The sequence below is a fragment of the Bufo bufo genome, chromosome 1 (assembly GCF_905171765.1).
Source record: "Bufo bufo chromosome 1, aBufBuf1.1, whole genome shotgun sequence".
NCBI lineage: Eukaryota > Metazoa > Chordata > Amphibia > Anura > Bufonidae > Bufo > Bufo bufo.
Window position 1 is genome coordinate 29,870,836 of NC_053389.1, and position 144,179 is coordinate 30,015,014.

The window sequence follows — 144,179 nt, forward strand, 5'->3', positions numbered from 1 at the left end:
AATGGCTGAAGGCTCACTCACTTGGCAGGAGATCTTCAGCTGATCGGTCAGTTCTGAACCCAGCCTTATGGGGGTTGTCTCCTCTCAGACAATGGGGGGCCTATCGCTAGGATATATGCCCCCATTGTCTTAGAGGTGCTTGCACCTGTATCGGGAGAAGATCCCCGCTAGGTGGTGGCTGGAGGACTCCGGTCCGTCCACCACCAAGTGCTTTCCCCATAGAAGTGAGTGCACCGTGCATGACCGGCCGCCGCTCCCATCCACTTCTATGGGTCCGAGGAAATAGCCCAGCCAGCGCTCTATTTTCAGCGGGCCCATAGAAAATGAATGGAGGCCGGCTGTATATGTGCAGTGCGCCCTCCACAGTTCTCGATATAGATGGGGGTCTCAGCGGTGGGACCCACATGTATCAGACAATTGAGGCATGTCCTAGCGATATGCCCCCATTGTCTGAGATGAGACAACCCCTTTTAAAGTGGTTTTATGGGGGCAGAATATTGACCATCTGTCAGAATAGGCCACCAGTAGCAAGTGGTGGGGGTTGAATTCTAAGCACCCAGGCGATAAACTGTTTGAAGGAGTTGCTTTGTTGTTTACTTGCACGCCATGTACTTAGCAGTACCACCCCACCTTCCACAGCTCATTGGCCGGTATGCCAAGGGTCCGAACCGCACCAATCTGATATGGGTAGCCTGTTATTTCAAACAGAGGGAGCTCTTTTCTAGTAGATTAACATGCAGGGAGCTCCCTCTAGTGGTGACTGCAGGCAGTCAGAATGTTATCATGCAGCTATGGCGGAGGTGTTCAGAATTTCTTAGGATAGCCCATCAGTATCTGATCGGTGCGGGTCTGAACCTCTGCATCCCTGCCAATGAGTTATTTGAAGGTGATGTGGCACTACGAAGTAGACCGCTTGCACGCCACGACTGAAGAGCCAACAATTATCGTCTGCGTGCTGAGAGCTCTCCTGCTATTGATGGCCTATCGGGAGGACGGCTGACCAAGGTTTTTTTTCATTCTGAGGGGGTTATCCCATGAAAAGTATTTAATCCCCTGTCCACAGGATATGTGATAATTCGGCATGGGTGGGGATCTGTAGCTTGACTGTTGGATCAGCGTAGATGAACTTAAAGGGGTTCTGCAGTTTGTTTCCTCTGGATAGATTAACGGCACCTGATCGGCGGGGGTCCGACACCCGGGACCCCCGCCAATCAGCTGTTTGAAAAGGCAGCGACGCTATAGCGGCGCCGCGGCCTTCTCGCTGTTTACCGCCGGCCCAGTGACGTCACGACTAGTATCAGCTGGCCTGGGCGTGGCTAAGCTCTGTTCACTTGAATGGAGCTTAGCCCCGCCCACGCTAGTGGATACTAGTCCTGACGTCACCGGGCCGGCGGTAAACAGCGAGAGGGCCTTCTCAAACAGCTGATCGGCGGGGGTCCCGGGTGTCGGACCCCCGCCGATCAGAAGCTGATCTATCCAGAGGATAGATGATCAGTTTAAACAAACTGCAGAACCCCTTTAATTTCATTAGTCGTCCCCTGTGGGAACTGGTCACACGTGACTGCAGAGATCAGCGCGGTGAGACTGGAGCGGTCATCACATATTTGCACCATTAACACAGGAGACTCTGGGGCCTCCATCCTCATGACTGATGGACATCCCACCGGTGGGATGGCTGTATTAAAAACAAAAAATCCCATTTAGTGGATTTTTTTTTTTTTTCTAATCCAGCCATTCCTTCTAAGTGTTGTTTATGAGAGGCTGTAGCTCTAACACAGGTGTGGATCCCAGTTCTGACACCTTGAAGCCGTTCTCCAGCTGAGGTTTCGTATTATAGTTTTGGGCACTTTCTGAGAGGGTTGGGGGTTCAGCTGCTTCACCGGTACAAGGTCTGATTACTCTGGAGAGGGGCTGAAGACATTCCTCCTCTTCCCATCTGCTCCCTATGAGGTTTTACACCTTTTAGGAAGATCTCACTTCTGACATGTCCAAGAATTTGACCTAGGAATTAATAACGAATGTAAATTATTTTTTTTCAGGATGGAGAAATCAAAACTGAATACAGAGCCTGGAACCCCTTCAGATCGAAGCTCGCGGCAGCCATTTTGGGTGGTGTTGACCAGATTTACATAAAACCTGGATCCAAAGTCCTGTACCTCGGCGCTGCCTCTGGGACGACCGTGTCCCATGTGTCTGACTTGGTCGGGCCGGTAAGTGAATGCATGTTATACTGGGGTGGTCTATTTAGTGAGGGCATCTGCAGAGGGGTGGACCTCTTCCTGGGTTTTGTAGCCACATCTTATGAAGCCCTTAATGTTTCCCTCTGGCAGGAAGGACTGGTCTACGCTGTGGAGTTCTCACACCGCTCCGGACGGGATCTCATTAATGTGGCCAAGAAACGAACGAACATCATCCCTGTGATCGAGGACGCCAGGCACCCGCACAAGTACCGCATGTTGCTAGGTAATGAGGCCACATGATACAGACTGTAGGTCGAGGGCGCCCTCAGCTGGCAGGGCAGTGGGAGAGCTCGGCATATTCACTGGTAATGCTAACCAATGAACCCCTTGTCTTTCCAGGAATGGTTGATGTCATTTTCGCGGATGTAGCTCAGCCTGACCAGACAAGAATTGTTGCTCTCAACGCCCACAACTTCCTGAAGAATGGAGGCCATTTTGTCATATCTATAAAGGTTGGTATAAAGATACAGCTGCTGGCATACTGCCCCCTATAGGGGTGGATATGATCTGAATCCTAGATGAAGAATACATTTTGGGGTTTCCTCCATAGGCCAATTGCATTGACTCCACGGCGGCTCCCGAGGCCGTGTTTGCGTCAGAAGTAAAGAAAATGCAGCAAGAAAACATGAAACCTCAAGAACAGTTGACGCTCGAGCCGTACGAGAGAGACCACGCGGTGGTGGTCGGAGTGTACAGGTGTGTGTGGGACCAGTTCAGTGGGGACTGGAAAAGAGGGTTACCTGTCCTGGCCGCACGTGCTAATGTCATTGTCTTCTCTTCCAGACCTCCGCCTAAACAGAAGAAATGATCCTCCTGCTTACTTTTTTTTTTTTTCTTTGAGACTTTATTTTTATATATAAAGAATCCCACCGCCCCCTACTGCCAGTGCAGAACCCTATGGGAGCTCCTGCAGAGGGACCGATCTGCCAGGATTGGGGGCTTATAGCACTCCCCGTTTCATACAGCATTGACTCGATTGCAGTGGTGACCTGCAGGGGGCGCTACTAATGTTGTATGTTCTTATAGTTGTTCCTTTAAGGGCTCTACTGCCCTAACTAGGGGATGGAGCCTGATCACGACGAGTTTTTGTCATTCCTTTTATTAAATGGTCTCTGGAGACATTGACCTATAATGATTTGTATGGGGAAGGGGTGGTATTTGTTTTGTTACCCCAGTTCTGCTGTATTTTGCATTGGATATAAATGAACCGTTTTAGGGAGAAGTGATATAAACCTTTTATCTTCTATGCTTGGTCTGCTTTGTGTGTATGGTGGCTGGGGCAGGTTTATGAAGCTACATGCTAAGAGAATCCAGGTTAAAGGGGTTGTCCACTTATCCTATATTGATGACCTATCCTCGGGGTAAGAGATCGCCGGGGGTCCTGACTGCTGACAGCCACGCTGATCAGCTATATGAGGAGAACACAGCGCTGGACACTGCAGCGGTCCTGCCGTCCCATTCACTTCCGGGGGGGGGGGGCGGCGGCTTTGTCGTATTCACGAGAATAGTAGGGAGCCGTGCCATTGAAGTCAATGGAACAGCAGTTGTGATTACACCTGCTCACGGCGGTCATGGCTCATATGAGCGCTGCATTCTCTTCATACAACTGATCGGTGGGCAGTCGGGCCCCCGCTCATCTGCTACTGACGATGGGTCATCAATACAGGATAGGGGCCGTAATTTTTGGTCTGCATATGTTCTGCAATTTTGCATAACGGATGCGGACCTATGCATTTAAATGGGACCGCATCCGTACTTCCATTCCCTGGCCCCGCAAAAAAAAAAAAGAGAGAACATGTCTTATTCTTGTCCGCAACTACAGGCAAGCATTGGCATTTCTTCCGTAGGACTGGCAGGAACGCACACGGGCCGCTATTCGTGTTTTGCAGACTGCAAAAAGCATATGGCCGTCTGAATGGGCCCTTAGTGGACAATCCCTTTAAATTGTGCCGAACATGCTTTGCACCACAGCTATGGCAGCCCCGCTAGTCCAAGGCCTAACCTAGTGTGGGCTAGGAGTCTGCCTGAAGGTGGCCCAAAATGGCAGCCATGTTTTTATTTTTAAATAATGTAACGTTAGACAAGTGTCTGTCCCTGCACCAAATGTGAAAAATGCTAAGAATCAGCTGGACACAAACCTTTGTATGCCGTGGCTTGTGTCCGGCTGATTCCCGGCCGGGTCTCCGTGGCACAGATGTGACGGTCGCCTAACAAGAATCCTATAGATCCTCAGGTCCCACCTGCTGCTCATGTTCTCAGGATTTCCTTAGTATTGAGCAGGTGATACAATTGGTGTCGGTGCATCAGGACTTACCACAGGTATTTATTCTGAGGGATATTCTCATATCATGACCGACAGGTGGGCCCTGAGGAGCGGAGTTGGGGGACACTGCTGAAGATCCAGAGGTTCCCCATTCTCATTGCTCTGTTTTCAGGTTGACCGCTCAGTCGGTGTGTCCTTTCTGCTGCTGCTCTCTCCCTTAGGCTACTTTCACACCTGCGTTCGGTGCGGATCTGTCTGGTATCTACACAGACAGATCCGTACCAATAATGCAAACTCTTGTATCTGTTTAGATCAAATCCGTTTGCATTATTCTTAAAAAAAAAAAAGTCTAAGCCAAAATAGATCCGTCCTGACTTACATTGAAAGTTAATGGGGGACGAATCAGTTTTTAATTTGCACCATATTGTCATTGAAAACTGATCCATTGACTTACATTGTAAATCAGGACAGATCCATTTGGCTCTGATTCGTCAGGCGGACACCAAAACGTTCGGCTGCGGAACGGAGACCGAACGGAGCCAAACTGATGCATTCTGAGCGGGTCCTTATCCATTCAGAACGCATTGGGGCTGAACTGATCCGTTTTGGGCCGCTGGTGAGAGTTCTGAAACGGATCTCACAGGCCGACCCAGAAACGGCAGTGTGAAAGTAGCCTAATGCATTTCAGAGTGAGTGCCAATTATTCTGTAAGTCACAGCTTCTAAGAGTAGATATGGCTGGTGACAGCTGGAAGATGGACCTGAGGTGGACAGAGACATGAGGCAAAGAACAATCAGGTGCCGCTATCCAGATACATTTTATTGGGGGAAAAAAAGTGGCTATGCTAAATTTTATAATGGCACCCCCATCCCCCACCAATGCCCAGGCATCTCATATAGCAGGGCTGGCCAACCTGCGGCACTCCAGCTGTTGTAAAACTACAACTCCCACCATGCCCAGCTGTAGGCAGACTGGGCATGTTGGGAGTTGTAGTTTTGCACCAGCTGGAGAGCCGCAGGTTGGCCAGCCCTGTCGTATAGGGAGGCTCATCCCTGTTGTGGCCTGCTATTGGCCCATTCCTTGAATGGTTTGATCTGTGTGGTGATCAGTAGCGACATGGGTGCTGGGTAACTATAACCTATATGAGGGGCCTGGGCATTAGAGGGGTTGGATAACCCCTTAAGTGTGCAATCACTAAAGTATCCAGGTGCTGGTATGAAAAATGTAGAATAATTTTTCTTGGGACAATCCCTTTAAGATCAATGAATTTTCATTGGGAAAAAAAATACTGGAACCACATCCTGCCGGAAAGAGGAAAAACACAATGGGGAAGTCCACCATGACCTTCTACATTTACACCATTGACAGCGGTTTTCAGAGGTGGGTGGTAAGCTGGTTGAGATAATTGAAGCCAGATTTATGATTTTTTTTTTTTAAAAGCTGCAAAAATTGTTGATAATAAGAGGCACAGAGAGGAACCAAATTTATGAAACCTTGCGCTAACACAGACTGCAGCGAAACATTCCCTTCATGATCGATTTCCAATCTATTGAGCTCAATTGGGGCCCATTTATCAAGTGCGACTGGTTTTTAGTGCGATTAGACTGGTGGCGCAGATTAGCCTGTCGGGCAGAGTATTTACAATCAGTTGCAGCTGGTGATGAATTAGGCAAGTTTTCTGCTCACAGGGGAAAAAAAAGTGAAAATGCGCACATCTACCTGGATATGCGACTTTTACAGCCACATATATCGTCACAAGGCACCCCACACATCTGTCAAATAAAAATAAGCCACCCGTGGAGTAGAAATTAGAATTTTTTTGTGCCAAATTCATACATAAAAAAGGCGCACCTATATAAATAGCCTGACCAAAAAAACACAGACTCCAGACCAAAAAAAAAAAAAAACTAAAAAAGGTACAAATGCCTCCAAAACAGACACTCTTTCATTAGTAAGTGCGCCTTTAAAAATTAGTCCAAAATTGGAAAAATTTGACTAAGGCGTCATGCTCATGGCCATTCCATGTGTTGGGGACCACAATTTGCCTAAAACAGGTGCAAAACACTAATAAATGACCCCCACTGTCATATGTCAATGTTAACGAAGAGGCTGTTAAGAGAACAGATTATTTTGGATTTAAAGAGGACCTTTTACCAGAATAAAACATCTAGACTAACTATACAGACGCGTAGAGCGGCGCCCAGGGATCTCCCTGCACTTACTGTTATACCTGGGCGCCGCTCCGTTCTCCCGGTATAGCCTCCGGTATCTTCATAGTTAGGCTCCACCCAATGGAACCTGCCGGCGTCTCCTTCTACCATGCTGTAGCGCTGGCCAATCGCAGCGCTCAGCTCATAGCCTGAGAGAAAAAAAAGCCTCTCAGGCTATGAGCTGAGCGCTGTGATTGGCCAGCGCTACAGCCTGGGAGAAGGAGACCCCGGCAGGTTCCATTGGGTGGAGCCTAACTATGAAGATACCGGAGGCTATACCGGGCGAACGGAGCGGCGCCCAGGTATAACAGTAAGTGCAGGGAGATCCCTGGGCGCCGCTCTCCATGTCTGTATAGTCAGTTTAGATCTTTTATAATGGTGAAAGGTCCTCTTTAACCTTCCTATGTAGTCATTTCAGTACTTGGCTTTTCCACTTTCTTACCACTGGGTGGCGCACTAAGACTTTCTCCTTGCAGGCTCCTGATCACACTCATCACTCACCCTTAGGCCTCATTCACACAACCGTATTTTTCAGTGCACATTTTTGCACAAACTAACTGATTGAATTGCATGCAAAAGCATCCGTTTTTCCATAACAGATCCTGACTGTCCATGATGCTCATGTGAAAGAGGCCTAAATGAACAATGCCAGAGTGTGTAGAGAAAGAACCCGTGCCTGTGCAGTCACTGTGTACATACATTAGTTATCCTGTATTATGCTCCAGAGCTGCACTCACTATTCTGCTGGTGGAGTCACTGTGTACATACATTAGTTATCCTGTATTATGCTCCAGAGCTGCACTCACTATTCTGCTGGTGGAGTCACTGTGTACATACATTACTTATCCTGTACTGATCCTGAGTTACATCCTGTATTATACTCCAGAGCTGCACTCACTATTCTGCTGGTGCAGTCACTGTGTACATACATTACTTATCCTGTACTGATCCTGAGTTACATCCTGTATTATACTCCAGAGCTGCACTCACTATTCTGCTGGTGAAGTCACTGTGTACATACATTACTTATCCTGTACTGATCCTGAGTTACATCCTGTATTATACTCTGGAGCTGCACTCACTATTCTGCTGGTGCAGTCACTGTGTACATACATTACTTAGCCTGTACTGATCCTGAGTTACATCCTGTATTATACTCCAGAGCTGCAGTCACTGTGTACATACATTACTTATCCTGTATTATAGAACTGTCTCTTCAATGTATCACTGCTAACGTGACCCCTCAGTAGAGGTCTGCATGCTGCCTTCTTCAGCTGTCTTGTGAGCTCTTCAGTGCTGCGCTCTAAGTGCTGCTCTCTTCCGCTCTCTGACAGCCTCTGTAGATGTACCTTACAAGTCTCCTGCTCACTCCAGGCCGGTGAGGCCGTGCAGCCCAGACCCACTTGCAGGAAATTTACAGAGTTTAAAAAGAACGCACATTGAATGGTGCTTTAATAAATAATAATTATAATTGGACAAATGATCTAAAAGCCACAATTAAGGATTCTCATCGCCGTTCAGACCTACTGTAGTCGGTATTGGCTCGTTAAATAAAAATCTTTGGGCAGGAAGCCTGCTACAGCCCTTAAAGGGGTTATCCCATGACTAATGTAAAAAATGAAAATCAGACATCATATAGGACATGACAATATCTTTGAAAACAAAGCTAGACCCAGCCCTGTACCTCGCATGGATCCAGAGATCTCCACATTCATTGCTCTGCTAGATTTCTATCAAGCCGACAGCTCAGGGGGCGTGTCTTCTCTGCTGCAGCTCAGGGGGCGTGTCTCAGCTCTCCCTATCACAGCTCAGGGGGCGTGTCTTCTCTGCTGCAGCTCAGGGGTCGTGTCTCAGCTCTCCCTATCACAGCTCAGGGGGCGTGTCTTCTCTGCTGCAGCTTAGGGGGCGTGTCCCAGCTCTCCCTATCACAGTTCAGGAGGAAGTTGAAGGATGAAACTGAGCATGTGCGGCCTTCTCAGTGAGCAGGACAAAGAAATAAGAAAAAAGAACAAACAGCAGGTGGCGCTATACAGATACCATTTAATGAATAACTCAGTGTCTATGATACATTTTTAATGACATGCAATTACAAAAGTATTCAGATCCAGGTGCTGGTTTGAAAATTGTACAGTATTTTTTTGTGGGAAAATCCCTTTAATTTCTCCGATACTTCAATACATTAAGGGCCCATTCACATAGCGGATTTTGACGGTCAAAATCCGGTTTATACAACGGCAAAAGATACAGTTTCTGCCACAGACCCTCTTGCAGCTTAGATCAACTGAATGGATCTAAGCTAGGATCAGACAGCAGCTGCAGCTTCATGCGGCAGACTGACACCATGCGGTCGCAGGGGAGTCTGTGCCAAAACCTCTCTGTGTGAACAGGCCCTATATTTTATCTGCCCTAGCTGGTATTATGGAACCATTATGTTCGGATGACTGCTGATATTACCTCGCTTTATTCCTCGTCATCATACCTTTGGTGCGCTTAGGGTTTTTCTCATCTACATCCAGTGATTATTCCACATTCGTGCAAGACTGTTTGTGTGCTATTTTTTTTCCTTTCCGTAATCCGTATCTCTCTTACGCCAAACTTTTCTCCAAATCTCTGTATCTTGCAATATCCTCTGCCAAGCCTTCTGCATCTTTGCTGGTCTTGGATGGTCACTACATCGATGACCCGCTATTTATCTGGGGGTCGGATGCGGAGTAAGAAACGACCAGACAGCACAAGTTACCTTATATAACCATAGTTTCAGCGCTGATCAATTGTATCGACTGGGACGCAGCAGAACTCTTAAGCGGCTTCCAATTAAGAATTTAGGATATTAAGGGGGAGGGATCTCCCCTACGCTGCCAGAAGATGCACCTAATTTATGAAGAGACGAATCAGCCGGTCGTCAGTGCATCTGCTCTAAAATCTACAGCAGCTCGGAGCAGCCATAGAATTTCAGTCTTCTTTTACGCCAGAAAACTGGTAAAAAAGGTGACGGGCCAGATAGGCACACCCCTCTAGCTTTTAAGGAAAGTATTAATTCACTAATGAAATCTCCACCTAGCATAGCGTTGTGAAGTCCGGTACGTCACCGGCAGTAAACAAACAGATCTTGCGCTGTGATGCAGCACAAGGCAAGGGAAAGCATCGGAGCTCATATATAGTATAAAGAAAAAGAAAGAGGAGCTGATATCCGGGTTCAGCAATGAACCTGGACAACCCCTTTAACAATACACATCTTGCAAAAAAAATTGTACTAACACACACTGAGTGGGGAGAATTTATTAAAGCCAGTATTAGGGGTGAGGGTCTGTTGCTGAGCTGACCATCTAAAACATTAGGGGCGAGAGCCTGCTAGTGACCCTCAAAAACATCATGGGCGAGGGCCTGCTGGTGACCCTCAAAAACATTATGGGTGAGGGCCTGCTGCTGAGCTGACCCTCTAATTGATTAGGAGCGAGGGAAGCCTCATAAGCATGTTGATATGATGGAGGACGACGAGAAAAGGAAGATTGAACCATATACCCTTTTTAGTGGTGGAAGGGGTCCATGGGAATACAGTGTATTCAATACACCATAAAAGCCACATTTAAAGTGCCTTTATGTTCATCCGCTTTCCTCTGGTGGAGTAGAGAAGTCAGGGGCAATCCAGGCCTTATTCATTTTTATATGAGTCAGCCTGTCAGCATTTTCAGTTGACAGGCGGATACGCTTATCAGTTATGCCCCCAGCAGCACTAAATACCCGCTCTGACAAAACGCTGGCGGCAGGGCAGGCCAGCACCTCCAAGGCGTAGAGCGCCAGTTCGTGTCACGTGTCCAGCTTGGACACCTAATAGTTGTAAGGCACAGAGGGATCATTGAGGACACTAACACGGTCTGCTACATACTCCACCATCTTCCAAAATTTTTCCCTCCTTGTTACACTAGGCCGTGCATCAGGGTGAGGGTGCTGGCGGGGTGTCATGAAACTGTCCCAGGCTTTGGAGAGTGTTGCCCTGCCTCTGTTGGAACTGCTGTGTGTTCCCCTCATCTCCCCTCCTTGGTTGCCCAAGTAACTATTTACTGTGCCGCCAGTGTTGTCAGCTGGAAATTTTTGGAGCAATTTTTCCACAAGGACCTTCTGGTATTGCACCATTTTGCTCGTCCTCTCACCAGAGGAATGAGAGATGAGAAGTTCTCTTTGTAGAAGGGGGTCGAGAAGGGTGAACACCCAGTAATCGGTGTTGGCCAAAATGCGTATAACGAGAGGGTCACGGGAAAGGCAGCCTAACATAAAGTCAGCCATGTGTGCCAGAATCCCAACACACAAGACACCGCTGTCCTCATCAGGAGGATGACACTCTATCTCCTCATCCTCTTCTGCCCATCCACGCTGAACAGATGGAATAAACTTGCTATGGGTACTACCCTCTTTAGCGGAGGCAACCGTCTACTGCTCCTCCTCATCATCCAATTCGCGCTGAGAAGACAAACTGGGGTGGTCTGGCTATCACCCTGTGTAATGTCTTCCCCCATTTCCAGCTCTTCCATATGCAAAGCGCCGGCCTTGTGAGCAGCGAGCGTTTGAGTAGACACAGAAGTGGGATGGTTACGCTGATAATAGCGTTATCGCTGCTCACCATCTGTGTTGATTCCTCAAAGTTGCATAAAACCTCACAGAGGTCAGACATCCATGCCCACTCGTCACTTGTGAAGAGCGGAAGCTGACTGGAAAGGCAACAACCATATTGCAGCTGATAGTCCACTACTGCCCTCTGCTGCTCACAAAGCCTGGCCAACATGTGGAACGTAGAGTTCCAGCGCGTGCTCACGTCGCACAACAGTCAGTGAGCTGGCAATGGCAAGCGCTGCTGCAGCGTTGCCAGACCGGCGGAAGCTGTCAATGATTTGCGGAAATGGGCACAAACGCGGTGCACCTTCACCAGTAGGTTGAACACATGGGCTAGGCATGGTATGTGTGTGAGCTTGCCGAGCTTCAAAGCCACCACCAAGTTACGACCATTATCAGACAAAACCATGCCTGGTTGTAGGCTGAGTGGCGAGAGCCACAGCTCAGGCTGGTCCCTTATCCCCTGCCACAGCTCTGCGGTGGTGTGCGGTTTGTCACCTAAGCAGATCAGTTTAAGCTCAGCCTGTTGCCGCTTCCCCACTGCAGTGCTACACTGCTTCCAGCTACTGACTGATAGCTGACTCGTGCTGCTAGAATATAATTCAGAGGTGGAAGTGGAGGAGGTGACGGAGAAGGGGGGCGTCGGTAGCACCTGTGCCATCCCAAGGTACGACTCGCTCCCGGCCTCCACAATATTCACCCAGTGTGCCATCAGGGAAATGTAGCGTCCCTGGCCAAAAGCACTTGTCCATGTGTCAGTCGTTAAGTGGACCTTCCCAATAACCCCGTTGGTCAGTGCACGGATGATGTTACAGGACACATGCTGGTGTAAGGCTGGGACTGCACACCCTGAAAAATATTGGCATCTGGGGACAGAGTAACGCGGGACGGCAACCACCATCAGGTTGCGGAAAGCCTCAGTGTCCACAAGCCTAAATGGCAACATTTCCAGGGCCAGGAATTTGGACAGGTGCGCATTTAGTGCTATGGCCTGTGGGTGGGTGGCTGGGTATTTGTGCTTTCGTTCAAAGGCCTAGGGTATAGACATTTGTACGCTGCTCTGGGACACAGAAGTGGATGTGCTTGCGAAGGTCCAGGTGCATGGCGGGAGGCATCCGGGCCTGCATCTTGGACAGGGGATGGGCCAGCACGTAACACAGGGGAAGAGGAGGCAGTGGTGTGACCCGCAGACACTGATTGTGGACCCAGGCGTTCGGCCCACCTATTAGGGTGCTTTGATGCCATGTGGCGGATCATGCTGGTGGTGGTGAGGTTGCTAGTGTTCATGCCACTGCTCATTTTGGTACGGCACAGGTTGCAAATGACAATTCTTTTATCGTCCGCACTTTCCTCAAAAAAGCGCCAGACTGCGTTACACCTAAGGGGGTGCTCCGGGGAACAGTTGCAGGCCTGTTTGGTGTGGTACGCCTTCTCCCTTTTGCCACCCCACTGCCTCTTCCAGCCTGCTGCGGATCCCTCCCCCTCTGTACTGCTGTCCTCGCTCGGCTTGCCACCTTCCCAGGTTGGGTCAGTGACTTCATCGTCCATGGTGGAATAAGGCATTTCTGGAGAAATATCTCCAGAGGGGTCTTATCCCCCGGGGCCTGTGAATACAGGTATTCCCTTCCTTTCCCATTGAGGATGAAAGTTTTACCTCCAAATGGGAAGATATATGTAACAATAATTCCTCTAAATTTATGGAACTTCTGATTGGACTCAACAAGAAGAGTCTGGAACAGATGGAACAAGAGATTGAACAGCTACAGACACATCTATCTAATGAAAGCAGCCCGGATATGATAAAGCAATTTCAGGATTTAACGGAGAAAAAATACTCTGAATGGGAGAAAGAGATTTAAGATCAAGAAATTTGCTCGTGTGAACAGTGATGCACAACAGAAAAGAGTGTATAGGTGGAGATGCAGAGATAGAGGTAGGCCCCCAAGTAGGTCTTCCTCAGTTTCGTAACAAAATGATTCCCAGCCAAATGTATTTCACTTCACACGTTTGGGTCGGAGTAAGAGAAAAATGGATCATGGACAGGGACCCGGAAAGAAAAGACAACAAAATCCACTAGTCAACACCAAACAATACGAGAAAGATCTTAAGATAATTACCTGTCAGGTCATGGGTTATTTTGAGACAGTTACATCAAGCCTTGATTGTCCAGGAACCTACATCATCGACGCCTCCAGGTAGGCCAATTATATCAGGCCAAGGAAGTCTGGTGGAGAACATTTGTAAACTACTAGTTTTCCATTTGAAACCTATAGTAGAAACTTTACCATCGTATATTAGGGACACTTCGGATCTATTACAAAAATGACAGGGGATTTTGTTTGGAGGAAGATACTCTGCTTGTGATGTGCATTGTGACTAGCATCAGACACACAGATGGAATCCAGGCAGTGGAATTTTTTTCTTAGGGCAAATAACACAACAAATAATCTGACCGCTTTTTTATTGCAGTTACTAAATTTTGTATTGACAATTTTTTTTTTTTTACATTTAATGGGTTCTTCTTCCTACAGCTCCAGGGAACCACGAGGTGTGTGGCTTGTGCGCCCTCATACGCTAATTTGTTCCTGGGGCTGTGGGAGAGGGACCTGTTCATGTCAGACAGACACGTCATCATGGACAGCGCCATTTTTTGGGGCGCGCTACATTGACGATGTCTTTTTAGTCTGGCAGGGAACAGAGGGACAGCTACAAGATCTTTTCACTGTCCTTAATAACAACTCCCGCAATATTAAGCCTACTTATGTGTGCCATAAGAATTGATTTCCTGGATGTCACAATATCGAGAGATAGTAGGGGATACATACAAACTAATGTTTACTGTAAGGACACCAGTGAATTCCTATTTACATGCATCCTCTTTACACCCCAGGTATACCAATCAATGCAATTCCTATTGGCCAGTTTTTGCGTATACAGAGGATCTGTTCACATTTGAAGAACAGGCCAATGATTTGAAAAATCGCTTTTTAAAGCGAACCTGTCACCATGATTTTGCGCATAGAGCTGGGGACATGGGCTGCTAGATGGCCACTAGCACATCTGCAGTACCCAGGTCCCACAGCTCTCCGCGCTTTTATTGTGTTAAAAAACAGTTTTGAGTGATATGCAAATTACCTCATATGAGTCCTGTAGCCGGAGATGAGTCAAGCGTCAAGGAGCCCAGCACCGCCCCGCGTCCTCCGAATCTCCTCCTTGCCGGCTGACGTCACAGAGCTGGTGCGCCGAAATCTCGCGATGCGCGAGCTAGCGCATGCGCAGTGTCGGCATCATGTTCATTCCCTGTGCTGGCATCAGCACAGGGAACGAACTACGCATGCGCTAGCTCGCGCATCGCGAGATTTCGGCGCTCCAGCTCTGTGACGTCAGCCGGCAAGGAGGAGATTCGGAGGACGCGGGGCGGTGCTGGGCTCCTTGACGCTTGACTCATCTCCGGCTACAGGACTCATATGAGGTAATTTGCATATCACTCAAAACTGTTTTTTAACACAATAAAAGCGCGGAGAGCTGTGGGACCTGGGTACTGCAGATGTGCTAGTGGCCATCTAGCAGCCCATGTCCCCAGCTCTATGCGCAAAATCATGGTGACAGGTTCGCTTTAAAGGAGAAAGATCCATCAACAAGGCATACCTTAGAGCAAAGTCACAGAAACAATCTGATCTCCTACAATCGAAGAAGGATAAACCCGCGGATAACAAAATTATGTATGTAACTACATACCATTCACGTTGGGACGAAATGAGAGCTTCTGTGGCCAATGTTTGGCCAATCCTGTTAACTGACCCAGTTGTGGAGAAACTCTTACCCCACACGCCCCTCTATTACAGCTCTCAGAGCGGACACTCTGCGTAGCAATTTGGTTAGGAGTTACCTGGAACCAAAGCCTCAACAGATCTTTCCAGGCTTTAGCGGACCACAATGGGGTTTGAAACCATGTGGTAGATGTGTGGTGTGCCCAAATATGGAGCGAGCATGTGACTTCAGTAACTCAGGGGGTAGTAAAAAACTTTCAAAATTACACACCACATCACCAGTTCAAGTTCCAGAGGAATCTATTATGCCACCTGCCCGTGTCCAAATATATATCTATTGGACTGACAACTCGGGAATTGAAGATCAGTGCGCGAGAACATGTAAGAGACATCATTACTGCAAAAGACACAGAAAATTGGAAAGACTTAAAACCTATTCCCAAACATTTCAGGAGTTTCCATGCGTGTAATTGAGGATTTTACTAATATATGACGTAAAGTCATGATTTTATGAAAGACACGGAGGCGAGTATTTGCTTAACTCTTTCTTTACTGAAATTTAGCAGCAAAGACAATTAAAGAAAAAACCATCAGAGTAACCATGGTAACAACTCCACCCCTTCAGTCCCTATATAAGGAGCATCACTGGCCGGACACTTCCTCTTTCTTTGCGGTCTTCAAACAGCGAAACCTGAAACGGAGAACAGCAGCCGGTACCTCAGCCACGGAACAACTAAAACGGCACCTCTGGAAGGTGAGAATCTGATGACAATCAAGGAATCAACCTGGAAGGGAGAAAAAAGAACACAACATGGTGGTAAACTATAAAAATTTTGTTTTCTCGTACCATTACAGCTAACCAACTCGCAGTGCATCAGGAAACAACAGATAAATAATATCATACATTAACACAAGAGAAAAAACAACACCACAGACCAGATGGGAGGGCGAACACCAAGTAGCGGGAGGGAAATACTCGCCTCCGTGTCTTTCATAAAATCATGACTTTACGTCATATATTAGTAAAATCCTCAATTTTATATCAAGACACGGAGGCTCATATTTGCAAGTTTAAAGCTGAGCAATGACTGAGGTAAAAACGTGAGGATCAGGTCTGAAATAGAATTCCCGAAAGGTAGAGACCCGGGACCAATCTGCCAACTGCATGACATCCTCCAAACGGGCACCAGCCACCGTTAATGAGGTAGCCGCTGCTCCACGCACAGAATGCGCGGTAAAAATGGAAGTGTCAACTCCAGAGAGAGAAAGAATCCACTTCACCCACCGGGAAAGTGTAACACTGGTTACCGGAGCAAATGGGCGCCGAAAGGAAATGAACAACTGAGGGGAATCCCCGGAGCGAACAGATAGGGTGCGAGACTCGTATTCCCTCAAGCAAGCAACGGGGCACAGTTGCAGGGAAGAAGGAAACGACGGAAAGGTAACCGACTTAATACCCGTTTTAGTGCGCCGAGAAATGTTGAACATAACGCCTTGCGGAGTAAAATAACGCGCGTCAATGTCCAAAGCTCGGACGTCCGAGACGCGCTTACAAGACACCAAACAAAGAAGGGTCACTAACTTGGCTGAAAGCTGCCGAAGAGACAGAAGAAAGTTGATGGGCCAGCCCTCCAGAAATCGAAGAACTGTAGCGACATCCCAAGTGGTAGAGAAACGAGGCCTAGGAGGGCACGACAAACGAGACCCACGTAACAACCTACAAACCAAAGGGTGTTGACCGGCGGGACAACCGTCAAAACCGGAATGTCTAGATGAAATAGCGGAGCGGTATACGTTTCAGGTACGGTAAGCCTTACCCGCCTCAAATAGTGAAGTGAGGAACTGAAGAATAGCGGCTACAGGGGCATGCATGGGATCCAAGTCCCGTGAACCGCACCAACGAACCCAGACGTCCCACGCAGATTGATAGGCTCGTCTAGTGCCTGGAGCCCAAGCTGACTCCAACAGCTGCCTGGTTGCTGCCGAAAATTCAGAGGTATCCCAGGAACCCCTGAAACCCGGCAAGCTAGGATCTGCAGAGATCCGTCCAGCAGGAGTGGATGCTGGTAACCATAAGGGTCGAGTAATAGCTGCGGAAAAAACGGTAGAAGACGAGGAACCTCCGTGAGAAGATTCAGTAACTGAGGAAACCACGATTGTGTCTGCCAGAAGGGCACCAAAAGTACTAACTGCGCCTGCTGGCAACGAACCTGAGCGAGTACACGAGGAATAAGTGCGAATGGGGGAAACGCATAATGGAGAGAGTTGCCCCAGTCCTGGAGGAAGGCATCTACGGCCTCCGCTTGCGGATCCGGACGCCAACTGAAGTACCTGGGTAGTTGTGTGTTCAGGCGTGATGCGAACAGATCGATGTAAAACGGGCCCCAAAGAGATAAAATATCTCGGAAGACCCTCGGATCCAACCTCTAGTCGCTGGAGTCCGAAATGTAACGAGAACTCCAGTCGGCTAAGGTGTTGTGGAGGCCTGGAATGTATTCCGCCACCACCGAAATTCTGTTGGAAAGACAAAACTCCCAAAAATCCTTGGCCAGACAAGACAAAACCCTGGACCGAGTTCCCCCCAGGCAGTTCACGTACCGGACAGCAGAGACATTGTCCATACGCAGGCGAATACATGCCCGAACTGAACCCTGAGCGAAACTGCGGATCGCAAAAGAACCCGCTAAGAGCTCGAGGGCATTGATGTGAAGATGAGACTCTTCCGGAGACCACGCTCCACCCGTGGAGATTCCCTGACAGTGTGCTCCCCACCCCAACAGACTGGCGTCGGATTCGATGACCATATCCGGCTGTGGGCCGAAAATAGCCCGGCCATTCCATACCGACAAATTGTGTATCCACCACACTAACTCGTCTGTATCCAGGACCAGCGTATCTGAGTATGAGGCTCCTGCTCTCAGGTGAGCAATTTTTAGTCTCTGCAGAGCACGATAATGGAGGGGAGCCGGGAATATCGCCTGAATGGAAGAAGTGAGAAGACCGATCAGGCGAGCCAGGTGACGGAGAGATAAGTGAGGGAGCAATAACGCATGATGAATCTCCTTGCGGATCGTTTTGACTTTGGATAAGGGGAGACTGAGAGATTGATCCAACGAGTTTTTGGCAAAACCTAGGAACTCTACAGTGGTAGCTGGTACGAGGCAAGACTTCTCGAGATTGAGAATAAAACCTAACCCCTGAAGAAGGGATTTGGCCATCTCCAAATGATTCAACAGAAGAGGAGGATTCTGGGCCATGATCAGGATGTCGTCTAAATAGATGATTAGACGTACTCCTCTTGCTCTGAGCCAAGCCACCACCGGTTTCATGAGTTTTGTAAAACACCATGGGGCGGAAGATAGGCCAAATGGGAGGCAGGTAAACCGCCATGTCTGGCCGTTCCATAAAAACTGAAGGAGATTTTGAGACGAAAGAGCTACTGGGACTGTAAGGTACGCATCCTTCAGATCCAACTTGACGAACCAGTCTCCTGGAAGAAGTAAATCTCTTAGGAGATGAATGCCCTCCATTTTGAAATGTCTGTAACGAACGAAGACATTCAAATGTTTGAGATTTATGACTGGACGGAATTGGCCACCCTTCTTCTGTACCAGGAAGATACTGCTCAGTACCCCCAGGTGGGGGTCGGGAGACAATTCTATGGCCCCTTTGAATAGAAGGGACGAGAGTTCTGAATGCAGGAGCGTTTGGTCTGACACTGGACCCCATAGAATAGTGGGAAGATCCTTTGGGGTAGATATCAGTTCGATGGTGAAACCCCGGACCGTAGAAAGCACCCACTGGTCTGAGGTGATGCTTGACCACACATGGGAAAAGAGACGGAGTCTTCCCCCAACTCTCTGGGGAATCAGAGACAACACACAAAGACGACTTACCATATGGGCGTCTTGATCCCGAAGCGCCTCGGAAACCTCTGAAGCGAGAATGACCTCCGCGGGACGGGAAGAAAGTAGGTTGGTACTTGGAGTCCTGCAGCGACTGGCGGTAATTAAAGGAGCCACGGCCCGTACCTCTGGGCTGGAAATTGGATCGGCCGGACAGACGGCCCCTAAGACTGCCGGCCCTGGAGGAAAAACGTGTTTGGAAAACGCGGCGCATGGAGCTTTGCGCCTTATCAAGGGCCGTAAAAGCACCCACATACTTCCCCAATTCTTTTATGAATGGGTCACCAAAGAGAAGGCCTTGCGCCTCTTTCCCAGATTCTGATAGGGATAAATTGGCCAATTTGGGGTCAATTTTCATTAAAATGGCCTTTCTCCTTTCTATGGCAATTGAAGTGTTCACATTGCCCGTCAAACAAATAGCCCTTTGGGCCCAGCCACTGAGGGCCTCAGGGTCAACTTGTGTGCCAGCTGCTCTAGCGGATTCAGCAAGATCAAAGATTTTGGCCAGAGGGCCAGTCAAATCAAGCAGCTTGTCCTGGCAAGCCTTCAGAGCTGAGTCCAACCCCTTACGTGGGTTGAAACCTGTCTTAGCAAGAAATTGAACCACCTTAGGGTCCACGCTTGGGGTTTCACATATCTTGTGAGGAATCAGGGGTCGCGGACATTCGGCCCGTAGCTTACTGCGCGCCTCTTTGGAGAGAGGAGTACGGATCCTTGCTTCCAGGTACTGAGCCACATGAGTGGCCGGAAGCCACTCTGAGGATCTCGGGTGGTGCAATTGGTCAGGGTTGAATAACGGGTCACCCATGGGATCTAGTATTGCGTCTTTGTCAGACTCTAGAGGGTTCAAACCCATTCCCGTTACATTAGACGGGTCATCCTCAATAGCAGGATCAACTGCCACATCAACCAAATCATCCTCACCAGACTGGTGGGATCCATCATCATAAGCCTCCTCAACAGACTCTGCGTCTGAATCTGAAACCGGCTCCGGTTGAGACCGAGCGGTTTTCCATGATCGCACCCTTTCTGCCGGGCGCGGATTAGCTCTTTTACGCGACTTGATCGCGCATTCATTAGATGGGACAGAGCCCACATTCACAAGTGTTCTGGAGGCAGGAGGGGGCATGTCAGTAATAGTTTGAGCCCTCAGGGCTTGGGAAATAGAATCAGATAATGATACTGACACAGAACCCATAGCCGCTACTATAGCATCAGAGATAGACTGCTGTAAACTAGCAGCCTGTAACTCCTGAGCAGAGGCTTCATTAACTCTATGAGGAGGGGATGGTGAAATCTGGCCAGAGTGTCTCACCTGAACAGAGTTGGCTGGGGACGCAGGGACGTTAGACATGATGAAGGCAAAAAACCTGGACGAGTTAGTCACCCCAACAGATAGGAATAATCGGCGCTGAAGAGAGAAATATAAACGGTGCAGAGAACAACAGTGATGTACAAACAGATCCGGAGACCGCAGTGAATGAACGGAGCAGAGCGGGGAGAAGCAGGGACAAGACTCCTCTCACTACACCCTAAGCGTCCAATACGGTGACTGGGAGAACCAAGATGGCGCCCGAGAATCTCGCTCAGTAGCGCGAGATCTCGGTGCCTGAAGAGATCTGTGAGGTAAAAAGCCCGGGAAAACGGAGCGGGAACCAAGATAAGGTAATGAAGAAGGAGGGGAGGGAGGGGGAATAAAGAAAATGGCCACGAGACCCACAGGGAAACGGACAAAAAACGGGTCACCGGAATGGGGACTTAAACATGCGCGAAACGGCGCGATAAACCAGACAATAGAATCTCAAGAGATTAACCCTATCGGAGGGAAAAAAGAAAAGGAAACTGAAAAGATAGTGGACAAAATCCTTGGAGAGACAGAAGACCCCTCCAGCAAGGGGTCAGAGTAGAAATATAACCAATAAAAAGGAATATCAATCAAATTCCCCCTAGAAAATTACCAAAAATGTGTATATATATACAATCTTAAGTAAGTAAAACAGCGTGTAAAATTGACTACTTATCTGAGCTGGAGCAGCAAAGAAAGAGGAAGTGTCCGGCCAGTGATGCTCCTTATATAGGGACTGAAGGGGTGGAGTTGTTACCATGGTTACTCTGATGGTTTTTTCTTTAATTGTCTTTGCTGCTAAATTTCAGTAAAGAAAGAGTTAAGCAAATATGAGCCTCCGTGTCTTGATATAAAATCTAAGATTCTTGAAGGTGAGGGGTATTGATTGCATTAGGGTAGATCTTAGGGCAGGTCACATACCTAAGAAATTGGCCCAAAAAGAGATTCGCTGGATTTGGACCCTTAGGACTTTACGTCACTCGGGCCTCAATGAGAATCTGTGTTTTGCTGCGTTTCTTTGACCATCTTGACCACTACTGGGGATCCTTTGCTTTTAATTGATATGTTTTTAGTAATTTTTCTTTCGTTTCTCCCATAGGATGCAATATTCTTTTGATGCCTTTGATTAACCTGGGTTATCCCGAGCGGACTTTCCCTTCATTCTGCGATGTTAACACATCAGTCTGCGACGTCTCTGAGTACGGCCTCCTGCACACGACCGGTTTTTCCCCCCCCGTTTACGGGCCTTTTTTTGCGGTCCGTATACGGAACCATTCATTTCAATGGTTTCGCAAAAAAAACACGGAATGTACTCCGTATGCATTCCGTTTCCGTATTTCCGTTCCGTTTAAAGATAGAACATGTCCTATTATTGCCCGCAAATCACATTCCGTGGCTCGATTCAAGTCAATGGGTCCGCAAAAAAAACGGAACACATACGGAAATGCATCCGTATGTCTTCCGTTTCCGTTCAGTTTTTTGCGGAACCATCTATTGAAAATGTTATGCCCAGCCCAATTTGATCTATGTAATTACTGTATACTGTATATGCCATACGGAAAAACGGAACAGAAACGGAAACAAAAAACGGAACAACGGACCGCAAAACACTGAAAAAGCCATACAGTCGTGTGCAGGAGGCCTACATCTGAGGGATATTATTATGCTGATATTGGCCATCATCATTTTTCTGTACTCCCATTTTCTGAGACTTAGTGTCCGATATATTCTTTTTATTCCAGACGTTGAGAATAGTGCCTGACGCTTACCATTTTTCCCATTCCTATGTTGTTATTTTTTATTTATGTATTCTAGCTGTATTCTTCCACTTACGTCATTCCCATTTCTTTATTATTAACACATGAATTTAGTTAGTTCATTTTTCTGTCCAATGACACTTCACTCCCACATTTAGCACTGACACATAATGTTTGTGGCCGCAGGCCTTCTGCGGTATAGACACTGTAATATGTTCATCTGTGTTTTTTCACTTTGCGGTATTTTACATTTAATTGTGTGTTCCATACCCTTTCACGCATTTTACACTTTTTCCTTTTATGAATTTTTGTCCTATTTTACACTTCACATACCCCTAATGTTTTTAGCTATTTTATGAAAAAAACTTTTCTAACCATTGTTTTTTTATTTTTTTTGTTTACCTTTTTATATGTTTATATATATATATATATTATGATATTTATTGGTCAATATATAATGGATTGTAACACCTAGCTGCTATATTATTGTTCATGAATGTGCTTATTTTGTATATCAGAATATATTTTATGATATGTGTTAGAGGCGCTTTTACCCTATAACCTTTCTATTGTATAATCATGTTCACCATGGACTTATTTCATATATATGTTGTAATTATGCGGAATATCTATAGAGGGCACATGGTTGACCTGCACCGGTACACTGTGTAGTACCAGTAGAGGGCGATTTACCTTGCTTATGAGGTTCTTTGTTTCCCTCACCTAAATGCATGCACGCGATGCGCGATACGGTATTCGGCACCTCTCATCTGTGTGTCTACACGTCGGTCCCGCCACATCACATGACTATGTCAAGTGATTGTGGGCGCTGCAACGAGACAACGGATGGGGAGGAGGGTCCGATACGGGTACTCGCGCATCGCGTTTGCCGCCCATACACCCAGGTGACTGGAATTATTTCTCATTAGGGATGCATCCTATTGGTGGGGAAGGGTTTTATATACTCAGGCTCCACAGTGATGGCGTTCCCACCCCCGGACGAAGGCACGCCGAAACGCGCGTCGGGGTAGCGCCATCCTGGTTTGTGCACACAGAACCTTTGGGTAAGTTCCTTGTAGCAGGGCCCAGGTTTTCCTATAAAAGGAAGACTTACTTCTTTGATCCCAGGATGAATTGGTGTGAAGGATTATGGGTTCTAAACAGCTATTATTGCTTATACACTGCTCAAAAAAATAAAGGGAACACAAAAATAACACATCCTAGATCTGAGTTAATTAAATATTCTTCTGAAATACTTTGTTCTTTACATAGCTGAATGTGCTGACAACAAAATCACACAAAAATAAAAAAATGGGAATCGAATTTTTCAACCCATGGGGGTCTGGATTTGGAGTCACACTCAAAATTTACGTGAAAAACACACTACAGGCTGATCCAACTTTGATGTAATGTCCTTAAAACAAGTCAAAATGAGGCTCAGTAGTGTGTGTGGCCTCCACGTGCCTGTATGACCTCCCTACAATGCCTGTGCATGCTCCTGATGAGGTGGCGGACGGTCTCCTGAGGGATCTCCTCCCAGACCTGGACTAAAGCATCTGCCAACTCCTGGACAGTCTGTGGTGCAAACTGTTGGTGGATAGAGCGAGACATGATGTCCCAGATGTGCTCAATTGGATTCAGGTCTGGGGAACGGGCGGGCCAGTCCATAGCATCAATGCCTTCGTCTTGCAGGAACTGCTGACACACTCCAGCCACATGAGGTCTAGCATTGTCTTGCATTAGGAGGAACCCAGGGCCAACCGCACCAGCATATGGTCTCACAAGGGGTCTGAGGATCTCATCTCGGTACCTAATGGCAGTCAGGCTACCTCTGGCGAGCACATGGAGGGCTGTGCGGCCCTCCAAAGAAATGCCACCCCACACCATTACTGACCCAATGCCAAACCGGTCATGCTGGAGGATGTTGCAGGCAGCAGAACGTTCTCCACGGCGTCTCCAGACTCTGTCACATGTGCTCAGTGTGAACCTGCTTTCATCTGTGAAGAGCACAGGGCACCAGTGGCGAATTTGCCAATCTTAGTGTTCTCTGGCAAATGCCAAACGTCCTGCACTGTGTTGGGCTGTAAGCACAACCCCCACCTGTGGACGTCGGGCCCTCATATCACCCTCATGGAGTCTGTTTCTGACCGTTTGAGCAGACACATACACATTTGTGGCCTGCTGGAGGTCATTTTGCAGGGCTCTGGCAGTGCTCCTCCTGTTCCTCCTTGCACAAAGGCGGAGGTAGCGGTCCTGCTGCTGGGTTGTTGCCCTCCTACAGCCTCCTCCACGTCTCCTGGTGTACTGGCCTGTCTCCTGGTAGCGCCTCCATGCTCTGGACACTACGCTGACAGACACAGCAAACCTTCTTGCCACAGCTCGCATTGATGTGCCATCCTGGATAAGCTGCACTACCCGAGACACTTGTGTGGGTTCTAGACTCCGTCTCATGCTACCACTAGAGTGAAAGCACCGCCAGCATTCAAAAGTGACCAAAACATCAGCCAGGAAGCATAGGAACTGAGAAGTGGTCTGTGGTCACCACCTGCAGAACCACTCCTTTATTGGGGGTGTCTTGCTAATTGCCTATAATTTCCACCTGTTGTTTATCCCATTTGCACAACAGCATGTGAAATTGATTGTCACTCAGTGTTGCTTCCTAAGTGGACAGTTTGATTTCACAGAAGTGTGATTGACTTGGAGTTACATTGTGTTGTTTAAGTGTTCCCTTTATTTTTTTGAGCAGTGTATAATTTAAGATATGGACATACCCTTACTAAGTTTTCTATATAAGAGTTTACAACCGATTATTAATATCTAGTCTGTGTAACAACCAGGATGGTGTGTTTCTTTCTGCTACCTTTCCTGTTAAAGTGACATTGTCTTTTTACATTTATGCGATTTAATAAAATATATTTTTTACTGGTACTCTGTGAGCTCCATAGGTTTTGTTCTTGATTTAGGAGCTGGTACTTACAGTCCTCTATAGTTGGCCCCCTTATTTTGCCACAATATGCATTGCTGTACTACTATTATAGTCTTGGCATGTGGGCCACTTTTGGTCTTTTCTCTATATTTCTCTATAAAAATATCACATAATTTACCCCATCAGGTGAACACCATAAAATAAAATGTTAGAACACCCATTTTTTGTTTACCTCACCCTGACATTTTATTTTTGTACTTACTGTAAAATCCCTTTCTCGTTCAATTCACTTGGGGACAGGGCACCATGGGTATACACCCAGCTACCACTAGGAGGCAACACTAGATATGAAAAAGGTTGCCTCCGCCCAGGTGGGCTATACCCTCTCCACAGACACTAGGCTAATCAGTTTGTACCAATAGCAGTAGGAGAGAGAAACAAAAGCAAAGAACCAACAAGTCCTGGACTGGGGAAGGAAGAGAACAGCAGCCCGGTGATAGAAATAAATAAAAGCAGAGGGTGGGATCTGTGTCCCCCAATGAATTGAACAAAATAGGGATTTTACGGTATGTACAAAAATCCAATTTTTTCATTTGGCACTGGGGTACACAGCACCATGGGATGTCCCAAAGCAGTCCCCGAGGATGGGAAGAGAGCAGTCATGCAAAAGGTTGGGCGCACAAGTGCAGGTCAACCATGTGGCCCAACAGGACCAGTAGAGAACATATCATGAAATGGTAGATAGAAAGACTAAGGAATACCTACCACTACTACAAAACATATTAAAAGAAATAGAATCCTAAACAACACCCTTCATATCCTGGATAGGAAGGAAAAACTTACTAAAAAGACTAAATTTACCTGTTTCAGATGCGACCGATCAAGATACCCAGGTAGGTATTCTCGACACTAACACTACCCAAACAACTAGGTGGCCTGGGCGTACCAGACCTATCCTTGTATTATACGGCAGCAGTGCTTTCTAGAATAATTCACTGGGCTAGACCCACAACAGACAAATTACATGTAGCACTAGAGGAATTTTCCTCCCCGATACCCCTGAAGACACTGCCGATAGAAACAACTGACTACTTAGACACACTAACCTTTAAAAACGCACTAACTCAGAAGTAGCCCCCCTTATGGAAAGTACAGGCATCACATCTCTTACCGGTCCCTTCCGCGTTCGCTACAGTGAGAGACCTACCGAAGCTATACACTGCACACCATGGACATACCACTAGAAAACATCATGGAAAATGGAACAGTGAAGTCTCTTGCCAAAATAAACAATCCAACAAAAGAAAAAACACTAAACTTCCTAGAATATAATAAACTCAAAATGGCACTTCACTCATATATATCACATGGACAATTGGACAGACAATTGACACAATTGGAAACCCTAATGGCACAACATAACACACTGGTCAAATTACTATCAAAACTTTACAGCCTTCTCCTAAGTAGATCTGTCCCGCCTAAGCCTTTATAGGCCTCAGGGAAAAAGACTTAGGAATCAATCACCCACCACAATCTCAAACATTTACAAAATGTTCACATGGGCCATCCTCTTGAATAAGAATACAAGAAAATTCATACAAGATACTTTCCCGATGGTATATAACCCCGATTAAAACTAATATTTGGTATCCATCTATCCCGGACACTTGCTGGAGATGTAATTCAGAAAGAGGGACATACTTACACATTTGGTGGTCCTGCTCGAAACTAACAACGTTCTGGAACTCTGTCTTAGAGTTTGCCAAGAACATCTGTTCACTGAAAACTATACCTTCGCCTACCTTGATATTCTTAGGTTGGAATGAAGAGAGACAAAATGTGCAAAATAAATCCCTTCTTTCATAACTACTGGCAGTTGCTAAACTCCTAATCCCCCCGTTGTGGAGAACGACAACTTGCCCCACAATACCCCAATGGTTGCAAAAAGTGAACCAAATATACAGTATTGAAGAGATTGTCGCGTTAACCCAACATACCCATAATAGATTTATGACACTTTAGGCCCCATGGGTTGCCTATCGCAATTCCACCTCTTTCCTTAACCACGTCAGAAGAAATTAACCCACAAACAGTTGCCAATAGGGATATACAGTTGCAAGAAAAAGTATGTGAACCCTTTGGAATGATATGGATTTCTGCACAAATTGGTCATAAAATGTGATCTGATCTTCATCCAAGTCACAACAATAGACAATCACAGTCTGCTTAAACTAATAACACACAAATAATTAAATGTTACCATGTTTTTATTGAACACACCATGTAAACATTCACAGTGCAGGTGGAAAAAGTATGTGAACCCCTAGACTAATGACATCTCCAAGAGCTAATTGGAGTGAGGTGTCAGCCAACTGGAGTCCAATCAATGAGATGAGATTGGAGGTGTTGGTTACAGCTGTCCTGCCCTATAAAAAACACACACCAGTTCTGGGTTTGCTTTTCACAAGAAGCATTGCCCGATTTGAATGATGCCTCGCACAAAAGAGCTCTCAGAAGACCTACGATTAAGAACTTGCATAAAGCTGGAAAGGGTTATAAAAGTATCTCCAAAAGCCTTGCTGTTCATCAGTCCACGGTAAGACAAATTGTCTATAAATAGAGAAAGTTCAGCACTGATGCTACTCTCCCTAGGAGTGGCCGTCCTGTAAAGATGACTGCAAGAGCACAGCACAGACTGCTCAATGAGGTGAAGAATCCTAGAGTGTCAGCTAAAGACTTACAAAAGTCTCTGGCATATGCTAACATCCCTGTTAGGGAATCTACGATACGTAAAACACTAAACAAGAATGGATTTCATTGGAGGATACCACAGAGGAAGCCACTGCTGTCAAAAAAACATTGCTGCACGTTTACAGTTTGCACAAGAGCACCTGGATGTTCCACAGCAGTACTGGCAAAATATTCTGTGGACAGATGAAACCAACGTTGAGTTGTTTGGAAGAAACACACAACACTATGTGTGGAGAAAAAGAGGCACAGCACACCAACATCAAAATCTCATCCCAACTGTGAAGTATGGTGGTGGGGGCATCATGGTTTGGGGCTGCTTTGCTGCGTCAGGGCCTGGACGGATTGCTATCATCGAAGGAAAAATGAATTCCCAAGTTTATCAAGAATATTGCTGAACTGAAACAGTTCTGTAAAGAGGAATGGTCAAGAATTACTCCTGACCATTGTGCACGTCTGATCTGCAACTACAGGAAACGTTTGGTTGAAGTTATTGCTGCCAAAGGAGGTTCAACCAGTTATTAAATCCAAGGGTTCACATACTTTTTCCACCTGCACTGTGAATGTTTACATGGTGTGTTCAATAAAAACATGGTAACATTTATTTCTTTGTGTGTTATTAGTTTAAGCAGACTGTGATTGTCTATTGTTGTGACTTAGATGAAGATCAGATCACATTTTATGACCAATTTGTGCAGAAATCCATATCATTCCAAAGGGTTCACATACTTTTTCTTGCAACTGTATGAGACTAAATAACCAACAGTGACAACACTATCCCTCTATACACCTTTGTGTATGTTAAATAGTGGTCATGGTGTCGAGCTCACCCCCCCCCCTCCCCAATTTCTTTTTTTTCTCGTTCTACTATTTTCCACACACAATTATTACATATTTACCATATTGTTATTGTACAAGTTATTTCACTTGTTCCCTTGTTTATACAAGGCAATTCATCCAGTTATTAAGGTTGCTCTCCTGAAGTAAATTTTCACAGGACAAGGACAGACCAGACTCGTCCCAAACTGCACAAGTTAACGTCCTTTGGATTCCAACATCAAATCTAGGACTGCAGTATTATACTTATAGCCCACCAATAACATAGTATATAAAGCTGAAAAAAGACATTTGTCCATCCAGTTCGGCCTGTTATCCTGCAAGTTGATACAGAGGAAGGCAAAAAAAAACAACATGTGAGGTAGAAGCCAATTTTCCCCACTTTAGGGGAATAAAAAAAATTCCTTCCCGACTCCAATCAGGCATCAGAATAACTCCCTGGATCAACGACCCCTCTCTAGTAGCTATAGCCTGTAATATTATTACGCTCCAGAAATACATCCAGGCACCTCTTGAATTCCTTTATTGTACTCACCATCACCACCTCCTCAGGCAGAGAGTTCCATAGTCTCACTGCTCTTACCGTAAAGAATCCTCTTCTATGTTTGTGTACAAACCTTCTTTCCTCCAGACGCAGAGGATGTCCCCTCGTCACAGTCCTGGGGATAAATAGATGATGGGAGTGATCTCTGTACTGACCCCTGATATATTTATACATAGTAATTAGATCTCCCCTCAGTCTTTTTTCTAAAGTGAATAACCCTAATGTTGATAATCTTTCAGGGTCCTGTAGTTGCCCCATTCCAGTTATTACTTTAGTTGCCCTCCTCTGGACCCTCTCCAGCTCTGCTATGTCTGCCTTGTTCACTGGAGCCCAGAACTGTACTCAATGTGTGGTCTGACTAGTGATGTGTAAAGTAGTAGGACTATGTTCTCATCACCGGCATCTATGCCCCTTCTGATGCAACCTATTATCTTTATGTCCTTGGCAGCAGCTGCCTGACACTGGTTGCTACTGCTTAGTTTGCCGTTTACTAAAATTCCTAGATCCTTTTCCATGTCAGTGTTAGTGTTTTACTATTTAGTATGTACAGGTGACTTGCATTATATCCTAATGGTCTGACTGTTCACTATGCAATACTCACCCAAACAATGTAGATTGTAATATAATATAATAGATTATATGCTAATTGTACAGGGTGGGCCATTTATATGGATACACCTTAATAAAATGGGAATAGTTGGTGATATTGTATCATCTGAAGGCAATCGTCTATGCTGTGAAGATACGAGATGTGCAGCACCTGAAACTACGGATACTGGAAGCCTGTGCTAGCATTTCTCCTGCGGTGTTGCTATCAGTGTGTGAAGAGTGGGAGAAGAGGGTTGCATTGACAATCCAACACAATGGGCAGCACATTGAACACATTTTATAAGTGGTCAGAAACTTGTAAATAACTCATGAAAGAATAAAGTTACGTTAAAACCAAGCACACCATTGTTTTTCTTGTGAAATTCCCAATAAGTTTGATGTGTCACATGACCCTCTTCCTATTGAAAAAAAAAAAAGTTGGATTCAAAATGGCTAACTTCAAAATGGCCACCATGGTCACCACCCATCTTGAAAAGTTTCCCCCCCCCTCACATATACTAATGTGCCACAAACATGAAGTTAATATCACCAACCATTCCCATTTTATTAAGGTGTATCCATATAAATGGCCCACCCTGTATATTATAGTAGATTGTACTATACTGCATTCCCAATATAATGCCTTGTTTGTCTTTCATCTAAATAATTGTTAAACCATAATAAAAAGAAAATTGAAAAGAAAAAAGACTAAAGGAAATTGTCAGAGAGGCTCGAGGATGAGTTCAAAGAAAAGAATTGTGGGAGACCGCTAGGATCCCAAGGACAACTCCATATGAAAGAAGCTAGAGGAAAGGGAGCAGGGCTAGATGTCCTGCACAAGAACAGAGAGTTGAACAAATGCACACTAGAGAGCCATGGAAACGATCTGGAAGAACTAGGAGTGCACAACCAATAAACATCTTCTGGTAAGGACATAGCCCCCTGCATATAGAAGGATGCTCCAGGAGGAGACCCAACAAGAAAAATAGGATGGTCCCGGGAGACCACAGAGAAAACCTGTCAGGAAAGAAAACGCCTGGAAAAAAGGACAGGAGCAGTGCTGACCCAAAGAAAATACTTCCTGGAGACAAAGCTAAAAGGAAGAACCTGAGGAACACCCACTGACAAAAGAAAGGCGATTCCATAAGGTCTAGAAGCAAAAGGAACCCAACCAGGAAGAGGGCCCGGCAAGGAAAAAACTCTAAATTGTCTCAGACAGATTACTGGGAGGGGCTGGAGAAGATCCAGCGGTCATGGTCCATATCGGAACCAATGACAAAGTTAGAGGTAGGTGGAGAGTCCTTAAAAATGATTTCAGGGATTTAGGTCAAAAGCTTAGGGCAAGGACATCAAAAGGAAGTATTTTCCGAAATACTGCCTGTACCACGAGCCACACAAGAAAGGCAGCGGGAGATTAACAAGTGGCTCAAGAACTGGTGTAGGAAGGAGGGGTTTGGGTTCCTGGAGAACTGGGCCGACTTTTCTATCGGCTACAGGCTCTATCGTAGGGATGGGCTGCACCTCAATGGGGAAGGGGCAGCTGTGCTGGGGGAGAAGATGGCTAGAAGGTTGGAGGAGTGTTTAAACTAGGGACTGGGGGGGAGGAAAATTACATTATAGGAGGGGAAGATAGTGCAGATAGAGACCGGGGGCGAGGTAGTGGGACTGGGGGAGGAATGGAAGGAGGGACTAGAACAGTTCAGAAGGAAAGGTGTAGGGTAAAAAATATACATAAACCTCTCAAATGTATGTATACTAATGCCAGAAGCCTGACTAATAAAACTGGAGAAATGAAACTAGTGATGTGTGAGGAGGACTATGACATAGTGGAAATAACGGAGACATGGCTGGATGATAGCTATGACAGTGGGAATAACTGAGACATGGCTGGATGATAGCTATGACTGGGCGGTTAATGTACAAGGTTACAGTCTGTTTAAGAAAGGATCGATCGCCAAAACCGGAGAGGCGGAGGGGTCTGCCTTTATGTAAAGTCCTGTCTAAAGCCCACACTCCGGGAAGATATAAGTGAGGGACATGAACATGTGGAGTCACTGTGGGTAGAGATACATGGAGCTAAAAACATCGATAAATTACTAATAGGAGTTTACTATAAACCACCTAATATACCAGAGTCCACAGAAAATCTACTACTAAATGAGATAGACGAGGCAGCAAATCATAATGAGGTGGTTATAATGGAGGACTTCAACTACCCAGATATAGACTGGGAAACTGAAACTTGTATATCTCATAAGGGAAACAGGTTCTTGGCAATAACCAAAAGACAATTACCTCTCCCAACTGGTTCAGGACGGCCATACTGGACTTAGTATTAACCAATAGGCCTGACAGAACAACAGATGTGCAGGTTTGTGGACACCTGGGAAACAGTGACCATAAAGTAATAACCTTCTAATTATCATTCAAAAGAGCCTTTCTACAGGGAGGAACAAAAATACCAAAACTTCAAAAAAGCTAAATTTAGCCAACTAAGAGAGGCCATAGGCCTAACTAACTGGGACAAAGTCCTCAAAAATAAAAATACAGCCACAAAATTGGATATCTTAAAAAACATCCTAAAATCTCATTGTGAGAGGTACATACCGTATGGGAATAAAAGGTTAAGGAACAAAAAGAAACCAATGTGGATAAATAGAACTGTAAAGAAAGCAATAAATGACAAAAAGAAAGCATATAAATCACTAAAACAGGAGTGTAGCACGGAAGCACTGAAAAACTATAAGGAAAAAAACAGAACATGTAAAAAAACAAATAAAAGCGGCCAAACTAGAGACCGAGAGATTAATTGCCAAAGAGAGTAAAACTAACCCTACAATGTTCTTCAATTATATAAATGTTAAAAAGTATAAATCTGAAGGTGTCGGCCCTTTAAAAAGTAATGAGGGGGGAGTCGCAGAGAGCGACGAGGAGAAAGCAAAACTGTTAGGCCTCATGCACACGACCGTATTTTTTTGCGGTCCGCAAAACGGGGTTCCGTTTTCCCGTGATCCGTGACCGTTTTTTCGTCCGTGGGTCTTCCTTGATTTTTGGAGGATCCACGGACATGAAAAAAAAGTCGTTTTGGTGTCCGCCTGGCCGTGCGGAGCCAAACGGATCCGTCCTGAATTACAATGCAAGTCAATGGGGACGGATCCGTTTGACGTTGACACAATATGGTGCCATTTCAAACGGATCCGTCCCCATTGACTTTCAATGTAAAGTCTGGAGTCCCTTTTATACCATCAGATCGGAGTTTTCTCCAATCCGATGGTATATTTTAACTTGAAGCGTCCCCATCACCATGGGAACGCCTCTATGTTAGAATATACTGTCGGATATGAGTGAGATCGTGAAACCTCATTTCCGACAGTATATTCTAACACAGAGGCGTTCCCATGGTGATGGGGACGCTTCTAGTTAGAATATACTACAAACTGTGTACATGACTGCCCCCTGCTGCCTAGCAGCATCCGATCTCTTACAGGGGGCCGTGATCCGCACAATTAACCCCTTAGGTGCCGCACCTGAAGGGGTTAATTGTACTATCATATCCCCCTGTAAGAGATCAGGGCTGCCAGGCAGCAGGGGGCAGACCCCCCCCTCCCCAGTTTGAATATCATTGGTGGCCAGTGCGGCCCCCCCCCCCTCCCTCTATTGTAATAATTCGTTGGTGGCACAGTGTGCCCCCCCCCCTTCCTCCCTCTATTGTAATAAATCGTTGGTGGCACAGTGTGCGCCCCCCATTGGCCCCCCCTCCCTCTATAGCATTAACAACATTGGTGGCTAGTGTGCGGCCTCCCATCTCCCCCCCGATCATTGGTGGCAGCGGGTTACTAGCAATAGTACAATAGTAAAAGATTCATACTTTACCTGGGAGCTTGGGAGCTGCGAGGTTCGTGTCCGGCCGGGAGCTCCTCCTACTAGTAAGTGACAGTTCATTTAGCAATGCGCCGCACAGACCTGTCACTTACCAGTAGGTGGAGCTCCCGGCCGGACACGAACATCGCAGCAGCAGCCTGGAGCAGGTAAGTATGAATCTTCTACTATTGTACTATTGCTAAGTAACCATGGCAACCAGGACTGTAGTAGCGTCCCGGTTGCCATGGTTACCGATCGGAGCCCCAGCGATTAAACTGGGACTCCGATCGGAACTCCGCTGCCACCAATGATGGGGGGGGGGGGGGGGGGAGAGATGGGAGGCCGCACACTGGCCACCAATGTTGTTAATGCTATAGAGGGAGGGGGGGCCGATGGGGGGCGCACACTGTGCCACCAACGAATTATTACAATAGCGGGAGGGAGGGGGGGGGCGCACACTGTGCCACCAACGATTTATTACAATAGAGGGAGGGGGGGGGGGCCGCACTGGCCACCAATGATATTCAAACTGGGGAGGGGGGGGGGGGGAGGGTCTGCCCCCTGCTGCCTGATCTCTTACAGGGGGCCGTGATCAGCACAATTAACCCCTTCAGGTGCCGCACCTGAAGGGGTTAATTGTGCTGATCACGGCCCCCTGTAAGAGATCGGGTGCAGCCAGGCAGCAGGGGGCAGTCTTGTACACAGTTCGTAGTGTATTCTAACTAGAAGCGTCCCCATCACCATGGGAACGCTTCTGTGTTAGAATATACTGTCGGTTCTGAGTTTTCACGAAGTGAAAACTCAGCTTTGAAAAAGCTTTTATGCAGACGGATCTTCGGATCCGTCTGTATAAAAACTAACCTACGGCCACGGATCACGGACACGGATGCCAATCTTGTGTGCATCCGTGTTCTTTCACGGACCCATTGACTTGAATGGGTCCGTGAACCGTTGGCCGTGAAAAAAATAGGACAGGTCATATTTTTTTCACGGCCAGGAAACACGGCTCACGGATGCGGCTGCCAAACGGTGCATTTTCCGTTTTTTCCACGGAACCATTGAAAGTCAATGGGTCCGCGAAAAAAAACGGAAAAGGGCACAACGGCCACGGATGCACACAACGGTCGTGTGCATGAGGCCTTAAATATTTTTTTCTCCAATGTATTCACTGAGGAAAATATGTCAGATGAAATGCTGGATGTAAAAATAAATTCCCCATTAAGTGTCCTGTCTGACCCAGGAAGAAGTACATCAGCGACTTAAAAAGATTAAAATAGACAAATCACCAGGACCGGATGGCATACACCCCCGTATCCTAAGGGAATTAAGTAATGTCATAGCCAGACCCTTATTTCTGATATTTGCGGACTCCATACTGACAGGGAATGTCCCACAGGATTGGCGCATGGCAAATGTGGTGCCAATATTCAAAAAGGGTCCAAAAACAGAGCCTGGAAACTATAGGCCGGTAAGTTTAACATCTGTTGTGGGTAAACTGTTTGAAGGTTTTCTGAGAGATGTTATCTTAGAGCATCTCAACGGAAATAAGCAAATAACGCCATATCAGCATGGCTTCATGAGGGATCGGTCATGCCAAACTAATTTAATCAGTTTCTATGAGGAGGTAAGTTCTAGACTTGACAGCGGCGAATCAATGGATGTCGTGTATCTGGACTTCTCCAAAGCATTTGACACTGTAGTATATAAAATGAGAATGCTCGGACTGGGAGAAAACGTCTGTAAGTGGGTAAGTAACTGGCTCAATGATAGAAAACAGAGGGTGGTTATTAACGGTACATACTCAGATTGGGTCACTGTCACTAGTGGAGTACCTCAGGGGTCAGTATTGGGCCCTATTCTCTTTAATATACACTGCTCAAAAAAATAAAGGGAACACAAAAATAACACATCCTAGATCTGAATTAATTAAATATTCTACTGAAATACTTTGTTCTTTACATAGTTGAATGTGCTGACAACAAAATCACACAAAAAAAAAAATGGAAATCAATTTTTTTAACCCATGGAGGTCTGGATTTGGAGTCACCCTCAAAATTAAAGTGGAAAAACACACTACAGGCTGATCCAACTTGGATGTAATGTCCTTAAAACAAGTCAAAATGAGGCTCAGTAGTGTGTGTGGCCTCCACGTGCCTGTATGACCTCCCTACAACGCCTGTGCATGCTCCTGATGAGGTGGCGGACGGTCTCCTGAGGGATCTCCTCCCAGATCTGGACTAAAGCATCTGCCAACTCCTGGACAGTCTGTGGTGCAACGTGACGTTGGTGGATAGAGTGAGACATGATGTCCCAGATGTGCTCAATTGGATTCAGGTCTGGGGAACGGGCGGGCCAGTCCATAGCATCAATGCCTTCGTCTTGCAGGAACTGCTGACACACTGCAGCCACATGAGGTCTAGCATTGTCTTGCATTAGGAGGAACCCAGGGCCAACTGCACCAGCATATGGTCTCACAAGGGGTCTGAGGATCTCATCTCGGTACCTAATGGCAGTCGGGCTACCTCTGACGAGCACATGGAGGGCTGTGCGGCCCTCCAAAGAAATGCCACCCCACACCATTACTGACCCAATGCCAAACCGGTCATGCTGGAGGATGTTGCAGGCAGCAGAACGTTCTCCACGGCGTCTCCAGACTCTGTCACGTCTGTCACATGTGCTCAGTGTGAACCTGCTTTCATCTGTGAAGAGCACAGGGCGCCAGTGGCGAATTTGCCAATCTTGGTGTTTTCTTGCAAATGCCAAACGTCCTGCACGGTGTTGGGCTGTAAGCACAACCCCCACCTGTGGACGTCGGGCCCTCATATCACCCTCATGGAGTCTGTTTCTGACAGTTTGAGCAGACACATGCACATTTGTGGCCTGCTGGAGGTCATTTTGCAGGGCTCTGGCAGTGCTCCTCCTTGCACAAAGGTGGAGGTAGCGGTCCTGCTGCTGGGTTGTTGCCCTCCTACTGCCTCCTCCACGTCTCCTGATGTACTGGCCTGTCTCCTGGTAGCGCCTCCATGCTCTGGACACTACGCTGACAGACACAGCAAACCTTCTTGCCACAGCTCGCATTGATGAGCCATCCTGGATAAGCTGCACTACCTGAGCCACTTGTGTGGGTTGTAGACTCCGTCTCATGCTACCACTAGAGTGAAAGCACCGGCAGCATTCAAAAGTGACCAAAACATCAGCCAGGAAGCATAGGAACTGAGAAGTGGTCAGGTCACCACCTGCAGAACCACTCCTTTATTGGGGGTGTCTTGCTAATTGCCTATAATTTCCACCTGTTGTCTATCCCATTTGCACAACAGCATGTGAAATTGATGGTCACTCAGTGTTGCTTCCTAAGTGGACAGTTTGATTCCACAGAAGTGTGATCGACTTGGAGTTACATTGTGTTGTTTAAGTGTTCCCTTTATTTTTTTGAGCAGTGTATTTCTTAATGATCTTGTAGAAGGCTTGCATAGTAAAATAACAATTTTCGCAGATGACACTAAACTGTGTAAAGTAATTAACACTGAAGCGGACAGTATACTGCTACAGAGGGATCTGGATAGATTGGAGGCTTGGGCAGATAAGTGGCAGATTTAACAGGTTTAACACTGACAAATGTAAAGTTATGCACATGGGAAGGAATAATGCAAGTCACCCGTACATACTAAATGGTAAAACACTTGGTAACACTGACATGGAAAAGGATCTAGGATTTTTAATAAACAGCAAACTAAGCTGCAAAAACCAGTGTCAGGCAGCTGCTGCCAAGGCCAATAAGATAATGGGTCGTATCAAAAGGGGCATAGATGCCCGTGATGAGAACATAGTCCTACCACTTTACAAATCATTAGTCAGATCACACATGGAGGACTGTGTACAGTACTGTGTACCTGTGTGGATAATTACATGTACAACCAGGGGAGTGCCACCTGAGAATCCACTAAATGGGATGACAACCCTGGAGAGGGGAGGTCCCTCAGTGGACATTTGTCTTTGACCACCCAGACAGGTTCTGTATGATGGAAGACACCTGATGCTCAGAGTCGGAATCGGTGCAGGAGTCCCCGAATGAGGCAGAAGTAACCTGAGGTGGTTCCCTCAGTGCTAGTCCTGTCCTGTGAGGAAACCAGGATGCAGGGGATGAGCGGGACCATGAGGGGAGACCCTAGGTAGGCCGCTATTGGACTCTGCTCCCCGATCTGGAGTGAGGCATAAAAGCAAAGGACTCCCAAAGGCGGCCGATGCTGCTGCACGAGGACAGGGAGGAGCGCCATAATATCATCAAAGCGGAGAATGGATGCAGGCTAGGTTGGAGATGAGGGACCCACATGGGTAGAGGACGACCCCTGAACAGAGTTTAGGGCAACCCGACTGCGCCTAGGATCCAGTCACCGTACATAGGTCAGCCAGGCCATTTGCACAGCAACCCCCAGCTACCGCAAAAGCAACCCCGTGGGGAAGGGATGGAGGGGAAAGGAGGACCCACCACAACACGAGCCACCGGACAGGGGCCCAAGATAATGCATCCCATCAAGAATGCTACAGATGCAGGGGCAGGCACTTGGGAGATACACCCTCTGGGAAGAAGGTCATCACGCCCTCCCAACGCAAATTCCGTGCCGGACCAGGACTGGACAGTGAAGGAGAGACCTCTAGAAGTCCACGAGGGAAGGCAACACCCCTAGAACAAAAAAAAACGGGAAGCCAGGATAAAATGGCAGGAAGGAGTGCGGCCTAGTCCCGGCAAAAGCTGGGGGCTAGAGTAGATAGTGCAGTCGACAATGAGGCACCCCCTGGTGGACTGATGCTGCAGGGTGCTGGGAAGAGGGAAAAAAGCTCCAAAAGGTTACAAAAAAAAGGGTATGCTTTGAAAGGGGGGGGGTCGGGTCAAAGCGACTCCCATTGGTGAGAAAAATGGCCCAATAGAACCCCTGGATGGCAGGGAAAAAGTGGACAACTGATGCGGCCTAGTCACACCTAGAGCTGGGGACTAAAGGAGATGCGCGGCCAAAGCGGGTAGACACTGTGGGACCTAGCTGGGGACTAAAGTCAATAGGAGGCAGAGGAAGGGGATGGCCAGGACAAAAGGAGGACCCCGATGGGAGGGAAGAAAACCCTAACCAGGGTAGAGAGCATACTTACCATCTGGCGTCTTTGGGTAACGCAGAGTCACCCCTTCGGTAAACTGGCACCTGAGTGGGATTACCGGTACTACACTGCAGATGCAGTAATGGTGGACTGGGTGATCATCCACGATGATAAAACCTGCAAAGTAAAAAAAAAAAAAAAAAGAAAGAACAGCAGGTCTTGTCTGCCTCCTACAGACACTAGACTAAAACGGATTAGACTAGTGTCTGTGGAGAGGGTATAGTCCACCTGGGCGGGGCCAAACTTTTTTTTTTTATTATTCATATCTAGTGTCGCTTACTAGTGGTAGCTGGGCATATACCCATGGTGCTGTGTCCCCCTTTGACATTAACGAGAAATAAAAATAGCAATTGATTAAAAAGTTGTATGTATCCCAAAATCTTACCGAGACTCAATACGAGCTTCAAAACTATTAAAAAAATAAAAATTTAAATATCGAAATTAAAAAAAATATAAAAAAAAGTTTAAAATCACCCCCTTTCCATAAAATAAAAAAATAAATACATATACAAACAACATCATGGGTATCACCGCATCCGAAAACGCCCGTACTATTAAAAAATAAAAATCCAATATGGCGAATGGCATAACTGAAAAAAGGGTCAAAATGGCCAATTTGCCATTTTTTCAGCGCTTCTCTTAGGCTTTGTTCACATTACCGTTCTTTTTCTGTTTTCCTGCCCCTAAACAGGGAAAGGATGGCTTCGGCACAAAACTGAGCCGAACGGAGCACACGAGCCCCATAGACTATAATGGGGTCCTTTAGGTTTCCGCTCAGAAGATGATTTTGGAGCGGAGACAAAAAAGTTGTGCATGCAGGACTTTTGTCTCCACTTCAAAAATCTTCTTCTGAGCGGAAACTTTATAGTCTATGGGGCCCGTGGGCTCCATTATGTGCCGAATCAGTCCTTTCCGTTTTCCTGCCCCAAAAGGCTGAACGGTGATGTTTATGAAGTCTTACCCCAAAAAATTTTTAAAAAATGTGATCCAAAACGTCACACAAAATGTAATCAATAAAAACTAGATTGTATCGCAAAAAATTAGTGCCCACACAGCTCAGTAGTTATAATAAAAAAGTTATGGGGGTCAGAAAATGGTGATGTAAAAAAAACCACTTTTAAACTTTACATTTATTTTTACACTATTTAGACATAAAAAATATATATATATATATATAAATGTGTTGTATTGTTGTCATTGTACTGACCCGGAGAATGAAGGGCATGGGTCAGTTTTGCCACAAAGAACACTGTGGGAGGAATTTTTGGTAAATTTTGAATTTTTTTAAATAAATGGTAAAACATCTACTCAAATTTACCACTAACACGAAGCATAATGTGTCACAAGAAAATCTCAGAATGACGTGGTAAAAGCATTCCAGGATTACTACGACAAAGTGCCACGTCAGATTTGCAAAAATAGTCTGGTAGGAAAGTTGCGTAATTAGCATTTTGAAAGTTGTTGCTTTTTTATTTATTTTTTTATTGACAATATCCAGACTTTTGCTCTCGAGTTCCAGTAATTTTACTAAGAGAGCAGGATAACGGGCTGAACCGGAAGGACGGATGTCTTTCTTCAGCCTTACAAACTTTGTTACTATGTGCAGGTACAAGGTGAGTCAGGAGTCTCAGGACACCTGTTTATTTCAGAAACTAAGGGGAATATAAAATATCTGAACACCCCAGCAAGTACTGGGTGAGGGGGTCTAACTTTTAGGCTGTCTGGAACATGGCTGCCATCTTGGATGAAGTGCAAATTTTCCCAATGGGAAGGGGGTTGTGTAGCATATCATAGAAGACCAGAATTTTCTCAGAAATCGATTTCAATATCTGTTGTGGTTTACAAGTGATCATAGAAAGTTCTGTGTTCAGCACCAGGGACAACACATTGAACACGTCAAATAGCTGTGCCTCACAGGGAACGTTATCAATTTTTGCTGCAACTATCTGTGCTGATAACTTTTGAATCACAAGAGACATTGCAAATCGGATTACAGCAATAGACTCAGGATCAGTAATGTAATGCAGTGTTTCCCAACCAGTGTGCCTCCAGCTGTTGCAAAACTACAACTCCCAGCATGCCCGGACAGCCTTTGGCTGTGCGGGCATGCTGGGAGTTGTAGTTTTGCAACAGCTGGAGGCACACTAGTTGGGAAACACTGATGTAATGTATGTAGTGACCCCACCAGCAGAATCGTGATTGCAGCTCTGGAATACAATGTAGGATATGTATTATATATACACACACATACATACATAAACAGTGGGACAGAAAATACATGTTACAAACAGTCTTAGAATAAAATTCATTAGCGCAGAATGCACCAAGTTTATTAAAAGGCACAGGCCTCTAAAATTCAGTGCATTCCTCCGGTCCTTCTGCCACTGCTTGTTATGCCGGTGTACTGCACTACACTCACCTAAATAATTATTAGGAACACCTGTTCGATTTCTCATTACTGCAATTATCTAGTCAACCAATCACATGGCAGTTGCTTCAATGCATTTAGGGGGGTGGTCCTGGTCAAGACAATCTCCTGAACTCCAAACTGAATGTCAGAATGGGAAAGAAAGGTGATTTAAGCAATTTTGAGCGTGGCATGGTTGTTGGTGCCAGACGGGCCGGTCCGAGTATTTCACAATCTGCTCAGTTACTGGGATTTTCACACACAACCATTTCTAGGGTTTACAAAGAATGGTGTGAAAAGGGAAAAACATCCAGTATGCGGCAGTCCTGTGGGCAAAAATGCCTTGTGGATGCTAGAGGTCAGAGAAGAATGGGCCGACTGATTCAAGCTGATAGAAGAGCAACATTGACTGAAATAACCACTCGTTACAACCGAGGTATGCAGCAAAGCATTTGTGAAGCCACAACACGCACAACCTTGAGGCGGATGGGCTACAACAGCAGAAGACCCCACCGGGTACCACTCATCTCCACTACAAATAGGAAAAAGAGGCTACAATTTGCACGAGCTCACCAAAATTGGACTGTTGAAGACTGGAAAAATGTTGCCTGGTCTGATGAGTCTCGATTTCTGTTGAGACATTCAAATGGTAGAGTCCGAATTTGGCGTAAACAGAATGAGAACATGTATCCATCCTCTGATGGCTACTTCCAGCAGGATAATGCACCATGTCACAAAGCTCGAATCATTTCAAATTGGCTTCTTTAACATGACAATGAGTTCACTGTACTAAAATGGCCCCCACAGTCACCAGATCTCAACCCAATAGAGCATCTTTGGGATGTGGTGGAACGGGAGCTTCGTGCCCTGGATGTGCATCCCTCAAATCTCCATCAACTGCAAGATGCTATCCTATCAATATGGGCCAACATTTCTAAAGAATGCTATCAGCACCTTGTGGAATCAATGCCACGTAGAATTAAAGCAGTTCTGAAGGCAAAAGGGGGCCCAACACCGTATTAGTATGGTGGCACTAATAATTCTTTAGGTGAGTGTATATACCACTGCAGCTGAGGACAGAGATTGGCTGCAGAAGAGATGTTCCTCACACCTGCACGTCACTGTGCACGGAGGTGTATGCAGACACCGGGGGAGGATTTTATCATGAGGAGAATATTTGACGTCAGTTTTGCATGAGTCTATGTTGGAGTACTTTCTGCCACATTTATCAAATGTCACTTGTTGTTAAATTTGGCTAAATGTTTGATAAATTTGGCTTGTCCTTAAACCTAAAACTTTCGCCTAGAAAAGCACCTCCAGTTTTCCTTCTCCACCCTCCTCCTGGAGTGAGATTGCAACTTGTTTGCGACTTTTAAAACAAGTCGAGATGATAAATCAGGAGTGAAACTCAGTAACATAGCTGACCACACTCAACTTTTCCACCCATATTACAAAACTGGAGTGAGTGGTGTAAAAATGCCAAAATAAAAGTTTTGCATTAGAGTGCAAAAGAAAAAAAAAGATGCATAAGCCCTATTTCGTGACTTTTCAATGCCCGATTTCTGGAGTAAAAGGTATCATAAATCAGGGCCGCATTCTTTAAAGGCACCTTGTTACCATAGCCTAATACGAAGAGGGGCTACAAATAGTGATGAGCGAACCTCATATTTTGAAGTTCGATGTTCAGGTTTTCTGGCAATTTCGTTATGGATTCCGTTACCACGGGCCATAACGGAATGCCTCTTAAAGAGCATTCCATCATAGAATTCCGTTATGGCCCGTGGTAACGTAATCCCCAACGAAATTGCCAGAAAACTCAAAAAACAACTTCAAAATATGAGGTTCGCTCATCACTAGCTACAAATCATTTTCCTCATTGGAGGAACCATCACATCCATGCATTGCATGGACAGCCCACTGATGCAAATGGAAACCATGCATTGCGCCTCCGGTGGTGTTGCAGGGAATTTGCAGATTTCCTCACAGTTCACATCTGTCTCAGTGATACACCCTGTGATCGGCTGTTGGAGGTCTAGTAAAAGGACGCACCCTGTGATCGGCTGTTGGAGGTCTAGTAAAAGGACGCACCCTGTAATCGGCTGTTGGAGGTCTAATAAAAGGACGCACCCTGTGATCGGCTGTTGGAGGTCTAATAAAAGGACGCACCCTGTGATCGGCTGTTGGAGGTCTAATAAAAGGACGCACCCTGTGATCGGCTGTTGGAGGTCTAATAAAAGGACGCACCCTGTGATCGGCTGTTGGAGGTCTAATAAAAGGACGCACCCTGTGATCGGCTGTTGGAGGTCTAATAAAAGGAAGCACCCTGTGATCGGCTGTTGGAGGTCTAATAAAAGGACGTAACACATCACAGGAAAATCAGCACCAGTTACATGCAAATATTGCAGCTGATTCCACCCACTGCATTGCAGAAAGTAAAAAACGCAACATGTCAATTTATGCGGTGGATTTCACACTTTACAGGGCAGAGGAAGAAAGCCATTGCAAAATTTGCAGGTAACTCGTGCCAATTTTCCACTGGCTTTTACACCCCGCATGGAGGGACCTCCAACAGTTGATCACAGAATGCATCAGTGAGGTGGATTTCAAATCCGCACCGCAGGTCAAATTAGGACTTCTCCCTGCAGCATGTGGGTGAGATGATTTCTTTAAGTCTCGCCCACTGGTACCGTAAAACAATGTCAGATGTGGTACACGCTCACCATAAACCCTGAAGATGACGCGCGGTCATCACACCTGCAAATGGTGCAGGGAGGGAACAACACTCCTGGGTCAGGTAAACTTGTAGTTTTTGGAAATCTCCAGCATAATCTTTATTAATCCATCTTTAAAAAAAAATTCCAGACGTCCACTAGAGCCGCTTACAGGTTTCGGATGGTGAAGTTACATACTTACATCACAAAACTCAAAACACAGACCCAATGGGGGCAATTTACTAACATTTGTACGCCAGTTTTTGTTGTAAAAAGAAAAAGAAAAAATAAGTCGCACAGGCGTTTGTACAGCATACCCGTCAGAGGCGCAAATGTTGGCGAAAAACGAATTCACTCAGGGAGTGGAGTAGTTTTTTTACTCCAGGATGTGAGGAGACGCACACCTTGTTATAAATTAGGTGCATGTTCTGGCAGCACAAGGGGGAATCAAAGACAGGTGTAAAAATGCAGGTCTTTGTAAGTGACCCCAATGTTTTTAGGTCCGTGTTCACTCTCATGCACACGACAGTATGTATTTTGCGGTCTACAAAAAATGGATCCGCAAAAAATACAGATGACGGCCGTGTGCATTCCGTATTTTGTGGAACTAAACAGCTGGCCTCTAATAGAACAGTCCTTTCCTTGTCCGTAATGCGGGCAATAATAGGACATGCTCTATTTTTTTTGCAGAACGGACATATGGAAACAGAATACAGACGGCGTAACTTCTGTACACCATCCATCCCACGTGACACTAGTGGAATGTTTGAAAGATGGATTAATAAAGAATATGGATTTTAATCAAGTGCTGACGATTTCCTCATTTCTACAAAACCGTAAGGCTGGGTTCGCATCTGGCGGAGGAACAGACTGCTAGAGTTCACAGTATTCGGCATGTATGCAGACTTTCAGCTGGACAAAAACATTGCGTGTAGCATTTTTTGGGTCCAGCTTTCAGCGTGCATGTACGCCAGATACAGTGGCGGACTTTACAACGCAGATAACACACTCACAAATCCGCTGTGGCCCATCTGCAACATTTCCGTCCCATGTGGAAGTACCCTCTGCATTTACAAGAGCATATCCTGCTGTATTACACTGTGGGAGCGGAAGTATTCTTCTGGATCAACTTAGGATAACGGGCTGAACTAGATGGACAGATGTCTTTTTCCAGTCACGTTACTATGTTACCTGGCGCTGTACAATAGTCCAATACATCGCAGCCTTACCTGGCAGCAAATATGTTATGGAATCCCAAAGCTGGGATGTAAGGAATCCCAGGTGGCAGCAAGCTAGAATGTGAATGCAACTCTAGATGTGGCTTGAGACAGTGAAAAGGTTCTATCTAGACTTAAATGGTCACCCACTTTTTACACAACTCTGCATAAATCAATAGTACAAGTGACCACAAGGAACTTTGTCATGTTTCATCAGAGGAGAACTAGGCATTTCTCAGTCATCATCTGCATACCCCCCCCCCAAAAAAGGGTCTATGGAGAGGGGAGGAGTGAGCAGGAGACAGGCACAGATGGAGAGACTGCACAACGACACCGGAAGCTTATAGCTCAGCACAAGTGCTTCCATTCACAAATATTCAGATCAGTGTGTTCTGTAATGTCCTCCATTATCGAGGGGCTGCTTTTGAGTGATTAAGGCCTCTTTCACACAAAAGATACGGATTGGCTCCAGGTGCGTTCAGGGAAACAGTCAGTTTTGTCTGCGATTGCGTTGTTTTTTCCGTGTGGTGCAATGCGTTTTCCACGCGCGTGATAAACTGAAGGTTGACAAACATCTCTTGGCAACCATCAGTAAAAAACGCATTGCATCCGGACTTGCTTCCGGATGCAATGTGCTTTTCCCTAAAGCCCCATTCACTTCTATGGGGCCAGGGCTGTGTAAAAAAAACGCAGAATATAGAACATGCAGCGTTTTTCACGCAACGCAGAACTGATGCGTGAAAAAAAAAAACACTCATGTACATAGACCCATTGAAATGAATGGGTCAGGATTCAGTGCGGGTGCTATGTGTTCACGTCACGCATCGCACCCGTGCGGAAAACTCGCTCCTGTGAAAGAGTCCTAAGAGGTTAGGAAGGAGATTCTCCTCTACTTTGTGTGTTCAGTGGATGGCTCCTAGTCTGTACCACGTCCGAGAGAACTGTAAACCAGATATTCAGCAAGCACAGAGTAAAACGGTAAACGCTAGATACAAGTGATATAATAGTGTTATTCCATATGTACACACGTACTATTGATTAATGCAAAGTTTGTAGAAAGCTCAGTGACACTTTCAGCCAACAATCTAATGAGTGGGGGGAGCTCCCAAATCTTCCTCAGCAGATGTCAGAAGAGAAGGGGAAACTGTTTTTTTTTTTTACCCAATCCTTTTGTTTTCCCACGAGATAAGCCACCGCTAAGTGTCTTATATTAGCTCTCTCCCCACATACACTCGGTCCAACAGAATGTATGTGTATGGAAGTCCAGAGAGATAGCGTACGGCCGACAGCTAGTGACTGGGTATGGCCAGCTTTAAATGAATACTTTTACCCCAAAGTTAAATGATTAGGGATGAGCGAATAGACTTCAGATGCTTCATCTGAAGTCGATTTGCATAAATGTATTGGCTCCAATGAGACCGCAAAGTCTTGCGCGACTTTGTAAATTACTTACTGCTATATAATTTTTTTTAAAAAACCTTGGTACCGAACTCTGGTTCAGATCTAAGGTACTGAACTCAAGTTTGGTTCCAAGGTACCACTTGGAACCGAACCAGAAGTTCAGTACTAAGTTTTTTTTACAGTATTAATTCACAAAGTTATAACATGACTTCTCGCGAGACTTCACGAATAACTTTGCCTCATCGGAGCCAATACATTCTAAAACTGTAATGATCTATAAAACCTTCTAAGAGTCACTTACCTGGTCTTCTCCTAGGTAGAAACGATGGTAGATTTACCCAGAACTAGTTTAATGGCCAATACCGTGACCTATAGAGAGGGGAGTCTACTGCTTTACAAAGTCAAACCTATACCATGGAGAGACCTGGAAACCATACGACACATATGTATAAAAATATTGTACAAAACATTCTTCCATAGAAAAGATAACTTTATCATCCTTACATGTATGGGTAAACATACAGTACGTACAAATCTGATCAGCGTCCCTGAAGCACAATCATTTAGACAGATCCTTGGTGTGATGACAAGTCCTCGTCACAGAGCCGCGTGAACAGAGATGAACAGCAGACGTCTCTACACTGCCAATACATCCACTGCAAAATTATCTGCATTTCTATACATGACACACGCTTACCAAGAAACAGCATTAGGATTAACCACGTGTCATCCTCCTGATGCAAGGTCCAAGCTTCCAGTGACTACCTCCCCTCCCAAAACGTCCATTTTGATTTTTTTTAGTTTTTCAGACACACCACAGTGCAGAAGTCCAAAGTAGAGCCTCATTTATTGATCTCTTGTGCAGTACAAACCTGCTCTGTACTTTAACAGTAGGGACTTGATTCACATCATAAGTCAGTAAAGAGGGGAAATAAATGGGGCTAAAGAAGCAACCAATAGTCTTGTACTTTCTGCCAAGATTTCATTATTTTCCATACAGCAATCATTTTTGCAACTTTTTGGAAACAGATAAAAAGAAAAAAAATTAAATAAATATCCCCATAAGTTACAGAGCAGAGAGAAAAGAGCAAAGTCCTTAGATGGGTTAAGTGTACATCCTTTAACAATTAGTAAAAACCTGGGTGGGGGATGGGGGATGGATGGATATATCTATATATTTATATCACTTCACAATTAACTCTCCAGGCCGGTCCAAAAGAGAAAATAAAAATGGAACGAATCAAACAAACACTTAAAGCCAAAATGATAGCACAATGTTCTACATTAGAAATTTAGAGGCTTTAAGGAAAAAAATAAAAATAAAATTATAATAGTAAATTGCTAGAATAAAATGTGCATTTTACATTAATAATAAACTCCGATATACAAAAAGCAGAAAACTAAAAAAAAAAAAAAAAATATTGCATAACAGAAGGTATGGGCAACAGGCATACCCGACATATGGCATACACAGAATTAGAAATGTCATGATCGCTACTCGTATAGATACGCCCCAAATACGTTGCTCAATGCTTTGCTACCACCGACCTTCCGACACACACAAGAGTCAATGGCAGCAAAGCAGAATAATCCGCATCAACAGTTGTCTCTACTTGCATTTTATTCGCCCAAAGCATGGTGACGATCTATTACAGCATGGCTAATGTGACGATCTTAACGTTTTATAGTTATTTTTTTTTTTTTTAAGACACAATCAACACTGACCCTCTCGATCTTCTGTAGCTGTCTATTACTTTATTTTTAGGATCCTCCAAATCACCCACAATACTTGAAACAAACATGAATGTGAAAGGCCTTGGAGTCCAACAGCAACTACACATGATTCAGAATTTTAAGCCCAATTAAACACGCAAGAACAGAAAAAGGAAACATTTAAAAAGACAATCATTTTACAGGTCTGATAAGGATTTTTTTTGTTTTTTGTTTTTTTAAGTGATGCCTCAATACCATCTTTGGTACAATAAATAAAAGAAAAAAGAAAAAAAAAAGGGGGGAAAAAAATTAAAAATAAAATTAAAACAGTACATTACTATCCACAGATATGAAAATAGGACAGATTAAGTCTTTACATTTTGAAAGTCTTGAAAAAAAATTAAGAAAAAAAAAATTTGAAAAAAAGAAAAAACCCTACTGTTACAGCACATAGCGCTGTAAAAGTTTTAATACTGAAGCAAGGGCTTAGCGTCTTACAGTATAACCCATGAAGATGCGCCATTACTGGTCACAATCAACTTAAGAGGCCGAGAGACTATAAAAAAAAAAATGAAGGGGCAATGTAGTAAAAAAAAAACTTTTAAATAATAATTTGTAGTGTTAAAACCAGAATTCAGTGCACAAACAAAAATGATGTCAAATCAAAACTGGAAAAAAATATAAAACCGATGGGGGAATTACAGACACTGAACTCCAGTATTAATGCACAAGCATTAATCAGTTAAAAAAAATATATAAAAAAAAATAAAAAATTAAAATGGCTCCTAAAAATCTTTCCTGAAACAGCTAAAACCGAGTACGAAGTCATAAATAAAAGACATAGGGGAACCTTTAGGTTTTTGTTTTTCTTTTTTTTTTTCTTAGAAAGCAAAACTGTTAAAGAGTTTTAGCAGCAATTCCAGTTGAGAGAGTGGAGTTAGCAGCCAAGGTTATTCCAGTGAAGTGCATAAATCTGCACCCTAGCAAGGTTGGTAGAAAGTGGGGGAGGGGAGGGGGCAACACAGGGGATCTGGATGAATGGTTAAAATGGCAGCGTAGGGCAACTGGCACAGACAGTGTTTTGCAGAGTGACGTTTGGCCTGTAAACGAGTTCACTGACGTGCAAAGTAAGTCTGGATTCTCCTGCTTCTTCTGAAGAGGACCTTTTATGATAGAAATGGAAGCATTGGAAATGTCTTGAAGTCTTTGCACAGGTTAACTTCTACCAGTGTGTCAAAAAAAAAAAGCAATAAAAAATAAAATAAAATAAAAAAAGCAGTCCAATTGAAGTCTGTTTAAAACGGCTTCTCATGGGTCAACACACACTTCACACTCCTCTCGTAGTGATTTTTTTTAATAAATAAACAATTCACATTAACAGCTACACCTTGACATTTTTTTTGTTTGATGGTTGTGATAAAAGCCAGCTCACCCTTTTTCCACAACCCCACCCTGCAGCCTGTCAGCCCTCCTCCGAATTCAGTATTTTCTATTATTGGTATGGCTTTAATTTTACATGAAAGAATCATCAAGAGCTTGCTGCTGTACTCTGAGGGACACAAACGCCTAACATCGCACTCTCTTCAGTTTCCGTCCTGTTTCGGATATGAGGTGGTCCAACCATGCTGGATGTGTTGCTAGAGTAGGGATAATTCAGAGGCACACCAGAATCGTTATGCCCACTGACTGTTCTAGTCCGAAAAGCAGAAACCCCTAAGTGTAAGTTTGAGGAGCCAAACGGAGTGCAGTCTAAGCTAGGGTGGTGTGGGTGCAATGAAGAGGAAGACTGGGGGTGTCTGTGTCCCAAGCTGAGCTCCATAGACTCTGGGATTTGCGGAGAAGAGGAGGTGATGAGCTGCCGATGGTAGTGTGGCCGGTTAACATGATGGTACAGCGGGTGGGGGTGATGTGGTTCGTTTCCATGAAAATGTTGCGGCTGACTGGGAGTAGGCTTGTGAGGTAAGATCTGAGGGTAGGAATCGCTGTTTGTGATTGGAACATCTCCGCCAGCCCACAGTCTTATCTGCTGCTGAGAATGAGCCTGGAAAGACGAGAAAAAGAACACACATTAACCACTTGACACTCACAATAAAATTGGAAAAACCCTCCCAAAAAGTCACTTTTATTGTAGATTTTGAATTTATGTCCGACGTTCATTTTGCCTTAAAGGGAATCTGTCACCACATTAGACCGATCAAATAGGGTTATATGATCCACCCAGGACTTAAAAACGGTACCTTTGTTGTAGAAAACTGACTTTTCTTTTAGCCGAAAATGAACTTAAGGTTATGTTAATGACGATTTGGGCCCGCTACGATTTGGACCGCACAGCCGCAGTGGAAAAGGACAGGGGAGGGGAGGGGAGTAAAAGGGCGGGCAGAGGCGCACGGAGGGCGGGGTTATGAGCCGTTTAGGAGGTGCTGCCTGGGGCTCCGAGGATTGAGAGACCGCCCTGGGCACTTGAGAGGGCTCATTAACATAACCTTATAAGTTCATTTTCGGCTAAAAGAAAAGTCTGTTTTCTACAACAAAGGTACCGTTTTTAAGTTCTGGGTGGATCATATAACCCTATTTGATCGGTCTAATATGCTCAAATGTGGTGACAGACTCCCTTTAAGGAGTAACATTTTCCCCCTTCTGTGTTCCGGCAGTCGTGTTTATTTTTTTTCTTCAACTTCGCTATTGGAGACCTGGAATTTCGCGAGCTACAATCAGGACGCTGCCAAATTTATATATTTTTTAAATATATTTTTTTCCCATTCCCCCTGCAGCCTATCACAGCTCATTCATTGCTCCTGAGATTACAGTAAGGGTCCATTCAGACGCAAGTGTTTTGCAGTCTGCACACGACTGTGATAGAAATGCCTATAGGACATGCTCTATCTTTTTTGCGGGGAACGGAACAGAACTACGGATGCAGACAGCACACTGTGTGCTGTCTGCATCTCTTGCAGTCCCATTGAAATGAATGGGTCTGCAATTTTGCAGAACGGATGTGGACCCTGAACGACAGACATCTGAATGGACCCTCAGTTGAAAGGGGAAGGACTGCTTTCCCTCTTCATATCTTGGGCTGGATAGCAGCTAAAGATATGGTCTTGTTTTATAGCTTAGATTTTCAGCTTCCAACATTATCTCCACTTTTAAAGAGCTGAAGCAGTCTTCAAATAAGTTTTGAAATTTTAATCTCGTATTCTAGTAAGTGCTAGGTCACAAGATTTACCGGGGTTTACCACGACTAACTCAGGATAGGTCAATAGTATCTGATCGGTGGGGGTCTGACACCTGGGACCCCCCACCAATCAGCTGTTTGAGAAGGCACTGGCGCACCTGTGGCCTCCTCTTGGCTGTGTTTGGTATTGCACTCAGCCCAATTCACTTCTATGGGGCTGATCTGCGCAGAGAGAAGGCTGCAGCTCTACTGTGAGCACCACTGCCTTTCCATACAGCTGATCAGCAGGGCTGCTGGACCCCCACTAGTCAGATACCGATGACCTGTCCTGAGGATAGGTCATCAGTTATAAGGTCTTAGAAAACCCCTTTAAGGCTCTTTTCACACTATGTTGAACGTTTTCACAGGCCCCCATGTCATATTGGGTCAGCATACCTTTTATTCACTGTATAGGAAAGCGTAGGCAGCTATGCTTTCTTATACAGAAGTACACAGTAAAAAATAAAGAAAATAAAAAAAAAACACCTATACAAAATCAATGGCTGATGTATGCCTAAATGTCAGGGAATATGCACGAGACATGAACAGAGCCTAATAAAAGTGATGTAATAAATCAGTGGCACAGGGATCTGAAGAACACGTCATTCAGCGTCTCCCTAGCACAAAATTGTTCCTTACAAAAATATATATGCTCTTTAATTGGAGAATAGGGTTAATAAACATCAGTCTTCTAGAGCAGTGTATACAGCCAAGAGACGTGACCTCTCCCTACCTATGACGGATGAGAAGTCATCTGGTTATTAAACACACTGATGCGCCAGTACACTCACTAAGATGGCACGTCCAATATGGAAGCCATCAATCTTCTGTATACAATGAAAGAAAAATCCCCCTATGGTGGAGACCTGTGTATATAGCGCAGTCTGTGCAAACTCCCAGTAGGAAAAGTCTTGTACACACATTACTCATGAAGCCTTTTCTCGACCACATCTGTGAGACTAACCAGCAGACAGTACACCGATTGGGAAGGTAAATATTCATACACTGCTATTACTACAGGGATGAAGGCGGCCATTTTCAACATAGCCTTCACAGCTTTACAAGGTGTCTCCTGCCCAGCAATGACGTACATGACTATCAGCAGCAATAGCTCAAAACCAATTGTTTCCCTTATTATAATATTGAACCCACCCAAAAACTGCAGTCATGGAAAGCAAAAAGCACTTACCTGTGGACTCTGCATCTCATAATCTGTGTGGGCAACAGCACTGTTATAGTATCTGTTGCTGTACCGGTAATTGCGGTTATCGTTAGAAGAGCCACTTGATCCTCCTGCAGTAAAGTAGAACATGTATTAGGAGAGAGAATACCAGAGGACAAAAGCTAGTCAGCGTGTTCTGGTAAGAGTCTACTAATGGCGGCTGATGCCTCCTTCTAGGGAAGAGGATCAGTTTTTGGTCACCTCCTCCCAAAAGCCCTTTTGTGGAGTGTTTAACATCCGCAGAAAATAGTTTTGTTTAAAGTAAATATTGAATCTGATTAAGTTTTGAAATATTATGTATTAAAAAAAAAAAAAAAAAAAGCTAGGTCTTCTACTTCCCATATAATTTTGAGGTCATGTACAAAATCTAGAAGTATGAAACCATACATTGGCAGATATAGAGTGGTTGCCGAAGTTGTCCACAGAAAAAAAATTATAAATAAATCCGCAGATCCCCATAGCAATTATGGCCTTGTATCCTTGCAGCGCCATCACCAGCACACAGGGCCCACTGACATGAGTGGACACTACATGTAAAGCAAAGATGCCCAAGCTGTGGCCTTCCAGCTGTCACAAGACTACAACTCCCAGCATGCCCTGATAGCTGTAGGCTGTCGCGGCGTGATGGAAGTTGTAGCTTTACAACAGCTGGACGGCAGCAGGTTTGGCATCCCTGATGTAAAGCATCTGCTCATGGTTCTACGTGAGGGACTCTCCGCTCTTCATTCAGCTGTTTGGAATCCCGAAAACTGCTTTATACCAGACGAGGTGCTGCCATTTGGATTTTCTCCATTCACTTCAATGGGGAGAGGAAAATCTGCACCAATTGATGCGGACTGTCCACACGGATTTCCCTGCGGATTTCAAAACCGATTTTCTGCACATAAATCCTTAACATGTGCATTTACCCTAAGGCCCCTGGCAGACCAGCGTGAGCGGATTAGATCCGGATGAGTTCAGTGAAAAAAGCGCGATTTCGCAAGCAAGTTCATTCAGTTTTGTTTGCGATCGCGTTCAGTTGTAATCGCGCGGGTGCAATGTGATTTAATGCATTTTGCACGCGCATGATAAAAAAAACTGAAGGTTTATAAACATCATCGCTTAGCAACCATCAGGAGAAAACGCATTGCATCCGCACTTGCTTGCGGATGCGATTTTCACGCAGCACCGTTCATTTCTATGGGGCCAGGGCTGCGTGAAAAACGCTGAATATAGAACATGCTGCAATTTTCACGCAACGCAGAACTGATCCGTGAAAACCAACGCTCATATACACAGACCCATTGAAATGAATTGGGCCGGATTCTGTGCGGACGCTATGCGTTCTCATCACGCAGTGCACCTGCACGGAATACTCGCTCATGTGCAAGGCCTCATGCACACGAACGTATTTTGTTTCCGAGTCAGTTCCATTATTTTTGCGGATAGGATTTCAATGGGTCCGCAAAAAAACAAAAACAAAGGTACGCAATGTGCATTCCATTTGTCCGTTCTGTAAAAAAAGAAAAAGAAAAAAAAAAAAAAAGGATAGGGCTGTTCTATTAGGGGCCAGCTGTTCGATTCTGCAAAATACAGAACGTACACAGACGTCATCCATATTTTTTGCGGACCGCAAAATACATACGATCGCGTGCATGATACCTAAGGCTGCAGACTAGAGATGACGGAATCAATCTAAATTAATCCATTTGTTTATCAAAAAGAGTTCCTGAGCAGCTGGGGTCGTCACCTGCCGCTAGATTGAGGGGCCGGACATCTTGTGCTGGCATCGCTGCTCCGAATAGAGGCTCGCAATTTCGTTACGCATTTTGCAGGACGGAATTGCGGACCCATTCATTTCTATGCGGCCGCACGATGTGCTGCCCTGATCCGGAATTGCGGATCCGCACTTCCGGGTGCGCAATTCCGATCCCGAAAAAAATAGAACATGTCCTATTCTTGTCAGCAATTGCGGACAAGAATAGCCATTTTCTATTAAGTGCCGGCGATGTGCGGTCTGCAAAATGCGGAACGTACATCGCCGATGTCCGTGTTTTGCGGATCCACACACGCGGACGTGTGAATGGACCCTTACACTGACAGCTGCCAAGGTTTTTGCCTTTAGAACGTTCATTCTATGCTAAAAATGACATGACGAGCTTATTCTGCAGGTCAGTAAAATTATGGCAAAACCAAAAGTGCTATGTTTTGCTACTTAAAAAAAAAAAAAAAAAATAATAATAATAATAATAATAATAATAATAATAATAATAATAATTCTTTGCCATGTCATATACAGACGCCCATAACGTAATGTTTTTGTCTACAGAGCTGTGCGAAGGCTTTTTTTTTTGCCAGTATGAGCTTCTAGTATTTATTGGGTACATACAACTTTGATAACTTTTTATTTAACATTTTTGGGAGGTGTAAGGTGACTGAAAAAAATTGAGTATTTTTTTTCCCTTACTGCATTCATGGTGCACAATAAATATTTTTATATTTTAATAGTTTGGGTATTTTTGGACACTGCGATACCTGTTTTTTAAAATTTTATATGTTGGGAAAAGGGGGCGAGATTCGAATTTTTATTCGTCGTCAGTCGGATTGCAGCCAGGTGCTGTATTCTACAGACGGCACTCGTCCCCTATGGAGCAGGATCAGCTGATGACCCTGCTCCATACACCTCTACCTCCCCACTGATGTACTATTACATCAAGGAGTGTAAAGAGGTTAAGATCCACTCCTGGTTTGGGCTTCAAAATACCGCTACTGATACCAAATACTGACCGAATGTGCAATGTAGAAAATAATTGAAGTGCTGCTGTTACATTTCTTATATACTCCATCATACATTCCCATTTAGTGTTGAGCAAATCAAGTGTCGGATCATAGATCTGAAGTCGATTTGTTGTAACACTCAATTTTAATGCTGTAGGGAAACCTGTCTCCGTACAGTATTAAAACCCTTTGCCTCCATGGAGGCCAAATTCTTTTCAACTGAAGCTGTGCAAGACTTCAGTGAATGAGTTCAGTATTCATTTCTACATCTTTAAAGGGCTTCTGTCACCCCCCAAAAGTAATTTTTCATTTTTGGGCTAATTAAAATCCTTATAGCGCGATTATTCAATATATAGTGCTCTTACCTTTTTCTGTGGCTTAGTTTCTTTAAAAACCGCACTTTTATAATATGTTAATTATCTCGCTACCAGCAAGTAGGGCGGTTACTTGCTGGTAGCCGCCGCAGCCTCCTTTCAAAAAAACGCCCCCTCCTCCTGTTGATTGACAGGGCCAGCGAGCGCTCTCCTCCTCCGGCTGGCCCTGTCTGCGTTCCAAATCTCGCGCCTGCGCCGTACCGGTCTTCAGTCGGCGCAGGCGCACTGAGAGGAGGACGCTCGCTCGGCCGCTCCTTCCTCAATGCGCCTGCGCCGATGACGTCACATCTACACCCAGCGCAGGCGCACTGAAGAAGGAGCGGTAGGTAGAGCGAGCGTCCTCCTCTCAGTGCGCCGACTGATGACCGGTACGGCGCAGGCGCGAGATTTGGAACGCAGACAGGGCCAGCCGGAGGAGGAGAGCTGTCAATCAACAGGAGGAGGGGGCGTTTTTTTGAAAGGAGGATGCGGCGGCTACCAGCAAGTAACCGCCCTACTTGCTAGTAGAGAAGTAATTAACATATTATAAAAGTGCGGTTTTTAAAGAAACTTAGCCACAGAAAAAGGAAAGAGCACTATATATTGAATAATCTCACTATAAGGATTTTAATCAGCCCAAAAATGAAAAATGACTTTTGGGGAGGGGAGGAAGGGGGGGGGGGAGGTTGGGTGACAGAAGCCCTTTAAAAACATTTGAAATTCAGAATCTGAAGTCAGGTTTGGTACAGGCTCGTACCTGGGTATCAAACCAGACTTTGGATTGCTAACTTGATAACCGAATACCACATTCATTCACTAAAGTCTTACGAGGAGGGGGTGATATGAATTAATTTAGCCTCAGAGCCAATACATTTTAATGCTGTACAGATACAGGTCTCCCTACAGCATTAGAACGATGCGATTCGCTCAAGACTAATTCCCATCCATAGCATGGTGTCCAAAATGACCACACTGTGCATATTAGAGCTCTTTCACACACACACAAAAACGATCTTTTGGTTAGACACAGACTGTAGCAACCAGAACATAAATTTGCTTGGGCTGTACAAATCGTTGCGTTTCTTTTCAGCTAGCACATGCGATACCTCACCTGAGCTGGACACAGAACTAGTTGTACTGGTTGAGTGACTATGGTCCATTGCAGGGCTTGTAGAGTTACTGTTACTTGTATTTGTCCCTTCATCTGTCGTTTTCTTGAAGAAATTGTGCTGGAGCGCATAAAAAGGGGTAATCCTAGTTTTAGGGTCATAATCCAACATCCGTAAAATTAAATCTTTAAATTTGAGATAATCTGATGGCGAATGTCCCTGTTCTCCTCCTCTGCGTCCACCAGGACCACCAGTTTCTACACCCAGAACTTCATGGAGCCTACGAGTTCCTGGCACTTTGTAGTCCTAAAACACAGCAGAACCCAGAAGATTACAGACACGACGGATGCAATGAAGCAAACACTAATCCTTTCCATCTACGGTTCATTAACATTAATATTTGATTTATTAAAGGGGCTGTGCCAAGTTTTCCCCTAACAGTTTACGGGATAACCACCTGACAATGGGAGTCCCCACTACTGGGACACCACCAATCCAGAGAATGGGGGTTCCGTTCCCTGATGGGGTGGGCAGGTCAAGCAGTCTCTATCGGACTGTCGGAAACAGGCGAGCACTGTACACCTTTACCTTCAACAGTCCCATAGAGAATAATAAATGGAGCAGCGGGGCACATGGTCTACCTGCTGCTCCAACAGTATGGGGGAATGGGACCACCATTCTCAGGACTGGTGGATCAGTTATTTATCCTCTAACCTATGGATAGGGGATAATGTGACAACTTGGCACGTGACCCAATGAAACATGGAGAAAATAAATCTTAAATACCTATAAATCAGAATCATACAAGATATCAGCATATTCTGGTCATGTGATCACAAAGAAACTAACAAGAAGGTAAGAAGGTAAAATTATTATACAAATTTACCTTCTTGATATCTTTATTTTTCTTTACAGTCCACGTTCCTTCAGGAAGTTTGTCAAAGTATTTCCGTGCCTTTGGGGCCTGATCCAACATGTGGTTTGGGGGAGTTCCCAGGACTTCTACTATTTTGTTCATCTGATCCACCTTTGTGAGCCACAAAAAAAAATAGGTGTAAGAGCACTCAAAATTACTTAAGATTTTTTTATTTTATTTTTAAATCACACACAGACAAACTTAATACTAGTAGGTGCACAATTTCACATAGTCTATAGTTTCTACAGAAATCATAATTTCTTACCTCATTGGATCCGCTGAATAAAGGTTCTCCCGTGTGCATTTCCACCAAAATACACCCTAAAGACCACATGTCTATAGCCAGGTCGTACGGCATCCCCAGTAACACCTCAGGTGACCGATAAAAGCGGCTTTGAATATACTGGTAGATCTTTAAAATAATAATAATACTTCAGGTTACTGGACGTTAAAGAATTGTTCCCTTCTTTCAACACGTCTACTGCAAGCAGGACTGGTCCTCTCACAAGGCACCCTGAACCGCTGCCCAGCGAGCTGGCGACAGACCAGTAATTACCACCAACATCTGTACTCAATGGGACCAAACGACTAACATTTTCTTTTATTATTTTGGCACAGCAGATAAACACAATGGTTTGACAAATTCATAAAGTGCCAGCTCTTTGGGGCAGATAACCAGAAAGGTCACATTCCGAATTCTGAATAGCGCATTACTGCTAGCTTTAGAGGTTTGGGAGTAATGCCTGAGGTTGTATGGGTTTAGATTAAAGGCCCTTTTACACGGGCCAATAAGCAGCGAAACAAGTGCTCATTCCCAACCACTGCCCCATGTAATAGGGTGGTGATCGACTGGCAGAGGAGTAAGGCCTCCCCGCACATGCCTCCCGTACTTCCGTTCCGCAAAAAGTAGGGTTGTTTCGATACCAAAATTTTGATTCGCTTTAGTCACCATAAAAAAGTATTGCGATACTTAATACCGTGCAAAAAAAAATACCAAAAAAAGCTGCGTGCATTTCGCATTTTATGAAACGTTCGGCCCATAATAGAACAGTTTTATCCTATTTTTTGGGGTGACAAGGTGATTAAAAAATGGCGAATGCTCACCGCATAGGAGATATTTTTTAATAATTTAATAGTTTGGACTTTTCGGACGCAGCGCTATGTAATAGGTTTATTTATTTATTGTTTATATATTTTATATGTAAAATTGGGAAAGGGGGGATTTAAACTTAATATTTTAGGGTACTTTCACACTAGTGTTTTTCATTTCCGGCATAGAGTTCCGTCACAGGGGCTTAATACCAGAAAAGAACTGATCAGGCATATCCCCATGCATTCTGAATGGAGAGTAATCCGTTCAGGATGCATCAGGATGTCTTCAGTTCAGTCTTTTTGACTGATCAGGCAAAAGAGAAAACCGTAGCATGCTACGGTTTATCTCCGGCGAAAAAAACTGAATACATGCCTGAATGACGGATCCGGCATTTTCCCCCATAGGAATGTAGTAGTGCCGGATCCGGCCTTCAAAATACCAGAATGCAGGATCCGTCCTTCCGGTCAGCGCGTGCGCAGACCGGTAAAAATGTGAAAAAAGATACAAGACGGATCCGTCTGTCTGCATGACAAGTGGAGAGATGGATTCGTTCTTGCAATGCATTTGTGAGATGGATCCGCATCCGGATGCGTCTCCCAAATGCTTTCAGTCACATCCAGATCGGCGGATCCGGCAGGCAGTTCCGACAACGGAACTGCTTGCCGGATCACACTGCCGCAAGTGTGAAAGTAGCCTTAGTGTTTGTGTTTTATTTTTACTTACTATTAGCCCCCTTAGGGTCTGGAACCCTTGTCCTATTCACCCTTAGGACTCTTTCACATGGGCGAGATTTCCGCGCGGGTGCAATGCTTGAGGTGAACGCATTGCACCCGCACTGAATCCGGACCCATTCACTTCTATGGGGCTGTGCACATGAGCGGTGATTTTCACGCATCACTTGTGCGTTGCGTGAAAATCGCAGCATGCTCTATGTTGTGCGTTTTTCACGCAACGCAGGCCTCATAGAAGTTAATGGGGCTGCGTGAAAATAGCAAGCATCCACAAGCAAGTGCGTAGCAACCGGTCTCCTGTTCTTTCTTCAGAACCTGTCGTGACATCACTGAGCTGATCACATGGTACATCACATGATCCATCACCATGGTAATGGACCATGTGATGAGCTCAGTGACGTCACTGAGCTCATCACATGGTCCATTACCATGGACAGGTCCTGAAGAAAGAACAGGAGACCGGCAGCTACGCGATCAATTGGAGGAGGCAAGTTGTTAATTTTTTAACCCTCACTGGCACTTCCCACTGCGCCACCAATGTTTATTATACTGGGGTGTTATGGGGCGCACTGCGCCACCAATGAAGATAACTGACCTGTTAATACAAATACAGGAGGCGGGTGCCGGAATCAAATAGCCGGGACCCAACCTCTATGACAGGGAGCGGTACCTGAGGGGTTTACTGCAGCGGATCGCAGCTCCCCGTCATAGAGGTCAGGTCCCGGCTATTTGATTCCGGCACCCGCCTCCTGTATCTGTATTAACAGGTCAGTTATCTTCATTGGTGGCGCAGTGCGCCCCTCCCCTCCTCCTCCCGTCTCTCTTCCTATTGGCGGCGGCAGCAGCACAAGGGGAAGGGAGAGACTCCTTTCTCCACTGCGCTGCTAAGAACATCGGCGGTGGGGCAGAGAACTATCATCTCCTGTGCCCCGCCGCTGTATTCAACAGCAGAGCTGCGGCAACGGGTCTAGTCGCAAATAGCGACAAGACTAAAAAGTCTTGTCGCCATTTGTAAATTCTAAATCGCATTGGCGACCATTTTGGTCGCCATCTGGAGCCCTGGATTAGGTCAGCTATCCGCTGCGGCTGCCCCATGGACGGTGTTCATACATTACGGCCACGGGGTGCACACGTTCGTGTGCAGGAGGCCTAAATGCCATTTGTCAGATCTGGGATATCAATAATCACTTCTTCACCGTGTCCAATCATTGCACAGCAAAAACTGAAGTAATAACGAGCGCCAATCAGCACTCGTTAAGGGCATAAAATCTGCTTATGTAGAAGGATCCTTAGCACGGTCACAACATAAAGCTATATGAAGTCTATGTCTACTTGACTACTTGAGAAAGTTTAAGGTCCTCCTAAAACGAGTCACTTTTATGACAGTTGCTATCTATGACAGGCTCTCTCTGGGCCATGACTGTAATCTCACAACACGAAAGAAACTTCCTAGACAACACATACCCTTTGTCCAAGCTGACAGGAGCTGCCAAAGTCCACAATTTTGATGGCACTGCGTTTTGGGTTACATAGAAGAATGTTCTCAGGTTTCAGGTCACAATGAATGATACTGAGCTCAGGAGTGGCCAAGAAGAGCAGAGCGGTGCAGAGTTGCTGAGCAAACTTTCGGGTCAGGTTTAGAGAGACTCCGCGGAAGTTTGTATTTCTTAAAAGGTCGTACAAGTTGTAAGATAATAACTCGAACACCAGACAAAGATGGTTCCGAAACATAAAGTGTCGTTTTAAATGCACTGCAAAGGAAAAAAACACTTGTGACATTTCAGACAACAGAACGTACAAATCAGCGCAAACGCAATACTGCACTGCAAAATCGCATCCACAATCTACAGGTACAGAAGTGTCAATGGTGTGTCGTATTTCATATAAGAGGTCACACATCAACGCTACGAGATGTAGGAGTTGGAGCGCATGTACTGCGAATATGGCCTCATGCACACGACCGTTTTGGTCCGCATCCGAGCCGGCTCGGGTGCGGACCCATTCAGTTTAATGGCCTGTTGCCCCGCAAAAAAATAAATATATAAACCTGTCCTATTCTTGTCCGTTTTGCGGACAAGAATAGGCAGTTATATCAATGACTGTCCGTGCCGTTCCACAAATTGCGGAACACAAACGGACGTCATCTGTGTTTTGCGGATCCGCAAAACACACCACGGTCGTGTGCATGAGGCCTATGACTTGACAGCTGCATCATGACATGTCTGCATTGCCTTCAATTCTCAACTAGGAATAAAAAAAACTATTGACAAAGAGGCTGAATTTGTAAATGTGCACGTACTGTGTAATTCAGAAAAAAAAGTGAATTAGGAAGGTGGGAATTGGAATTAAGGAGCTTGAGACGTAAACAGACAAAACTGCATAAGAAAAAAAACACAATTTTTTTTTTCTCTCCCATTTATCTTGCCCAAAAAGCTGCAGCCAGATGTTACATGAAAACCTATAGTGAAATATAAAATGTACTGCCAAGTCTTTTTGTTTGTGGCATTGTACGGTTTTCTGTTGCATTTCTGGGCCAGCAACTTTTCCAAAATGCAGCATGCTTTAATTATGGTGATTATTCTACCATTTTTCCCCCATTTGTGTGAGGTAAAACCAACAAAGTTGATGACATTTTGAAAAATTTCCTCCACACTCGACAAAACAAAGTAACCTACGGTGTTGGTTTAATACACAGCAAGTCAACCTACGCTGAGCATATCTGCAACAAATCCGTTGTGTCTAAATATTATACCCTAGGGCAGTGATAGGCAAACTGCGGCTCTCCAGCTGTTGCAAAACTACAACTCCCACCATGCCCTGCTGTAGGCTGAAAGCTATAGGGAGTCTTTGCATGCTGGGAGTTGTAGTTCTGCAAAAGCTGGAGAGCTGCAGTTTGCCTATCACTGCCCTAGGGAATAGCGAGTGATTTTTTTGTGTGACTAAAATGTAGTTTCATTCATCTGAATAGAATGTTCCAGAGGCAGGCACATGGATTCACCTGAATCGGACTGTTGCATAAATTTACGCCACATATCTGCCAGGTTTAAACTTGCTCTTAGGCTGGGTTCAGACCTGAGCGTCTTTGATATGCGCGTTTAACGCGCGTTTTTGACGAGCGTTTTTTGCAATAGTAAACGCGCGTTTGACACGCGTTTGTGTGATTGACTGCAATGTCCTATGGCCACAAACGCGCGTCAAAACGCCCCAAAGAAGCTCAAGTACTTGTTTGAGCGTAGGGCGTTTTACAGCGCGTTTTTCAGCGCTGTAAAACGCTCAAGTGAGAACCAGGGCCATAGGGAAGCATTGGTTTTCATGTGTTGAGCGTTTTACATCGCGTTTGAACGCGCTGTAAAACGCTCAAGTGTGAACCCAGCCTTAGAGAACACAAGGACTAAGATTTTTTTATTCTTCTACTTTTATTACTGATGCCATAACTTCAGAGAAAAACCAAACAGGATCCAGTCAGTACTTACCTATGTAATACTTCATTTCGGTGTCATGTTTGTTCATAAGCTCAAGTAGTCTCAGCTCTATCTGGGCCTGGTTCAAAAAAGCCTTCTTATTTTTAATGATTTTAATGGCTACCCATTCTTGATCATGGTGATCGTATGCTTTCACCACCTGAAAAACACATTTTAAGTTTAATGTACTAAATATTTCTAAGTCTCTAGTAGCTGACAATAACCCAGTAAGTGTTAAAAAGTGCCGATCATTCATAGTATGTGGCGGTATAATTTAATCATGGACTAATACAGAATGCATCTTTGGGACAAGTAAATATGTAGTGACTGTTTAGTTGCAGATGCAATACAGGGGCTCAACTACTTTGACAGAATTCAACATTACTATTTGAAGAGGTCTTCCGAGATTTAAAGGGAACCTGTCACCTCCAAAAAAAAAACATCCCAAGCCGGCAGCAGTACCTGAAAGTAGCCAGCAGCATGTTTGTAACAATAATTTTCTTCCTGCAGGTAGCTGAAGCAAAAGCTGTAAAAACGTTCTATAATCCCCCCCCTCCCCCTTCCCCTTCGCTGTGATTGACAGCCGGCAGTTCAGCAAAGGCAGCCGAACTGTCGTGCATAAGCGCTGTCAGTCACAGCGAAGGGGCAGGGAAGGGGGCGTGGTTACTGTGACTTGAAGCAAGGAGGCCGCTGCCTCCGCGACTTCAAGCCTGACTAGAGAAGCGCGCCGGCAGGGGATTAAAGATCGTTTTTACAGCTTTTGCTTCAACTACCTGCAGGAAGAAAAACGAGATTTTTGTATAACTTACCAGTAAAATCTCTTTCTCGCTCTTCCTTGGGGGACACAGGAAACCTTGGGTATAGCTCATCTCCATAGGAGGCGTGACACTAAGTGAAAGACTGCTAAGCCCCTCCTCCAGCAGCTATACCCTCAGCCTGGAGCGAGCGACTACCAGTTATGTGCCCAAGTAGTTAAAACAAAGGCAAGGATCAACCAAAATAACACCAACAAGTCAAAACACCCGTCAGGGCAACCAAAACAATGGGTGGGTGCTGTGTCCCCCAAGGAAGAGCGAGAAAGAGATTTTACTGGTAAGTTATACAAAAATCTCGTTTTCTCGCCCAATTCCTTGGGGGACACAGGAAACCTTGGGACGTTCAAAAGCAGTCCAAAAATAGGGAGGGACCACAAACCCAAGATGCATTAAAACACCATAGGCATTAAGGCACCGCCGCCTGCAAGACCAGGCGGCCCAAAGCAGCATCCGCCGATGCATAAGTGTTCACCCTGTAGAACTTGGTGAAAGTGTGCAAAGAAGACCAGGTGGCCGCCTTACACAATTGTTCAGCCGAAGCTCGATTTCGCTGAGCCCAGGAAGCCCCGACCGCTCTGGTAGAATGAGCGGTAACACTAAAGGGCGGCTCCCTGCCCTTAGCACGGTAAGCCTCAGCAATAGCCATCTTGATGAAGCGGGCAATAACCACTTTAGATGCCGCCAGCCCCCTGCGCGGACCCTCCGGAACCACAAATAGAGAATCCGAGCGCCGAAAGGGTCTAGTTACATCCAAGTAGATCCTCAGAGCCCTAACAACATCCAGACGGTGAAGATCCCGTTCCCGAGGATGAGACGGGGACAGGCACAGAGAAGGAAGGACAATATCTTCATTTAGGTGAAAAGCGGACACCACCTTCGGAAGGAAATCCGGAACCGGGCGGAGAACCACCTTGTCCTGGTGAAAAACCAAGAGGGGTTCTACGCAAGAAAGTGCCGCCAATTCAGATACACGCCGAAGAGACGTGATGACAACGAGGAAAAAAACTTTGCAAGACAACAAGCGAAGGGAAACCCTATGCAGAGGCTCGAAAGGAGAAGATTGGAGAGCCGTTAGCACAACATTAAGATCCCAAGATGGAACGGAAGCGCGATACGGGGGGAGCATAGTGAGCAACCCCCTGAAGAAAGGTCTTAACTGGACCGAGCGGAGCCAGAGGGCGCTGGAAGAGGATCGAAAGCGCTGAGATCTGACCCTTTAGGGTACTGAGACCCAAACCCAAGTCCAGACCAGACTGCAAGAAGGATAAAATCGTGGGGAGAGAAAACCGAAGGGGATGAACATCCAAGGTCTCACAGAAGTTCAAATAGGTCCGCCAGGTTCGGTAATAAATCCTGGACGATGCCGGTTTTCGCGCACGAATCATGGTACAGACCACGTCAGCAGAAAACCCCCGCCGCGTTAGGACTGCGGTTTCAATAGCCACGCCGCTAAACGTAGCGACCCTAAATGCTGGTGGAAGATCGGCCCTTGAGAGAGGAGGTCTTCTCTTAGAGGCAGAGGCAAGGGGGCGTCTGCCAGGAGCAGCATAAGGTCGGCGTACCAAGGACGACGAGGCCAATCCGGGGCTATTAGGATCGCAGGCGTGCCTTCCGCCGCGATCTTCCGAAGGACTCGTGGAAGAAGAGGCAGGGGCGGAAAAACGTAGAGGAGAGAGAACCCTGTCCAGGGAAGGACGAGCGCGTCCACGCCGTAAGCGTCCGGATCGTTGGCTCTGGCCATGAAGGTGGGAAGCTTGTGGTTGAATCTGGAGGCCATGAGATCCACGTCCGGACGACCCCAACGAAGGCAAAGAGACTCGAAGACGTCGGGGTGCAGAGACCACTCGCCCGGGTCGATCGTCGTCCGGCTGAGGAAATCCGCCGCCCAATTGTCCACCCCCGGGATGTAAATGGCCGAAAGGGCTGGAACATGAACTTCCGCCCAGCGAAGGATTAGAGACACCTCCCTCATCGCCGCCGCGCTGCGAGTGCCCCCCTGATGATTTATGTATGCCACAGCCGTGGCATTGTCCGATTGGACACGAACAGGGTGACCTTGAAGCAGCGAAGTCCAATGCCGGAGTGAGAGGAGAACCGCCCTCAGCTCCAGAACGTTGATCGGCAGTTTGGACTCCGATGGAGACCAAGTGCCTTGTACGGACCGAGGAGGAAACACCCCCCCCCCCCCCCCCCAACCCCCGCAGGCTGGCATCGGTGGTAATCACCAACCAAGTTATCGGCAAGAAGGACTTCCCCTGGAGAGGGGTCCGCAACCACCAGAGGAGAGAGGAGCGAACCTGGGGGGGAAGGGGAAAATGCCGATCCAGACTCTCCTGAGACTTGTCCCAGGCGGACAGAATGGCAGTCTGAAAGGTGCGGGAGTGATACTGCGCGTAGGGGATTGCTTCGAAACAGGAAACCATCTGTCCCAAGACCCGCATGCTGAACCGGAAGGAAGGATGGCGGTGGGTCAGAAGGCTCCGAACCGACCGATGAAGGAGCTGGCGCTTTTCTGACGGAAGCCGAACCTCCGCTGCCTCTGTATCCAGCAGCATCCCCAGAAAGATTAGTTGCTTGGATGGAACAAGAGAGGATTTGGGAAGATTGATAATCCAACCGAACCGGCGTAAGGTTTGTAGCGAGAGGTCCACACTGGCAGATGTCAGTGACAGAGAGGGTGCCTTGATAAGGAGATCGTCCAAATATGGAAGAAAAAAAACTCCCCTGGAACGAAGTAAGGCGAGGACAGGGGCTAGGACCTTTGTGAAAACGCGAGGGGCCGTCGCCAGCCCGAAGGGGAGGGCAATGAACTGGTAGTGGTCGGACCCCAATGCAAAGCGCAGAAAGCACTGATGACACCGAGCGATTGGAATATGAAGGTAGGCGTCCTGGATGTCGATAGAGGCCAGGAACTCCCCTTTTTCCAGAGAGGCCACCACCGACCTGAGAGACTCCATCCGGAACCGCTGAAGACGAAGGAAACGGTTTAACCGTTTTAGATCCAGAATGGGACGAACCGAGCCTTCTTTTTTGGGGACCACAAAAAGGTTCGAATAGAACCCCTTGAATCTTTCTTCCATAGGAACCGGAGCGATGACCCCTTTGTCCAGAAGGGTACGAGTGGCAGTAAAGAAATCGGCCACCCCTTGGGGATCCCGGGAGCGAAAGAACCGAACTGGGGGGAGGGACGCAAACTCGAGTTTGTACCCGGAAGACACCACCTCGAGAGCCCAGGCGTCGGAGACGTGCGCCTGCCAGAAGTCCCTGAACAGGAGGAGACGTCCCCCCACCCGGGTGGGTGGGGGCGCACCTTCAGGTAGGGTTCTGCTCGGTAGCGGGAGGGCGAGCAGGCTGTGACTTGCGCCAGGAGGGCTGGGTCCGAAAAAAAGGTTTTACGTCTGTCTTGGACAGGGTTAGAGGATGGACCTGAAGTGGTGCGAGGTGTGGGAACCCTGCGGGAAGACCTGAAGCGAGAAAAGGTGGGACGGCCTCGAGTGGTGCTCCTAGTCCGGGATTGGGGAAGATGTGTACTCTTCCCTCCCGTGGCTTCGGAGATGATTTCATCCAAGCGGGTCCCGAACAATCGAGAACCAGTGAAGGGAAGGCCAGTAAGAGACCGCTTTGACGTGGCGTCCGCCGTCCATACCTTTAACCAAAGCTCCCTCCTAGCCGAAACGGCCAGGGCAGACGAACGGGCTATGAGAGCCCCCGCATCCAGGGATGCCTCACAGACAAATTTGCCGGCTTGAACGATAAGTTGGGCTAGAGCACGGAGGTCCTGAATAGGGACGTCGGATTCAAGCTCCTGATCCAGCTGAGACGCCCACTCTGAAACCGCTTTTCCAGCCCAAGCGGAGGCAAAGACCGGCCTGAGGGCGGAACCGGAGGCTGCAAAGATACCCTTTGTAATGGCCTCTATCCGGCGATCTTCAGTGGATTGTAAGGAAGAACCATCTGCAACGGGAATAGCCGTGCTTTTGGACAAACGGGCCACAGGGGGGTCGACTTTAGGTGGCGACGCCCAGTTTGTAATGCAATCCGCCGGGAATGGATAACAGATATCCAACTTCTTAGGCGGGGTAAAACGGGCATCAGGACGGGCCCAGGCCTTAGAAACCACCGACGAGAAGTCAGCGTGGAGGGGAAAAAACGCAGACGCCTGTTTTTGGCGAAAAAAGGAAACACAGTTTTTTTCAGAATTAGGAGGGTCATCGTGAATCTTAAAGGTATCACGGATATTGTTAATAAGATGGCCCACAGCAGAAGCCAGCTTTGAAGGCAAGGCCGAGTCCATATCCCAATCAGAATCGGCTAGTTCCCCTTCAGAGGGCATATCCTGTAATGAGGAAGGGCCCGACTGAGGGCGCACCCTTGGGGGTGATACCGAAGCATCCGAGGATGATAGGTGCTCCGCCCTGCACCGCTTCTGGGGTTGACCGGCTCTGGAGGTGTCGCCTGGAGAGAGAGACTCAGACGGGTCAGCTAAGGTAGCGGACCCGGAGGGCCCAGCAGGGGAATTATCCGGCTGCGGTAAGGGCAATGCATCTGCAAGGCGGCCCACAACATTAGTGAGACTGACCACAGCCTGGGAAAGGGATCTAGCCCAGTCAGGGGGATCCAAGAGGCCAGGGGGTGACACAGCAGATGGCGGACCCTGTAATGGGGCTTTGCAAGCCGAGCAATGCGGGTCAGGCTGCCCTTGAGGAAGGGGCGCCTTACATGCGGTGCAGGTATGATACCAAGGACCAGCAGGCACTGAGGGGTCAGACATGTTGGCTGGAAGTAATATACAAAACGTCCAGGCCAGAGGGCTGCAGTGCTAGAAGGGGTCAACAGTCCTACCAGGTCACAGTGGGAGCAGACGGCACAGCAGCGGCAACAGCAGCGGCGGCAACACCTGAGGTAAAAATGATCCGTCCTGAGAGCAGGCAGGCACGAAGAGGAGGCGGGGCTAGTGAGGAGCGGGAAGAAGAGACGTCCGCCCCTTGACTGAAGCCTAACATGCACAGGGGAAGCGGAACGAAGCTCCGCCCAACGATGAAACTTTTCGCGCGCGATTAAAAAAAAAAAAAATACATGCCGCCGAAAACCCCACAGAATATTGTCCCCCGTCCACCTCCATATAAGCGGAGGCGAACGCACACCGGTGGCCGGACAAGAGCGTGCGCTTGTCAGAATGTCAGCCGGCAGTTGAACACAGCCGCAGTACTAGCCGAGATAACGAAAGGCTGCCCCACGGCCGCCGCACCTGAGGTAAACTGCGCTGTAACCCTCCCCCTCGAGCACCGCTCAGCTCTGCCCCACACACAAAGGAGCCGCAGGACTCACAGCTATGAGAGCTGTATATTGTAATCGACAATGAAGGTCAGGCAGAGGGGACAGCAGGATCAGGGCCCTAACGGGGGGGGGGAGGGAACGGCTGCACAGCCACCTCACCATTCGACGTTTTCACCCTCTGTCCATCCAGCAGGGACGCCCCTTCAGCCACTGGCACCGAAGTGGCAGGGAGCTGGAGAGGGGCTTGCAGGTGGGCGACCCTTGTGCTGGCGGGATGCAGGGGAGCTGGGCTGCCCTGGTCCTCCTTTTCTTCTGTGGGGGAGGCAGCAGTGCGGATAGCCGGCACTGGCGCAGCTCAACCCCAGGAAAACAGAGAGGTCTATTGCGACTCTGTTGTCCCTGTTGAGAAAAAGCAAAGAAATTGAAAATAAAAAATAAAATCTTTAGCAAAGACAGCTCTGCAGTGCAGAAAGTGTCTTGCCTCCTTGACACTAAGCAAAAAACTGGAAGTCTCTCTCTCCGGGCTGGGGGTGTGGCTCCTGGAGGAGGGGCTTAGCAGTCTTTCACTTAGTGTCACGCCTCCTATGGAGATGAGCTATACCCAAGGTTTCCTGTGTCCCCCAAGGAATTGGGCAAGAAAGGATTGTTACAAACATGCTGCTGGCTACTCTCCGGTACTGCTGCTGGCTTGGGATGATTTTTGGAGGTGACCGGTTCCCTTTAAATACCGGATAATTCATCAGTATATGATCAGTGGGGGTGCGACACCTTTTCCTAGGCCAGTGATGACATGTTCATCCGTCACATGGCCTAGGTGTAGCTGAGCCCTATAGGAGTGAATGGGGCTGAGTGTGATACCAAGCAACAGTCTCTATACAATGTACGGCGCTGTGCAGAGAGAGGTCCACGGCGCTACTGTGAGCACCAGTGCCTTCTCAAACAGCTGATCGGCAGGGGTCCTGGGTGTCAGACCCCCACAGATCAGATACTGATGACATATACAGAGGATAGATCATCAGCATTTATATCTTGAAAAACCATTTTAAAAAGTGAACGTTTCCCACCACAATGGTCACAGCCAGTGTGTATAGGGAAGCCTATAAAACCATAGTAAACCATACAGCCCTGAGGGGCTAAATTCCAGAAAAGGGAGTCTCAAATTAATATTCACACAGAAGCTGTACCAATATTAATATACAGATCATTCTTGGCCTGAAATTATTCACAATATTCACTAGAGATGAGCGAATTTCATATTTAGAAATTTGTTCACACTTCGTTTGGTGGTAAAAGGTGAATTGCGTTATGGATTCCGTGTTACCACCGACCATAACGCAATTCTATGACGGAACGTCTTTAGAGGCATTCCGTCATAATAGAAGTCTATGGGCTGCAAAACGGATCTGTCCAGTTTCTGTTATGCAGGAGAGGACTCCGGATCAGGAGAGTTCTCTCCTGCATAACAAAAGCGGGACGGATCCGTTTTGCAGGCCATAGACTTCTATTATGACGGAATGAATAAGGGAATGCCTCCGTCATAGAATTGCGTTATGGTCCGTGGTAACACGGAATCCATAACGCAATTCACCTTTTACCACCAAACGAAGTGTGAACGAATCTCATAAGCTGAAATTTGCTCATTTCTAATATTCACATTTTCTGTAATATATTTGTAGACATTTTACTACATTCCTTGGACACACGTATGCACAAATATTACAGTTGCCACAAAACATATCAAAGCCATAAGCCACATGATAAAACTAGGAAATGAGGAGAATATGACCTCTGCTATGTACGTACGATACGTTGCGATCAAGATTCAGTCAGGAGCATTTTACTCATCACTGTATTAGGAGCATTTTCCGGATATTGCCTCAATCCACTTACCTGTCCAAAAGATCCTTTTCCAATCAGTGAATCTATTTCATATCGGTCCATCCACTTCTCTCCGTTCTTAACTATGTAATCGTAGTTATCGTCATCAAACCCATCGTTGAACACTTTCCTTTCCTTCTTCGTGCTGGAGTCTTCAGGTGGCACTTGTTGGGCACGGCGCTTCTTTTTAGCGTAATAAACCTGAGCAGACAAAAGCATTTGTTTAAAATCACACCTGATCTTAACCAGACAAGGGCTCGACCAGCACCAAGCAGGACGCTAAAGCAGAAATTCTGCCCTTACATAAAAGGGGTGTCAATAAGTAGATGTGACAAGACATGGATTGCTAATGGGGTGCAGGCAAAGCGATGGCACCTTCCCACAATTGTGAAAAATAACACTTCTCAAATATGAATTCAGAAGACGAGTGATCACAACCATAAGGGTACGGCATAAGTTCAGGCTTTTTTATGCCGTTTTTCGAAGTCACCATACTTGCAACTTTTTACACTGACATTTTTCAAATGTGGTAAAAAAATAAATAAAATAAAACCGGGCATGTCTTAGCAGGAGCTGGAACAGGCATAGGTTACAGCTCATATCTAGCACAGATCTAGTTTATCTGGCATAGACTGCAAAAGACGCAAATTCACTAAGAAGTGCAAGCCTCTAAATTGGAAGCATTTTACTGGTATAGGAAATGTCAATGTTAGTAGATCTGCCGCACTGTGTACAGTGATTCCACAAGATACAATGGCCTCAGATCAGGATACAATATTTTCAACACACAGTGGTCTTTTTCTGACTATCGTAAGTTGAAACAAGACTCAACATACAATGTCTCAGACCCAGATCCAACCAGTCAAGGCCACTTCTCTGGTATAATAGGTGTATTAACTGTCTGTTATCTGTAAGGACTTGTTTTATCTGTCTTAGTTATCTGCTTATTTTTCTCTTATCTTGTAAGACATTTTGGGGCTTTGGAACCAATCGTTACAATGGTTTCCACATACAATGGTTGTCCTGCAACCCATTAATATTGTAGCTTGCCTCAATTGCTATATATTTTGCAAAACTCCCCGGTATGGCTTCCAAAGAATAGATTTGACAGGATTGACTCTATTTTTCGGGAGCTTATTTGGCGCAAGGGCCAACCTAGGATTAAACTGGAAACGCTGCAGTACGCCAAGTCAGAGGGGGGACTGGCGGTGCCGAATCCCTTATTTGGCTGCTCAGAGTCAACACTTCAAGGGATGGTTAGACCCCGAGTCTAGAGATGTGACCAGTCAGTTAATTCAATATAAACTGAAAAGCTGAGACCTTTTGTTGCTCCTGGAAGGGGCAGAAATACATCAGGAAGGTCCAATGGGTGCCTTAGGCTACACAATGTATAAAACTTGGAGTAAGATAAAACAGTTAAGAAAGGTTGAAGGAACTAAGGAATATACTCCTCCATGGGGTAACCCAGGGTTGCCCGAATTTGTCTCCTTAGAAGGCTTTGGGGATTGGAGACGGAAAGGGATTCTAAGAATAGGCCATTTACTTGAGGGGGGAAGCCTTTGCATCTTTTACTAAGCTGCAGGAATTGTATGGTATACCTAGAGGACAATTTTACAAATATCTCCAAATACGCCACGCGTATAACAAGAGATTCAAAAACAATGTTAGAGTGTCAGAGGGATGTGGTTTTGCACCACATTATCTCCAAAGGGGTGAGGAGAGGGATGATCTCCATGACATATAAACTACTGCTAGATAATTATTTGATATCTTACCCTTTGTCCAGAATGCGCAAGTGGGAACAGGATGTAGGGACTATCTCTAATGACCAGTGGTCAGACATTCTTGAAGCGATACCCAGTTATCCTCCTTGAGCGAAGGGGGGTAAGCTTTCGCAGCTGTTTATTGTCCACAGAGTCTATAAGACACCAACCTTTTTGCATCGTTTGGGGTATAGACTCAATGCTGATTGTCCTCAGTGCTCTGTGGATCTTATACATATGCCGTGGAGCTGCGAGAAACTGAGGAGGTACTGAAAGTCATACATGATGTATATAAAAGGTACAAATACCGTATGATCCCAAGGTGTGCGTTCTGGGCTATGTATCAGAGATTGCAACTGAGCACATGTATAAAGTAGCAGTGGGTCGGTTATTATATGTGGCAAGAAAGCTGATAGCCTTGCACTGGATACAGGCGGAACCTCCATCCCTTAGAGAATTTATACGCAAAGTTGACACAATGCTGGTTTATGAAAAGGCTATATTTCAGAAGAGGGGGTGTCCCACAAAGTTTGAAAAGCTTTGGGACTCCTGGCTTTTGTTTAGGCGTTTGAATAACAATATTTGGTAAGATCACCAACACCATTGGGGTGGGGTGCATGGGAAGGGGGGGGCTAAAAGTTGTATCAAGATATATGCTAAGGGTCTGAGTTCAGACCAAGTTTGTATGTGTTATTAGGAAAACATGTCATTGCTATACTATGCTGTAAGATTGTATTATTACGGTAATTGGCGATGTTAATAAAAAGGATCTGATTCAAAAAATATTGTAGCTTGAGCGACCACTGTATATTAGAAAATAAAAATCACTGCATATAGAAAGAGGCTATGGGGACTTTTTTTTTTATTATCGCATTCTACTGATTTTGGGATAAAAATCATTTTTTCAATCGGTCTGTATAAAAAAAAAAATTAAAAAAAAGTAGAGCACTATTCCTGTACAGCTTTCAGTTTCTGTCTATTTGCAGACTGGCAGGCTCTCCATTCACATCAGCTCTGCCAGCAGGATCTGTGGCCCTCATCTCTCAACTCCTGACCGCTCATAAACCAACACTCATTTAAGCTAAATTCTTATCACACTGAGTGCTTATGAGCCGTCAGGAGTTGAGAGATCAGGGCCACATGTGGAACCATCAGACCAGATGCCTGACGGGACTGAAGCGGAAGCCTGCTAATCAGCAAAGGCAAAGAAACTGAAATCTGTACAGGAAAAGAAGTCGAAACTTTTTAATAAGGACCAACTGTAAAAATGATTTTTAGCCAAAAGGTAAAATGAATAAAAACGCTCCAAGGGCGTCCATAGCCTTTAATTTCTATACATAACTGGAGGTACACATAAAAATAAAAGCTCCAGTCATACAGTGGTGAAACCAACGCACATCAGTGATAGAAGGGATTGAACACTGTATAATTGAAGTCTACATTTTCTTTTACAATTCGGTCATGATGCAATAGCACATGAGAGTTCTCAATCTATCCTACCCAGGGATGTGTATGGCTGTACATTTGGCAGGCGATACCTGTTAGAATAGAGTAATATAAGTCCGGTTGGCATCTACTAATGTGGGGAAAATGACCTGGCAGACAACAGTCATCAGCAGCCGGGACTAACTGTTGTTTCACGGCTTTGACAAAGAGCTGCACTTGACCAAAAATAACAGCAAGTGTGAACTGTGACTTTTTAAGGTGGAACATCATGATTGACCTTGACTTTACATCACAGTTTTGAAGATTTTCTCTGTAAAGTTTGTGGCAGAATGTGTAAAATCACTGTAATTTCCTACTGTTGGACCCGCAAACAATTAAGAAATAATCCCCTCATGATGCAGCAATTTTCCGGTTTTTCATTTTCTACTTCGTGCCTCCCCAGAGCCATAACATGGCTAAAACATAGATGTATTAACAGTTCTACTTTCTAATGGCACCATTTAATATTGCACATAATGTAGTGGCAAGCTGGAAAACAATCCATATGAAATGAAATTGAAAAGATAAAAAAATGCAATTCCCGTATAGGTTTAAATTATTATTTATTTTTTTGCATCACCATATTCTGATGCCTATAACTTTAATTTATGTCTAAGAATTTGGTAGAGGGATTTTTTTTTGTGGAGCGACCTGTAGATTTTAGGGTGGCAGAATCAGTTCGTTTTTTAATCAGGCAGGGCTTGATAGGAACTCTGTTACGGCAGACCTTGGAGCCTTCAGAAGGCTTTAGGCTGCCATAGCAACCAAATGGCTCCCTCGATCTTGGGACGGGGGAATCAATCGGTCCCTGGGAGCACAGTGCTCCCAGAAAATAACTGCTCAGGTGCAGCGGTTGCAAGTGACCTGGCATATGAGGGGTCAAAAGTATTCGATTGGCGTTACTGCTGATCACGGATGCTGCCAGCGGGCACCATCTTTAAAGAGCGAATATCAGACGTACGTGTATGCATCGATGATGCCAATGGGTTAACAAGTATAATTGTCAACTAACCTCATTTATGTGCTTGTAAGTCTTTATCAAGTCCACTGAAAGCTTCCGTAGAGGTGCAGCTGCCGAGTCTCGGAAGGTTAATGGAATCCGCCGTTGTAAAATGGTCATATCTGGCAGGACCTGTGGAGAAGGGCAATAGTCATTTTAACCAAAAGGAAAATAATACTCAGTGAATACACAATATAATCTATACATTGTAATGATGAAACACACTACAGGTAACTGGATAACTGCATGACGCAACATTTTGTGTCCGCTTATCAGGAAAAGGGGCATACACAAGATAACTCCCACAATTCAGCACGCTAGTATTGCCCCTAAATACATTGTTCCAGATGACGAGCTACCGTGGGAATCAGCAACCTCTGGCACTCCAGCTGTGCTGAAACTACTACTGCCAAAATTCTCCTTTCACTTCTATGGGAGTTACAAGAACAGCTAAACAAGTGTGCATGCTGGGAGTTGTAGTCTCACAAAGACAGCTGGCGTGCTGGAGGCTGCCGATCCCTGAACTACAGGATACCATTGCAGTCTCTACCACTAACAAATGAGAAACATTTTGAAGCCTGAATGATAGTTTTCGTACCACAGTTAATTACTCAGATTGCAACCTACAAACATTGCTCTTATGCCAAGTGATTTCCTGGCAGATACAGATGATCCTGATGATTGCCCATCAGTATCGGATTGATAGGAATCAGATTCCTAGCACAACCTCAACCAGCTGTTTGAAGAGGAAATATTGCTCAGGGTAGCGCTGCGGCCTCCACACAGCAAACCAAGCACAGAGCCATCCATTGTGCAGCGCTGTGCTTGGGATTGTAACCCAGGCCCATTAATCTGAATGGGAGTGATCTGCAAATAGGCCATGTGATCACAACAGCACCAGGGTCTCTTCAAACAGATGATCAGTGGGGGTGCCGGGAGCCAAACCCCCACCGATCAGATACCGATGACTTATCCTGAACATAGGTTGTCAATTATTTTACTCCAGGAAAACCCCTTTAAGAAACTCTTGTCTGTCTCCCTCATCACAGGGGTAAATGCTATTATATAGTTACCTGCTGATGATCAGCCATTGATTGAAGGCTGGAGAAAGGAGCGTGGCTGTGCTGGCTCGACATGCTTGCCTCAGTGGGGACAAAGGCAAAAGGGGCAGCCAGACAGAAAGAAGAGGAGGACTTGCATCCTGTACTGCTGCCACCTGCAAGATTGAAAGAGGCAAAGGGTTAAGCATACCTTTATTTTTTTTAAAAAGTTAAATACATAAATCATGATTTGTAGTAGGGTTGTCCTGATACGATACCATAATTTTGATTTGGTTTCAATAGCATAAAAAAAGTATTGCGATACTCGATACCACGCAAAAAAACACACACCAAAAAAGCTGTGCGCATTCTGCATTTTATAAAAACGTCCAGCCCATAATGGAACAGTCCAATCCTATTTTTTGGGGGGAACAAGGTGACTAAAAAAAAAAATATGGCAAATCATGTTTTTTTTTTATTATTATTATAACTTTTTTCCCCTGTTACGGCATTCACCGCATAGGAGATATTTTTTAATATGTTAATAGTTTGGACATTTTGGACGTGGGGATATGGAATGTTTATTTATTGTTTATATATTTTATAATTTAAAATTGGGAAAGGGGGGATAACTTTTTATTTAATAACCATTTTCCCCCTTAGGGGCCAGAACCTGGGATCTTTTAATCCCTTGTCCTATTCACCCTGATAGAGCTCTAGTAGGGTGAAGAGGACTTCACACTCTCCCTGCTGCCCTGTACATAGTACACACAGCGGAAGGGAGCTTACCATGGCAGCCGGGGCTTCAGTAGCGTCCTGGCTGCCATGGTAACCGATCGGAGGCCCAGGATCACACTGCTGGGGCTCCGATCACAACTGCCACTGCACCACCAATAAGGAGGAGGGGACCCTGCCACCAATGACTAATACTGAGGGGGTTGGAGGCGCACTGCGCCACCAATGAAGATAACTAACCTTTTAATACAAATACAGGAGGTGGGTGCCAGCGGCAGAATCTTATACCCGGCACCCAACCTCTACGACAGGGCGCTGCGATCTGCAGCAGTTAACCGCTCAGGTGCAGCACCCACCTCCTGTATATGAATTAATGGGGGAGTTATCTGCATTGGTGGCGCAATGGCCTCAGGCCCGCCCCTCCTCTTCCCCTCTCACTTGTTATTGGTGGCACAGTGGCCTCAGCTCCGCCCCTCCTCTTCCCCTCTCACTTGTCATTGGCGGCGGCAGCAGTACAGTGGGGAGGGGGAGGCTTCTTCCTTCTCCACTGTCCTGCTGAGGAGAACATGGTGCGCACTGAGAGCAGTATCGAGCCTAGTATCGGTAAAAGGCAAATCCCAGTATGGAATCGATCCAGGTACAAAAGTTTCTATTGGGTAAAGATGATTTGATACCCGGTTCAACCCTACTTTATAGTATGCGGTATCACTAGATGTTACACGCTGCTTTGTAAGGCTGCAGACGGTTTACAGAATTTCACAATTCGTTTACATTAACTAGGAGAGATATCCAACTGATCTCTGTTGGGTTATGTTCACACAGTGATATTCTGCAGCAAAAACTGCCACTTACCCACTTGCTGGCTTAGCTATAGTAAATGGAGCTGACCTGCATATGGCTGCCAGCTGTCTGTGGTTGCAGCTTTAATCTGCCGGCCCAGGAGCCGCAGCACTGCCTCCCGCTAAAAACAACGGGCGGCAGACACCACAAGACCACAACCCAAATTTTGGCGTTGTGTCCATGCCAAAATTCCAAAAGCAAACTTCACATTGTAAACAGGCTCTAAGGCGGTCTCTATCCGTCTGGATATCACATGTAGGACACAAATTCTTAGGATCCAGATAGAAGCTACATTACTGTGCAGACAGGGATCCCCCTGGATATACTGACTTAAAAGGGTTTTCCAGTATGAAAATCTTGTGTGAAAAAGCCCTTAAAGGGCTTATCCAAGCCTGTCCCATGCGGGAATCACGCTCCGTGTGAGAGGGGCCGAGCGTTCTGGACTTAGGAAGCGCGCAGCATTATCATGATTGATTGACCTCTACCTACAGAATTATACTGTGTAGTCCAGAACGCACGATCCCACAAGAGACACGCTCCTGTAAATGAGACGGATGGGAGTTCCCTAATCCTGATGCCTGGTACTACTTCTAGCAATAGTGGTTACAGTAACGATGCTGCTAGATGTCCAGGCGCTGAGGATTAAAAAGCTTTTCTGCTACTTCAACATTTTTTATTTGTTTTTTAGAATTCTTGATAGTATATAATCCCCCAATCGCCACACTGGCCACTGGGCCTCATATATGTAAAGATATGGGGCAGACAATGGGCAGGCGCGGACCCCACTGACTACGATGGGCGTTCTAGGCATGCTCGGTGCCTTGTGCATAGGTCAGGAGGGAGCTGATCAGCTGGGATTTCACCCATTATGAAGGAGGGGATCTTGTGTCGTCTGCACAGAGGTGACCGTCATTCTGCCTGTGCTGATAATTATTATAATAACTACTGAAAAGAAAACTGCACAGAACAGAGACCATGGCCTGTTAGCCGGAGTGAAGGCTGCAGGACTATAAATATTGAGATATGGGGGAAAAAATAAAAATAAAATAATCATATAAAAAAGGTGATTTTGGTCATTTTCTAACACATTGCCTTTAATAACGATGACCTATCCTCAGGCCCATTGATCTCTGACTGCTGTGGGAGTGAGGTGTCGGACCCCCGCAGTCAGCGGCTCCCCAGCGTGCGTGTACACAGCGCTGTCCATTGTGTAGTGGACGCAGCTCGTTACTGCAGCGCTGCACCACTGAAGGAAATAGTAGAACAGCTGATCAACAAGGGAACGGGGAGTGGGACCTTCCCCAATCCCGAGGATTGGCCATACAGATAAAAGGGCCTGGGAAACCCCTTCAACCTGAGTAAGACTGGCAGCAAGTGTCCCACCAAACATCTCAAAGATCCCATCATCGATGAGCATCAAGGCAATGTACGGAATAGGCTGGACCCCCGGAGAGGATGGGGCTTCTTGTAGCCGGCTGATTGAACAGGGTCCTGAGTCTAACTCTGCAATGAGCCCCAGATCAGCAGAAGACACGCAGTATTCTCATCTGCTGTGTCTCTGCAGTGTGATAGGGAGTCGCTGGTAACTGGTTCCCTTTAAATATGGATTTTTCACTCGCAGAAATTTCTGCAACACAGACTGCAGCGGGTAAAGGCCTGCACTTCTTTATGAATGCGTCTGGTGAGTATTTCACATAATTTAGCTTTATCGAATTCTCAGGCAAATGTCCCTGCCTTATGTAACACACTTAGGGAACAAGACGGAATGCATGTCTTTTCACTGGGGACCCAGAGGCGCGCTGCTTTCCAGTCCGAAAGTACTTCTAATTTCCTCCTCTAATTGGCTCCACTAGCCAGACAGGTATCCAATGAAGAACTAGTATCTATGGGCAGGGACAGTCTAAAAATAAAGGAGTCAGCTGTGCTGCCTCAGCAGCAGCACCGGAGCCGGGCGCGCACAGCTGACTACACACAGCTGCCAGCAGCCAGGCCGTGGTTGGCAAGGAAACGGGAGAGCTCCTCCCGACCGGAGGAGGGGCGGAGGACCTGCAGCAGCAAAGCCTCCCAAATACATGGCATGTTTCTATTCACAAAGCCCTGGGAACACAGATGGAACTGCTCGGCCGCCCGGATCCGTCACAACTAGGAAATCAAACCATCTATCTAATCTCTATTAAGGGGCTTTTCCAAGATTTTCATACTGATGACAATATCCGATTGGTGGGGTCTGACTCCCGGGGCCCCCACTGATCAGCTGTATGAGAAGGCACCAGCGCTCACAGTAGCGCCACGGCCTTCTCCCAGCTTTCCCTAGGCCAGTGACGACACGTTCATCAGTCACGTGACCTTGGTGCAGCTCAGCTCCATAGAAGTGAACGGGGATGAGGGCGATCTACAATGTCGGGCGCGGTGCTCGGTGAGCACATAGAAGGCCCTGACACCCACAGGAGCGCTGCTGCCTGATCGGCGGTGGTCACGGGTGTCGGACCCCCCTATCCAGAGGAAAGGTCATCAGTATTGAAGTCTCAGAAAAACCTTTTTACTATAATGGGGTCCAGGTAAACCCAGTAAAAATGCAGGATTGGTGCACAAATAGTGGTTTTTATCTGGCAGTTTCCCGGCATTCTATACCGGAAGGCTGTACCGGCAACGTGAAGAAGCCTGACGAGACCCCGAAACTAACGTACACACCAAAGGAAGGCAGGTCATAGGATATCCTCAAACTGGTAACATTACATTTCATGAAAAAAAGCCATCTACTGCAGATAGCAAGCGGCTGGAATCTGTCCAGGCATCGAGATACACATGGTGTAGTATAGAGGATCTGTCAGATCTCCTGTGTGGTGTAGTATAGAGGATCTGTCAGCTCTCCTGTGTGGTGTAGTATAGAGGATCTGTCGGCTCTCCTGTGTGGTGTAGTATAGAGGATCTGTCAGCTCTCCTGTGTGGTGTAGTATAGAGGATCTGTCAGCTCTCCTGTGTGGTGTAGTATAGAGGATCTGTCAGCTCTCCTGTGTGGTGTAGTATAGAGGATCTGTCGGCTCTCCTGTGTGGTGTAGTATAGAGGATCTGTCAGCTCTCCTGTGTGGTGTAGTATAGAGGACCTGTCAGCTCTCCTGTGTGGTGTAGTATAGAGGATCTATCAGCGCTCCTGTGTGGTGTAGTATAGAGGATCTGTCAGCTCTGCTGTGTGGTGTAGTATAGAGGATCTGTCAGCTCTCCTGTGTGATGTAGTATAGAGGATCTGTCAGCTCTCCTGTGTGGTGTAGTATAGAGGATCTGTCGTCTCTCCTGTGTGGTGTAGTATAGAGGATCTGTCAGCTCTGCTGTGTGGTGTAGTATAGAGGATCTGTCGGCTCTCCTGTGTGGTGTAGTATAGAGGTTCTGTCAGCTCTCCTGTGTGGTGTAGTATAGAGGATCTGTCAGCTCTCCTGTGTGGTGTAGTATAGAGGATCTGTCAGCTCTCCTGTGTGGTGTAGTATAGAGGATCTGTCAGCTCTCCTGTGTGGTGTAGTATAGAGGATCTGTCAGCTCTCCTGTGTGGTGTAGTATAGAGGATCTGTCAGCTCTCCTGTGTGGTGTAGTATAGAGGATCTGTCAGCTCTCCTGTGTGGTGTAGTATAGAGGATCTGTCAGCTCTCCTGTGTGGTGTAGTATAGAGGATCTGTCGTCTCTCCTGTGTGGTGTAGTATAGAGGATCTGTCAGCTCTGCTGTGTGGTGTAGTATAGAGGATCTGTCGGCTCTCCTGTGTGGTGTAGTATAGAGGATCTGTCAGCTCTCCTGTGTGGTGTAGTATAGAGGTTCTGTCAGCTCTCCTGTGTGGTGTAGTATAGAGGATCTGTCAGCTCTCCTGTGTGGTGTAGTATAGAGGATCTGTCAGCTCTCCTGTGTGGTGTAGTATAGAGGATCTGTCGGCTCTCCTGTGTGGTGTAGTATAGAGGATCTGTCAGCTCTCCTGTGTGGTGTAGTATAGAGGATCTGTCAGCTCTCCTGTGTGGTGTAGTATAGAGGATCTGTCAGCTCTCCTGTGTAGTGTAATATAGAGGATCTGTCAGCTCTCCTGTGTGGTGTAGTATAGAGGATCTATCAGCGCTCCTGTGTGGTGTAGTATAGAGGATCTGTCAGCTCTCCTGTGTGGTGTAGTATAGAGGATCTGTCAGCTCTCCTGTGTGATGTAGTATAGAGGATCTGTCAGCTCTCCTGTGTGGTGTAGTATAGAGGATCTGTCAGCTCTGCTGTGTGGTGTAGTATAGAGGATCTGTCTGCTCTCCTGTGTGGTGTAGTATAGAGGATCTGTCAGCTCTCCTGTGTGGTGTAGTATAGAGGATCTGTCAGCTCTCCTGTGTGGTGTAGTATAGAGGATGTGTCAGCTCTCCTGTGTGGTGTAGTATAGAGGATCTGTCGGCTCTCCTGTGTGGTGTAGTATAGAGGATCTGTCGGCTCTCCTGTGTGGTGTAGTATAGAGGATCTGTCAGCTCTCCTGTGTGGTGTAGTATAGAGGATCTATCAGCTCTCCTGTGTGGTGTAGTATAGAGGATCTGTCAGCTCTCCTGTGTGGTGTAGTATAGAGGATCTGTCAGCTCTGCTGTGTGGTGTAGTGTAGAGGATCTGTCAGCTCTCCTGTGTGGTGTAGTATAGAGGATCTGTCGGCTCTCCTGTGTGGTGTAGTATAGAGGATCTGTCAGCTCTCCTGTGGTGTAGTATAGAGGATGTGTCAGCTCTCCTGTGTGGTGTAGTATAGAGGATCTATCAGCTCTCCTGTGTGGTGTAGTATAGAGGATCTGTCAGCTCTCCTGTGTGGTGTAGTATAGAGGATCTGTCAGCTCTCCTGTGTGGTGTAGTATAGAGGATCTGTCAGCTCTCCTGTGTGGTGTAGTATAGAGGATCTGTCAGCTCTCCTGTGTGGTGTAGTATAGAGGATCTGTCAGCTCTCCTGTGTGGTGTAGTATAGAGGATCTGTCAGCTCTCCTGTGTGGTGTAGTATAGAGGATCTGTCGGCTCTCCTGTGTGGTGTAGTATAGAGGATCTGTCAGCTCTCCTGTGTGGTGTAGTATAGAGGATCTGTCAGCTCTCCTGTGTGGTGTAGTATAGAGGATCTGTCAGCTCTCCTGTGTGGTGTAGTATAGAGGATTTATCGGCTCTCTTGTGTGGTGTAGTATAGAGGATCTGTCAGCTCTCCTGTGTGGTGTAGTATAGAGGATCTGTCAGCTCTCCTGTGTGGTGTAGTATAGAGGATCTGTCAGTTCTCCTGTGTGGTGTAGTATAGAGGATCTGTCAGCTCTCCTGTGTGGTGTAGTATAGAGGATCTGTCAGCTCTCCTGTGTGGTGTAGTATAGATGATCTGTCAGCTGTCCTGTGGGGTGTAGTATAGAGGATCTGTCAGCTCTCCTGTGTGGTGTAGAATAGAGGATCTGTCAGCTCTTCTGTGTGGTGTAGTATAGAGGATCTGTCAGCTCTCCTGTGTGGTGTAGTATAGAGGATCTGTCAGCTCTCCTGTGTGGTGTAGTATAGAGGATCTGTCAGCTCTCCTGTGCGGTGTAGTATAGAGGATTTATCGGCTCTCTTGTGTGGTGTAGTATAGAGGATCTGTCAGCTCTCCTGTGTGGTGTAGTATAGAGGATCTGTCCGCTCTCCTGTGTGGTGTAGTATAGAGGATCTGTCAGCTCTCCTGTGTGGTGTAGTATAGAGGATCTGTCCGCTCTCCTGTGTGGTGTAGTATAGAGGATCTGTCAGCTCTCCTGTGTGGTGTAGTATAGAGGATCTGTCCGCTCTCCTGTGTACATAGACTGTGTCCCCCTACAGTCTGACACTCACACATATATAAAGGTATGTATCAGAGGTGGGTTAATTACCCTTTACACAGGACATTTCAGCAGGCGATTGTCTGGAGGGAAGTGTTCCTTCCTGGGAATCATCTGCTTGTCAGTGGAGGAGGCAGTGATCTCCTCCACAGTATGGGGAGCAATGATCACTAATACCAGCCCTCATCCCCATACAGACTGCTCGTCTGCTGGCAGCAGTGTTTACACAGTATTATCTTCTGCCGGCAATGATTTCGGTGCCTACACAACAGGGCATATTACCCAACGAACAAACGTTTCACTCATTCATCAGGTAATTGGCGGCACCTTTACACAGGCAGATAATCGCTAATGAGCATTCCTATGAAAGCTAGTTAGAGATGATCTAGTGGATTCTCGGCCCATGTAAAGAGAACCTGTCACCTAAAAAACGCCTCCCAAACCGCCAGCATTACCTAAAAGTAGCCAGCAGTATGTTTCTAAAGATCATTTTCTTCCTTTTGCACCAAAATCTTGAAAAATTAACTTTAATCCCCTGCATGCGCTATGTAACAGCAGAGTTTGAGGTCAAGGGGGCAGCGGCCTCCCTGTTTCAAGTCAAGCTAACCACGCCCCCTTGCTTTTGATTGACAGTGGTTTGGGAGGCGTTTTTTAGGCGACCGGTTCTCTTTAAGAAACAGAGTGGTCAGAACAAATATAAAAGATCCAGGAGAAGTCACCGCTACAAGCAGCTGTGGTGGTCGGTTAGTCAATATAATAAGAAGCTGCTCTGGATGCAGTTATTAGTTAGGACAGGGTGGACTTAAGGAGGACCTGTCACCGTGAAATAAAATGCAATCTGCAGAGCGGGAGAAGCTGGGCAGGTGGAGAGTTTTGTGGGAAAAGATTCAATAAAACTTTCTGTGCTTTTTCTGACCCGAGGACAACCATCAGTGACTGACCGCTCTCTCTGTATACACACTTAGGGCTCATGTACACGACCAGATGTATTTTGCGGAACAGAACAGCTGGCCCTTCATAGAACAGAACCATCCTTGTCTGTAATGTGGACAATAATAGGACATGTTGTATTTTTTTGCGGAACGGAAATACAGGCATACGGAAACAGAGTACCTTCCATTCTTTTTGCGCACCCATTGAAGTTCTGCATATGGTCCACACAAAAAAAGAAAAAATGAACGGACACCGAAAGAAAATACGTCTGTGTGCATGAGATCAATCGCTGATGACACCTCCCGTGTATGGAGATCTGCTCACAGGGGCGATCCTAAACTATACAGACAGGAGGGTCTCCAGAGGTTTTCCCAGGATGATTGAGAATGGCTAGAGGGTATGCAGAGGAGCTACTACTGTATTCCCCAAATCCTGATCTAGTACATGATCTCTTTGTAACAAGGCCAGGACCTCACATGGATACACAGATCTCCCCATTTCAAGCTTGTAGCACCAGGGGGCGTGTCCTGACTGCTGCAGTCAATGGCAGATGAACAATGTAACCAAGCACGTGCGACCACCTCGGTGACTTGGACAAAGATTAGGAAAAGAGCAAACAGCAGGTGGTGCTATGATCTCGCTGCCCAGCTATAGTAGCTTTTTAATTAAATGCAATTACACAAGTATTCAGATCCAGGTGCTAGTCTGAAAACTAGTTTTTGTGGGACAACCCCTTTAAACAGTGATTTTGGTTTTCTAAATGAGTAAATATACAGGCAATATACACGTGCTTTCCACATATCCAGCACGGCATATACACCTGCAGTATTACATATTATAACTAGGACATGCTATAGCCAGGGAGGAGAGAACGAGCTCTAAGGGGGACGTGGGGCATAACGGCTCCTGTACAGAAGGGGCTGCGATGTCACAAAGCACAGACCCGGGGAATGCACAGACTGTGCTGTAAGGACGTGCCTGTGTGAACGCACCGACGGTAGAATTCAACGCTAAAGTCTGTAGTTCCAACGGTAAAAAAAAAAAAATGCTAAACTTTTCTTCTAACCTGGGAGTTTCACTCAAACATTTTGGTCAAAGGCATTGCTGTTTGTGTCTACTACAAGATGGGGGCAACGTCAGCCCCACGCCGCCCCCAGATAACACCCGGGGTTCGGTAAGTAAGCAGTGTGTGTGGCAGTCAGAAGGGTTCACACTCGCTCTGATGCCAAAGAAGGCAAGTAAGGACGGAGCACATGGGACTGAAGTGCTGCTTCATGGAGTATTTATAGCCGGGGAACTAAAAATACAGGCAGCCCGGCCCGTACAGCGACCCGGGGAGAGGCACGTGCCAAGATCAGGTCACTTTATTTAAAAATTTCACTTCCTTTCTTATGACTGCAAAATGTTATGTTAACTCCACTATTTTTTAGCAGTATTTAATGGGATTTGATGCTCCCTAAACCCTCAGAGCTCCCGAGGCGATGGCGTCATGGAGGTATTCCCATCACAATGAACATGAGACGCACCCCCAGAGAAACCCAGGAGCCACAGTTGGGCTGGACTCCTGCCGTGTAAAATGGCGCACTTTTCAAAACTGACTGGATCTACCTGTAGTTCCACTGACAGTGCCGTACAGCAACATACGGATCGCCCTGCACAGATTTAAGCTGGCCACACACACAGCGCGACGGGTCCAGCTGACACAGGTGATGTTGGGGGGGGCGACAAGGATCAGTTGAAATGAATATATATTCTAAATACCCGCCCAATCCTTTAGTTCTCCGCTGCTCCCATTGCATATTCAGACACGTTCAGCCGAGCCAAACGTGTATGGAGGAGCAGGGAGCGAGACGGGAGAGATCACCGTCGGTCCAACAAACCAGCAAGTCCGAGCAGCTCAAGTCCAGAATGATTACTACAGTCTATATCAGTGGAGGCAAACCTATGGCACGGGTGCCAGAGGCGGCACTCGGAGCCCTCTCTGTGGGCACCCACACCCTGGAAAGTCTGTGGTGTACCAATATGCCTTAGACTTTTCCTGCCATTCATCAGCACAGGGTGAGCTATGAACGGCACAGGCAGTGCACTGAATGTAGGCAGCTATTATAACTAAATGATAAAGTACATGGAAGATATACTATTGGACTGTAGTATTCAGGGTAAATTGCCGTTTTGGGATAAATAAGTGGGTTTTGGGTTGCAGTTTGGGCACTCGGTCTCTAAAAGGTTCACCATCACTGGTCTATATGGAAGCTATTGGTCGTCTCTTAAAGGGGTATTTTGGTAATATCAGGCCATCCCCTATCCACAGTAAAACAGATTGTTGAGGGTCGTTGATCACAACAGGGCCTCGTATGTTCACAGAAACAGAAGGATCTGCAGGTCGGCCATGTGCCATTCATCTCCACAGGGTCTACCAGGACCAGCCAGGCACTGTACTCGGCCGTCCCATAGAGATGAATGGATCAGAAAGGCACACGCTAAACCTGTTGCCGCCTTCATTTTGGGGGGGCCATGCAGGTGTCCCAAGAGTAGGTCACCATCAGCCTGCAATCTGGCAGCCTTCCCCCATCCTGTGAATAAGAGGACATGAAATAACCAGAGTGCCCCTTTACGTCTGTCACTGCAAGAGAGATCTGTGTCCGTCAGATCCGGCTAATCATCCAGTGACATTACCTCACTGTAAAAGACAAAGGAACGGACATTTAGGAGAAAATATTACAGTCCGTTATGGATCGGTCCCTGGTCCCGGGCAGTCCTGGTGGTCTGAGGAGGATAAGCTCCCCTGGTCTCAGCACACGGGTCAGCCATAGACCTCTCTCTCTTACTATTGAACACGTGTTACATGCTCTCATAAATACTTATTACCATCAGTAGGGTAAGTACTATGTGAACGGGTTAGTACCATGGGCTAATTAGTGGAAATGACTGGAGAACCCCTTTAAGTCCCATTCACATGGGCCAATGAGGAGCCAAATGAACAAACTTTTGCAGAACGTCTGTCATCGGTCACATCTCTTATGTGGACATACAAATCATGCCGCCTTGTAACGGGATGTACGGCAGAGCAAACAGCATGGGGGACGAATGACCGCACAAACGATCATTTGTCCAAACATACTGATGAAGGCTCCATGTAAATCGTAGTAAATAATCAACTGAATCCATCATTGATCCTTATAGGCGGCTTACCATGTAATTAGAGAGATGATGTCACATGTCACAGGGGGTTGTCTCACTTCAACAAATAACCTTTAACACAGAGAAGATGAATACAGGGCACTTACTAATGTACTGTGATTCTCCATATTGCTTCCTTTGCTGGCTGCATTCATTTTCCATCCCACTATACACTGCTTATACATTCAGCATGGTTGCCATGTTTGCACTCTATAGGAAAAGACTCTGGCCTCTCTGGTGGTCAGGACCGCGGGTGTACGCATAGGCTAGCATCTTTACCTATAGTGTGCAAGCACGGCCACTGCTGCTGGATTACAGGGTGTTTGTAACCATGGAAACGAGCAGTGTATAATGTGATGGGAAAATGAATCCAGCCAGCAAAGGAGGCAATAAGGAGAATAACAATACATTAGTAAGTGCCTTGCATTAACTTTCTACACATGATGAAAGCCATTTGCTGAAGTGAGAGGACCCCTTCGAAAGGGACACGGACAGGCCCCCTAAACATATTTAGATATTCCTATGCAGTCATAGGTCTTTTAAAGTCTATTCCAATCATATAAGAGTACCCCCTGTCCGCATTTCAAACCATGTAAAATCAACTCTATATTCATATGTCAATCACTTGCCTTTGTGCCCAAGGGGCGGTTTTTCTCCCACATTTGTGCCCAGCCGCGCCCCAACTGCCGTTTCCTAGCACCGCCCAGCTCATTATTATTCACTGCGCTGGGCGGCTTTTCCAGTCCCCGATCCTGTTAGATCCGGAGAGGCACAGCAGGAGACGCGCATTGAATAAGGGACGCAGGCGCACTATGATTCCGGCGAGTGAGGGTGCCGGGTAAGTTATCCGGCGCACGCGCAGAAGGTACAAGTGAGGCCAATGCCCATACGTTTCTATTGAGCATGCACGGGATCTAACAGGATCGGGGACTGGAAAAGCCGCCCAGCGCAGTGAATAATAATGAGCTGGGCGGCGCTAGGAAACGGCAGTTGGGGCACGGCTGGGCACAAATGTGGGAGAAAAACCGCCCCTTGGGCACAAAGGCAAGTGATTGACATATTAATATATAAAGTTGATTTTACATGGTTTGAAATGCGGACAGGGGGTACTCTTATATGATTGGAATAGACTTTAAAAGACCTATGACGGCATAGGAATATCTAAATATGTTTATAGGGCCTGTCAGTGTCCCTTTAAGCAAAACCTGTCAGCATGTAACGCAAGAGGAGCGGACGGATAGTCTTGTGGGTGAAGATTCAGTTACACTTGTAAATTATACATTTAAATCCCTGCTTTCTGACTCCAGTTGCACACAGGGAGGTGTTAGCAGTGATTGGTAGCATTCTCTGTGTAAGTTTGTATACAGAGATCGCCAAGTTATATATGAATAAAATAACTTTTACTGAACCTTCTCCCACAATCCATCTGCTCTTCGCTGAGCTGCAGTAACCCACGACCACATCTAGAACACAGCAGCTCCTTCATCTCCAGAGCCGGAGGCTGCAGAGGACAGCAGGTTGGAGGGGTGCAAGAGGTTTGATCCTCAGACATCAGTAATAACCTATCCCCAGGATAGCGAAGAAGGACCGGCACATACTTTTTTGATTAAGAAAGTGAGTGCAGTCTTTCTTGGCTATATACTAGTGGGACGCCTTCCCTGGACGCATGCACCACGTGCAAACCGCAGTGCCGACCCATCTTCTTCAATACTGTACCCAGGATAGGTCATCAGTATCAGGAGTTCCACTGGAACAAACTCTTGAATCAATATCAGACCGACCTAGGCTCTGACCTGACCCCACACACCGACCTAGGCTCTGACCTGACCCCACACACCGACCTAGGCTCTGACCTGACCCCACACACCGACCTAGGCTCTGACCTGACCCCACACACCGACCTAGGCTCTGACCTGACCACACACACACCGACCTAGGCTCTGACCTGACCACACACACACCGACCTAGGCTCTGACCTGACCCCACACACCGACCTAGGCTCTGACCTGACCCCACACACCGACCTAGGCTCTGACCTGACCCCACACACCGACCTAGGCTCTGACCTGACCCCACACACCGACCTAGGCTCTGACCTGACCACACACACACCGACCTAGGCTCTGACCTGACCACACACACACCGACCTAGGCTCTGACCTGACCACACACACCGACCTAGGCTCTGACCTGACCACACACACCGACCTAGGCTCTGACCTGACCCCACACACCGACCTAGGCTCTGACCTGACCACACACACACCGACCTAGGCTCTGACCTGACCCCACACACCGACCTAGGCTCTGACCTGACCCCACACACCGACCTAGGCTCTGGCCTTGACCTGACACACCGACCTAGGCTCTGACCTGACCACACACACCGACCTAGGCTCTGACCTGACCACACACACCGACCTAGGCTCGGACCTGACCCCACACACCGACCTAGGCTCGGACCTGACCACACACACCGACCTAGGCTCGGACCTGACCACACACCGACTAGCTGTTAACTTGGGAGAGGTTTTTACAGCCCCTCTTTACATATTTGATTCTTTCGTGCTAATAAGTATTCAATTTGCAGTTAGACCTCAGTGTAACTTTTAAACAAACTTTATTAAATTCTAAATGTGTTAATTTTTGTAATACACTTACATTTTTTTTTCCATGCGAAATGGGCACCTGAAGTTCAGGTACTAACGCACTTTAGAATCTGTACTCCCATACAGTGCTGGGTAGAGCGGGCCATACGGGCTTTAGTAGAGCGGGCACAGGCAGGCGAGCGATGTCTTATGTGAGCTCCTGCCCTGTATAGCACATGGGTGCAGACAAGTAGCAGAGTGAGCACAGGACAGAAGCTTATACAAGACACTGCTCTCCTGCCTGTGCCCGCACTGCTAATGCCAGGCGTTAGCAGAGCAGCACTGGTACTGCCATGGGCAGCAATGCTGCAGCCTGTATAGGGTTCAGTGCATCCACAGGGGAATCTGTACTCCCATACACAGCACTGTAAAGCACTATATAATAGGTCCAGGTGCCTATTTTGCATGAAAAAGTAAAAAAATAAAGTACCTTACAAAACCCATTTTAGCACATTTAGAAAAGCATTTAATAAAGTTTAGCTACACTTTAATAGGTTCCATGAATATCGCGCTCACAGTGGTGTGGCTGCATGCAGAAGTCTGCAGTCCGTCTCTTAAAATTACACCGTTCTCTGACTATGGAAACGTGGTCCAAGTGGTCCTTAGCTGCCTAGTGATAGACTGGGTTCATTCAAGGTCTGAGGCTATGAATAGCTGAAAATAGAACCTGCAGTAGATGAAAGAAACACGGCCATGCCCGCTCCAACTTTCTGAAACTTTAAAGTCATCAGTTTACCCGAGTGCTGCATGAACAGCACGTGTAAAATAAATTCACTATTAAAGAGGACCTTTCACCTGGATATCCTTAAAGGGTTTCTGTCAGCCCACAAAACTCTTTTTTTTTGGATAGTTAGATTCCTCATAGCGCGATATAGGAGAATATAATGCTCTTACTTACTTTCATGCGGCAGATTCTTTATAAAACGAAGTTTTATAATATGTAAATGAGGGCTCTACCAGCAAGTAGGGCGTCTACTTGCTGGTAGCCGCAGCAGAAAACCGCCCCCTCGCCGTGTTGATTGACAGGGCCAGCCGTGATCTCCTCCTCCGGCCGGCCCTGTCAGTAATTCAAAAATAGTGCGCCTGTGTTGATTCGGCGCAGGCGCTCTGAGATGAGGAGGCTCGTCTCCTCAGCACTCCCTCAGTGCGCCTGCGCCGATGACGTCTTCTCTTTCGATGATGTCATGATGAGCCTCCTCATCTCAGAGCGCCTGCGCCGAATGACCAGAGGCGCGCGATTTTTGAATTACTGACAGGGCCGGCCGGAGGAGGAGATCACGGCTGGCCCTGTCAATCAACACGGCGAGGGGGCGGTTTTCTGCTGCGGCTACCAGCAAGTAGACGCCCTACTTGCTGGTAGAGCCCTCATTTACATATTATAAAACTTCGTTTTATAAAGAATCGGCCGCATGAAAGTAAGTAAGACTATTATATTCTCCTATATCGCGCTATGAGGACTCTAACTATCCAAAAAAAAAAAAAAAAAATGAGTTTTGTGGGGTGACAGAAACCCTTTAATCTAATTATTATCCTGCCTTATAGTGCGGCCTCCACTGATGTCTTGGCACTTTATTTTTTTCGTCCGCTGTGGTCCCCGTATCTTTTGGCGCCTCATATGCTAATGAGGCGACTCGATTATACTAGGCGTGGACTTGTATTTCTCCTGGGAGCGGTTATCTTCTCCCTGGCTGCGAGCGCATCCAATCTTAGCCAGGGAGAAGATAACCGCGCCCAGGAGAAATACAAGTCCACGCCTAGTATAATCGAGTCGCCTCATTAGCATATGAGGCGCCAAAAGATACGGGGACCACAGCGGACGAAAAAAATAAAGTGCCAAGACATCAGTGGAGGCCGCCGTAGGATAATAATTAGATTAAGGATATCCAGGTGAAAGGTCCTCTTTAAGATCTATTTAATGCAATGAGATCTGCGACGCGTGACTCTCCAGCTGTTGGGAAATGGACGGTCCCAGCTGCAGATGGCCGTGTCATGCTGGGAGTTGTAGTTTTACAGCAGCTTTAGGAGGTACTCGTTGCAAACCACTAACCTGAAGCAACTCCGACGAGGCAGCCATACTTTTTGTGAAGTTTATGAACTCCATCTTTGCAGACTATTTCTAGTTACCTCAGTAGACAATCCTGGCTCCATAGGACCACTGCCCACTGGGTGGACTTGTCAAGAAATAATTTTCTAATAAATAAAGCAGCAGAACTCCAAGACAAGTCACAAGAAATTCACAGGTTTAGTCACTCAACTAACAGGGATGTCTCCTGATTGTCCTTAAAAAGGTTTTCCAAGATTTTAATACTGATGACCTGTCCTCTGATCGGTGGGGGTCTCACAACCCGGACCACCGCCGATCAGCTGTTTGAGAAGGCACAGATTCTCCTGTGCCATACATAGTACAGGGTTGTGCTTGGTATATCACTCAGACTCATTCACTTCTGTGTCACTGGCCTAGGAAAAGCTGTGAGAAGCCTGCAGTGCTACTGAACAGCTGATAGGCGGGGGTCCCGGGTGTCGGACCCCCCACCCACCGATCAGATTCTGATGACCTATCCAGAGGAAAGATCATCACTATAAAACTCCCGGAAAAATCCCTTTGAGGCTGGCACCCAACTTCACAGAGCTTTTGGTCTGTGCTGCTCTAGACTTTTTTGGATGATAGTTTCATACGTTCACATTGGTTTAGGATCCTGCAGAAGGAGGACTCACCACTGAACTACAGCCCATGCCAAGCAATGCCGAGCACCGACCCAAACATAAGGGCAAACGCTGAGACCAGGGGGCACCATCCAAAATATCACTTTCATCAAACTCTCTCACAAGACTGGTCAATGAGCAGAGGCGGCTAATAACGAGGTTCTGGAGGAGATTCTGCAGATTTCTCCAATGTCCTATAGAACTGTTTGAGATATATATCTTACAGATAGGCCATAGGGCAGTGGTGGCAATCCTGCGGCACGGGTGCCAGAGGCGGCACTTAGAGCCCTCTCTGTGGGCACCCGCGCCCTGGATAAAGTCTATGGCGTACCAACATGCCTTAGACTCTTCCTGCCATCCATCAGCACAGGCCGCGCACTGAATGTAGGCGGCTATTATAGCTAAATGACAGAGTACACGGAGGATATACTATACTGGACTGTAGTGTTCAGGGTAAATTGCTGTGTTGGCACTTTGCGATTGGGTTTCGGGTTGCAGTTTGGGCACTCTGTCTGTAAAAGGTTCCCCATCACTGCTATAGGGTGCAGGCGGCAGTCTCATCCTTCATACTGTTAGCCAGCAATGACCGGGGTAATACATTCTCAGAGCGATGGGCACAAGGGGCCTCATTTTGATGAGCCCATGAATTTCAGGGTGAATCATTCTAAAACTTCTCAGATGCCATCCACCCACCCATCCTTCCTTCATTTTGTGGAGATCTTTCACCATGCGAACATTGGCTTTGGAAAGTCAACAGCTGAAAAGGTGACAACTGCTTCTGTAAGCCAAAAATATGCCGAGCGCAGTTGTCACTTTACCAGTCCTCATCTCCTGCAAGGTACATTCTCCTGAAGGGGGCGACAGTGAGTTTCTACAAGGCTGAGCGTTATATGAACCATTTGTTTCACTGTACGGAATTACAGAAGTCACCAAAAAATTTATCTGCCAAAAACAAGATATTAACATCTCCTTTTTATCTATTTTCTGATTGTATATTATTTTTTTCCTCTATTTACTGAACATTATTATGGGGGCGGCCATCTTGCCCGAGCTGTTTTTAACAGCATTTACTCAGCATTAAGAAAATTGCTTTACGGCAGCCCCATGGTCCATAGACACAAGAGTTTTCTGGGCATGCTCTGTGACCTGTGCAGAGGTCATTGTACAAGAGAAGAAGAGATAAGCTCTGACAATCACCTATTGTGAATGGTGGATCCGGTCTTATCCATACACAGGGGTGATATCATTACAGGCAGGATTAGAACGATAGATAAGCAGGTAACTGCAGTAAAGTGATCTGTATAGACCAAGAAGTGGCACCAATTAGGACTAGTTACTATCCCCTTTTAGATATTGATTATATTTAGGCAATACTCTGAGAAGCGGTCACAGGAATCGTTCGCCCACATCTAGGTTTGGGAGTCGGTCACAATAGAATACCTGATTTACAAGATGTAGATGTTAACCTAGCCTTAGCTAAAAGTAATGTTAAAAAGGGGATTTTTCCTTAAAAAAACCTTCTGCTATGTCAGACACTGTCCAAAAGAGAAAACAAAGGCAGTATGACAACCACCAACCAGGGCGTCCATGGAGATGACCAGGCAAGTAGGAGCCTTCTCTTAGCTCAAGGAGACACTGGAACCCATCACTGGGAAACCCTTGAAGAGGTGTCCACACGGGGCATGTGCTGGGTGGCGGGAAAAATCTACATTTACGGCAGCAGTAAAGCAGATGATATTTGCGGGGCAGATTTTACATCTTAATGCTGTGGATTGCAGCGCATGGAGCGAAACCCACCACAAATCTATATGTAACTTGTCACAATTTCCCAGTGGATAGGGTCCAACCGCTATGATGGGAGTGGGAATCTCGTAGCCCAGGCTGAATGGAGTGGTAGGTCAAGCATGCTCCATTCATTCTCTATGGGACAGCCGAGCACTGCACTCTAGAGAACGTACTACGCAGCAGTTGGCATGGGACAGGGGTACGGGACCTTTCTTTGGATCAGTGGGGTCCAACTGCTGGCATAGGGGATAAACTAACTGAAATACCCTTTAATTTCCGAGTGGAGGTACCCCAAATCAAATCTTAAAGGTGACCTGTCACCACAAAATGCAATGCAGTCTGACAGCACCATGTTATAGAGCAGGAGGAGCAGAGCAGACTGATAGATTTTCGTGGAAAAAGATTCAGTAAAAGCTGTAATTTATACATTTATATCTGTGCATGTCCCACCTCCTGTGAACAGCTATTGGTACAGGAGGGAGGAGTTGTCAGTGACTTACCGCCATCTCCCCATGCACACTATGCTATCACTGACAACTCCTCCCTCCTGTACCAATAGCTGTTCACAGGAGGTGGATAATGCACAGACATAAATGTATAAGTTACATCTTTTACTGAATCTTTTGCCACGAAAATCAGTCTGCTCTGCTCCTCCTGCTCTATAACATGGTGCTGTCAGAGTGCATTTTGTGGTGAGAGGTCCAACACCGCCACTCACAGGTAGGCCGCCGCCGCCCACTGCCACTCACAGGCAAGCCGCTACCCACAGACAGGCGCCCACCACCACTCACAGGTAGGCCGCTACCCACAGACAGGCGCCCACCGCCACTCACAGGCAAGCCGCTACCCACAGACAGGCGCCCACCGCCACTCACAGGCAAGCCGCTACCCACCGCCACTCACAGACAGGCCGCCGCCGCCCACCACCACCACTCACAGGCAAGCCGCTACCCACCGCCACTCACAGACAGGCCGCCGCCGCCCACCACCACCACTCACAGGCAAGCCGCTACCCACCGGCAGGTCAAAAGGTTCAGCACTATCCTGGCCTTGTCAGTATGACTCCTGCCCTTCTATCATTCTGGAGATCTCTTAGGTCGGGTTCACATCTGCCTTGTGAACTCCGGCACTTTGACGTTATCTGGCATATATGACACACTCAGCCAGACAAAAACATACTACATGCAGCACTTTTTGTCCAGCCAAAAGCCGCCATATGTCGAAGAGTGAGCGTGTCCACGTCAGACCCCATCACAGTGAATGAGGACCTGGCGGTCCATGGTGGTATCTGGCTATCTCGGATACAGTGGGCTCCGGCAGTCTGTTCCTCTGCTGGAAGAGACGGGCAGAGTTCACAGCTCAAATGTGAACGCGGTCTTAATCTGGTTTCTCCAATTCCAGTGCCTTTCCTAGTCCATAATAATAAGGTTATTGACCACTCAATGCTAGTTTCTACTTTTCCGCTGATGTACTGGATCTTCTTAGAAAGACATTGAAGAAGATTTTTCACTTCTTATTGCCAGAGTAATTCGACTCCTAAAACCTACTGCGCTGGGTCATCCAGCAACCCAGGCCAAGAAGTTTTCGCAGCTGTCCAGACCCCACCAGGTCACATTGCTCGCTACTATCGGCCATACACTTGGATAGCCACCAACTAAGTCAACCTGGTCGTGACATTGGGAAAGCCGTGCCAAGGACAGGAGTCTCTCAATGACACCGGCAAACTAGACCATATATACTCTGAAAACAGCGCATCATTTCAGCACTTAAGCATGGTAAAAGCTTTCAGCATATGCGGCATCTTACCTACACCATGTGTTTATAGCACAACGTTTCACACCCCCTGGAGGTCTAATACTACCCCCCACCGAGCTGGGACTCAATTGAGCAACCAGACAGGTTACAAAACAGACTAAACAGGCCGACACATCCAAATAGGCCCCAACCACTTACTCTAAAGACCCCAGGCACATCAGTTACGGTGGGGTTGAGACAAAGCCTTAGGACCAAGAACACAAACCTAAAAAATATAAATAAGTCATGACATCCTGCAGAACCCGGCCATTTAACTCAGTTTATAGATTAAACCGCACATTTTTAGCACAGACTATATACAGTTCATGTGGCACAACTTTCACATCGACCTCAGGGCCCAGAAGTGACTTGACAACTCCGGTCCTGTTGGTATAGTCCAAGCGGAGCTGCGAGGGCACGTTACACGGCGGTTAGGACATCGGTTCTCTCTCCGGTTAGGACACATTCCGAGAGGTCTCGCCAAACCAAGAAGAGAAATGCGGTTCGTAGAAGCGTTCTCCAAGAATAAACCAGTAATACGGATAATGTATACATCACAGGCCAGAAAAGAACCGATGCCTATGGCCAGAAACATCATTTTGTAGGTTATTCGACTCTGAGGCGCAGAGATGCTGTGGCCGGACCACGTGGACAGCATCTTACAAAACCTCATGTCACTGCTCACGGGGTCACATGGACAAACATGTCCCGTCTGATATAGACCATCATTTATTATATCCATGGGGGCCCCTGTATACACTGCCGCAGACCGACCCCGTCTAACCTGCTGTAGGTACACATATACCAGGTGGTCCCCAAGCCCCCCCCCCCCCATTACGCTACTGGCAGTGTTCAGGCTGCTCACAAGGTCTACCGCCAGGAACCGTCTACTAAATCATACTGCAGAAAAGTAACATCGGTCTGGAGACTCACCCCTTTGTGGACTCTTCCATAACTTTCAGCCTTAAAGGGGCTGTCCATCTTACATATCCTTTAAACGCCCACAATGTTGTTAACCCTCTTCCCTAAGGTGACAGCCGCTCTGCAATACGTTACTTAAGACAGGTGAGAAGGAGCTTACAGAACTGACAGCTGCGTGAGCCAGGACTGAGGGGCAGCCCTAGGCCCAATACCTCCGCCGGTCACATCCCCCACCTGACAACCCCCAGTGACAGGACCCAAATGAGGCATCACCACAACACCGATAGTACTGGCTAAGTAGGTATACCAACTTCTGGAAGGCTTCTTGCTGCAGGGACACGCCGGATCCTTACTGCCCCATTCTGTGGGTAACGCCGTCAGCATTCTCTGAGGGGGCGCCTCTTCAGAGCCGGATGTAATCACCATCGATGTGTTTCACAATAAAAAATAATAAGCCCCGGTCCAAAAAGCACAGTCCACACAGCAGCAGGTGGTAGTCAGAGCAGGAAATACCAAGTTGTCAGCAAACAAATCAAATTAGAAAAAAAAAAGGCAAAGGGGAAAATGGCTGAAGTGTCAGGGATCCATGTCATCCGGGGCCGGTGCTACAGGTAGAAGTGACAGGCCTTCTAGAGGGGCTGCTGAGAGAAGATATACTCCAGGGCGTCAAAGAGGGTCTCTGACCAGGAACGGTGAGGAGGATGATGAGAGTAATAATCCAGTCATTGAGGAGGAGGATGATGAGTAACCCTGTTCCACCAAGTGCAATAGGCCAGGGCCAGGCGCTGGGCCTTATCTTTGGGGAAGCATGCTACCTGATGGGTGCGGATAGACAAGGCACAGGCGCAGCGCTCGGAGGGCCCGCTCCGCGGACCGCCCGTCCACAGCCCCGGGACCCAGGGCAAGGTGAACGCGGGTCATGGAAGGTCACGTCCTGGAGACTCCGGCGGCTCGGCGCCGCACACACCCAGCGGAGGAGGCGGCCTACACGGCGCTCCAGTAGTCGCTCAGCCCCGGGATGGCGGCCTCGGGAGGAGACGGGGGCTGGATGTCCCGGGCCAGATGATCGCAATCCCCGGCTCTGTAAACTCTTGTGCTCTCCTATGTCTGAGGCTCCACACCCTGGGATGTACCACTGCAGCCACTAACGCGGGGGAGGGGGGAGTGGAGGGAGGCGCGTCACAGACACAATAATAGGTGACTTCCTCAGGCCCGGCCCAGCCCACTCCGCGACCCCCCTGCTTCGGATGTCCCTGCGGCCAAGAGTCTCTTATAGAAATGCAGGCTGTATGCGAAAGCCCGGCCGACGCTGCCGCCTCCCACAGCTTCAAACCATTTATAGTAACGTAAGCAGATCTGTGTCAGGAGGGGGCGCGCTCCCGCCCTGCGCGTCCCCGCCGCTTCCGTTTCAAAACGGGCGGGAAACAAAAAAAAATAAAAAATAACACCCCCTCCTCCTCCCCCCCCTCAGTGTATTATAGCGCGTATCTATCTGTCAAAGCGGCCCGCTGGGTGTGAGGCGCATGACGGCCATTCCCGCTCTCCGGTGATAGCAGGCGGCTGCCGGTAAGAATACATTCTCAGTGGAAACGGCGCTGGGAGCTTCCGAAGCCTCCCCTGGCTGAGCTCCGCTCCACAAGCCGGGCTGTGTGGGCGGTGAAAGAGGAGGCGGGCTCTGCTCTAAACTGACAGAGACATGTTTGATTCTGCTGAGTCACCCGCCCGTCTCTGAGGCGCTCGGCGGACGTGTCCAACTGCGGGCGGGAACACAAGGAGGAGGAGGAGGAGGGGGGGGACGAGGGGGGAGGAATCGCCAGCACTGCCCCAAGCTGCACCAACGCCTTAGCAACAAGACGCTAATTGGCTGGCGTGCACAGCGGGAACAGGAGAGGGTCACCTGCCATTGGCTGAGAAGCCTGGCAGACGAGCGCCCATTGGCTGCTTTCGCAGGGACTCCGTGAAGCAGCTGATAAAGCAGCAAGTGAAACAGGCGCAACCATGGGGGAGTTTGATAGGAGAGAAGCTGATCCCAGTGTAATGGACGAACGCCCTGCACCCAGTACACTGCCCTCATACATACGGGCCAGCCGCCACTCTGTACAACATGGCCCTCCTGTATCCCTATATACATGTGAGGAGTAGGTGCAGCGCTCAGCCCCAATGTCTGCCTGCTATATACCATCACACAGGACCCCGCATCAGTGAGGGCACCTACAGGCCCCCAGACCATGACAGCATCGTGTAGGCGACAACTGGTCGCTGGCCCGACAACCACAACTGGTCGCTGGCCCGACAACCACAACTGGTCGCTGGCCCGACAACCACAACTGGTCGCTGGCCCGACAACCACAACTGGTCGCTGGCCCGACAACCACAACTGGTCGCTGGCCCGACAACCACAACTGGTCGCTGGCCCGACAACCACAACTGGTCGCTGGCCCGACAACCACAACTGGTCGCTGGCCCGACAACCACAACTGGTCGCTGGCCCGACAACCACAACTGGTCGCTGGCCCGACAACCACAACTGGTCGCTGGCCCGACAACCACATCGCCGTGTAGGCGACAACTGGTCGCTGGCCGACAACCACATCGCCGTGTAGGCGACAACTGGTCGCTGGCCGACAACCACAACGCCGTGTAGGCGACAACTGGTCGCTGGCCGACAACCACAACGCCGTGTAGGCGACAACCACAACTGGTCACTGGCCGACAACTGGTCACTGGACGGTGACAAGTTGTGATTGGCAGAAATCTGTTCCACTCCAGAGAAGGCTCCGCACACTGCAGCATCGCAGCCAGTGGTGGGCTTATACGGCTCTGTTCACACTGGTATTTTTCGGTCAGGTTCCCATTGCGCTATTCTTGTTGTCCAAACAGAAACCTGACAAACCTCACTAAGTCGAGGAGATTCATCAAAACTGATCTAACCTAACTTATGAAGAAGAGATGTCATGACCCTAGTGTGAACAGGGCCCAACATGTAAGACTGGACAGAAGCCTGCTGCCAACCGGCCAATGACCCCAGGTACAGGCAGAGGGCTCCCTGCGCTCGTCCTAGTGTCCGGGAGGACGCTGGAGACCGTACAGCGGGGGGACACCCCGAACACAAGCACCCACTCAGATTCTCCCTTCCACAAAAATCCCTGCAAAACACCCAATGGTAACATCCAAAGTCAAGAGCGAAGACCCTCAGCGTCACCTCCAGACAATCTGAAGATGCTCTCCACAGGAGGCCAAACACCTGCTACTCTGAAAATAGTGTAGTGACAATAGGTTCAACCAACTGGGCTCTGCTGTCACCATGTGTGATCCACGCCATCTCCTCTGACTGCGGCGGGAAACATACATGCTCGGCCAGTCTGAGCTTCCATGTATACTGCAAAGGAAACATGTCCTATCCTTTTTTTCCCCATGAAAAACATTCTGGGGGATCTAGTGCTGTCCCCCTGGGAGGTAGTCGCAGGTCCCTTATTCCCATCTCATAAAGTAATTGCATATTGTGAGGAAATTCTGGTAAGGACTGCTGGGTGTCTGACCGCTGAGAACCCCACCGATGCCGAGACTCAAGGGGCCCCAGGGCAGTGCCCCTGCTCCAGGCCCTTCACTGTCTGTCCTTGCTCAGCAGCACCCCCGGCTGTGGAGTTAGAGACTACAGGACTAATCACTGCTGCAGCCCCTTCATTCTCAGGACTGCTGGAGGGTGATCAGGCCCTCACCGATCAGAATTTGTCTCTTAAAAAGACAGTCCTTAAAAGGAGTTCTCCAGGAATTAAAAAATAAAAATACAAAAAATAAATAAATACTTAAATTATTTTATAATAAATATATTCACAAATACCTTTCATTACTTAGAATGGCTTGTTTTGTAAGGGAAGCAATCATTAGGAGAAATAAAATGGCCGCCGTCCTGTCAGTACACACAGAACCTGTCCTGATCACACAGGAGGACAAGTTACTTCACCACAATGCTCCACAGAGCTGCCTCATCCTCCTCTCTGCCTGTCAGGAATCATGATCCTGAATACAGGTGAGTCTCTGTGGGAATGGAGAAGATGAGGAGACATGAGGGGAGGGTGAGGTGTGGATAATGAGCAGCAGCACTTGTATGCAGTCTCCATTACCACAGTCTGTCCTGTCCGTCTGCTCTGAACTTCATGTCTCCTCATGAACTAAATTCCCCAGAAATCCAGCTAAAGATCTTATCATCTGTATTCAGGATCCTAACCCCTGACAAGTAGAGAGGATGAGGCAGCTCTTTACCTCAGTGCTCGGAAGTAACTTGTCCTCATGTGTGATCAGGACAGGTTTTGTGCCATTTTGTTTCCCCTGATGATTGCTCCCTAGACAAAATGAGCCATTATAACTAATTTAAAGGTATTTGAGAACATATTTATAATAAAGTAATATATAAGTTTTTTCATTTTCTTAATTCCTGGAGAACCCCTTTAGAGGGCATCTGTCAGCAGATTTGTCCCTATGACACTGACCCGTTACATGTGCACTTGGCAGCTGGAGGCCTCTGTGTTGGTCCCATGTTTATATGTGCCCGCATTGCTGAGAAAAATGATGTTTAAATATATGTAAATGAGCCTCTAGGAGCAACGGGGGCGTTGCCGTTACACCTAGAGGCTCAGCTCTCTCTAACTGCCCTGCTCTCTACACTGACAGGCCCAGGCAGTGTAAACGTCATCACACCTGGCCCTGTCAAAGTGAAATGGGCGTAGCAGTTGCAGAGAGAGCGGAGCTTCTAGGTGTAATGGCAACACCCCTGTTGCACCTAGAGGCTCATTTGCATACAGTAAGACATTTTTCTCAGCAATGCGGGCACATATGAAGATGGGACTTCATTTTTCTGAGCTGAGTGACAGCTGTGGCATCTGAGAGACTGTGATAGCTGTCACTCAGAGGAGGGGTTGTGGCACTCAGTGCAGAGAGCGCTTCACAGTGAGGGACTCCTTTTCATGAGGGTCCCTGACAGAATAAGACTTAAAAAAGGGGTATTCAAGTTATAGGAAGTTATAAGTCTTATTCTGTGCCACAACCCCTCCTCTGAGTGACAGCTGTCACAGTCTCTCAGATGCCACAGCTGTCACTGCCAGGGACCGCCTTATATCAGTCCTCCTGATAATAGAAGCTGTATTACAGTACAGTGTCCACCTCTCTGCCCCTAGCTAGTGCTGTCAGCAGTTTTGCTGGTTCAAAACTGCTGCAGACCCCTTTTAACACATGTCTTGCCGCACTGAGGTCCCATGATCAAGTATGTCCAAGACTGTCCTAGGAGAGATTAGGCGGCTCTAGTCCTGCAGGTAAAGTTTATATCCATTGTAGGTATGGTCTTCTCCCAGTTTATAAAATAAAGAGCAGTCAGAAGTGTGGCCTGGTGGGGTCTGAGATCTGTGAAAGGAGGGGGCAGCACTCAGCCCAGCGCCTGGTGTCCACTACTCGGCGTCTTCACCCTCAGACCTCCATGAGCAAAGCTTCTGACAGGAGAAAAGTTTGGTCAAGTGCAGTTACTCATTAAATTGCCTAAAAGTTCTCTAGTCACTCAGTCCAGTGCTAGCTGCGAGGACATGATGACATAGCGGTGACTGCCACCCTACCCCTCCCGTTCATAATATGGGGAGTCACCTCAAACACCTACAAGACCCTTGCCAAATAGTCACAGCTTAAAACAGCTCGTTCCTCCCGGAGCTTTACATGTACGCTGGGATCATTACCGGTGACCACCACGTGAATAATACCATGATGTAAACCGCCGGTGTGCTGCCCTCATTACCGCTGTGTGTGACAGCGCGGTGCTAGTTGTTATGTGTCACTCATGGCCATACTGTTTATTATAAGACCAAGAATAAAAATGTATTTAAAACTTAAAAGCTGGCCGTATACATTTAGGGATCAGTACATTTTATGGCCGAGTCACATAACTGCCAGTTGCCACGCTTCAGCAGCTGTTGTAACTTGATACCACATACGTACAGGTGAAATGACAATTTGTGGTTACCACAGCTCAGCTGCTATGTGTACCCCCTGGATGTCAAACAGTGGGGGCACAGAAGGGGGGGGGGGGGTTGACACCCGGCACCCCTGCCAATCAGCTGAAGAACAGCACCGCCAATTGTATAGTGGCTTTGATTGGTACTGCCGCTCAGGCCATGTGAACAATGAATGTAAAGTTACTGGCCTAGGAAAAGGCTGTGGCCTCTTCAAATAGTGGAGGTTACCAGGTGCTGGACCCCCACCTGAGGATAGGTCACCAATATTAAACACCCAGACAACCCCTTTAATCTGTAGGTGGTCCATCTGTTGACCCCCGCACAGAGCAGTCCCGTCTATGGGCTAGCAGCGCCATTACCAGACTGGTTTCCTAGATGCCACAATGTCGCATTGATTTTATGAGCTCAGAGCTTTTTAGCCCAGATATTACAGCAATGGCAGAGAAGACCCCCATCATGGTAAGCTCTGGTCTAGTATAGCATCCAAATGGAAAGCGTGAGAGCAGTTGTCCCTGGGGGGCAGGCCACCATACCGGGTCAGTGAGGCTTTGCCCAGAGTCCCCCGGATGAAACGTGTCACAAACTTATCTACAGCAACTTGTCAGGCCACAAAGTGATGAGTACAACCGCACAGAAACCTATGGAAAGCAAGAAAAACATAAACCCACACAGTCATACTCTAATAAACACAGGAGGAAGGCATCCAGCCCTGCCTTCCAAAATTCAGGCTTCAAAAAGTTGCAAAATAAGGCTCTGGTGACTTTTTGGGCTTAAGGGTGCAAAGAAATAAATAAATAAATATTGTGGCCAACTGCTTTTCACACCACTCACTCTAGTTTTGAGAAGTGGGTGTGGTTAGTTGTTAATTAGTTCACTCCTTATTTAAATCACTACCACTTTTTTTTTATTGCATGAAAAGGTTTAAAGATGCTAGAAATATATGCGTAGTTTCAGAAATTTGGTGCAAAAGTAGCCGACTCAGACTCCTGATTTCACCCCTCATGACAAATTTCCTCCAAAGGATCGACAAGTCATAACCTCCCTCTAACAAGCCTAGAGACCTCGAGCAGCTGCCCATAGAGCCGGATGGTCCACGGCGCGGCCTCATGGCCAATGGGCCAGAGATCAGCACTGGATAAGTGGGGAACAAGGAGACCCCTTCAGTGCAGGGATGCTGCACGGCTTGGTGACATCTCAGGCCTCTGCTGCTATTCAATGGACCATAATAATAGTGAGCAATAAAACCTAAAGCAACTGCAGCATCACTGCTCCTATACCAGCAGTTCACCCAATATCTACTGCAGTCAATCACCCTGTCCGCACTGGCATAAGCCTGACTACTGCCGCAGATACAAAGGGAAAATGAAAAAAAAATAATGAAAAAAAGAATTTTTAAAGCAGACTCCAGGTCTGATAAGATACAAGCTCCATTATTCAATGGCAACGGTGCACCCATACATTTCATCTTCTCCTGGCAACAACTAAGTTAGTGTACCACTTTAAATTTGTAAGAGTTAAGTGGCACCCCACCCCTGAGCAATGTGCCGATAACCGATTCTGCTGTATAGTCATCCATGTTACAGATGGATGATGCAAGCACCACAGCTTCCCCGCCGTCCAGCTGCTGGCACTAGTAGTTCACACTGCAGCGAATGCAACTCCCTGAAATCCAAACACACAAAAAAAAAAAAAAAGAAGACCCCCCCCCCCCCCTCATATCAGCACCAACATGCACGGGTTGTTACGGGACGCCTGAAGCCCAAGGTGTTTGCAGTGTACCTGGCAGCTGCAGGTCACCAGTCCACTCCGCACTAACAGCCAGTGTACAGGGGGAGGATGCATCTGGTGCATGGAAGCAGGCTTGTCCCCGGCACGGCAGGGGTTAATAAAATCAAGGACTCCGTACTCCCCTTTTCCTGCCCCATCCTACAAAACACATCTAATATCACAACTGAGGCAGGTGGCCTCCAAGAAATCTATGTGACAGGAAAGAAGGGGCTGCTGTTAGTGAGGAGGGGGCTGTGCAAAACAAATGGCAGCCTTTACAGAGTTAAGTCTCTTCTATAATTAGATTTAACGAAGGAGGGGGTTTCGAACCATCACAGCTCTGCACGTTACACCCCCCCCAGTTATAGTTTTCCCCTTTATTTTGGATAAAATGCTGGATCTGCACATAAAGCCTGATCAATCAGCCCTTTGTGAGTCTCGCAGCTTCCCCGAGCATGGAGCAGAAGGGCACAAATGTTCCCGTGCATGCCTCTGCAGACTCACCTCTAACATTTCCTCTGCTATGGTAACAGGCTCCCTATTGGCTGCCACAAATTCTACTTCCAGCCAATCCCGGGAGCCGCTCTGCGGTGATGCATGTTGCTAGGTTATATATGATGCAGTGAATGATTATGCCCAAACAAAGAGAGAAACCGGAGCGGTTCAGGCTCTCCAAAAATACCCCTCTTTTTCAAAGCCACTGTTCCTTCCAGGAACATGCAGATATAAATAACGCACTGCAGTTACCAATCCCGATCCGTAACCAATATCCAAACGAATCAGAGGTAACCCTCGCCGGTCAAAATTTTCCACTGGCACGTTGCCATTTTAAACAGACATGTTAAAAAGTGCTCTCAGATCAAATGTCCTCCCCGCCTGCCCCCCTTCTTCTTCCACCATCCTAAAAACCAGGTTGAGCACGTGGACTGGAACTTGCTGCAAAATGCACTGCAACTACATCTATTTCCAGCAGCAGTCCTCAGCAGCAGCGCTCCCCTCCTTACTGCCACATCAAAGGCAGGCAAGCTGCACAGCAGAACGCTGGCTATTATTCCCTAGTAACAGGGAATCTGTGAGGACTTCCCGCTCCGCTCATAATACAACGTGACAAGTGCTCGGCCCCACCGCCACATACAGTATGCAGCAGGAGCAACCAGTGCACAACAGAGGAACACATGCAGCCCTCATGGGGGGCATCTCCCCTACTGAACCCTGGCCCCAATACCAGCCATTTATAGCCAGGCCCTGATGCAAGCAGATGGCACCTTCTACCCCCCTCATTCCCTCTATGCGGGTGAGGTGGTCTCATGTCCTGCCACATGTGCTTAGGGTTCAAAGGCAACGAGATGAATACCGCCTAATGTCAGGAACACGGCCATTCCTTTATACAAGACGATTCAGGACATTTTCTTTTATAGACATTTTAGGAGCCTGGCAAGGATAATAAAGGACTTTTACAAAATAAAATATAATACAAAACCATTTTTAAAAAAAAGAAGCAATAATAGAACATTTCTACAGCCCTGGTGCACACACATGTATCGCTTGCAACAAGCCTGGCTAAGAAACTGCTCAAATAACAATTACATGACAAAAAAAAAAAAGGGAATGACAAAAAAAAAAAAGGGAATGTGATGACGAAGTCCCAACCTTCCTAGCTGATGACACTGTGGTCAGTCTCCGGCGGCAGACTCGCAGCGTTCCACCTCAATATCAGGTGACTGCCATTCAAGCAATTCCCCAATGCCTTCTGATGGGGGCAGAACAATAAGGAAACTTCACTGAACATCATCCCTACCAGATTAAAGGACCCCGTGATCAGATCCATGTCTACGGCAATGACTGGTGAAAGTGATCTAATGGTGACAGCGCTCTCCTCGTGCATCACGCTGACCCATTTACTGAGCCGACACCTCACGGGGTGCACACAGGTGTCAGGGCGGGTGCACAGCACATTCCACAAATTATGCTGGTCGTACAGAAATACTTGTGGGTATCTCCACTTTACTGCAATCTATTGCTCCCTGTTATTAGCAGTCGCTCTGGATCACTGCCTGGTGTTACCATCTTCACCCATCAAACCAGTCAACTGCTGCCAACGACGATGTAAACCGCGTGGGCACGAGTGAGCGCTCATCCAAAGCAACTGGACGACGACGACTGCTCCACGTGGTTGGAATTAAAGATCAAGCCGCCGATCAGTCGTTATTTGCAGATCATCTGTCCCAGTAAAGGGCTCTTAATGGTCCTCCCAGAACACAGAGAAAGTCTTGAAAAAAATAATCCTGAACCCCCAAGCAAACAGTAGTACTTGTGTTAGAAGGATCATTCCCATCATTTAAGGTATCTTGCACCATAGTGAGAAACACGAGGGCACTGCTTGGATCAGGGGCAATAGGTCCATGTCCAGCTCCAGACCCCAGTTTTCCCACTTTGCTCCCAGTTACTTGGCGTTTGCTCCTCTTTACCAATTATTCTACCACAATCCCCTTTCTTTAAATATTTCCGTCCAACAGGGCCGATCAGGTCCATAACTGTGACATGGCTTCTCTCTATTACAGCGAGTTACTATGCACCAGGTCATGTTTCGTGGTACAGATCTGTTTCACAGCGCCCACACCTCCAGAGATTTATACAGAGATTGTGGCCTGCTTCACTGTGCACTGCAATACAGCAGTGCCTCAATACGTGCCTAAGGGCTCACTGAACGCTCCTTCCACATGGCCATGCTGTGTGCAGAGACCCTTAATGGGGTATTCCAGTTAGATTAAGTTATACCCTATCCACAGGTAGGGATAAGAGATCGGTGGGGGTCCTACTAAAGGACCCTCACCAATCATAAGAATGGAGGCCCGTACCCCCTGCAGCCCCCTGAAATGAAAGTAGTGGCCTTTCTATTTTCTATCAATTTAGGCCCTTATTATGAAAAACCATTATAAGCAGGGTGTACTAGTGGTGATAGATCATCAGTTCTCACCTGTCCTAGGGGTACTTTCACACTAGAGTCGCTGGATTCCAGCGCAGTTCTGTCACAGGCAATCTGTATGCAAACGGATACCATTTGTAGACGGATCCGGACGCGGATCTGTCTCACAAAAGTATTGCAATACCGGATCAGTCCTCTCCGGTTTTCATCCGGAAAAACGGGTCCAGTATTTATCTTTTTTCACATTTTTAAAGGTCAGCGCATATCGCAAACCGGATCGTTTTTTCTGGAACACTTGGGGCCGTATCAGGCATTCCAGCAAGTGTTCCGGAATTTCGGACGGAGAAAATACCGCAGCATGACTGAACTGAAGACATCCTGATGCATACTGAACGGATTGCTCTCCATTCAGAATGCATTAGGATAAAACTGATCAGTTTTTTTTTCCCCGGTATTAAGCCCCTAGGACGGAACTCCATACCGGAAAAGAAAAAAGCTAGTGTGAAAGTACCCTAATACTACAGTCAATGATGAGCGGGGTGTTCTAGTGGTGATAGATAATCAGTTCAACCTCTCCTAATACTACAGTCAGTGATGAGCAGGGTGTTCTAGTGGTGACAATCAGTTCTCACCTCTCCTAATACTACAGTCAATGATGAGCGGGGTGTTCTAGTGGTGACACTCATCTCTTACCTCTCCTAATACTAGTCAGTGATAAGCAGGGTGTTCTAGTGGTGACAATCAGTTCTCTCCTAATACACAGTCAGTGATGAGCGGGGTGTTCTAGAGGTGACACTCAGTTCTCTCCTCTCCTAATACTAGTAAGTGATAAGCGGGTGTTCAGTGGTGACAATCAGTTCTCACCTCTCCTAATACTACAGTCAATGATGAGCGGGGTGTTTCTAGTGGTGACAATCATCTCTCACCTCTCCTAATACTAGTAAGTGATAAGCGGGGTGTTCTAGTGTGACAATCATTCTCACCTCTCCTAATACTACAGTCAATGATGACGGGTGTTCTAGTGGTGACAATCATCTCTCACCTCTCTAATACTAGAAGTGATAAGCGGGGTGTTCTAGTGGTGACAATCAGTTCTCACCTCTCCTAATACTAGTCAGTGATAAGCAGGGTGTTTCTAGTGGTGACAATCAGTTCTCACCTCTCCTAATACTACAGTCAATGAATGAGCGGGGTGTTCTAGTGGTGACAATCAGTTCTCACCTCTCCTAATACTAGTCAGTGATAAGCAGGGTGTTCTAGTGGTGACAATCAGTTCTCTCCTAATACTACAGTCAGTGATGAGCGGGGTGTTCTAGTGGTGACACTCAGTTCTCTCCTCTCCTAATACTACAGTCAGTGATGAGCGTGGTGTTCTAGTGATAGATAATCATCTCTCACCTCTCCTAATACTACAGTCAGTGTTGAGCGGGGTGTTCTAGTGATAGATAATCATCTCTCACCTCTCCTAATACTACAGTCAGTGATGAGCGGGGTGTTCTAGTGGTGACACTCAGTTCTCTCCTCTCCTAATACTACAGTCAGTGATGAGCGGGGTGTTCTAGTGATAGATAATCATCTCTCACCTCTCCTAATACTACAGTCAGTGATGAGCGGGGTGTTCTAGTGGTGACACTCAGTTCTCTCTCTCCTAATACTACAGTCAGTGATGAGCGGGGTGTTCTAGTGGTGACACTCAGTTCTCTCCTCTCCTAATACTACAGTCAGTGATGAGCGGGGTGTTCTAGTGATAGATAATCATCTCTCTCCTCTCCTAATACTACAGTCAGTGATGAGCGGGGTGTTCTAGTGGTGACAATCAGTTCTCTCCTCTCCTAATACTACAGTCAATGATGAACGGGGTGTTCTAGTGGTGACAATCAGTTCTCACCTCTCCTAATACTACAGTCAATGATGACGGGGTGTTCTAGTGGTGACACTCAGTTCTCTCCTCTCCTAATACTACAGTCAGTGATGGGCGGGGTGTTCTAGTGGTGACACTCAGTTCTCTCCTCTCCTAATACTACAGTCAGTGATGAGTGGGGTGTTCTAGTGGTGACAATCAGTTCTCACCTCTCCTAATACTACAGTCAGTGATGAGCAGGCTGTACTAGTGGTGATAATCCATCAGTTCTCACCTCTCCTAATACTACAGTCAGTGATGAGCGGGGTGTTCTAGTGGTGACACTCAGTTCTCACCTCTCCTAATACTACAGTCAATGATGAACGGGGTGTTCTAGTGGTGACAATCAGTTCTCTCCTCTCCTAATGCTACAGTCAGTGATGAGCGGGGTGTTCTAGTGGTGACAATCAGTTCTCTCCTCTCCTAATACTACAGTCAGTGATGAGTGGGGTGTTCTAGTGGTGACAATCAGTTCTCACCTCTCCTAATACTACAGTCAGTGATGAGCAGGCTGTACTAGTGGTGATAATCCATCAGTTCTCTCCTCTCCTAATACTACAGTCAGTGATGGGCGGGGTGTTCTAGTGGTGACAATCAGTTCTCACCTCCTCTGTCCCTTATTCTTGGTATCCTCATGCTACTCCAAGGCCCTTAGTTACTTATGCCTGAAACTGTGCTGCACATGCTCAGTAGCAAGTTTCTCCTCTAAAGACCAGAGAAGGAAGTTCAGCACTAGGCAGGTCTGCAGTCATCTCGGAACCACTAGACAGAACAGGAAGACTGCATTAAAGGGGTTGTCCGGGAATAAGTAACTTTTCACAGGAGCCCGTGGCACGCCTCTACTATGAAAATAATGAAATGTACCTACTCCCCACTGTTCTGGTCCTTATTGCCGGCTCATGTGTATCAAACTTCTGGTCCGCAACATGGGTATGATGACCTGCTCCACTGATGCCAATAACTGGCTTCAGCAGTGACACATCATCACATGCAATAATTGGCTGCGGCAGAGCAGATGACGACTGTGCTTGGACTCAAGTCATTTATCAAACTGGTGTAAAGTAGAACTGACTTAGTGACCCATAGCAACCAGATTCCTTCTTTTATTTTTGACAGCTCCTTTGGAAAATGAAAAGGTGGAATCTGATTGGTTCTACTTTACACCAGTTTGATAAGTCTCCTCCACAGTGCATAGGACCGGAGCTGCGGTTAAGTATAATTCTTTCCATAGCGTAGGCTGCGGCTCCTGTGTAAAGTTATTTATTCCAAGGCACCCCTTTCATGCAGCAGCTCCACTTTTTACATGTTTCTTTATTCCCATTTAGGCTACTTCACACTAGCAGTTTAGTTTTCCGGTATTGAGATCCGTCATAGGGGCTCAATACCGGAAAAAAAAACGCTTCAGTTTTGTCCCTATTCATTGTCAGTGGGGACAAAACTGAACAGAACGGAGAGCTCCACAATGCATTCTGTTTAGTTGCGTTCCCAGACCGGAGAGAAAACCGCAACAGGCTGTAGCTTTCTTTCCGCCCTGGGAAGCGGAGCAAGACGGATCCGGTATGACCCCCAATGCAAGTCACTGGGGACGGACCAGTTTCCATCCTCCATTGACTTTCAATGGTGTTCATGATGGATGCAGACGGTTGTATTATCAGTATCGGAAGCGTTTTTGCTGAATTCTGCCAGATTGCTAGTGTGAAAGTAGCCTTAGACTTACAACTATCTGCATTCCCAGGACATACTGTATATTGAGCTTTTCTAACGACAAATTCATAGATTACAGCGTTTTCCAGTTATTAAGTGCACAGCATATTTACTTACAAGGATTTAGAAAATTTCTGAAATTTTGTTCCAATAAATATGGTTTACGTTCTAAGTGGCCCGAAGACTTACAGGATGGTAAGAAAAACCCTGGGAATTTATTACAAAATTAGAACAAAGAACTTTGTTTTACCGACTCCACGGCCCTGGTTATGGCGGCAGACAACAGAGAGCATCTATAGAGGCCGAGGGGGCGCAATAACTGAGAAATACTCAGGGCGCCATCATGTAGTACCAGCCTGAAGACCAGCACATCCAACTTCTTTCTTAGTGAGTTATTATAAATGTGTTCCTGCCCAAAGCGCTTATACCCGCCTCACCGATTCCCGCTGCGCTCGACTTCCCACTCCTTTTCTTGACGCGGCAGGAAAACAGCTGGCATTGCCGCTCCAGCTGAGGTGAGTCACTGCTGCTGCCAGTGATTGGCCGAGCACCAATCACATTCAAGACAGGAGCTGGATGTGTAGCGCAGGAGAGATCTTGGCAACGCCAGAACAGAAGTGGCGGGGGATTGGGAAGTGTTCTGTTTTTTTTTTTTTTAATAAGGCCGGCTAACAACCTATTCGCCAAAAGCAAATTCCTAGGTGCTAGGCTCCTAAAATCTGTAGGGCCCGGTCATCACACCCTATTACTACACATGCAGTAAGCAGAACCAACGCAGTCTGGAAGCTCCAGGGAACGCAAGACGATCACAGGAAGAATGATAAAAGAAAACCTGGGGCAACTGTACAGCGAAAGTAATGTGACCCCTATAAGAAGTAAAGGGTCTTCCACGCCCCAGATACAGGTAGAGTGCCCTCTATCCAGAGCTTGCCATGGTCTGGTCAGCATTAGGCCTCTTTCACACAAGCAGGTTTCCCATGCGATGGGCGCTGCCAATGGAGAGCATCCGCACTGAATCTGGACCATTCATTTCAATAGGCCTGTGCCCGCGGGCATCGCCGATCACAGATCATCTCTGCACTCAATGTGCGTATTTCATGCAGCCAGGTGCAATGCGTTTTCACTGATGGCTGTCGCCCGGGTGATTTTCACACCACAACTAGATTCCAACCAGGAATGACTCTGACACATAGCGGTTTTTACACTGCGCAGCACATCTTCTGCTTTAGACCTCTATGGACACACAGCCAGGATACCTCTACTCACAAACTGAAGATGGCCAACTCATAGCCATTCTTAAAGGGGTTGTCCACAATTACAAAAAACATGGCTGTTTATTTTCTGCACATAGCCCCACAGCCGCTCAGCCCCGCTGAAATGAAGGAGGCCGAGCTGTAGCCCCACACACGACCTGTGGACTGGCGTGGTGCTAACTTTGGAAGAAGGCAGCCATCTCTTCTAGTCCTGGACTATTAGGGCCCTCCCCACAAAATGTATTATTTCCTAAAAACACTTATGTGAATAAAAGCCGACTGTCTGCGGCCGGGCCAGAGACCCCGGATCTTCCCTCGGGGGCAGAGTTCAGAGGTCTTACTGTGCCCAACAAGCCCTTCACCAGGAATGGGCAAAGTGATGTCGTGTTTGGAGCCATTCAGCAGTCCGAGCTTGGTATTCTAACTCCAAGGTGGTTCCAGGTCTGAGAGGGAGCGTTATGGATAGGAGAGTCTGCTCATCCTGAGGTGGACCATGCCAAGAGGCCATCACATCCTGCAGAACAGACCCTAATCCTACAAAACCTGGCAACTGTGTGATCCAAGCGCAACCCAGGTGCCTGTTCTGAAGCTTAAAGGGACACCGCTAGGATATGCCATCCCCTTATGATCGTGGGGGTCCGAGCAATCCTGAGAATGAAGGAGGTGCAGTCCTGCAGGCCTCCCATTCTCAGGACTGGTGGTGGTCCCAGAGGTCAGACCCCCAGTGATCATAAAGTAACACTCGTCCTAGTGAGATGTGACTGCGCATGAGCCAACCAAGACTTCACATGACTACTGTCACCCTCCACCTTTCCCAAAAGTCTATCGGCCGGGGCGAGAATTGGCTGCCGCCCCCCTGTGTGAACCGTCAGGACCCACGTCTAAAGGCCCCCAAATACCTTACACTGACTGCAACTTCTATCTATCTTCAAGGAGCAGAAGATAAGCAGAGCCACCAGAGTCTGGCAGCCGCCCATCTTCAGAGGAGCCAAGCGCATAGCTCGCCCTCCACCTAATCGGCTCCTCTATTACAGCGGCCATCGCTGAGGCCGCGCTCCTCCATCCTAGAGAAGGCACCAAACCATCTCAAAGACTTTCAAGACCCCGAGTTATAGGTTGTCACGGCACATACAGGACGGCCCTCGTGGAATAGCAGAGCTGTGCGGCAAAGAGCAGTGAATGGAAACCACAGCAGTGACACATACAGCCAGCAAGAGCAGTGAATGAAACGACATAGAGCCGGTGGGGGGGGGACCTAGAGCCCTTCCAGGATTAGCCTTAATTCTATGAATGAAGTTGATGTCCCCAGGAGTTAACTCTGTCACTGCCACCCTGCAGGGAGCTGGAGGACCACTCAGGAGGCCTGCCGAATACCCCCCTTACTATGCAATCACCACCATAGGGGCCACCGGGGCACCCGAGCAGTCTCCTGACTGGTACCCTCCCCCCCCCCCCCCAACACTGCATGCACAGGGGCTCCCTGCTTAGCCCGTGGCCCGGCGGGCGATGCCATCCTATAGAAACCCCCTTTAAGAGACCAGCTGTCAGACCCGATGCCTTTATACAGCCCCTATAGTGGGGGTCTGGGGGGAGCAAAAAGCACTTAATAATAATTAAATCCAGAAAGTAAAATGGATGAAAAGCTGAGAGGATGACCTGTCCGGGCTGCAGAGGACAGCTGCGGCAATGGCACCGGTAACGGGCAGGTACCGCATCCCCACCTACCTGCAGCCCCCCCGGACAGGGCAGAATAGCGGCTCCCCCCAGAAACAGCCGAGCCGCCGGATGCGGGAGCGCCGGGCAGAATACGGGAGCCCCTGGATACAGCCCCCCTCCCCGGCGCATGTGACCCCGGCTACCGGAGACGGCAAGAAAAAACCCCGCAGGCCGCGCCCGCATCCCCGGCACCTCCTGTCAGCGCCCCCCGGTCCTTACCTCAGGCGCAGCGGCTGGTTCTCCTCGGGCGGACGCACATCCTGACGAGCCCCCGGAGCTCTGCGGACAGGAGGCCGGAGCGGGTCTCAGAAGCAGCCCCGGCGACGTCCGCTCCCATTCTCCCTCCCCGCACGGCGGAATTTGCCAACGGGCAGGTGGAGGCGGGGAGGGGAGGCTGTGACAGCTGCTGCCGCCGCCTCATGCCCCGCACTCCGGCGCTAAGGTTTTTTTTATTTTTTTTTTTTTTTTTTCCCAGTAATGCAACACAAAATGGCTGCGAAAACAAACCGACGCAACAGCCGCTGAGAGAAATCACGTGAGTGCTCATGCGCAGAAGCCCCGCTGAGCATTTGCCAGCGCTCTACCGCCTCCGCTTTGGGGATTAGAGGCTGCGTCACTGGAGGTGCCCCGCCCCCTTTAGGACTAGCCACGCCCCCGGTCTGCTGCATTTGAAACGAGGGAGCTCCGAAACGTTTATGGCCCGGGAGATGATTTCCCCAAATTGTAGGAGGGGGGAGGGTGAGTCTCAGTCATCAAGTGCAGTGCTCTCAGCCAAAATAATACTTATATGGCAATTAAAAAGGTTGCAAATATTTGCTCCTGGACAATTTTAAGTGAAGAAAAGTGGGCGTGGCTTCACATTTTTAGTCAAATTAGGCAGAAAATGGTGCAAATTCTTGCGCCAATCTACATGTGGTCGTGACGTGCGCCATATTAGTTTTAAAAAAACTGGGAGCCGACCTTTAGGAAGGAGTTATTAATACTAATGAAAATTGTACAAATTTTGGGTTAGATTTATTAAGATTGGAGTAAATTGCGCCTTATTTATTAATGGACTGTCAGAAAATGCTAAACATTGTGCCACTTTCAGTCTTTCCATGTAATTTGTTGGAGATGTGTTGGCCACACCCCTCACATCACTTTTCAACATGTCCATCCTTACTGCGGAGATGGACTTAGGTCCGCCCCTAGTTGAGTTTAGTGTAAGCTGAGGAAAAAAGAGGAGCTACATATGCTTACCCCTCAGAAGACTAGGTCTGAGGCCTCATGCACACGGCCGTGTCCACAATCCGGAACGAATGTGCTATTTTTTTTGCGGTGCGGATGGATCACGGGACCCATTCAAGTTGAATGGGTCTTGATCCGTCCCGACCTCCGCACGGACGTTGCGGTCCCCAGTGCACGGAACGGCCGTGTGCATGAGCCTAAGTTCCAGAGAACCTTAAAAGGGTTTTCTGACATTTAATACTGATGACCTATCTGGAGGGGTTAAGTGTCACAATGTGGGGGGAGGGGAGGAACACCAGAATGACAACAGAAGGAAAATGTCCTAAACTAGGCCTCACAGCCAGTGGCGTCTCTAGCTTTCAAATTTTGGGGGGGGCACACCTGGGGGCCAGGACAAAAGTAGGGGGGGGGGCACTATAACAACGATACATTTACACAAGTACGCTTAGGCCTGCGTCCACACGGGCTAGATTTCCGCGCGGGTGCAATGCGGAGGTGAACGCATTGCACCGCACTGAACCCTGACCCATTCATTTCAATGGGGCTGTTCAGATGAGATCGATTATTTTCACGCATCACTTATGCGTTGCGTGAAAATCGCAGAAGCTCTATATCCTGCGTTTTCACGCAACGCAGGCCCCATAGAAGTTGGGGGGGGGAATTGGGGGGGTTGCGTGAAAATCGCATGCATCCGCAAGCAAGTGCGGATGCGTGCGTTTTTCACGTACGGGTTGCTAGGTGTACTGTCTAGTACACTGTATTATTTTCCCTTATAACATGGTTATAAGGGAAATAATAGCAGCTGAATACAGAATGCTTAGTAGGTGATCAATTGAGGGTTAAAAATTAACTCACCTTGTGCCTCTTGTTACGCGTAGTTCTCCCGGTCATTAGTTCTTTAAAAAGATGAACTATGGGCTAAAGGACCTTTGGTGACGTCAGATCACATGCTCCAATCACATGGTCCATCACCGCGGTGATGTACCATGTGATTGGAGCATGTGATTCTGACGTCACCAAAGGTCCTTTAGCCCATAGTTCATCTTTTTAAAGACTAAAGACCGGGAGAACTACGCGAACAAGAGGACAAGGTGAGTTAATTTTTTTATTTTTTAACCCTCAATTGATCACCTACTATGCATTCTGTATTCAGAATGCTATTATTTTCCCCATATAACCATGTTATAAGGGAAAATAATAACATCTACACAACACCGAACCCAAACCTGAACTTCAGTGAAGAAGTTCGGGTCTGGGTACCACAGTCGTTTTTTATCACGCGCGTGCAAAACACATTGCACCCGCGCGATAAAAACTGAACATCGGAACGCAATCGCAGTCAAAACTGACTGCAATTGCATTCCTACTCGCGCGGGTTTGCCGCAACACACACGGACGCATCCGGAACTAATCCGGACACGCTCGTGTGAACGCGGCCTTAGAAATGCTGCAATACTTTACCCAATACCTAAAACCGCGACAGGGAAGAAAAGTCCTGCTGTCTGTGGATGACACTTTATAGAGAGGGGGATCTGTGGATGACACTGCTATGGGGGGGATCTGTGGATGCCACATACCGTATACAGCATCTTATGCTATATGTGTCATCCACAGATCCACCCCATGACAGTGTCATCCCCATTTCCCCCTCCATAACAGTGTCATCCACAGATCCCCCTCCCTATAACAGTGTCATCCACAGATCTCCCTCCCTATAACAGTGTCATCCACAGATCTCCCTCCCCGCCTCTCACAGGAGTGTACATATATAACATAAACATATTTCACATGAACACTTACAGTTACTTGGCCCTTGGGGATCTCGGACACCACTTCCACACTTTGGCCGGGGGGGCTCGGCGGAGCTGATGTTGTGTTTTATCCTAATGAGAAAGATTTCATAATAAAGATTTGGAGAAGGGGCAGAGGGATAGCAGAGCAGGGAGAGGCTGGTGCTGCTACTAGGGGCTCATACCATGGGGGAGTAATAAAGCCCACCATAATGCCCCCCAGTAGAAATAATTATCCTTATAATGTGCAAAACATACCCCCTTATGCCCCCAGTTGAGCTAATGTCCCCCATAATGTGCCAGTATAAAAAAAAAACTATATAGTGCCCCAGTAAATGCCTCCCATAGTGCTCCTCTCCCCCCTTCCTGCAAGTGCCCCCCATAATGTACCAGTATAAAATGCCCCATATATCGTGCCCCAGTAGATGCCCTCAGTGTCCCCCCATAATTTGCAAGTATAAAATACCCCTTCTTAGTGCCCCCGTAGATGACTCCATAGTACTCCTGTCTCCCCTTCTCCATAGTACCCACCATAATGTGTCCCAGTATAAAATGCTACTGTACAGAGCCCCCCATATAAAACACCCCTTCTTTGTGGCCTCAGTAGATGCTGCTATAGTGCCGCACCAATAATGTGCCAGTAATAAGCCCCCCCATTACGTGCCAGTATTAAGCCCCCCCATCATGTGCCAGTATTAAGCCCCCCATCGTGCCAGTATTAAGCCCCCCCATCATGTGCCAGTATTAAGCCCCCCATGTTCCAGTATTCAGCCCCCCCATCATGTGCCAGTATTAAGCCCCCCATCGTGCCAGTATTAAGCCCCCCCATCATGTGCCAGTATTAAGCCCCCTATCATGTGCCAGTATTAAGTCCCCCCCATCATGTGCCAGTATTAAGTCCCCCCCATCATGTGCCAGTATTAAGTCCCCCCCCATCATCATGTGCCAGTATTAAGTCCCCCCATCATGTGCCAGTATTAAGTCCCCCCCCCCATCATCATGTGCCAGTATTAAGTCCCCCCATCATCATGTGCCAGTATTAAGTCCCCCCCCATCATGTGCCAGTATTAAGTCCCCATCATCATGTGCCAGGATTAAGTCCCCCCATCATCATGTGCCAGTATTAAGTCCCCCCCCTCATGTGCCAGTATTAAGTCCCCATCATCATGTGCCAGTATTAAGTCCCCCCCCATCATCATGTGCCAGTATTAAGTCCCCCCCCATCATCATGTGCCAGTATTAAGTCCCCCCCCATCATCATGTGCCAGTATTAAGTCCCCCCCATCATCATGTGGCAGTTTTATGTCCCCCCCATCATGTGCCAGTATTAAGTCCCCCCCCATTGTAATAAGCCCCCATAATGTGCCAGTAACACTATTGTAAAAAAACAAACAAAAAAAAAACACTTATACTTACCTCAGCGATGCGATGCAGACTCTTTCTGTGTCCCGGGCTGTAAGGCTCAGGCGGCGCGATGACATCATCGCGCCGCCTGCGCCGGCCTCTGATAGGCTGCCGGCCTAGTGCCTGCAGCCTATCAGAGGAAGGGGAAGGGACACGCCTCTCTCCCTCCCCCAGTGGCGTAGCGTGGGTTGCCAGCACCCGGGCAAGCCAAAAATTGCGCCCCCCCCCCCCTACCCCAGGCACGCCCCTTTTAACAGATACTGTAGTAGATCACCTGCAGTCCTATGTAACACCACAGATAACACAGTGATAACTCTGAGTACAGATAATGTAGTAGCTGTCACCTGCAGTCCTATGTAACACCACAGATAACACAGTGATAACTCTGAGTACAGATAATGTAGTAGATGTCACCTGCAGTCCTATGTAACACCACAGATAACACAGTGATAACTCTGAGTACAGATAATGTAAGTAGATGTCACCTGCAGTCCTATGTAACAGAATTTTTTTAGGTTCCTCACTTTTACTCTCATCCTCTCCTACCTGGTGTCTCAACACTGTCATCCTGCTGCCCCCAATACTGGGCTAGAGCCAGACAGATAGTCCCCCCATTCCTCATAATATTATTTACCCTGTATATTTAATGTCCCCCTCTTTGTTATTAATATAAGGTCCCCGCTTTATTATTAATATAATGACCCCCTCTTTATTATTAATATAATGACCCCCTCTTTATAATTAATATAATGACCCCCTCTTTGTTATTAAAGAGGGGGCCATTAAATTAATACAAAGAGGGGGTCATTACATTAATAATAAAGAGGGGGCCATTATATAATAATAAAGAGGGCCATTACATTAATAATAAAGAGGGGGTCATTACATTATAATAAAGAGGGGGCCATTATATTAATAATAAAGAGGGGTCATTATATTAATAATAAAGAGGGGGCCATTATATTAATAATAAAGAGGGGGTCATTAACATTAATAATAAAGAGGGGGCATTATATTAATAATAAAGAGGGGGTCCTTACATAATAATAAAGAGGGGGTCATTATATTATAATAAAGAGGGGGGCCATTATATTAATAATAAAGAGGGGGCCATTATTAATAATAAAGAGGGCAATTATATTAATAATAAAGAGGGCCATTATATTAATAATAAAGAGGGGGCCATTATATTAATAATAAAGAGGGGGCCATTACATTATAATAAAGAGGGGGCCATTATATTAATAATAAAGAGGGGGCCATTATATTAATAATAAAGAGGGGGCCATTATATTAATAATAAAGAGGGGGCCATTATATTAATAATAAAGAGGGGGCCATTATATTAATAATAAAGAGGGGGCCATTATATTAATAATAAAGAGGGGGTCATTACATTAATAATAAAGAGGGGGCCATTATATTAATAATAAAGAGGGGGCCATTATATTAATAATAAAGAGGGGGCCATTATATTAATAATAAAGAGGGGGTCATTATATTAATAATAAAGAGGGGGGTCATTATATTAATACTAATGTATTGGCCCCCTATTTATTATTAATATAATGTCCCCCTCTTTGTTATTAATATAATGGCCGCCTCTCCCCTCCTCTCACCTAATTACAAAGGGGGGGGGACTCTGCACTCAGGGACTGTCACTCACTCTGGGTCGCTTGAATCACTCTCTGCCTGGAGTCTGGACTTCATTCATGCTCCGGCTACTGGCTCTGCACTCACTGCCTTTCCTGCCTGGAAGGTGGGCGGAGCCTATCGGGAACTGCCGTGCATGCCCCGCCCCCTCTCCCCTCCTCACTCTGCTCTGCAGCCGGACGCTGTGTGAAGACGCTGGCGACTCACTTCACTTAGAAGGGGGGGGGCATTTTAGTTGGGGGGGGGGGCACATGGGGGGGCACAGCATGATGTAGGGGGGGCCGTGGCCCCCTCTGGCCCCCCCCTGGCGACGCCACTGCTCACAGCTAAGGAAAGGGAAAAGGTCACCACCTAGAAAACCCTAAACCTAGCCCTGACTCCTGTCAGTATGAATATAGACCCTGAAGGTGGGAATATTCATACACGGGAAACCTAGGCCCTAGTAACTCTGACTAGCCCTAGGAATAGTGACCGGGTCTGAGATCACTGATTCCTTCCCAGATGAACGAACCAGCGTCTCCCTAAGGCCTAGTAAACAACGAGCAAATGGGAACAACAAATGGGAGTACACTTATCTTCAATAGAAAATGGATGAGCAGGTTCGACATATCTCTTCAGCAATGATTTGTGGAAAACATTATGAATTTTTAAAGTCAGCGGAAGTTCAAGACGAAAGGCTACCAGGTTAATAATGGCAGAGATCTTATATGGACCAATAAACCTTGGAGCCAACTTCCAAGAAGGTACCTTCAACTTAATGTTTCTTGTGGACAGCCACACAGAATCACCCACTCTCAGGTCCGGACCACTCATACGTCTCTTGTCAGCCATCCGTTTATACTTGTTGCCCATTTTCTTTTAATTATTTTGAATTTTACCCCAAATAGATGACAAAGAAGAGGAAAATCTTTCCTCTTCAGGTATACCAGAAGTCTCAGTACCAGAAAGTGTGCCAAACTGCGGATGGAACCCATATGCCCCAAAAAACGGCGACTTATCTCCTGCCTATGGTTATTTGTGGCAAACTCGGCCAAAGACAAAAATGAAGACCACTCCTCCTGATTCTCTGAGACAAAACATCTCAGATAAGTCTCCAGATTCTGGTTAGTGCGTTCAGTCTGTCCGTTCGACTGAGGATGAAAGGCCGAAGAGAAGGACAATTGTACCCCCAGACGAGTACAGAACGCCTTAGAGAATCTGGAAACAAACTGAGTCCCCCTATCAGACACCACATCAGAGGGAATACCATGTAGCTTCACGATGTTATCGACAAACACCTGTGCAAGAGTTTTAGCATTAGGTAGACCGGATAATGCTATAAAGTGCGACATCTTGCTGAAGCGATCAACAACCACCAGAATCACAGTTTTTCCTGAGGAATTCGGCAGATCTGTGATAAAGTCCATGGACAAATGAGTCCAAGGTCGGGATGGGATGGACAACGGAAGTAGAGATCCTGAAGGCCGAGTATGTGTCACCTTAGCACGTGCACAATGACTGCAAGCAGACACATAGGATCCATACGAAAACTTGAAGATGAGAGTAGGTAACCCAGGAATTGCACTTCTGGAACCACAAATACACACTTCTCCATCTTAGCATACAATTTATTCTCTCTTAGGATCTGTAAGACCTGTCCTCACGTGATCCTGATGCGTCTCCATGTCAGGAGAATAAATTAGAATATCATCCAGATACACCACCACAACCCTGCCCACCAGATGAAAGATGTCATTGATGAAATGTTGAAAAACCACAGGGGCATTGGTTAACCCAAAAGGCATGACCATATTCTCAAAATGACCTTCAGGGGTCATAAAGGCTGTCTTCCATTCGTCCCCCTCCTTGATCCTTACCAGATTATATGCCCCCTGAAATCCAACTTAGAGAACTCCTTGGCACCGACAATCTCATTGAACAAATCCGGGATCAAAGGAAGGGGGTAAGGATCACAGACAGTAATGCGATTAAAAACGGAAAATGCAAATGTGATCGCACACTACATCCAGCACTCTGCCCTGCCTCCATGCTGGATGAGACATTGGTGTACATTTTGGCCAAAGCGTAATAAGCCACTCACCGCGTCAAGGTCGTCTCATTTGAGTGGTCCCTAACATTTGTTCCTACCTGTTTATGGGCCATGACAGCCACATAAAGTCCAGGGAATGCAGGTCAGCATGCAAGCCAAGCACACTCTGCTTTTAACCCCGTCCGGGTGCCATTACAGCTTTCATCGGATCCAGGGATGCAAGTACCAACATGCATGCTGAGCCCACCATATACTTCTCCTGGAGCCAAATGGCTACTGGTAGGTTCTATATAAGCAGACTCAGTTTTATACTGACTTTAAAACCAGCCTCCAGGACAGATTGACTGGTCAGGTGTGCATGAGTCAAAGGAGATCGCCACGCCTCCAATATATGCTACAAAGAAAAAATGTGGGGGGTTGAGTCAGCACAACCCGTATGTAGGTGCATATCACTATGGCGAAATACATATACAAACGTAAAATGCAAATGTGATCGCACACTACATTCAGCACTCTGCCCTGCCTCCATGCTGGATGAGACATTGGTGTACATTTTGGCCAAAGCGTAATAAGCCACTCACCGCGTCAAGGTCGCCTCTATTTGAGTGGTCCCTAACACTTGTTCCTACCTGTTTATGGGCCATGACAGCCACATAAAGTCCAGGGAATGCAGGTCAGCATGCAACCCGTAATGCGATTAAGCTCACGGAAGTCCAAACATGGCTAAGGGTTCCGTCCTTTTTCTTAACAAAGAAGAATCCTGCAGCCACTGGGGATTTGGATGGTCTAATATGACCTTTAGCCAAACTCTCAGTGATATATTCTCGCATGGCAGCTCTTTCGGGTTCAGAAAGATTATACAACTGAGACTTGGGCAACTTAGCTCCAGGAATAAGGTTGATGGGGCAATCATACTCCCGATGTGGAGGTAACTCCTGGTCTCCACTTTCAGAGAATACATCAGAAAAATCAGAAATAAACGAAGGTGTGCTAAGACTCCAATCAAGAATCTGTCTCGCTTGCCAATCGATGGTAGGATTATGTTTGCTTAACTATGGTAAACCTAGCACCAAGGGAGCAGGCAGACCCTCTAGCACAAAACACAAAATGGATTCTTGATGAAAATCACCCACTTTCAAAGGGATGTCCTGCACCATTTGTGACAAACATTTCTGTGTGAGTGGAGCGGAATCAATTGCAAATACCAAAATATTTTTGTCTAATGTACTTGTTGTCAACCCATGCATACGGACAAACTGACTATCAACTAGGTTAACCCCTGCCCCACTGTCAATAAACACTTCAATTCCCACAGTTTTGGAATCTAGCGCCACCTCGGCCGACAGGAGAATCGGGTACTACCAGTAAATGACAAAAGTAAATTCTCAGATTTAATGAGTGAGATGAGGATTAAACATTTTTCTTTGTTTTCACCTTGACGCTGAACATAAGGACATACGTTAACAAAGTGTCCCCTTTTTCCACAGAGTCCCTTCTTAAGCCTAAAGTTCTTATCACCAGGTCCAGGTGTAGCTCCCCCCAACTGCATTGGCTCGTCACCAGACATGAAATCAAGTGTCTCTCTACCCAAAGTGTCGGAGGAGGCCGCCACCTTATAAGATAGTACGTCCTGAAAGTCAGGACCCTTTGATCTCTCCCTCAGGCGTCTATCAATACGTACAGCAAGGGACATGACCGCTTCCAATGACTCAGGATATTCGTGAAACGCTAATGTGTCCTTCAGGCTCTCGGATAGCCCTTGACAGAATTGACTATGGAGAGCTGGATCATTCCACTCTGTATCCGTAGCCCATCTCCTAAATTCAGAGCAATACGACTCCGCAGAACGCTCTCCCTGCTGTAAGCCACGCAACTTGGTCTCGGCCAGGGAGATCCGATCTGGGTCATCATAGATAAGACCTAGAGCTCTGAAAAATTCATCTACCGACCGGAGGGACTGTGATCCGGTTGACAACGAAAAAGCCCAAGACTGAGCGTCACCTTTAAGTAACGAAATGATTATACCCACTCTTTGACTCTCGTCCCAGAAGAGTTAGGACGTAGTTTAAAATATAGTTTGGCACAACTCCCTGAACCGAATAAAATTGTCACTTCCCCCCTGAATCTATCCAGGAGAGCGACCTTAGGTTCAAGACAGCCCTGCAGATGTTCAACCAGTGCAGAAATAGTATCCATCGCTGTACTGACACAAACAAAATGGAGGTTTTTTCGACGGTTGATAATGTCACAATGTGGGGGAGGGGAGGAACACCAGAATGACAACAGAAGGAAAATGACCAGAAACTAGGCCTCACGGCTAGGGAAAGGGAAAAGGTCACCACCTAGGAAACCCTAAACCTAGCCCTGACTCCTGTCAGTATGAATAGACAATGAAGGTGGGAATATTCATACACCGGAAACCTAGGCCCTAGTAACCCTGAAAATCCCTAGGTATAGTGACAGGGTATGAGACTACTGGTTCCTTCCCAGATGAACTGAACGAACATGCGTCTCCCTGAGGCCTAGTAAACAACGAACAAATGGAACAACAAGGGGGAGTACACTTATCTTCAATAAAAAATGGATGAGCAGGAACTCAGATGAGGACCACACACCACCTCTTCCAACTCCAGGCAGATAATATCAACCGCATGGTATGAAGTGTGAGTCCAGACTAAATAGAGGAGCAGTAATGACCACAAGCTACACATGAGACAAGAGGTGTGGTCATTACCAACAACAACACTGTAACAAGGGAAAACAGATAACATCACGTGCAGCCAGTCTCTCAGATCTTCTAACCTCTGTCACAGGAGGGACCGTGACATTAAGGCTACTTTCACACTAGTGTTTTTTGCGGATCTGTCATGAATCTGCAAAAACGCTTCCGTTACAATAATACAACCGCATGCATCCGTCATGAACGGATCTGGTTGTATTATGTCTTACATAGGCAAGACGGATCTGTCATGAACTCCATTGAAAGTCAATGGGAGACGGATCTGTTTTCTATTGTGTTAAAGAAAACGGATCCGTCCCCATTGACTTATATTGTGTGTCAGAACGGATCCGTCTCGCTCCACATCCCAGGACGGACAGAAAAACGCTGCAGGCAGCCTCCAGAGCGGAATGGTGACTGAACGGAGGCAAACTGATGCATTCTGAGCGGATCCTTTTCCATTCAGAATGCATTAGGGCAAAACTGATCAGTTTTGGATAGTGTGTGAGAGCCCATGACGGATCTCACAAACGGAAAGCCAAAACGCTAGTGTGAAAGTAGCCTAAGGCTGATCAGGCTTTACTGCAGTGAGAGGGACATAATTAATACACCCCTCACACGTTGACATGGTCCTGGCCAGCCGTATCTTATTCCTGCACGCCTCAGTCTGGGAAATACAGACAAGTTTTGCAAGAACATTATCCAGCCTCAGATTATCAGAAAGACTGTGGAGAGATAGTGGGAAAGAGTACTACAACCCCCATAATTTGCTCATAGCCATACATTTTTATCAGGAAGATTTGCACTGTGAATTGTTTGGAACTGTGTTTTGATACTGTTAGATGTCCTACAACTCCCATTTTGCACTTTAGTAAAGAAAGACTTGCCAACCTTTACAATTGACCTGAATACTGACTCCAGCACCAATCGCCGGCCACAGCACTTACATCTCCTTCCTTACACCCGTACCAAACTCATAAGACCAAGGGCACCCCTCCACAACTACCATCAAGCATGAGCCCCAACCTCAGGGTGTGCCCCAAAGAAAGAAAGGGTGTGTCCTCCTAACGCTGTCCAGCCCTAGGAAGCACTTTCCCACATGTAATCTCCAGTCTACAACCTGTCTTCTTCATATTTCTCTGACCTAATCTCCTGATACCTCCCCACACATAATCTCTAGTCCACAACCTGATCCCTCCTTGCATCTCTGAACTAATCTGATACCTCCCCACATGTAATCTCCAGTCCACAACCTGTCCTCTTCATACATCTCTGACCTCACCTACCTCCCCACATGTAATCTCCAGTCCACAACCTGTCCTCTCCATACATCTCTGACCTCATCACCTGATACCTCCTCACATGTAATCTCCAGTCCACAACCTGTCCTCTCCATGCATCTCTGACCTCATCACCTACCTCCCCACATGTAATCTCCAGTCCACAACCTGTCCTCTCCATACATCTCTGACCTCATCACCTGATACCTCCTCACATGTAATCTCCAGTCCACAACCTGTCCTCTCCATACATCTCTGACCTCATCACCTGATGCCTCCTCACATGTAATCTCCAGTCCACAACCTGTCCTCCCCATACATCTCTGACCTCATCACCTGATACCTCCTCATATGTATTCTCCAGTCCACAACCTGTCCTCTCCATACATCTCTGACCTCATCACCTGATACCTCCTCATATGTAATCTCCAGTCCACAACCTGTCCTCTCCATGCATCTCTGACCTCATCACCTGATACCTCCTCACATGTAATCTCCAGTCCACAACCTGTCCTCTCCATACATCTCTGAACTAATCTGATACCTCTTCACATGTAATCTCCAGTCCACAACCTGTCCTCTCCATGCATCTCTGACCTCATCACCTACCTCCCCACATGTAATCTCCAGTCCACAACCTGTCCTTTCCATACATCTCTGACCTCATCACCTGATACCTCCTCACATGTAATCTCCAGTCCACAACCTGTCCTCTCCATACATCTCTGACCTCATCACCTGATGCCTCCTCACATGTAATCTCCAGTCCACAACCTGTCCTCCCCATACATCTCTGACCTCATCACCTGATACCTCCTCATATGTATTCTCCAGTCCACAACCTGTCCTCTCCATACATCTCTGACCTCATCACCTGATACCTCCTCACATGTAATCTCCAGTCCACAACCTGTCCTCTCCATGCATCTCTGACCTCATCACCTGATACCTCCTCACATGTAATCTCCAGTCCACAACCTGTCCTCTCCATACATCTCTGAACTAATCTGATACCTCTTCACATGTAATCTCCAGTCCACAACCTGTCCTCTCCATGCATCTCTGACCTCATCACCTACCTCCCCACATGTAATCTCCAGTCCACAACCTGTCCTCTCCATACATCTCTGACCTCATCACCTACCTCCCCACATGTAATCTCCAGTCCACAACCTGTCCTCTCCATACATCTCTGACCTCATCACCTACCTCCCCACATGTAATCTCCAGCCCACAACCTGTCTTCTCCATGCATCTCTGACCTCATCACCTACCTCCCCACATGTAATCTCCAGTCCACAACCTGTCCTCTCCATACATCTCTGACCTCATCACCTGATACCTCCTCACATGTAATCTCCAGTCCACAACCTGTCCTCTCCATGCATCTCTGACCTCATCACCTACCTCCCCACACATAATCTCCAGTCCACAACCTGTCCTCTCCATACATCTCTGACCTAATCTGATACCTCCTCACATGTAATCTCCAGTCCACAACCTGTCCTCTCCATACATCTCTGACCTCATCACCTGATACCTCCTCACATGTAATCTCCAGTCCACAACCTGTCCTCTCCATACATCTCTGACCTCATCACCTGATACCTCCTCACATGTAATCTCCAGTCCACAACCTGTTCTCTCCATACATCTCTGAACTAATCTCCCGATACCTCCCCATATATAATCTCCAGCCCACAACCTGTCCTCTCCATACATCTCTGACCTAATCTCCTGATACCTCCTCACATGTAATCTCCAGTCCACAACCTGTCCTCTCCACACATCTCTGACCTAATCTCCTGATACCTCCTCACATGTAATCTCCATTCCACAACCTGTCCCCTCCATACATCTCTGACCGAATCTCCTGATTCCTCCCCACACATAATTTGCAGTCCATAACCTGTCCTCTCCATACATCTCTGACCTAATCTCCTGATACTTTTCCACATATAATCTCCAGTCTACAACCTGATCATTCAGGTTTGAAAATGATCAGGTTTGAAAAATGTAGAATATTTTTTGTGGTACAACCCCTTTAACCACCTCCCGACCGCCTAACGCAGGGATGCGTCCTGCGGGCAGCCGGGTTATTCCTCCTGGACGCATATACGCGTCATCTCGCGAGACGCGAGATGACGCGCATATGCGGCCCGCACATGCGCAGTGCGGGTCGGCAAAAGGCGCACAAGGAGTTGGTCACCAGCCTGCCAGCCAGCCATATAACACACCAGCCACCAGCCACCAGCCATATAACACATTATATTTATAAATATAGTGTGTTAAATGGCTTCTGTGCTCTCTGCTGGGTCCTTTTCGTCGGTTGGTCCCAGCAGAGAGCACAGATCACAGTGAGTACACCAAGCACTACATATTTAGCCCCAGATCACCCCCCCATCACCCCAATTAACCCCTTGATCACCCCTGTCAATCACTAGTGAAAGGGAAAAAAGTGATCAGTGTAAACTGTCACTTTTTTTTCCCCACCAGTATTGACTGTTAGGTTATAGGGATAGTTTAGGCCCCTTTGGTAGGTAGTTAGCTTCAGTTAGCGCCCAGCCCACTGCACCGCAGTCACTGATTCGCTGATTAGCGTATCGCTAATCAGCATTTGTACTTTTATAGTATCTGTAAGTGATCAGAACTGATCACAGTCAGATCTATAATAGTATTAGTGTCACCTTAGCTCTCCCTCCACCCAAAACGCAATGTTTGCCCGATCAGGCCTGATCGGTCGCCCACACGTGCATTCACCCACGCCCGCCCCACCGCAGTGACAACATTTTTTAATTTTTATCACTGCACAATCACTACACAAGCGCTGCGGCGATAAAAAAATCTGTTTTGATATTTTTTTTATCAAGCGCAGCGGCTTCCTGTACTTCGCTAGCCTCCCATTTGTAAGACAGGCTTTTTTCTTGGGTAGTCTCAGGGAATACCCCCTAAATTTAGTTGACCAAATGGCAAGTAAGGGGTATTCTTCTGAAGAGGCCTACAGGCTTCTGACCCAGTCGGATGAGGAGTGGGAACCCTCATCTGACGAATCTAGCGGGTCAGAATATGAACCTGTAGAAAGCAGTGGCAGTCTGACCCAAAGTTCGGACGAGGAGGTGGAGGTCCCTGATAGCACCAGGCGTACCCGGCCCCGTGTCGCTAGACCACAGGTTGCGCAGGATCCGCTTCAAGGGCAGCAGAGTGGGGCTGGCGCTGCCGGATCACGTGGTGAGGCATACACCAGCAGCGCAGCCCATCCTGGACCTAGTACCAGCACTGCCGTACAACATGGTGAAGTGGCGAGCACCAGAAGGGCAGTTGAAGCTGGTACGGTGGCACGTGCAGTAGTTACCCCGTCGCAGCCACCGCACAGACAGGCCCGTAGAGCCCCTAGAGTCCCTGAGGTGCTGGCAAACCCTAATTGGCAGTCACCAACTTCAGCCGCACCAGTAGTTCCCCCTTTCACCGCCCAGTCTGGAGTTCGGGTTGAGACAGCTCAGATCGGTTCGGCACTGGGATTTTTTGAGCTGTTCTTCACTGCAGAGCTCTTTGACTTAGTCGTGGCAGAAACAAGCCGGTATGCCACTCAATTTATAGCCGCCAACCCGGGAAGCTTTTATGCCCAGTCTTTCCGGTGGAAACCCGTCCAAATTTCCGAACTTAAGACTTTTCTGGGCCTTCTCCTCAACATGGGCCTGACAAAAAAGCATGAATTGCGGTCATATTGGTCCACGAACCCAATTCATCACATGCCCATGTTCTCTGCTGCCATGTCCAGGACATGATTTGAGACCATTCTGCGTTTCCTGCACTTTAGTGATAATAGCACCTCTCGTCCCAGAGGCCACCCAGCTTTTGACCGGCTCCACAAAATTCGGCCCCTCATAGACCACTTTAACACCAAATTTGCAGATTTGTATACCCCTGAGCAAAACATCTGCATAGACGAGTCCCTGATACATTTTACCGGGGGCGCCTTGGCTTCAAACAATACATCCCAAGCAAGCGTGCCCGGTATGGGGTCAAATTGTATAAGCTCTGTGAAAGGGCCACAGGCTATACCCACAAATTTCGTGTCTATGAGGGTAAAGATCAGACCCTGGAGCCGGTCGGTTGCCCTGACTACCTGGGGAGCAGTGGGAAGACAGTCTGGGACTTGGTGTCACCCTTATTTGGCAAGGGGTACCACCTTTATGTGGACAATTTCTACACAAGTGTGCCCCTCTTCAGGCATTTGTTTCTAGAACAGATTGGCTGCTGTGGCACCGCGCGACCTAGTCGCCGGGGCTTCCCCCAACGGCTCGTTACCACCCGTCTTGCAAGGGGGGAGAGGGCTGCCTTGTGTAACGAAGAACTGCTCGCGGTGAAATGGAGAGACAAGCGTGACGTTTACATGCTCTCCTCCATTCACGCAGACACGACAACGAGCAACTGGAGTCATTGAAAAGCCCCACTTGGTCCACGACTATAATTTGCTCATGGGAGGGGTGGACTTCAATGACCAGATGTTGGCTCCTTATTTACTTTCCCACAGGACCAGAAGCTGGTATAAGAAGGTGTCTGTACAATTGGCTCTGTACAATAGTTTTGTTCTCTACAGTAAGGCTTGGAGAACAGGATCCTTCCTCAAATTTCAGGAAGAGATCATCGTGAACCTCCTGTATCCAGGAGGTTCCGTGGCCCCAACCACCAGTGTAGTGAGCCATCTACACGAGCGACATTTCCCCAAATGTCGTTGCTGGTACCTCACCCCGAAAAAGATGTTGTGTCTGTAGCAGGAGTGGAATAAGGCGTGACACCCGCTATTTCTGTCCTGACTGCCCTGACCAGCCTGCCCTATGCTTAGGGAAGTGTTTCCGGAAGTACCACACACAGGTACACTTAGCATAGGGATTGCATCTCACAGGACAGGCACACAGGGCTATTAGGGCCCATTCACTCACAGCTGCTGCAAACCTCTCCTTTCACCTGGGACAAAGTGCATAATGTACTTCGCCACATCTCTGGGCGATTTTCGCTTTGCACATTGTCCCATGGGGAAGGAGAGGTTTGTCCTATAAAGGTAAAAATAAAATAAAAATCACAGGTAAGCAAAAAAGTTAATGTTCCAAAAGTTCAATAAAGTTTATAAAAGTTAATGTTCTGTTTCAAATGTTATATAAAGTTAATGTTAATAAATTTATTGCGTTGCTGCCTGTTGTTTTTTTTTTGCGCTGCTGTCAGATTACACAAAAGTCGGTGTATGCGGCGCTGCAAGACGAGATTTCTCCTCTGCAGTAAAAAAGATACGTTTGCCGAGGCTTATGAGCTGAGGGGCGGTGTTCATATGCTTTGGCAAACACTTTGTATATAAAATAAAAATAAAAAAAATTCCGGCAATGATTTATTCATCCACATCGATTGATGTAAATGGAGAAATCGGGTTTGCCAGGGCATACGGGCTGAGTGGGTTTGGATGTTGGGCGGAGCTCCTATGTCCTGGCAGACGCCTTTCCCCTCCTTTTTTTTTTTTTTTTTTGCACATTTTTTGGCAGAGATTTTTTCATCCACATTGATCGATGCGAATGAAGAAATCTGTGCCGTTCATTTTTTTTTTCAGCCCAGAGGCTGAACGGAAAAAAAAAAATCTCATTACCCGTATGCTCAATATAAGGAGAATAGCAGAAACTCCTGGCCATACATGTAATGATTGCGGAGACCCTCAAATGCCAGGGCAGTACAAACACCCCACAAATGACCCCATTTTGGAAAGAAGACACCCCAAGGTATTCGCTGAGGGGCATATTGAGTCCATGAAAGATTGAACTTTTTGTCACAAGTTAGCGGAAAGGGAGACTTTGTGAGAAAAAACAAAATAAAATCAATTTCCGCTACCTTGGGGTGTCTTCTTTCCAAAATGGGGTCACATGTGGGGTATTTATACAGCCCTGGCATTTTAGGGGCCCTAAAGCGTGAGAAGAAGTCTGGAATCCAAATGCCTAAAAATGCCCTTCTAAAAGGTACTCATTGGAATTTGGGCCCCTTTGCGCACCTAGGCTGCAAAAAAGTGTCACACATGTGGTATCGCCGTACTCAGGAGAAGTTGGGCAATGTATTTTGGCGTGTCTTTTTACATATACCCATGCTGGGTGAGAGAAATATTTCTGGAAATTGACAACTTTGTATAAAAAAATGTAAAAAGTTGTCATTTACAGATATATTTCTCACACACAGTATGGGTATATGTAAAAATACACCCCAAAACACATTGCCCTACTTCTCCTGAGTACGGCGATACCACATGAGTGACACTTTTTTGCAGCCAATATGCGCAAAGGGGCCCAAATTCCAATGAGTACCTTTAGGCTGGGTTCACACTTGAGCGTATTTTATATGCGCGTTTAACGCGCGTTTTTGTCGCACGTTATTGTGCACGTTTTTGTCCATAGTCAACGCGCGTATTACGCGCGTTTGTGTGATTGACAGCTGTGTCCTATGGCCGCAAACGCACCACAAAACGCCCCAAAGAAGCTCAAGAATTTTTTTGAGCGTAGGGCGTTTTTCAGCGCGTTCAAATGCGCTGTAAAACGCTCAAGTGAGAACCAGGGCCATAGGGAAGCATTGGTTTTCATGTGTTGAGTGTTTTACAGCGCGTTTGAACGTGCTGTAAAACGCTCAAGTGTGAACCCAGCCTTAGGATTTCACAGGGCATTTTTACGCATTTGGATTCCAAACTACTTCTCACGCTTTAGGGCCCCTAAAATGCCAAGGCAGTATAAATACCCCACAAGTGACCCCATTTTAGAAATAAGACACCCCAAGGTATTCCGTGAGGGGCATGGCGAGTTCATAGGAGATTTTTTTTTTTGGGCACAAGTTAGCGGAAATTGATATATTTTTTTTTTTTTACAAAGTCTCATATTCCACTAACTTGTGACAAAAAATAAAATTTTACATGAACTCACCATACCCCTCACGGAATACCTTGGGGTGTCTTCTTTCTAAAATGGGGTCACTTGTGGGGTATTTATACTGCCCTGGCATTTTAGGGGCCCTAAAGCGCGAGAAGTAGTTTGGAATCCAAATACGTAAAAATGCCCTGTGAAATCCTAAAGGTACTCATTGGAATTTGGGCCCCTTTGCGCATCTTGGCTGCAAAAAAGGTAACGCCGTACTCAGGAGAAGTAGGGCAATGTGTTTGGGGTGTATTTTTACATATACCCATGCTGGGTGAGAAAAATATCTCTGTAAATTGACAACTTTGTATAAAAAAAATTAAAAAGTTGTCATTTACAGAGATATTTTTCACACACAGTATGGATATATGTAAAAATACACCCCAAAACACATTGCCCTACTTCTTCTGAGTACGGCGATACCACATGTGTGACACTTTTTTGCAGCCTAGGTGCGCAAAGGGGCCCAAATTCCAATGAGTACTTTTAGGATTTCACAGGGCATTTTTACGCATTTGGATTCCAAACTACTTCTCAAGCTTGAGGGTCCCTAAAATGCAAGGGCAGTATAAATACCGCACAAGTGACCCCATTTTAGAAAGAAGACACCCCAAGGTATTCCGTGAGGGGTATGGTGAGTTCATGTAAAATTTTATTTTTTGTCACATGTTAGTGGAATATGAGACTGTGTAAGAAAAAAAAAAAATTCAATTTCCGATAACTTGTGACAAAAAATAAAAACTTCCATGAACTCACTATGTCCATCAGCGAATACCTTAGTGTGTCTACTTTCCAAAATGGGGTCACTTGTGGGGTGTTTCTACTGTCTGTGCATTGTAGAACCTCAGGAAACATGACAGGTGCTCAGAAAGTCAAAGTGCGTAAATTAATTTTTTTGCACCATAGTTTGTAAACGCTATAACTTTTACCCAAACCAATAAATATACACTTATTGCATTTTTTTTTATCAAAGACATGTAGAACAATAAATTTAGAGAAAAATTTATTTAGAAATGTAGTTTTATTTCAAAAATTTTACAACAGAAAGTGAAAAATGTCATTTTTTTGCAAAAATTTCGGTCATTTTTGATTAATATCAAAAAAAGTAAAAATGTCAGCAGCAATGAAATACCACCAAATGAAAGCTCTATTAGTCAGAAGAAAAGGAGGTAAAATTAATTTGGGTGGTAAGTTGTATGACCGAGCAATAAACCGTGAAAGTAGTGTAGTGCAGAATTGTAAAAAGTGGTCTGGTCATTAAGGGGGTTTAAGCTAGGGGAGCTGAGGTGGTTAAGATTAGACAACACAATATTCTGAAATTTATGGATCTCTGATTAATACAACTCCCAGCATGCCCATCAGCGCTGGACTACTTCTCTCTGGGCACGCTGGGAGTTGCATATTCATGACCACTGGATAATCACAGGTTCCAGACCCCGGCTGTACAGTGCATCTATTAGGCTGCACCATGACCAGTCTTCATTCTGTTCCCTAGGAGGCTGTCCACCAATCAGCTTTTTTTTCATTGCAGATACTAGGCTTTAGCGAATCGAGCTTCAGATCATAGATCCAAAGTCAATTCGTTCAAAAACTTCGTTGTTAATGCTATTTCCGTGCAGTATTAAAATGTATTGGCTCTGTGTATCCAAACTTCGTATCGCCGAAGTTGCGTTAGACTTCGGTGAATGACTACAGTATTCCTATCTGCGTACTTAAAAACATTTTAGAGTAGGAATCCGAAGTGCCCTTTGGTAGCGAGGTACCAGCCAGTACCAAAGCGCACTTCGGATTGCTATTTTAAAATGTTTTTAAATAGGAATATCGAAGTAAAAATAAGGGACTTTTTCCTGTGTCCCTGAAAAAAAATATAGATGTGTCCATCTTGATTAAATATCCAGTGCGAAATCTCCCACGGTCGGCGTGGTGACGTCATACACAAAATTTGGCCCAGGATCTTCCATGAAAATGGTGGTAGAGGGCTCTTTGCGCTCAAACGGATGAGGTTAGTATGATTTTATTTTTTTACCCAAATTCAGGGAAAATTTATTCGATACCATGAAGCACAAGGAAATTCAGTTTCATGGCAAATCAAATTTTCCCTGAAATTCGTATCGAAGTCCACTTCGGACAGTTCGATTCGTTCAACACCATTATATTGAGCTACAGAAATGGATTACTTATAATCTTTATCATCTACTATGTTTTTCCAATTTGTCCGTAAAAACATGTTGGCTGTCCGTGATTTTGGGATACGCTGTCCAGGAAAAAGAAAAATTCTGGTTGGCAACCCTGGTGACAAGTTGGTCAGTGGTTGATCTGTGGAGATGTCCGTGAAGGATCTGTGCTTGGTCCACGTGTCCATTTTTTGCCCTGCGTGTGTTATCTATATTCCACATGCAGTGCTAGGCTGAAAATTTGTTTCTAGCGCATCTCCTACCAGTGGTCTATGAAAACCACAGACCAAACACGGATGGAATCTGTGTTGTGTCCGTGCTTTTCATGGAACCATAGACTGTAATGTGCATGAGGGATCTGCAATCACAGACAAAATAGGGAATGCTTCCATGGTATCACCACGAACCCATGGTCTGAGGAAACCCACTGATGTTTGAATACACACATTAGAGTTAAGTATCCTGAGACCATTCATGTGTGGTGTTACATCCAAGGCAGTGGACTAATTAACAATTTTGCCTAAGAACTCTGCCATGAATAAAGAATGGGATCAAAACCTCCTCCAAGATCAATGTCTCTCAACTATCCAGGAGCAACTTCTCCCAACTATCCAGGAGCAATATGGCGATGGACAATGCTTTCTCCAGCATGATGGAGACTATGACACAAGGCAGAAGTGAGAACTAAGTGCCTCGGTGAACCAAACATTGAAATGTTGTGTCCATGACCAGGAAACTTACCAAGTCTCAATGCCATAGAGAACCTGTGTTCAATCCTCAAAAAGCAGGTGAACAAACAAAAACACAAATTGTTATAAACTCCAAGAACTGATTAGGCAAGAATAGTCTGCCATCAGTAAGGATTTGGCCCAGAATCTGATACCCAGCATCCAGGGAGAATTTCAGAAGTCTTCAAAAAGAAGGGTCGACAATGAAAATACGTAGTCATAAATTTGATGTATTTGTCAATAAAAGTTTAAAAAATGTATGAAATACTTAGAATTGTATGTCAGTATACCATAGAAACAAAGATGACAAAAAGATCCAAAGACAATGAAGCAGCAATCTTTGTGAAAACCAAATTTTGTCTCAAAACTTCTCACCGTGACTGTGTATGGCCTGTAATGGAGCCCGCCTCAATTCTTTGTGTGATCCATACAGAATATAACACAATAAAACCTCAGCGTACCTCCATTTAAAAGGGGCACACTTGTTCGATCGCCATTCCTCCATGCCGAAGCTGGACACGACTGAGCTACATGTACTGTATGCTGTCACAATCTGAATACTATTAATCACTGTGTAGACTTTTGCAATGTTAGCTCGCTCTGAATGACATCTGAGATGCTAGTTTTGTAGGCTTCTTAAAAATGTGACTACGGCCTCTTTCACACAAACGATATGGATTGTGTTAGGATCTGTTCACAGAAAAACGGAAGGTTTTACACACAAGTTCAGTCAGTTTTGTCTGCATTTGCGTTCAGTGTTTCAGTTTTTTTCAGCGCGGGTGCAATCAGTTTCTAATGCGTTTTTCACGCGCGTGAAAAAAAAACACTGAAAAATTACAAACATCATCTCCTAGCAACCATCAGTGAAAAACGTGTTGCATCCAGGTTACATCCGAATGCTATCCGTTTTTCACTGAAGCCTCATTCACTTCTATGGGGCCATGGCTGCGTAAAAAAACACATAATATAGAACAGGCTGCGATTCTCACGCAATGCAGAAATGATGCGTGAAAAACAACACTCATGTACACAGACCCATTGAAATCAACGGGTCAGGATTCAGTGCAGATTCTATGCGTTCACTTCATGCATCGCAGCCACGTAGAAAACTTCCGTGTGTGAAAGAGGCCTAAGACATTTCAGGTACGTCTGTGGCTGCTTTAACCATAGACAAATGGTGAAGACTGCCCCAGCAACCACCTTCTCTGCCTCCCGCTGGACTTAAGGTACTTTCACACTAGCGGCAAGGAACTCCGGCAGGCTATTTCAGCGGGTGAACAGCCTGTCGGATCCGTGCTGCCGCTGTCGTAGTTTTATTCCGGCATGTTTGCCGTGCTGCCGCCAGAACTCCAGCCCGCACCCATTATAGTCAAAGGGGCCAGAGCAGTAGTCCGGGGGCACGCGTGCACTAGCGGCAGCACGGATCCGACAGGCTGTTCACCCGACGGAACAGCCTGACGGAGTTCCTTGCCGCTAGTGTGAAACTAGCCTTACTAGTAAAACTGGAAGGGAGAAGAGTGCATGGTCATCTGGGCAGAAGTGAGAGAGAGTGAGGACCTGCCAAATAAAGTCACATGACCATAGCTGTGCAGGTCCTTAACCCTTAGGATACCAGAGGTCTTTTTGTTTTTGCATTTTCATATTTCTTCCCTGAGCCATAACTTTTTTATTTTTCCTTTCACAAAGCCGTATGAGGGCTTATTTTTTGTGGGACAAGTTGTACTCTCTATTGCCACCATTTAATATGGCATACAATGTAGTGGTAAGTGGGAATTTTTTTTTCAAATGGGGTGATATTGGGAAAAAAAACGCAATTCCTCCACCATTTTACGTGTTTTGTCCCTACAGTGTTCCCTTTGCTGCAAAACTGACCTGTGCCTATCATTCTCTGGGTGTCACACCGGTGACAGGTTTTAGAAGGTCTGAAAGATTATCTGCACATTAGTGATCTGACAGCCTCTTTTGGTTTTGGTTTCATTTTATCTGTGTGTTGCTTGTATGTCCACACCTCCTGTTCAGGTGTGGATCATGTGACCTTTACCTCCCCCTATTTAGTCTGACTTTACCTATCACTCCTTGCTCTGGATAGCTTCATTTGGTTTTTAGAAGAGCTGGAGTGTGGTTCTAGTTGAAGTCCTGTTCATCCATCATCCATCAGCCTCAGAAGTTAAGTGTTCCACTTGTTGTATTTTGTATTCCCCCCACCTTTGTTGTTTACTAGGCCTCAGCGAGACGCTGGTGCCTTCACCAGGGAAGGAGCGGGTTGTCTCTGCCCTGTCATTACCATTAGGGCATCCGAGGGGCCACCAGGGTTTTCTAGGTTCCTGTGTATGGGCATCTCTACCATCGAGAGGTGCCCATACGGATAGGAGTTAGGGCCAGGAGCAGGGTTTTATAGGTGGTGACCCTTTTCCTTCCCTAGCGGTGAGGCCTAGTGTCTTTTCCCTTCCTTCTGTTTGTCTTTTGGTGTTCTCCCCTACCACATCCGTGACACTGGGTCAGTACGATTACAACGATACCACATATGTATAGTTTTTTTTTTGTTGTTTTTTTTCAAATATCTTTTTATTCAATTTTGTGAGTCTCCATGCAGTATCATACAATTCGGTAGCGTTACAATTGCTTCCATACATCATTGCGATACATAAATCATTTCAAAATACATTACAATTCAAGTAGTACAATTGGAGTCTCATTTTTATTTCTCCCCCCCCCCCCCACCCCCCTTAGATCATGAATACCCACATACCAATATCCCTCCCAGGTCCCTCCCCCCTCTCCTCCCCGTTTGAAACAATATGTTGCCCTAAACATACTGCATAAAAAAAAAAAATATTCACCTTGAAGGCGTCTCAATATTTCTGGTCATTTATCTTGACTGACTAATATACCAAATTAGATTTTTCTGGGATTAATAACAGAATATTAACTGGAAGTCTTTAATGGTCCCAAATCTCCCCTCAAGTCTTCCTTTAGGTACCATGCCGTCAGCCTGAAAGGGCTCATTATTTTCATGTACTCCGTGTGTGGAATAAACGTAAGAACAAACAATTTCCATGTTTGATAAAGTCGCTGTCCCAGCTTCTCTCTACTCTTTAGCGCGTCCAACCATTCCAGATCGAATAGGTTGCGCATTTGTGTCACCACCATTTCCATAGTAGGAATCTCTATCGATAGCCATAGACGTAACAGACATTTTTTTGCGACCATTATTAGTTTATTGCCCACTAATGGTAATTTAGATGGATCACCTGCTCTCTCATCTGGCTTTTGTTTATTTGTATCCTTAGCAGCATCGCAATGCAGTATTGCCAATGAAGGTGTGACAGCAATGCTCATCCTGCTAACCTTACTTAACATCTGGCTGATCTCTTCCCAGTACTTCCTCAGATTCGAACATAACCATAAACCATGAAATAGATCTGTCTTAGGGGTACCACATTTGGGGCATGCAGTTAATCTCTCTGGACTAGCTAGGGAACTAGGTAAGTTAAACCCATATATAGCATTATGTAAAATTTTCAAGTGAGTCTCTCTCCATGTTTCATTAATTATGGCCTTGCGCATTTCTGCAATTCCTGACCAAACTATTTCATGTATTTCTTCCACCTCTAATTTTTGGCCCCACTTTTTAAATATTCCCTTTGGGTCTTTAACTCTCCACCTATCTCTCAATGCACGGTATAACAAGGACAATGATCTCTTCGTCTTGATACTCAGGAATGAATCAAAATCATTGGGCCTCCATTCCTTTGACAGGTCACTAGCCAACCTCCTACAATAGTTCCTGACTTGAAAATATTGCATAAATGAGGAGCTTCCCAGTCCCAGTTTATTCTTTAGTTCTTGCAAAGTTGCCCATCTTCCTTCAGACTCATGAAACAAATCTCCTATTCTATGTATTCCCTTGAGGGCCCAGTCTTTAAAGAATAAATTATCCCTGCCTGGCCTAAAAGAGGTATTCCCCCTTAATGGGATGTGCTTGGAGATCTGATATGGGAGATGAAAATGAGTTCTGAGAATTTTCCAGACTAGCGTCGTATCCCTTACCACTAGTGAAGTCTTGATGCCCACAGGTAAGTTAGGTCTTTTAGCATGAAGCAGAGCCACCAGGTCCCAGGGACGTACTAGTTCCTTCTCTAAGGCTAGGTTTGAGTAATGAGAGGTCCCGTTAATCCAGTCAATGATGTGTCTACTTATACACGTCAAGTTATAGCCTCTAATGTCTGAAAAATTCAGACCTCCCTCCTCCTTGCTGAGTTTTAATTTATCAAGTGATATTCTGGGTCTTTTGCCTTGCCATATAAACCTGATGAACCTGCTTTCCAGCAATTGAATATCTGCGTGGCGAAGGAGAAGTGGTATAGTTTGGAGTGGATATAGAAGCTTGGACATAGACATCATTCTAATAAGATGACATCTACCCACCAGGTTTAATGGTAACCCCTGCCATCTGTCTAACTCTTGCACTATTTTGGCAATGAGAGGTGGTAAATTCAGGGTATACAATGAGTGCGGGTCTTTGCCAATTTTTATGCCCAAATATTTGATGTTCCCTTGAGCCTTTGTTATATTCAAGTGTTTAGGCAACTGATATTCCCCTGAATCTTCCTGAGAAAGGACCAACATCTCACATTTTGACGCATTGAGTTTGTACCCTGAATATGATCCAAAGACATCCAATGCATGGAAAATTTTCTCCACATGCTTTTTAGGGTCAGCTATAAATAGTATTATGTCGTCTGCGAATAACGCGATCTTTAGTTGTCTAGCTCCTATCCTAATCCCTTCATATAGATCAGAACGGCATAAAAACCTAGCTAATGGCTCTATGGAGAGATTAAACAAAAGGGGTGATAAAGGACATCCCTGGCGTGTCCCCTTTTGGAGCTGGAAGGGTTTGGATAGAAACCCCGGGGTGTATATCCGTGCCCTTGGAGACCTGTACAATTCTGAAAGGAAAACTCAAAAAGTCCCCGTGAATCCCATCCTATCAAGTACTGCCTCCAGCCATGCCCATCTCACATTATCAAAGGCTTTTTCAGCATCCAAGGTGAGCATGGCTGGAGCCTCTCCTGACCTTGGTTGATGACGGACCCTATCCAGCACCGTTAATACCGTGCGGATATTGGTTACCGCTGAGCGACCCTGTACAAACCCCACCTGTTCCTTACCGATGAGTGATGGTAAAATGTTTGCCAAACGGTCAGCAATGACTTTTGAGAGTATTTTAGTGTACACATTTATGAGTGAAATTGGTCTATATGACCCTGGCAATAAGGGGTCCTTTCCCGGTTTAGGTAATAACTTGATATAGGAGATATTCTCCTTGTCTGGGGATGCTTTACCATTCAATACATCATTGTACCATTTTAATAATACTGGGGATACTTGATCTATCAATGCCTTGTAATATTCCCCTGAATAGCCATCCGGGCCAGGTGCTTTATTGTTTCCTAGTTTCTTAATGACTAACTGTAGTTCCTCGGGGCTAACCTTTCCGTTTAAATACTGTAGTTGTTCCGTATTAAGACATGGTAATTTAACCTTATCCAGGAGGGAATCAGTAAGATCAGGCTTAGAGACATCCTGGTATAACTTCTCATAATAATCCCCTAGTATTGAGTTTATCTTAGAGGGGTCAGTAATGACTTCCCTCTTCTTTCCTTTAAGTCCAGATATGAACTGAGGGGCACGCCTTCCTTTTGCGAGATTAGCCATAAGACGACCAGATTTGTTTCCAAACTTATGCAATGTTGCTGAGAGGTTTGTATTGTTTAATAATTCCCTGTCCTTCTCATTGGCCTCAAACGCTCCTCTGGCCTCTACCCATTTTTGTTTGTTCTCAACAGTGGGGTTTCTTTTATACTCCTGGCAAGAACTTCTCACCAACAAGCTCGTTTGCTCTAGTTGTGCTTGGGTCTGCTTACGTCTGCCAAATATATAACTCATGATCTTACCCCGTATTACCACTTTGGATGCATTCCACATCAACTCCGGTGAGTTAATATGTTCCTGATTGTCTCCCACATATTCCTCCCACCACGCTATTAATTTGTTTGTAAAATCTTCACTAGCCGTTAAATTTGCAGGAAATCTCCACAAGTAGTCAGATCCCTTTGGATAAGTAACCCTTACCTGTATCCAAACCGGGGAGTGGTCTGATATTACCAAGTCGCCAATGTCAGCCTTTTCCACCTTTCTCATCAATTGGGTGCTAGTGAATATATAATCAATTCGCGACCACGAATCCTGAGGATGAGAGTAGAATGAATAGGACCTTTCATCAGGGTGAAATTGGCGCCAAGGATCCACCAAGGGCACCCCCTCCATCATCCCACCTAATGTTCTATCATGCTTGCTTGAGCCTATTTTTTGGGGTTTACCTTTTTGTCTATCCTCAATAGCATTCACAACTGAGTTGAAATCTCCCCCCACTATTTTATTTGCGCATGAGTCAGTCAAAAGTTTAGATTCTAGGTTTTTGAAAAAGCTCTTGTTATTCTTATTGGGACCATATACAGTACAGACCAAAAGTTTGGACACACCTTCTCATTCAAAGAGTTTTCTTTATTTTCATGACTATGAAGGCATCAAAACTATGAATTAACACATGTGGAATTATATACATAACAAACAAGTGTGAAACAACTGAAAATATGTCATATTCTAGGTTCTTCAAAGTAGCCACCTTTTGCTTTGATTACTGCTTTGCACACTCTTGGCATTCTCTTGATGAGCTTCAAGAGGTAGTCCCCTGAAATGGTCTTCCAACAGTCCTGAAGGAGTTCCCAGAGATGCTTAGCACTTGTTGGCCCTTTTGCCTTCACTCTGCGGTCCAGCTCACTCCAAACCATCTCGATTGGGTTCAGGTCTGGTGACTGTGGAGGCCAGGTCATCTGGCGCAGCACCCCATCACTCTCCTTCATGGTCAAATAGCCCTTACTTTCAAAGTTTTCCCAATTTTTCAGCTGACTGACTGACCTTCATTTCTTAAAGTAATGATGGCCACTCGTTTTTCTTTACTTAGCTGCTTTTTTCTTGCCATAATACAAATTCTAACAGTCTATTCAGTAGGACTATCAGCTGTGTATCCACCTGACTTCTCCTCAACGCCACTGATGGTCCCAACCCCATTTATAAGGCAAGAAATCCCACTTATTAAACCTGACAGGGCACACCTGTGAAGTAAAAACCATTTCAGGGGACTACCTCTTGAAGCTGATCAAGAGAATGCCAAGAGTGTGCAAAGCAGTAATCAAAGCAAAAGGTGGCTACTTTGAAGAACCTAGAATATGACATATTTTCAGTTGTTTCACACTT

The 144,179-nt window shown here is 46.5% G+C and overlaps 2 protein-coding genes across 3 annotated transcripts in view; one reads left to right on the forward strand and one right to left on the reverse strand.

The window, feature by feature from the left end:
- Positions 1-3,380, forward strand: part of FBL (fibrillarin) — a 5,652-nt gene extending 2,272 nt beyond the window's left edge. Inside the window, exons 5-9 of the mRNA XM_040421637.1 lie at positions 2,040-2,210; positions 2,331-2,463; positions 2,580-2,692; positions 2,791-2,936; positions 3,024-3,380. Coding sequence (XP_040277571.1) covers positions 2,040-2,210; positions 2,331-2,463; positions 2,580-2,692; positions 2,791-2,936; positions 3,024-3,048 — 588 coding nt within the window. The 3' untranslated portion in view covers positions 3,049-3,380. The remainder of the gene's footprint in view (positions 1-2,039; positions 2,211-2,330; positions 2,464-2,579; positions 2,693-2,790; positions 2,937-3,023) is intronic.
- A 44,221-nt stretch (positions 3,381-47,601) lies between these two features.
- LOC120992595 (dual specificity tyrosine-phosphorylation-regulated kinase 1B-like) lies at positions 47,602-115,422 on the reverse strand. 2 transcript variants are annotated; one of them, XM_040421662.1, is made up of 11 exons: positions 97,967-99,360; positions 76,347-76,489; positions 75,286-75,405; positions 71,038-71,226; positions 63,068-63,215; positions 61,059-61,345; positions 58,036-58,182; positions 57,741-57,881; positions 56,857-57,160; positions 52,603-52,706; positions 47,602-50,243 (listed from the first exon to the last, which is right to left on the reverse strand). In XM_040421662.1, exons 1-11 carry the CDS (start codon positions 98,079-98,081, stop codon positions 49,731-49,733), a joined length of 2,211 nt encoding a protein of 736 aa, XP_040277596.1. In that variant the 5' UTR covers positions 98,082-99,360; the 3' UTR covers positions 47,602-49,730. The 2 variants fall into 2 exon arrangements, with proteins under 2 accessions (XP_040277596.1, XP_040277606.1); XM_040421672.1 differs by lacking the exon at positions 97,967-99,360 and adding an exon at positions 115,137-115,422 and having other exon boundaries at positions 49,606-50,243.
- Positions 115,423-144,179: the final 28,757 nt, after the last annotated feature.

What these genes read in the sequence shown, in the direction of transcription:
- LOC120992595 (XM_040421662.1), bottom strand. Translation starts at nt 98,081, where the DNA reads ATGGTGATTACATCCGGCTCTGAAGAGGCGCCCCCTCAGAGAATGCTG. An exon ending in CAGCAAGAAGCCTTCCAGAA is followed by an intron (nt 76,490 to 97,966) that starts GTTGGTATACCT and finishes TCAATCTTGCAG; the next exon opens with GTGGCAGCAGTACAGGATGC. An exon ending in CTTACAAGCACATAAATGAG is followed by an intron (nt 71,227 to 75,285) that starts GTTAGTTGACAA and finishes TTGTCTGCTCAG; the next exon opens with GTTTATTACGCTAAAAAGAA.